Source organism: Erpetoichthys calabaricus, chromosome 18 (assembly GCF_900747795.2).
Source record: "Erpetoichthys calabaricus chromosome 18, fErpCal1.3, whole genome shotgun sequence".
Lineage (NCBI taxonomy): Eukaryota > Metazoa > Chordata > Cladistia > Polypteriformes > Polypteridae > Erpetoichthys > Erpetoichthys calabaricus.
Window position 1 is genome coordinate 14135050 of NC_041411.2, and position 144179 is coordinate 14279228.

At 37.2% G+C, this 144179-nt stretch overlaps 2 protein-coding genes across 5 annotated transcripts in view; one reads left to right on the forward strand and one right to left on the reverse strand.

Annotated features, from left to right (window-relative positions):
- Positions 1-31545: 31545 nt before the first annotated feature.
- On the forward strand, positions 31546-92291 carry ggt1a (gamma-glutamyltransferase 1a). 4 transcript variants are annotated; one of them, XM_028824162.2, is made up of 15 exons: positions 31547-31911; positions 38502-38613; positions 65386-65571; positions 67505-67675; positions 67831-67961; positions 68890-68979; positions 69569-69761; positions 72488-72648; positions 72997-73146; positions 74674-74810; positions 79106-79293; positions 81102-81229; positions 84625-84737; positions 86591-86704; positions 91764-92291. In XM_028824162.2, exons 4-15 carry the CDS (start codon positions 67509-67511, stop codon positions 91908-91910), a joined length of 1719 nt encoding a protein of 572 aa, XP_028679995.1. In that variant the 5' UTR covers positions 31547-31911; positions 38502-38613; positions 65386-65571; positions 67505-67508; the 3' UTR covers positions 91911-92291. The 4 variants fall into 4 exon arrangements, with proteins under 4 accessions (XP_028679996.1, XP_028679995.1, XP_051776948.1 ...); XM_028824163.2 differs by lacking the exon at positions 65386-65571 and having other exon boundaries at positions 31546-31911; XM_028824164.2 differs by lacking the exons at positions 31547-31911; positions 38502-38613 and adding an exon at positions 54592-54667.
- A 3491-nt stretch (positions 92292-95782) lies between these two features.
- The window catches only part of LOC114669222 (glutathione hydrolase 5 proenzyme-like), a 62589-nt gene continuing 14192 nt past the window's right edge, over positions 95783-144179 (reverse strand). The window contains exons 2-12 of the mRNA XM_028825417.2: positions 126604-126731; positions 119717-119803; positions 118282-118471; positions 117161-117318; positions 115996-116142; positions 111964-112097; positions 106858-107045; positions 105916-106007; positions 104536-104648; positions 100959-101069; positions 95783-99426 (exon numbers count right to left, since the gene is read on the reverse strand). Of these exons, the coding sequence (XP_028681250.1) occupies positions 99280-99426; positions 100959-101069; positions 104536-104648; positions 105916-106007; positions 106858-107045; positions 111964-112097; positions 115996-116142; positions 117161-117318; positions 118282-118471; positions 119717-119803; positions 126604-126731 (1495 nt within the window). The 3' untranslated portion in view covers positions 95783-99279. The remainder of the gene's footprint in view (positions 99427-100958; positions 101070-104535; positions 104649-105915; positions 106008-106857; positions 107046-111963; positions 112098-115995; positions 116143-117160; positions 117319-118281; positions 118472-119716; positions 119804-126603; positions 126732-144179) is intronic.

Here is a 144179-nt window from a genome sequence, read left to right on the forward strand (position 1 = left end):
GGCCATCTTCCGGTTTCACTTTTGGAGACAGCTGAACTCTGTAATGCCAATTTTAGGACTGCCAGGTCCCATGTCTCCACACTTAAATAACTATGCATTAGCCTACTCCATCTTATTTAATGGCTTCACGTCCCCCCAAAACCCCAGCCGTTACCCTGCTTGGTGGCACTGGCTTGATGAAGGCTGTTTTTCTATAAAATGTGTTTTGTGTTTTTCTGCACTGGCACATTACAAATTTCCACCTATTCCCTTTCCAAAAATGTCAATCTGTAGTTCATTAAAGAAAGTATTTTATATATTATGCCTACTTTCAGATGACACTTGATGACTTTTTGAGGTTCCTACCCCCATGCACCATTAAACTAAAATGCAAAAAGGGGCGAGTGGTCTGACATCATGAGACAAACAAACTGAAGCAAAATGGTAGAAGGACAAGCAGACTAAAAGGTGAAGAGATGGCATGCAGATGGCAGCGCTGTGCCTTCATCTCTTAGGGTATAAACACAGTTGGAGGTGGTCATCCTACATCATAGAAGTCTCTCCCAAGCAGACGGGAGTTTTAGATACGACGTTCAGGAAGCACAACCCTGACACGGCTGCTGTGGACCTTCATGGAAAATGAGTGCAGCAGACTGACGTCCCTTAGAAATCCGAAGATGTCCAGCACTGCTCTCCGCTGTGGAGCCCAAATCCACACCTCTATCAGCCAGAGAGGTCTTGACAGAAAATGGTCATTTATGGTAAGAATTCTGCCAAAAAGCGGTTTCGCTGAGCTTCTCAAGAACTGGGCTGCACAACAAGGACAGCAAGTGTTGTCAAAATTGGGAAATTCGAGGCTCAGGCAGGAGGTAGCTTAGATGCAGATAAGTTGGAAAGCATGACATGGATGAGGATCACACATACTGGTGAGCTGAGCAGGATCAATGGAATCCTCAATTTTAAGACGTAGAAGCAGATTGTCATCCATCACCCATCAGGGAGGCGTCTGATTGGTCCCGGCTTCCTGCTGCAGGATGAGAGTGACAGACACACGACAAGGTGCTAAAGAACAAGGTGTGCTGCAACAGATGGTGTGACCCCTACAGAGCCCACCGTCACAGAGGCTGGCTGGGGTAACACAGAGCGACCATGAGAGAAAACGAGACGCCAGTGGAGCAAACGATTGAGGACAAACCAGCAGCTGACCGGAGGGAACTTAAGGCACGAGAGAGGAGGACATGTAGACATTTCATTATTTCTGAAATCATAATGGAACAAGATTTCTATGGATGTTTGTCATGTGGACTTCTACCCTTTTTTTTCTGATATTTAGTTTTGTGTGTGGGTATTTGGCACACAAATGTTGCGTAAGGATACTTCTTATTGCCTAATCTTTTTTTAAAAGAGCAGCTGTGACTTGTTTTGGATTTCTCCCTTTCTGTGCCTGTGCTGTAGCTGCCGTGTTCTCGGGCCTGCTGGCACTGGCAGAAAAACGGTCCCTTCGCAACTGCTGTTTAAAAACAAAACACAACACCCAGACTGAAGGATTAAAAAAAATTCTGTTCTCATGAAAACGGATTTTAAAGAGGATCATAACAAGGGGTAGTCGGCCCAAGCATGATACACACAGACCCCCCACAAGCTCTGCCACATGAAAACAAACTCTGTTTTCGGTTTAATTTTCAGGCCTGGGGAGCCATGAATCAAAGCTGCACACAAGCAAAATGAAGAATAGCGTTGGACACAAAGGGGAGAGCACCATGAGCGACAACGGCACAGACCACTGGCTGCCAAGCCGCTCCAGTACAAAAGCTCAATTATGAAGCGTTTCTAAAACGGTGCTGCTGTGGCCAAAATCATCCGAATGCCATCTCAACTTGTTCAAAACTGAGCCTGTAGATCTTTTGAGAAGTTAACAAAATGCATACAGAGCCACGGAAGACAAACTGGCAGGTAATGACAAATGCATTTGGTCCAAACAGTTACATAAGCTTGTGGAAATAATGGCGACATTGAAGAGGCAGATTCGTGTAATCATGGGAGTGAACCCTGTGCTGTGAAAGATTAAAAGAAGAACATGCTTAATTTGGAACTGCTGTCAGTTTGAACGTTGGAGCAAGATGGTCTAGGGCCTTCTTTTGGGTCTGTAATCAAGATGTTTTTTCTCCAACAGAGAGGTAGCCCAGAATAAGAAGTATTACCTAACAAAAAAAATGTAAGAACATTAGCAACAATGTTGCATGGTGAGCTTAAAGGCTCCAATATGCTGCCTGGAAACCAAAGTCTCTATGAAGCACTCCTCTTGCTCAAGCCTGATGCCTCAGCTGTTTTAAATAAACTAGAGCTTCAGCCTAGGAGTAGACTGGATTAAAGGACAGGTCTCAGAAAGTGAACAAATATTATATACCTTTTGATAAAGCAGGATTAGTAACATTATTAATAAGTATAATCCGTACGCATAACAGCTGACAAGTAACAAAATAATTAAGGACTTGGCAACTGGTTATAATACCAGCTTTTCTTTATTTTCTTTGAAATAGGAAAATTATGGTAGTTTCAGAAGAAGTGGCAACTAAAATGAAAAATTTTTTTTGCATAAGAAAACTATTGAATATCAGTATATGCATATGGTCATTCTACTGAAGTTTACTACATTATATAGTTGCTACCATTTAATGTAAATGTCAACTACCTACACACACACACATCCAGCTTTGATAATTTGCAATATACTGTAACTTATCAAATTCCATTCTTCTTACCCTTAATCAACAAGTGGCCTATAGCTCATTAGATACTTTTGAATATTAAAACCTGACAAATACACTTCTCCTCTCTAGTTACCTCTGACGTTTTTACTACTACTTAAATTTTTTTATATCAAACTAGTCATTTAGCCTGTTACAATAACGGGCACTAGAACAGTAGTGAATAAACATTAGTAGGAATGGTCTATATTAAATGGCAAGGGACTTTGACCTCATTCTTTTTGTTGGTCGTATTTTCTTTCTTTCAGCCTTTCTTTAGTTGATGTTTACTTGCTAAGCTGACCGTTCTTTGTGGGCTGCCGCCGTGTATTGTGTGTCTTTAATTTTCTGTGACAGTAATACTGTCTTGTACGTCTGATGGCTTGAACATCCGTAATATACCTTTAATTTTCTCTGGCGGTAATACAGGCGTGCGCGTCGGTAATATGCCTTTAATCTCCTCTGACAGTAATACTGGCTTGTATGTGGCTGTAATATACGTCACTGTATTGTGTACCTTTAATTTCCCCTCGCAGTAATACTGGTTTGTATTTTCGTAAAACGCCTCTAACGTTTGCTGACAGTAATATCACACATCGCACCGTGCCCCGCGCATGCGCACTTCACCAGACGACACACACACACGGACACATGGACGCACACAGGGATTTTGTTAAAGAGGATTATTTTTTTCACATTATGCTTGATATTATCATTACTCTGCAATGGATACCCACTGTTGCCAAATGCAACTGTTATGTTTAGTTAGGTTATGGTATGCAATGCAAAAGCATACAGGATTAGTGGCCAATGGCAAAGCTGAATGTGAGACAGGGAATGTACACATTTTCTGTTTACTGTAAGGATTTTATTTTGTCAAGTTAAAAAGGAAAAAAATAGTAACGCTCGTTAGTGATCTGGAGATTTTACAACCGAATTATCATGAGAGAGATTTTGCCTCTTGTGGCAGCTTCAAAAATATCATACAGTCAAGTCAAATTGGGGAGGATGCACTAGTACAGTTCGTTGCTGCACCCACTACACGACGAAACAACTTAGGATCCCAGTTGGCAACTCCCCCAGGAAGACACGCGGTCCAGTCCCACCCTCCGGAAGTGACCTTCTATCTGCCGCAGCCAGGTGTTACGTGGGCGACCCCTTGGCCTGGTCCAGCCACTCGGGTCCCCAACAATGAGGATCTTACGAGGTGGATCACCCACAGGAAACGCGCCACATGGCCCTAGTTCCATAACTGGCGCTCCCTCACAATGCAGGTGATGTGTCTCATTTGGGACTCCATGAGCAACACAAAGTCAAACTAACGGTACCCAAGGATTCTCTGAAGAGACACAGCACCAAATGAGTCCAGTCTTCGTCTCAGGTCACTGGATAGCATCCATGTCTCGCAAGCATATAGCAAGACAGGAAGTGCATACAGTGCATGTTGAAAACTAGTAATACACTGTGCTCTCAATAAATATAGTGGGATAAATAATGCTGGCGTAAAAAATAAGGAGGCCTACTCCCTCCCAACTGCCTGCAGTTTGCCAGCTTGTGATGGAGGCACACATACTGACTGAACTGCTAGTTCTCCAACCCAAATGACTTTTGTATTAAAAATTTTCAGTGAAGAATCAGTAAAAATGGGCCATAAAAGAAAAAATGTTGTAATGACATTAGAAACACCAACCTATACTCAAGCTTGCTGTATTTACTAACTAGAAAAGTACATTAAAAGGCAGTTGCTAATAAAATGTTGTTCTTCTTCAATTTTACAGTTCATACAAACAGTGATCACTCAAGAATATGCTGATAAACTCCGAAATAAAATTTCTGCTGACACTATCTATCCACCTGTATGAATACAGATGATCATGGAACCACACATATCTCTACTTCGGCAGAAGATGGAAGTGCTGTCAGCCACCAGCACCATCAACCATTAGTAAGAGATCAGATATACAAAACTGTCATACACTACTTTAAGAAGTTGCAAGCTTATCTTTAACTACCTTACTTGGGAACATTAAGTTCTCTGACATTTTGACAAGTTTAGTGTTAAGTCCAGTGTTAAATTTACTCTTTAAAGACTGAATATGGGATGACATGGACACACTTTTTCAGTGTGTTTTAACAATGAACATTTTGCTATTATGGCAGCATAAGGTGTTACCATTTTTTCCCCCAAATCATACACTGTTATCCTCCCCTGTGGAAGATCCACTAACCATCTTTTTCACAGAATGAGTCTCCTGGCCATTCCTGTCACTACTGTCACTCCGCAATGGTGACAACATTGTGTCCTGGCAGGGAGCAGTGCAAAGTCAGAGACCGTTGACAGACTACTAGTTCTAGCCAAAAAATTGTAAATGAAACATTAACCCTGTTTTAACTATATGTTTGCATCAGATTTACATTATTTACTTTTTATTTCTGTTTTAGTTGACTAAGGACTAAGATAAAAATGTTGCCTTGAAATATGATAAATGTATTGTATCACATTTTAATTTATAAAACATTCGATTTTTATAGAAATTACTGAAATGCTCCCAAAATCCAGATTTTTATTTTCTAAAATACTAACATTTGATTCTGAAAATAAGTTATTTGGTACTGTATATCACACCATAACAATAAACCCTTTTTTCTAGGCTCAACATACAGTACTTAGGTAACTTTAAATGGCACTTTAGAGAGAAGCCAAGCAAAATGACACCTTTTATTGGCTAATTAAAAAGATTACAATATGCAGTACTGTTGAGGCAACTCAGGCCCCTTCTTCAGGCAAGATGTAATCATCAATGGTGCAAACCAATTTCCTCTGCTTAACAAATAGTGTAAACACATTTACTTTGAGTACTTGATTAGAACACAATGTCCCCAGAACTCGTTAATGTTCCAAGGAAGCAGTATTTGTAATCTTGCGAGTCCCAATATGCTGAATCTTTTTAATGAGGTTAGGACAGGTTTCTCTGTTTGGAATTTCAGCACAGACAAAACGATCTACATCATCAGCAGTTAATCATTTTTTTTACAAAGTAAAAAAGTAAGTCGAGTTCTGCATTGGACTCCTGTCTGTAAAGTTGTGCTATTTTCCTCTCAAAGTTCCAAAAGTACATGGAGTTACCAAGGTGATACCCCAGCTTTTGTCTAGGTTTTTGGACAAGGGCTAGACAGAACGTTTTTAACTCCTAAGGTAAATTTAGCTTTTTAAATAAGCAGACAGATAAATATATATATATAAATAAAATAACCAATAAATGCATGTGTGGTAAACTCCGTTTTTGAAATTCTCAAGATTTTTTTATTTGTCACATGCATAGCTATACAGGACAACACGCAGTGAAATACATCCTGATCCGCTTATCAAAAACTGTGCAAAGTTAGAAGAATATCAGTTAGATTAACAAAAAAGTCATAGATTGAAAGGTAACAGTATAGTAGAACATAATAAATAAGTACAATTATGTGAATAAAGTAGAATTAAGTGTTAAGGTGCAATAGTGTAGTAATTATTGTGCAAAACCAAAGTTAGACTGGTGCATAGTTAAATGAGGCAGTTTTTTTGTTTGCGCTACTGCGATCTTTACTTTCTTTTTTTATATTTTCTAATTTCCCTACTTTCATATCCTTTAACTTTCTCCACATGTGTATAGCGCCATTGTTTTTTTTTTTTTTTTTTTTTAGCCTTTCTAATTTCCCTGGTTTCATAATCTCTAACCTGCTCTGCTTGTGTTTAGCGCCAAACGTCTTTATGAAGTTCTACTTTGTCTTTTACTCATTGTCTTTTAATTGTGAGCCGGACTGGACGTGCTTTTTTTTCAATTCTACTTGTTCCGGGCTGATAATTACTTTCCTTATTTTCTGAATTTGCACCTCGATTATTCTTTTTTGTTCTTTTTTCTGTCCAACGCATTTGAGTCTCTTTTCTCCGCGCTGCTTTCTTCTTCGCTTATATGTCGACATTTAATTTATAACGTACTGTCCTTATACGCTTTATATGCACTGAGAGCCCTGGATCTGTGTGTGCTCCAATCCTTCACAAGACTGAATGTTTTGCTGCCTATTGTCCTATTTGATAGATTGTAAGTAGGGCGTGTCTTTGGTCTCGCGGGTCTTTAAAATGTCTCCAGAGAAGATCATGTATCGTAGACTTGCTTTTTGCTTTCCAGGACAGGATTTCTTTTTATAATAGATAGATAGATAAAATGTATAAAGCAACCAGAGTAAGTTTCAAGAATGTGGTTGAATTAAGAAGAAGCCGTTTAGTTATTCTTTATTAAAGCTCCTATGTTGTATTCCCGTATATTAACACAAAGACACCCACAACATCACTGAGGGGTAACAGGAGTGGTGTGGGCCCCCTTTTATTATATTTCCCCCAAAGGCAGGCATTCCATGAACACACATTTGTAAACTGGAAATTTGTGTAGTAACATTAAAAACTAATTTCCCACTTTAAAAAGTGCTAAAACTGCAAGCTGCCTTACCAGTCATGTTTTTGTCACTCTATATTATATTTTTGATTAACATTACATAGTGAGAAAATAAACATTTTTTAAATAGTGATGAATAGTGAAACTGATAAATAAATAAAATTATCCAGGTGTTTTTCCAGGTACAGTTGTGGTATCATAGATAGACAGATACTTTATTAATCCCAAGGGGAAATTCGTAATCATTATATATAATCAAAGTTTTCTTGTGATAATTTTCATAACATGCATACAACCAAATATTGGGCACTAAGGGGCCATGGTAATAATACAGAATATGTACAATTTTATTTCTTCCACATATTTCATTTGACTTCCTGTGAATGTACATAATTGGGGGTTAAAACATACATTATAATATAGAGTTATAGGTTTAACCTCACACCTCAACATTTGTAGAGTCTTTATAAAGTTGTGCCTTACTGTATCTTGTACAGTAAATGAATTACCTTGTATTGCAATGCGCTTTCTTTTTGCTCATAATTCTGTTCTACTGTGTTTAGTAAAAATGATTTATGAGAGGTGCCGTATAAAATACTCTTTGGAAGAACTGGACCTGTTTTCTCCAGTCTACTAATGGTATCATCTGTATAAGTATGTGAATTTCCCCTTGGGATTAATAAAGTATCTATCTATCTATCTATCTATCTATCTATCTATCTATCTATCTATCTATCTATCTATCTATCTATCTATCTATCTATCTATCTATCTATCTATCTATCTATCTATCTATCTATCTATCTATCTATCTATCTATCTATCTAATCACTTATGCTTTAGGATGACTTTTAGTGTGACTGGTGGAGGATTGCTTACACAGAATATTCAAATATCTTTAATGTTACATGACTTGGACATGAGTTTCTCTGAAGGCATCCCAGAGCCAGTATCCTGACCAGTCATATTGCAGGTCTCCTCTGTTGTCTTACATTTCTCTATTTGGAGAAGCTGCACGTGGACATTACCTAATTAACATTTAAAAAAAGATTAGCTCGCACCTTTGGACTATATTGTCCCACTTCTTTGTGATTAATAATAAACCCTGCATATCCATTTTGCTCACCACATTCAGTAGCGTATGATCCAGTAAATGAATCAGATAAATCACTTTTTATGGGGAAAAGAATACCAAATGGCTTCAGCATGTTTATTCAAAGACAAAGTTTGGTCCAAAATGTGCTCTTCGGACAGATGTTCTTGAAACCAAAAGAAAAATTAAAATCTACTAAAAAAAAAAAACAAAAAGTCACCAAGTCATGAAACCAATACAAAATAGAATAGGCAACTTGGTCTGCTGTTTTATGATGTCTGTTTTGATATATGTGACATGCTTCATGAGACCTGAATGTTTTAATGGTGAACAGGTTATATTATTTCCAAAGTTTCCAGTTCAGTATTGTTTTCTTGTGCAGAGATGATTTTATGGTGCCCACTGCCCAGGTAAACTGTTTTCTAAACAAACCGTCCTTCTCCATACTGACTGAAGTAGAACTATGGTAGTGCAATTTTTCCTCTAAGATTATTAGACACGTTTCGCTCAAGAGGCTCTGGCTACAGTAGCCAACATGAGTCTGAAGAGTCATTGGCTTCTCAACATTGCTAACAGTCGTACTCCGTCTCTAACTCCTAGATAGCTCTCTTATACGCTGATACGTCATGTTGGCGATTACTTTCGCAGTTGAAAAGGCACAGAGCTGCAGATACTCATACAGATAACATCCATCCATCCATTATCCAACCCGCTATATCCTAACTACAGGGTCACGGGGGTCTGCTGGAGCCAATCCCAGCCAACACAGGGCACAAGGCAGGGCGTCAGCCCACCGCAGTATACAGATAACAGTAACAATAAATTATTAACAATATTATTAATGTTTTATCAACAGTATGAGAAGTGGGGCTAGTGTAGCAGCTTAATCATGCTGTGATGGTTTGTCAAGCCTGATGTAATGTGCAGAATATGTTTAACGTTTTATTTAATGTTTTCCTTTCAAAGACACTTGTGTGTTTTGAAGCTGTTTACCGTTCCATAAACATTTTTTTAACTGAATGGCTTTATCCTACTCTTTGTGAATATTTAATGACCTACTGTTCATTTGCACTGCGCTGGAATTCAAAACATTCAGAAACGCATGAAGGGGTTCAGTTAGAATTGTACCTAAAACAAAACAAATCACAGGCCTGTCCCAAGCAAGGATTTGTATTGTCACACACGCAGACTAGGAACTCCACTCGCTTCCAGACATGCCTTTTTATAATAATTATCTGACCTTTAGCAATTCACTCCTTTGCCAATATGTATTCATAAACGCGGATTCTCAGAATTTTCAAGTGCACAAACAACCCTATCAAGAGCATTTATCGGGACACCAGTCTCTACCTGTCAGTTTTGCTAACACCAAAAGTAGCTGATCTTAGCTGTTCAGGTCCTTCTGATACAAAAAAAAGTAAATTTCAAAATTATACATAAAGACACAATATGTAGTTTTTCATTCACTTAAGTTTCTTATCTTATCAATTGCAGTAAATGTGCATTACTAGCCAAAAGATTACAGCAAATACAAGATGCTTTTCCCAGCATGCAACCACAGGCAGCATGACAGTTAAGCTTGTGAGTTACTATTCTTGCACAAAGGTCCCCTCTGAGGTTCCAGAATTTCACAGTTTCACACACATCTGCCCTTTAGTGTTTCGGATATTTTATTAAGGGTGTGTGTTAGCTTCACCATCACACTCACTATCACCACTGATCTTCCAAGGCAGTCTTTCCAATATCTTTGTGTTTTGTTTCTAACTTACTGATTTTTAAAAACCACAGCATTCTCTGACTAGAGTCTGGGAAATACCTTTGGAAGCTGGCAGTTAGCAGTCCAGTTAGGCCTGTATTACCAGCTGTAGTGCTAACACTTAACATCGACTTTCCAAAAGTGTTTTCCCAATCAGCAAAACTTTTACAAACTGATTTATACTGAAAAGTTCCTTTACAACCTGTTCCTGTTCTGATTACTTTTGCCAAAGAACTGGCAAAGAAAGAGCCACATTAGTGGCAAAGCCAAAATAATTCATTCGTTAAGAGAGCTGTGCATGTTTCAATATTAAGAGAGTAACGTTGCTGGTTAGAGATTAAATTTTTGTACAAGTGTTCTTATTCTGCCAAAATTTTGTTGTCTCCAGGTTTTAACTGCACACCAGGTAGGCCCATAATTACAGTGCATCCGGAAAGTATTCACAGTGCATCACTTTTTCCACATTTTGTTATGTTACAGCCTTATTCCAAAATGGATTAAATTCATTTTTTTCCTCAGAATTCTACACACAACACCCCATAATGACAACGTGAAAAAAGTTTACTTGAGATTTTTGCAAATTTATTAAAAATAAAAACATTGAGAAAGCACATGTGCATAAGTATTCACAGCCTTTGCCATGAAGCTCAAAATTGAGCTCAGGTGCATCCTGTTTCCCCTGATCATCCTTGAGATGTTTCTGTAACTTAATTGGAGTCCACCTGTGGTAAATTCAGTTGACTGGACATAATTTGGAAAGGCACACACCTGTCTATATAAGGTCCCACAGTTGACAGTTCATATCAGAGCACAAACCAAGCATGAAGTCAAAGGAATTGTCTGTAGACCTCCGAGACAGGATTGTCTCGAGGCACAAATCTGGGGGAGGTTACAGAAAAATTTCTGCTGCTTTGAAGGTCCCAATGAGCACAGTGGCCTCCATCATCTGTAAGTGGAAGAAGTTCAAACCACCAGGACTCTTCCTAGAGCTGGCCGGCCATCTAAACTGAGCGATCGGGGGAGAAGGGCCTTAGTCAGGGAGGTGACCAAGAACCCGATGGTCACTCTGTCAGTGCTCCAGAGGTCCTCTGTGGAGAGAGGAGAACCTTTCAGAAGGCCACCCATCTCTGCAGCAGTCCACCAATCAGGTCTGTATGGTAGAATGGCCAGACAGAAGCCACTCCTTAGTAAAAGGCACATGGCAGCCTGCCTGGAGTTTGCCAAAAGGAACCTGAAGGACTCTCAGACCATGAGAAAGAAAATTCTCTGGTCTCATGAGACAAAGATTGAACTGTTTGGTGTGAATGCCAGGCGTGACGTTTGGAGGAAACCAGGCACCGCTCATCACCAGGCCAATACCATCTGTACAGTGAAGCATGGTGGTGGCAGCATCATGCTGTGGGGATGTTTTTCAGTGGCAGAGACTGGGAGACTACTCAGGATAAAGGGAAAGATGACTGCAACAATGTACAGAGACATCCTGGATGAAAACCTGCTCCAGAGCACTCTTGACCTCAGACTGGGGCGACGGTTCATCTTTCAGCAGGACAATGACCCTAAGCACACAGCCAAGATATCAAAGGAGTGGCTTCAGGACAACTCTGTGAATGTCCTTGAGTAGCCCAGCCAGAGCCCAGACTTGAATCCGATTGAACATCTCTGGAGAGATCTTAAAATGGCTGTGCACCGACGCTTCCCATCCAACCTGATGGAGCTTGAGAGGTGCTGCAAAGAGGAATGGGCCAAACTGGCCAAGGATAGGTGTGCCAAGCTTGTGGCATCATATTCAACAAGACTTGAGGCTGGAATTGCTGCCAAAGGGGCATCGACAAAGTATTGAGCAAAGGCTGTGAATACTTATGTACATGTGATTTCTCAGTTTTTTTTATTTTTAATAAATTTGCAAAAATCTCAAGTAAACTTTTTTCAAGTTGTCATTATGGGGTGTTGTGTGTAGAATTCTGAGGAAAAAAATGAATTTAATCCATTTTGGAATAAGGCTGTAACATAACAAAATGTGGAAAAAGTGATGCACTGTGAATACTTTCCGGATGCACTGTAGATGTTCTTGAGTGTAAATATTAATGGGAGAGGTGGTCAGGTTGGCACAGTGGTTAATAATGCCATTTCATCAGTGTCCTAGGCTGCATACTGTTCCTGTGGCAGTAATTTTGTTTATAGGTGTTATTTGCACATCCCAAAGACACTGCTATTTTATAAAAACACTATAGTAACAAGTCAAATTTTAAGTAAAGTATATTTAAAATAGCAGGAAATTCTGTGTTCACTTTGCATTTGTACTTTAAAGCAGCTAATTTGTATTACAGATTTTGAGAAACTAGTGTGACTTAAGTAGGACATTTCATAATCATAATTCATAATGTGGAAAAAGTGATGCGCTGTGAATACTTTCCGGATGCACTGTATCTGATACACTGGATACATTTTATACAGTAAGAAAGGAGCATGACAGGAGTTATTTTGCCGGAGCCACTTCACCCAGTACATCAGTCTAGCCTGCCACAGCAAGCCACAATCTGTTATGGTGCAGCTATGATGCATTGTGCGTGTTAGTTTTCCTCTGGTACTGAATACCTGGTATTATAAATGCATGTGGCATTTTATTTATGGATAAACATATTGATTACCTGAAAAAATGTGATTTATAGCCATGTCTCTAGACTCTTATTGCCCTGTAGCTGAACAGCACACTGAAATGCTTCCCACTGGCAGACTCTTTCATCACTCTGAAATCTCAAGACGCAAGCTGAGGCTCAGACATGCACCAGCTGAACATGGCACAGATTTTAAATAAGCTTTCAGATATGCAGAGCATTTTTTACCTAGAGTATAACCCTGGTTCTACGCAAAATGTATAATTAAAAAAAGAATTATATGTAATACTATAATGAGAGAGTTAGAAGTTCATTACTTCATTTTTGTCCAATATTTTCATACTTTTTTTTAATAAAGTTCCTTATAGATTAATTTATCAAAGCACAGTAATACAAAAGGCAACCGTGACAGACAGTAAAACAAATCCAGACGTTGGTGGCAGGGTTCTGCTGCTGTAGTGTATAAGAGAGAGTGTGTTTAGCTTTGGGTAATCCTTCATTGCTTTCTTTACATGTTTCTCTACATCTTTAATCATCCTTTTTGAAAATAGCATGAGATCAGAATGCTTGTCAACTGCCATTGGCAAGAAAAGAGGAAAATGGAGAGTCCTGGGCTTTCAAAAGGTCTGCTTATAATGTTCCAGTCAGAAGTGTCTACAGTTGACGGCTTCTAGACACAAAACTCCCTAAGGCTGAGTGGAATCTCCCGTCCAGAGTGGCACAGTGCAGATGATTTGCAGTGCTGCTGACTTTTAATTTAATCACAATGCAGACCGCAGCTAGTGAAATATTGTCTGCAAGTGAGGATGTAATGCCCAAAAAGAGTTCACATAGGTCTGAATTATTCATTTGAAATAAGTAAATCAATAAATACATAGATAGACAGAACATTCATAAGCATTCATCTCTGTCTGCTGTTCTTTTACAGTACATAAAAAACAGACATTCACAGTGCCACTTGCCCCTGTGTGCTTCAGCTATATGGTCTTATTGATCACAAAAACTCTGAAGGTATTATCCAGCAGGTTGTCTATACTTTTGCTGATCTGACGCAGCTCTGAAACATCTCTCCTAGTTTGATGTTGCATTTAAGACATAACATGACATACTGTAATCTCCCCTTGTAAACTCTGTACCATCTCCTAAAAATATTGATTGTCTAAAATATCCTCACCAGTGGACATCAGCTCTTGCCTGAACATCTGGAAAAGAATTTGAGAGATGACTCGCAGTGTAGAACTTATGAATTATTTGCAAACTGTTTACTCCTGATGAAGTGGAGCAGCATGTGGAATTGTAAAAAGCTGTCATTTAAGTTGTGATAGACAGTATCCATATTAATATAATGGAATCTATAAATATGATACTTATTGGTATAAGAGTACTGTGAGCATATAAATAATAATTCCTTCTCAGTGTTATCAGACCGCTTATTACACATATTGTTAAAGTATAACATCCATTTTCTAAAGTGCTTATTCAGTTCTGGGTCACAGGTAGCACCCCAAATTTTAGTAGTACTCCTGCACATGGCCACTGCCACCACTGCCACTACTCACACAGTATGCAGTTGAAAGAAGGAATTAGAGCAGGGTGGGCAAAGTCGTTCCTGGAGGGCCGCAGTGGCTGCAGAATTTTGTCCCAACCCAAATGCTTAATAAGAAGCCCTTACTGCTCAAGTGACACTTGAACTTCATTTTTATTGTGTTGCTCGTTAAGATTTTGAACCCTTATTCCTTATTTTAGCCGTAAACAGCTGTATTCTCGATTTTTTTTAATTGCTCCTTATTAGCAATAAGATTCAAATGACAAAAGAAACCTTCAGTCCTCCGTTTAGCTTGTTTCCATTTACACCTGTGTGGATTTATTATGCACTGCTTGTTTTAGTTAAATTAATAATTAATAAGTAAGCAACTGGGTTGGAACAAAAACCTGCAGGCACTGTGGCCCTCCAGGACTGACTATGCCCATCCCTGAATTAGAGGAACTGCTTAATGAAAAACCACGGGCATAAAGTTTTTCATAGCAAATTAAAACCTATTTACTACGCAGACACCACATACAGTATAATAAAATACAGTAAAACCATATGAGGTGTTACAGGTTAATGCGTTTGTCATTCTTGTACAGTATGTCATCTCAATAGTACCTATTAGTGTGACATCAGGAGAGGTGTATGTTTCAAACGTGATGTTGTTCATTAAATAAACTCTTTTAAAAAGTTTCTGTACTCCAGTCGAGATGCCCTCTGTCTGCTGTAACACAGTGCTCATGGTTTAGTGTACCTTTTGATTCTGTTCCTGTTTGTCTTCCTGCTGCCTTATTTAAAATGGCTTAATGGTTCCACTTTTTCCATTCTGAGATCACGTGCTGCCTGTTGATGAGCTGAAGCAAAACATCTGCCCTTTTGCCAGTCTTTACTTTAAAAAGAGTACCATAGTCCATTTTCTCACTCCTTCTAACAGCTGCTTTCTGTGTTAAGATCAAAGGTCAGATATCCCCAGCATCTGCTGGTTTACATGCCCTATGCCAGGGGTGTCGAACTCCACGCCTGGAGGACCGCAGTGGCTGCAGGTTTTCATTCTAACCCTTCTCCTAATCAGTGACCAGTTTTCATTGTTAATTAACTCCTTTGCCCTTCATTTTAATAGCCCTGTTTTTAAGTATTCAGACCTCTGAATTGAATCTTTTCTTCATTAAATGACAGCCAAACAAAAATGAGATGTGAAACGAGCCAACAGATGACCAACTAAATTGGGTCTTCAAACTCCAACCAATTTCACTCCAACCAGTTTCTTAATGAGAAGCTGATTCTTGCTGTTAATTAAACTAGTTAGTTAATTCCATGGCTTGGTGCTGCTCTCATTCTGCCACAGCAGACATTTCCAAAATTGTTGATTTTCTGTTTTTTCTAAGAACACCGTCAAAATATTTTGGTGATCTGAGAGATCAGTCTTACTGCGACCTTCACCTTTCTTTATTTTCAGATATTGTGGATAGCTGGTCGTGTGGGCAGCTCGTTTTGTGTCTCATTATTGTTTTGCTGCTAATTAAGGAAAAAGAAACAACTATGGGGCCTGAGTCAAGTTAATTAAAATTAAGGCAAAAGACGTTAATTAGCAGCAAAAAAAACTGGTCACTAATGAAGAAGATGGTTAGAATGAAAACCTGCAGCCACTGCGGCCCTCCAGGACTGGAGTTTGACACCTGTGCCCTATGCCATCCCACTGGAACATTCCTGTCCAATTGTACTTACTTCTATCTGCTTCCCTTGTGCCCCTATATGTTGTTTTGTTTGGAGAACAATACATTTATGGGAGCACTTTGCCCCCAGCAGTGCCAGTCATCCTGTTCTGTGTTGATGATATGCATTCTCAGCACAATTTTCTTTTCTCTTTCTCCTTCCTTCAAGGCTTTGCTAGACTCTGTCCAGCCCTTTAGTTAATGGACAACTGTCTGTTTACATATTGCTTGTGTCATATTACTGTATTTTTCAGCTTATGCCCATGTCACATTATATCAGTTCTTCTCCTGACACTGCATGGATGTGCAGAGATTGTACAAGGACCAGTAAGTGGGCGAGAGGGGCTTGCCCGGTAAGAGCTCTTAACAGAAAAGATTTCTATTAAAACAAAACCAAACCAAATCAGTAATGAAGTCAGAGAACAAGGTGAGGTCAAAGACAAAAAAAGACCTTGAGAGAATATGCACAAAATTAATAATTTAGGCATCCACCAACCTGAACAGTGGTAAGTTCAAAATGGCAGCTGTTTATATTGTTGCATCAATGAAGATGCAAGCTGCGACATCCAGAGGTCCGCCTCTAGCAACCTAATCCCTGAATAACAGTAATGATATTAATAATTTTAAATTTTTTGAAAAAGACCACATAAATGAATTTTCAACTCGCCAAAAAATTCTGCATGTTCAAAAACATAATAGGGAAGCATTTCTTTATGAAAGAAAAATGTATTTCCTTCAGAGAAATTTGAAAATGAACCCGAGTTCATGGGGTATGTCAGACATGCTGACTGCAGGTGGCTGATTTTATTGCCAGACCATATTGATTTATACAACTGAAAATCACTGGCCATGTCTTATTTAGCGACTGTGTGGCGACTTTCCCTTTTTCTGACAGCCAAGAGGACAGAGCTGGTGTGGTATGAAGGTGCAGCGAGTTCAGCCACAATCTCTGGCCTCTTTTTTGTCTTTTATTCATTCTGTCATGAGGCAGGAAGGCGTCTCTTCTGTGTGTGGGGTCTAGAAACCCACAACATGCCTTATTCTTCATCACTACATTCTGTCAATTCTCGTGCACACAGAGACCACCATCTGACTAAAGATTACAGCAAACCTGTTTGATCTTCTCAGGACAAGTCGTGGACTAGTTGGAGCGAGATGCTTGCTATGTCAGAATAGACCCTGACTTCATGGGAGACTGCATCTGACTCACTAAGTTTATGTAAAAACTGTAACGGAACATCTAATGGCCTTTAGTTGAACATTATGAAATCTGTAAACCTGTACAATGATCTGAGCTTGTTGGTGGAAAGTGTGGCAATTATCAAGTGGAACCAGCAACATGACAAACTTCATATAATTAGGTGCAGGCTCAGGATTCCTGAAAGTAAATGAAATGAGTCTTTGTACCTTTCTAATGAAATATAAAATTAATACTGTAGTTTATTTAGTTAAAAAATATAAAAGGACAAACAACTTTTTTCTTGTAAACAGAGCACCAAATGATACACACTCCACTCTTTCATAAAAGATAAGATAAAGAGACATGAACTGGGCAATAATTATGAATCTGCCATACTGGATCAAAGTCCTCTTCAAACTGAACTTTGTATTTTTTTTTTTAATTCACATGCACCACTTGAGCACTTAATGCTTTTTTAAAATTATATCCTAACCATAAATAATTTATCATAGCCCGAAAGAAACAATAATAATTGTAAAATGCAAATCACAAGAAGAAAACAAAAAGAGGTCCATGAAAAGACAGACCCTCGAGCTTTGTCTTACATAAGTGCACTGGTGTGACTTGTGTTTGTGTCGCATTGTCCTCCAGTTAGCAGTGCCCCCAGAGACCCTTTACTGGATTTGTTGGAGGATTTCTGCAGGGTGTCTGTTTGTTCTAACAGAGTTTAATTCAGCTGCCTACACTAAATACTTCCTGTTGAAAAGAGAGCAGATATTAATTAGTTAGTACGTTAATTCAAACAAACATACTGTAATGTAGTCCTTAATCACTTTAATGCTAAAATCATTTTTGTTACTTTTCAAGAAGATCACCAATTTATGAAAAGTCCGCTTTTTCAAGAACAGAAATGTTTGCTTGTTTAGAAATATAGACAGAAAATAATTGATGATCAGGCTTTTCGTTCATCACACTGCCCTATAGACTGCCAAACCTACCAATGTTCTAATGTGTTGGCACGAGCACATGATTAAAAATGAGGATTTCCATCCATCCATCCATCCATCCTCTTCCGCTTATCCGAGGTCGGGTCGCGGAGGCAGCAGCTTGAGCAGAGATGCCCAGACTTCCCTCTCCCCAGCCACTTCTTCTAGCTCTTCCGGGAGAATCCCAAGGCGTTCCCAGGCCAGTCCCTCCAGCGTGTCCTGGGCCTCCTCCCGGTTGGACATGCCCGGAACACCTCACCAGGGAGGTGTCCAGGAGTCATCCTGATCAGATGCCCGAGCCACCTCATCTGACTCCTCTCGATGCGGAGGAGCAGTGGCTCTACTCTGAGCCCCTCCCGGATGACTGAGCTTCTCACCCTATCTTTAAGGGAGAGCCCAGACACCCTGCGGAGGAAACTCATTTCAGCCGCTTGTATTCGCGATCTCGTTCTTTCGGTCACTACCCACAGCTCATGACCTTAGGTGAGGGTAGGAACATAGATCGACTGGTAAATTGAGAGCTTCGCCTTGCGGCTCAGCTCCTTTTTCACCATGACAGACCGATGCAGAGCCCGCATTACTGCGGATGCCGCACCGATCCGCCTGTCGATCTCACGCTCCATTCTTCCCTCACTTGTGAACAAGACCCCAAGATACTTGAACTCCTCCACTTGGGGCAGGATCTCGCTCCCAACCCTGAGAGGGCACTCCACCCTTTTCTGGCTGAGGACCATGGCCTCGGATTTGGAGGTGCGGATTCCCATCCCAGCCGCTTCACACTCCGCTGCGAACCGATCCAGAGAGAGCTGAAGATCACGGCCTGATGAAGCAAACACGACAATATCATCTCCAACTGCCATCCCCTCCTTGAACCGCCACCTTATTGTGGTGGAGGGGTTTGCGTGTCCCAATGATCCTAGGAGCTCTGTTGTCCGGGGCTTTATGCCCCTGGTAGGGCCACCCAAGGCAAACTGGTCCTAGGTGAGGGATGAGACAAAGTGCGGTTCAGCAGACCTTCTGTGATGAATAAAAAATTGGGACAGCGTTTTCCCTTGCCCGGATGCGGGTCACTGGGGCCCCCCTCTGGAGCCAGGCCTGGAGGTGGGGCTCGATGGCGAGCGACTGGTGGCCGGGCCTGCACCCATGGGGCTCGGCCGGGCACATCCTGAAGAGGCAATGTGGGTCCCCCTTCCCAGGGGCTCACCACCTATGGGAGGGGCCAAGGAGGTCGGGTGCAGTGTGAGTTGGGTGGTGGCCGAAGGCGGGGACCTTGGCGGTCCGATCCTCGGCTACAGAAACCTGCTCTTGGGACATGGAATGAGGATTTCCAGCATGTTAAATCTATTTTGGTGCTGCTTTAGAAATTTTTTCAAGTATTGTTTTCCAAGTATTATTTTTTTTTTAAATAGTGTCCAGTCTTTTGCTTGTCACTGTCTTCTTGACATCATGCTGTGTTTTCATGTAACATCTCCTTATTGCAGTGTGTAATTCAGAAAAGACTGAAGGAAAATCACAAAGGATTAAACAGAAAGACTTTTCCAGCTTTACCCCATTAAACAGCAGTTTATTCTATTGCTTCACTCTCGTTATGATTTCTGTTTAGCGTTGCTGCTACCTGAGACACAAATAGCAACCAAGTTGTTCTTTTTTACATGGAAATGCACACAATTAGTTGAAAAGGCACATTTCCTTGATATATTTGAATCTGAATGTTCTGAACTAAAGAAGCAAGAGTTATGCATTTTTGAAAATGTAACAAAAAATGAGTATCTCTGTAACACAACAGTTTCTTCATGAAACATTCAGGGCAATCAAAAGTAAGATATTCAGTAATTCTTACAAAGCTACTAATCTGCACAAGTGATTTCTAATCCTCCCAACTCAGATACGACTATGATTTAAAGCCAATATACAGACTTTTAGGTGCTCTCTCTCTAACTCTCGCCTCTCTCCTTCTCTCCTCCAGTGAGTGTCGCCTGCTGCCTCCCTACTCTGACTCAAATTGAGGTAACAGGTTTTCTTTTAAAGTCGACCCGGCACCTGCTTTCAGATCTCCTTTCCAAGTCATCCAGACTACTTTTGGGTCGTGCAGGAATCTGGGCAGTCCTCCACCGGCAGCACCCTCTGAAAGATCCCAAAGACTCTGACAGGGTTGTGTTTCCTAACTCCATTCCCCATGCAACCTTGCGGGTGTCCTAATTGGGTTTAGACCTGAGGAACTCTGCCACTTGTCATGTGGGAGAATGACCTGCTCCTTTTATGCCCGGTTCTTCCATCATGGTCTCCTGCCCAGGAATGAAACCTTCCATAATCCCAGCTAGGATGCCTGTCTTCCCTTCTGGGCACCAGTGTTTTAATTTGATTCAATTTAATTTTACTGTCCCAAGAGGGAAATTTGGTTTGTCGTTAGGTTTTACAGAGAGACCACAATGTAACATTAAAATCACATGACTGGAAAACACAGCCATCAAAATAAACTTAAAAAATGCTTTAGTTGCCTCACAATCGTTTTGTTCACCCCACTGAATTAAAGCTGAAAGTCTGCACTTCAACTGCATCTGAGTTGTTTCATTTAAAATTCATTGTGGTAATGTACAGAACCAAAATTAGAAAAAAGTTGTCTCTGTCCAAATATTTATGGACCTAACTGTAAATAAAGACCAACTCAATACAAGAATTATAGAGTGACATAATGGTAGCACTCACCTTTTTTAAGCAGTAGATGTGCTTCTGTCTCTTTTTGCAGATGGCTTCTGTGTTTTCCTTAAAAGACCGTTTTGAGTCCCTGATTGCCCTCTGATATTTATAACTGACAACAATCTCCACTGCTTGGTCATTGATGATCTGATGAAGGTTGATGTTTCTGAAACCAATCATAAGTTCCTTAGTTTTTGTAACATTTAAGTGTAGAAAAGACTCATTAGACCAGTTAACAAAATCACCTACCACTGGACCAGGGCCGGTGTCATTCCTATTTAGTAGGCTCACAATCACTGAGTGGGAGGCACGGTGGCGCAGTGGGTAGCGCTGCTGCCTCGCAGTCGGGGGATCTGGGTTCGCTTCCCGGGTCCTCCCTGTGTGGAGTTCGCATGTTCTCCCCGTGTCTGTGTGGGTTTCCTCCAGGCGCTCCGGTTTCCTCCCACAGTCCAAAGACATGCAGGTTAGGTGGATTGGCGATTCTAAATTGGCCCTAGTGTGTGCTTGGTGTGTGTGTGTGTGTGTGTGTGTCCTGCGGTGGGTTGGCACCCTGCCCGGGATTGGTTCCTGCCTTGTGCCCTGTGTTGGCTGGGATTGGCTCCAGCAGACCCCTGTGACCCTGTGTTCGGATTCAGCGGGTTGGAAAATGGATGGATGGACAATCACTGAGTTTTCTTATAAAAGCGCTCACTCGTGGCCTATATTCGCTCCACAAAAAATGCTGAATATTACAAACTGCATAAATCAAAACAGATGAACCTGCTTTCAGATTTACTGCAACAACCATTATTGTAGAGGACATACAAAATAGGTGAAAGAGCAACAGTCTAAAATGACTTGCCTGACATTTTGCTGCTACATTGTATAGATACTGAGTCAGATTTCAGAATTTTGATCACACCTCCAGTATTTTTATCAAAAATACAACTGATCAGCACCAGACCAGAAGGTGCTGGGTGAAGGGGTGTTAAAAGCTGCACTTGGAAAATTTGGGGTGAAAAATGACAAAGACAAGAAGAGGGTCCTTTGGACATTTTGGAGTTACTATCCTAGGACAGGCTTCGGTAAGAGACTCCATTGTTAAAAATGTGTGAATGTAACTAATTTGTTTCTCTTGCTGTAAGGCATTGTCTTGATAAGAGTTATACACTACTTTGGTTTTGCTCTTTTATTTTGAATATCCTGTATGACACACAACTGCATTCTGATCAGAAAATGGATATATGATTTACAGGGAGGAAAATATGTAGTGGTAGAGGAGACCAGATGTTATAGAGAACTGTATAATCAGCACTGTGTTTATTTGGTTTGACATGTTACAGTTAACACGCCACAGTAGCTGCTGACCAATAAGAAGCTACAAAGAGGAGGGCGGTGTAGGACAAAGTGGGTATTGCAACATTTTATTAGGGCCTCCTCTGTGAAAAAGAAGAGATTCTGCAGCTCTAGCAGCACTTCATCATTTTTTTTTTCTGTCATCTGAAACAAGAGGTGGTAGACAAGAATAAGACAACATTGTCTTTTTCAGAGAGATGACTGACTATACTTCAACATTTGCTGACAAAAGCATTTCACAAATCTTCAGTCAAAAGATTAGAATTTCCGCGCACCTAAGAAACCAATGGCAATGTCCACTCCTTCCTTTACAACCCGGTATCAGCATTAACACTGTTTTTTTTTCCTGTACATCAGCCAAATCCATAGCAAAACATTCTATAGCCAATGGTGTCGCCTGATCCATTTTCTTTGTGACTGTAACATCCGGCAGAACACCCTTGGTGGTCACTAGTTCTAAGATCCACTCTTTCAAGCTTAAGCTCTGTGCTCCGTCTGGAAAGATTGAGAACCAGCATTACTTGAAGAAGGAAATTTCAGCATCTTCTTCTTCTTTCAGCTGCTCCCATTAGGGGTTGCCACAGCAGATCATCTTTTTCCATATCTTTCTGTCCTCTGCATCTTGTTCTGTCACACCCATCACCTGCATGTCCTCTCTCAGCACATCCATAAACCTTCTCTTAGGCCTTCCTCTTCTCCTCTTCCCTGTCAGCTCTATCCTTCGCATCCTTCTCCCAGTATACCCCTCATCTCTCCTCTGCACATGTCCAAACCAACACAATCTCGCCTCTCTGACTTTGTCTCCCAACCGTCCAACCTGAGCTGACCCTTTAATGTCCTCATTTCTAATCCTATCCATCCTTGTCACACCCAGTGCGAATCTTAGCATCTTTAACTCTGCTACCTCCAGCTCTGTCTCCTGCTTTCTGGTCAGTGCCACCGTCTCCAACCCATATAACATAGCTGGTCTCACTACCGTCCTGTAGACCTTCCCTTTCACTCTTGCTGATACCCGTCTGTCACAAATTACTCCGGACACTCTTCTCCACCCACTCCACCCTGCCTGCACTCTCTTGTTCACCTCTCTTCCACAATCCCCATTACTCTGTACTGTTGATCCCAAGTATTTAAACTCCTCCACCTTCACCAACTCTACTCCCTCATCCTCACCATTCCACTGACCTCTCTCTCATTCACACACATGTACTCTGTCTTGCTGGTCCTACTGACCTTCATTCCTAAATGACATCTAAAATGTTAATGTCAAAAATAGTTGTGCTTTTCTATATGAAGCTGAAGATGATGCAGTAAAGTATCAGCATGGCACCATTGACTGAAAGGACCATGTGGGAAAGACAGTAACTGCAATCTACCATAAGCAATGCTCTCCACTGGAACCCAGAACAATGACACCCAAGTGCTATGGTCAAGCCCGTGTTCCTTCCCCAGCTCATGTTTAAAGTGCCTCTTTTTATCTCGTTTTTTTAATCATAAAATATAGGTTTGGGGCAAAGGCAACATGGCTCCTGATGTGTCAGCATCAAGGTTTGGGATTGCTTCTGCTCACTGCGGTCACTCAAAACACAGGAGATGGGTTAAGGACTCCCTCCATAAATCAACATACAGTGGCACAGAACCTGCTGGCCTCTATAAGAAAGGTGAAGAGGGAGACAAATTTCACCTTCCAACATCACAATCACACGCACACACCCAAGTCAAACGAGGAATAGCTTCAGAGAACAAAAATCAAAGTCTTGGAATGGCCCATCCTGGGACTTACAGCTTTATAGATGCAAAACCTGCTTCCAGAAAGTATTATTTGGAAGATGTACACATTTATGCAACAAATATTTTTTCCAAATAATTATTTGTTTTCTCTTGAATTTTGTTTCTTGCAAGTTCACTTTAAACATGGGGAATGTCTTAACTTGTGACTTTACATTATGAAAAACCACAACTTTAATAAGCGTATGCGGACTGTCCAATAAAATTCTTAAAAAATAAAAAAATGTGCATACCTAATATAATCAATCGAGGACTGTCAGGCAAAGTTATGGACCTCTCAATTTCAGCAGCAGTGGCAGAAACCTGTAGGGAGCAAAATTTCTTGTTACAAAGAAAAAAAAAAAAACAGTTGAGTCAAGGTCAGCATCATGCCATATGAACATGGCACTATGCCATACTCTGCCAATCACCACTAAGAAGGGTGAGGAAGAAATGAAAGAAGACGTGAAAAATAGGACCTGGCAAATGGCCATTTGGTAAATAACTGTTTTGAACTCTTTCTCATGTGAGATCGCAGAATAGTGGGGAACTGGAACAGTGAGCAGAAGTCAAGATGTCTTCATTGTGACCAAGACTGTTGTCATCTGGCACACACCCATCCACAGCTATGGCAAACTGAGAGAGAGGGAGACGACAGAAGAGCACAATTGATTTATGCACTCCACACTGACAAACAACATAGATAGATAGAGTGAAAGGCACTATATAATGATAGATAGATAGATACTTTATTAATCCCAAGGGGAAATTCACATACTCCAGCAGCAGCATAATGATAAAGACAATATTAAATTGAAGGGTGATAACAATGTAGGTATAACAGACAGACAATATCTTTGTATAATGTTAACGTTTACCCCCCCGGGTGGAATTGAAGAGTCGCATAGTGTGGGGGAGGAACAATCTCAGTCTGTCAGCGGAGCAGGACATTGACAGCAGTCTGTCACTGAAGCTGCTCCTCTGTCTGGAGATGATCCTGTTCAGTGGATGCAGTGGATTCTCCATGATTGATAGGAGTCTGATCAGTGGCCGTCGCTCTGCCACAGATGTCACACTGTCCAGCTCCGTGCCTACAATAGAGCCTGCCTTCCTCACCAGTTTGTCCAGGCGTGAGGTGTCCCTCTTCTTTATGTTGCCTCCCCAGCACACCACAGCGTAGAAGAGGGCGCTCACCACAACCGTCTGATAGAACATCTGCAGCATCTTATTGCAGATGTTGAAGGACGCCAGTCTTCTAAGGAAGTATAACCGGCTCTGTCCTTTCTTACACAGAGCATCAGTATTGGCAGTCCAGTCCAATTTGTCATCCAGCTGCACTCCCAGGTATTTATAGGTCTGCACCCTCTGCACACAGTCACCTCTGATGATCACGGGGTCCATGAGGGGCCTGGGCCTACTAAAATCCACCACCAGCTCCTTGGTTTTGCTGGTGTTCAGTTAAAGGAAAGAGTTCAAAAACAGGACGGCAATTGAGGGCTATCACAACAGGGATGGCCCCCTGGCACTATAACTCAAATATAAATCCACAGCCCCATGACAGTAGGTCCAGATATGCTGACACCAAAGACAGTGAACCAGAAAGAACACCCGGTGCACCAAAACCACTTCTTCACTCCTGAAAATTTCAATAAAGCACTCCACAAGGGTATGTGTCCCAGTGTACTTTGTTCCAAGTCACTACACAGTACAATCAAAACAGAACATTATGTTAATAGGAAGGCTTTACTTCTAAAAATGTTTTACTTGAAAATACAGAGAGAAAGCAATGAAAAACCCTTATACTTACATCTGATTGGAGGATGAGGGCATCACAATGGAATATCTCCTAGTAGTCAGTACATGTTTGACTGCCTCACTGGCAGGATTCTGCCTGAAGAATTCCATGATGATTGTCCCTTGTACCTCAGGGCTGCTCCAAGTTTTCTCAAAATATTAATGTCACTTCAAATGGCCTATTAAACCGGACAAATAACACCGCGCCCTTCTACATGACAATACACGAGCTCAATCGCGGTTGCTTCTGTCTTATTCATATCTTGTCGATGGTCTCTATATACTGTATATGACATTTCAAAACATTTATTTTTTTTTTTGAACGAACGATTGCAGTCAACAAGGAGACATTCGGAAGACTCGCGTGGATTTTTACACGCCGAATATCCGCGTACTTCGTAGCGCACTCAAAATCACAATCACAAAATTGTCCGCGTTTAGTAAGTGCTAACGTTCAGTATCAATGCTGGAAAACCTTAAAGTCTGCATTTACTTTTTATTAAAATTACTTATAAACGCGCTCACTCGTGGCCTATGTTCGCTCCACAAAAAAAGCTGAATATTACAAACTGCTTAAATCAAAATAGAAAAAGTTGCAAAAAATTGCTTTAAAATGCGCGAATATTGCATTAAACTTCTTACACTTGCGTGCTTAACGGCGTTCTCCTGTAACAGCTAAAAAAACAACCGATTACACTGAAACAGGTTTGGATTTCTTGCAGTTTCTGTAGTTGCTCCTTTCTCTTGCCACCTGTTTCTTCATTTGCATCTCCGGTTAATTACAGCATTTGGAGATAATTTGAACGAAGCGCTCTAATAACACAGAAGCTACCCATAATGTTTTTTTCTGTTTACAGTGATGTGCAGAATTTCAATAAGGCTGTTGTACGAATTTCCCTGTAACATTACATCAGTTTATTACAGTGTACACTTGGTTGGCTTAGCATAACTTTTAGTGACTGTCAGTACCCGTTATCTCCTGAACTCACACGAGGGTCATGGAGAGCACTGATATGTATAGCTAGCATCTTAACAGGCAGACAAAGGACTTACTCAAAAAATACAGCAAACACATGCAAAATAATATTCAAAACAAAAAATAAACACAGTCATCTGCATACAGTTACAAATTCTGACCCCTTAAAAAGCGTTTATTTCTGTAAACAGTAGTACTAGGGTGTTGTACCTTGTTATGAATGTAGAGAGAAGCCAAGCAAAATGACACCTTTTATTGGCTAACTAAAAAGATTACAATATGCAAGTTTCGAGGCAACTCAGGCCCCTTCTTCAGGCAAGATGTAATACAGAGACTGGAGTTTCCTGTGTTTATATACACACTCTAGGACAAGAAACAACATTGGTAAATATTTAAATGAGAAATTTTAAATGTAAAAAATTAATAGATTCATTCAGGCTAGGGTTAATTTAACAAGAGAGAAAAGAACAATGTATTGTCAGGATCTCTGGATAAGTCCAACAAAGTCTTTTGAAGTTTGTAATGAGTTTTTTCAAAACAAAAAACAAATGTACACAATCCTCATATCTGGCCATAAAACTCTTGTCTCTGTTCAATCCATGTTGCAATGTATTAAATTTTAGCATGAGTTTAACTTCCCATTCTTTTCTGTCTTGCTGTGTTTTGAAGTTGCCCATAAGCTCTGTGACTTTAAAGTCCCTCTCACAGTGTCCATGGCTGTTGAAATGGGCCGCTACAGGAACATCTGTGTGGCCATGTTTAATGTGGAACCTGTGGAAATTCATTCTCTGGCGGAGTGTTTGTCCAGTTTCTCCCACATAGAGTGCAGTGTCAGGACATTTCATGCAGAAAATTAGGTAGACTACATTAGATGATCTGCAGGAAAATGATCCCTTGATGTGATGTTCAAGTCGGCAGTGTGGTATAACTATACGGTCTGTATCATAGATGTGGGCACATGTTTTGCATCTTTTCTGTAGACATGGAGATGTGCCATTTTCTGCTGGTTCACTTAGGGAGCTTCGGACAATTAGTTGTTGAAGGTTTGGTGGTTGTCTGTATACCAGGTGGGGAGGTTCGGGAAATACATTTTTCAGTGTTTGGTCATTGTTTAGTATTGGCTGAAGTTCTTTTGTAATTGAAGGTGTGAGTTCCAAAATCTGCTAATTACACCTTTTGTTAAAATTTAGTGAACACGTGATTGTGACTTTTCATGCAGTTGGTCATGTGCCGAAAATATGTTTGAGCTTCAAAACCTGCTAATTGCAACAGTGTAGCGCTATAGTTTTGGGGATTTAGTTTCAAAATCTGCTTACGGACCCAGATTTTCCTATTTATCTCCAAAATTTATCTTTTGTACTTACCTGATTTTGGAACTGAGCTCTTCAATTTTTCGAAGTGTTTCAAGATGTTGGTTGTAGGTGACAACAATGGGGATGCGGTTCTTGTTGTCTTTGTTTTTATATTCCAGAAGGTTGTCTCTGGGTAATACAGTGGCTCTTCTTATTTGAGTGTCTGTTGTTTTCGGGGTGTAACCTTGTCTGATGAAATCTTGTCTGAGCTCCTGCAGTTGTTGATCCTGGTCTGTCGGGTCTGAGCAAATACGATTGTACTGTATTGCTTGGCTGAAAATAATGGAGCGCCTTATATGCTTGGGGTGGAAGCTATCACTTTTCAGGTAGGTCCGTCTGTCTGTCGGTTTGTGAAAAACAGAAGTTACAAGGGTGTTGTCTTTCAGTTGAACGGTGGTGTCAAGGAAGCTGACTTCTATTTTGGAGTAATTCAGCTTCAGCTTTATGTTGGGGTGAAAACAATTATATTCATTATGAAAACGGAGGAGGTCCTTCTCACTGGCAGTCCAGATTATGAAGAAGTAAACAGAACTGCAGGTAAAAAGTCTGGGTATCCATCCACGTGTGATATTTCTAATCCCATGATTTTACACGGCATTTATTATGACAGAAACTGGATTTCTTTGGAATATTTTAATTGTGAAGCTCATTCGTACAGGCTGAAGTGCTATTTTCTGCAATACATATGCTTTATGTAACTTGAAACAATAGCAAATTTCAGTAATTACTGCGGAGATTCGTTGTACAGTAAATAGGAATTAATTATGAGGCGTGTAGGGAAAGTGTATCAACACCCCGATGTTATTCTGCGTGTTCGGTATTCCGCCTTCATTTTTCTAGATCCTTCTATAATTTGCGTGGGTGTCCTTACTGCAATCACGTGGGCTGATGATAATAACCTGAACGAGCGGTGTGCTGTCAGCCTCACATGTGCCATTAAACTTGGATTCCTGCCTGCGGTCATTGATCCCAAGGTAGTCCTCATAAGCCTGAGCGTGTCAAGGTGTGTCTTTACTTGGCTCCATTGTTGTAATAATCGTGTCTGGTTTTAAATTGTTTCTATTAGTGTAATGTAATAGCGTTGTTACCTCTGCAGAGCAAAGCGAACACAGAATCAACATCAGGCAGGCACGCTTAACGGAGCGAGTTAATGAACGGCAATCAAAGCAAATTCCACTTATCCAGATGCAGATCACAGCGCACTGCAAGCCGCAGATCCTTATTGACAATTATGAGCCTACGCGCAGGCTCCTGCTTCTTTAGTTATTATTATCAATTTACTAACCCAAAGCACAGTTAAAATAAACCTCTGCACCATAAAGAGAAAAGGCAAAGTTAGGACTTCAGCCTGTTGCATTAACCAGATAAGTGATTCATTCATCATAAGATTTCCAAGGGAATTCAGCACCACATAAAAATAAACAGTATATCAAACTACAGAATTCAAGATTTGACTGACTAATGTCAGATTTTGTGCGAAACTGTTACGGTATGAATATTTATTTAGGAACTGTATCAGGGTCGGGACAGTTACTGCTTCAAATTATTCTTAATCGAGTCCGGCTGCAGTCAACAAGGTACAGCTTCATGATAAGGTTTATATGAATCTTTTATATATCTCGAAAAGGAGTCTGTGCTAACACCATCCATTCTACTTAGGATCAAAGGTGTCCGGGTAGGGGATTGATTGGGACTGTTTAGGTCTAAAGACATACAGTACTGTCGGGTTGGGTACCACCAGTGTTACAGAATCGGGAAAACCCTTTCTATTGTCATGTAGTGCCTTATCTATCTATCTATCTCTCTCTATATCAGTGTTTACTTAGACGCAGTTGTACATAACGCTATTTTTGTTTTTGAAATTCTGTATTTGTGCACAAAACGAGTGCAAATTATATACTGCATTAAACAAATAAAAATAGAGATTGGAGTCGAATCCACACCGTCAGGGTGGTGTGTACGTTCACTATTTGTGTGTGTGTGTTTTTTGTCGTCTAATCCGAGTAGTCCGTCTTTCAATCCAATGTTAATTATCAAGTTAATTGGACACTCAAAATCGTCGGAGAGAGTAAGCGTGCTATGCTGAATTCGTACCATACGCCCTAGGGGACTAAAAATCAAAATAAAACTGTTGATGTTTAAGACCAGTCATGTAAACTTGAACAAGGTTTACCGCGCCGCTCGCGTAACTTTGTGATAATAAAACGTGCATGAAAGGGTGTGATAATGTTAGTGCCACTGCACACTCGCCTTGACAAACAATGCGTGCATAACGCATCAGCGACAGAAAAGTAAATAGAAAAAGTGCAACCGAAATCGCCCATTTTTAATTTAATTTTAATGTCAATCTAATTTCTAATTTTCAAAAATGAAACGGTAATTTTTAATATTTAAGGATTTTGATTGCATATGAAATTGGTTCTTTGGTTTCCATTATGTGAACAAAACAGAAACCTTTAATGGAGCCTACCTAGCAGAATACAACGATCAAGAACACCTGAACCCAGCCTGAGTTATTGTATGCAGTGGGAGTCTTTTAAAATCAGGAACTTGTTGGTATTTCATTAAGTATGTTATCATCTATTCATAATTATTTACTGCGTGGAACCTATTATAGATCTAAATAAAGAAAGGTTCTTACTGGAACCTTCATGTGGTCATTTGGAAACCAAAAATGGCATCACTCTGGTGAACCGCACCGACACCTTGATTATTAAGAGTGCTGTCCTGTTCCTGCCTTCTGCCCAATGGGAATGGCTTCCGCTGCGCTTCCCTGGATGAGTGGGTTAAGAACACAGATGGATGGATGGCCCAATAGGTTCATGATTGTGAAAGGACTCTTGATGCATACAATAGCACAGGTTAAGTTTAGGTTGTATCGGGCCAGGTAGACTATTAGACATTAAAGATTTTGTTTTCTACACATATCTGGAACATTTTTTTAAAACCAAGTTCATACTCAAATATTATCCCTTCACGCATCCCAGTGAAGTGCCATTAATGAACCGTTATCTTTACAAGTGCGGGGATGCTACTACAAATGGAATGCTGCAAGGCGGTTTTAGTTTCTTTAGGGTTATATTTTTGTGCATCTGGATGGACCATTTTTGTAGTATGCGTAATCTGCTTACATTTAATAGCGCTGATACTGAATGAGGGTTCCTAAGAGGCCAGGGTGGCGCAGTCACCACAGCTTCCCGATTCCCGGGCCCGCTTACCGTCAACGTGCAATCACTGCGCTCTTCCAGGGTTCACATGGTCTTCCTCTGTGCTGATCGTACATTTTTGGACGGATAATACACTGTTTAAAAACCTTTAAAAAATCACAAGTAGAACTATCAAAGCTGTTGAACCTGTGATTCATAAATGAGATAGAGGGAAAACGATCAAAGCAAAGGAACAGCCTGATATGGAAAAGCTCACCTGTCTCTCCTGGGCCGAATACACGCTTAGCTGGGAGTCGGTGGTACAGTATTATTGTGCTAACAGGACGCCCGGGAAGCGCTGACAGTACAGTTTGTCCAGTTTATTTGTCATTATCTTTTGTGTGTGTGTTTTCAATGGCTAACAGGATTGACCCTTTATCTCCGCGTGTCAGTTGTGGTCGCACTGTCTGTACCGGGACAGCGCGGTTCACTTACTGAGGACGACTGCAAAGTACAGCGCTGCCTTCTCTTGCAATTCTTGTTCTCTTGCTACATGCCTGAGCAGTAAAGCCTGTGCGTAGCCTTCACGGTCTGTCGATCGCTGACATTGTCTGACAGAGAGGCACGGAGAGAGAAAGAGAGAGAGAGAGAGACAGAGAGAGAGAGAGGGAGAGAGACAGCGCAGCACATCCGGGTACCATCGAGAAATCGGGCGGGAGAAATTCGAGCGGCGAATGCCGCGCACACGCGCGCCGGGCTGCGCTCCTCGCGGCGCCCGATGACAGAGTCCCGCGGGGGACGTGAATGACCAAGTAAGTGTCTCGTCTTGTAAGAGCCATTTCAGTTAAATGTGACGCGGTTTACCTGTTGATTAAAGACCGATGGTGCTTGAATGACTGTCAGTAGTTTAAAAATGGACCGGCATCCAACCATAATGGAGGACGGCGGTGGAAGGGTCTGCACACACACACACAATGCAGTCTGTAAGCAATTACTGCCTATATAATGGTTTCATTAAGGGCAAAGCTAGTACCATGACCAGTATGAGAACACTAAACGATTTTAAGAATTTCAAACGGTTACCTGTGTATCCAATGATCAGTGTATTACAGTTTATCTAAAGGCCATTTAGATTCAGTTCTGTTTTTGATCGCTGGAACGGAGGAGGAGGAGGTTGGGAACGTGCACGATACAGCCCCCAAATATCTTGACATAACTGTGTTTCTGCTTCATATGTGGAACATAATAATAATTCTTTACATAGCACGATTTTCTCACTACTCATACCGCTCAGCAATTGCAGGTTAAGGGCCCAACAGAGCACAGTCTCTTTTAGCATTTCGATTCGAACCGGCAACCTTCCGATTGCCAGTGCAGATCCCTAGCCTCAGAGCCACCACTAGTTTTCCACAGAAAGGCTTTATCGAGTGTATGCACTGCTGCAGCAGATGCCCCGCGACCCCCACAAGGAGGTGGGAGCCTCCACACTCAAGGAGCCCCTTCACCCGACCTCCACCAAGCTAGCCGCAAAACTGTAACTTTTCAAAAAAGAAAAAACAATGTGGTGTACTTTTGGTACTAAACGGAACAGTTTGAAACTGGGGTGTCATGTGGAGTGACACGTTACAGGCGGGCCAGCTAGGGGACAACGACGAGATCCACCATGATTAAAACAAGTAAACACCTAAGTGTTGCCCAAATCCAGCAGCCGGCACAGCAGGCCATTGTATTTCCACCCAGGGATAAATCTGATCCAGCAGACATCGGTATCTTCTTACTGATTAATTGATTGATTTATTTAATTGTTTAGTCCAAGGCCAGCATGAACTGGCATATTTTCCCATGTCACCCTTAGCACGTCTACAAAACGATTCAATGTATCTGCAAGGTGGCCTCCACCTGGACGACTGCATTACGTAGTGAAAAGAAAAACGATCAGATTGGGAAATCACGTTTACAGAAGACGCTGAAAGTGATCTCCTTGGGCGTCAATACATCTCTGTGCCCGTTTCAGACCCGACTGGAGACGGGCTGCTTTTCCGTGGGCCACCCTGTAGTACAGTATCATGAGACATATTTTAGCCCACATCTGTGTTTCTTCATTACCGTAAAAATGAGCACACCTGCAGCCCTAACTCATATTAGGTACAAGAATAACTGTCACAAAATTTCAATATATATCACTAAAAAATAATGTTAAATTTATGGTAAAGCACTGGCAGTTGTGGTTGCCAGAATTTTACTGTAAAAAACATTATTTTTTGGTGTACAGTATAACTTTCTAGTAAATAACTTTTTTCTTAACACATTCCAATAGAAGTGAACTTTTAACGGTTACCTGATATCCATGCATTATAATAAATATGCCAGACAATAAACCATTAGAAAATATTGTCAGGATCAAACACCAGTACACAGTCTGCATCAGTACAGTAACAACAAGCAATAGCAAACATATATCATTTAATTATATACATTGAAGAAAGTTATGGTGGGGATGGTGCGCTGCTGACCTCGACTCGGGACGTTGTGGGTCGGTGGGGGGAATACTTCGAAGACCTCCTCAATCCCATTAACATGCCTTCCAATGAGGAAGCAGAGCCTGGGGACTCAGAGGTGGGCTCCCCCATCTCTGGGACTGAGGTCACCGAGGTGGTCAAAAAACTCCTTGGTGGCAGGGCCCCGGGGGTGGATGAGATACGCCCGGAGTTCCTCAAGGCTCTGGATGTTGTAGGGCTGTCTTGGTTGACACGCCTCTGCAACATCGCATGGACATCAGGGACAGTGCCTCTGGATTGGCAGACTGGGGTGGTGGTCCCCCTCTTTAAGAAGGGGGATCGGAGGGTGTGTTCCAACTACAGAGGGATCACACTCCTCAGCCTCCCTGGAAAAGTCTATTCAGGGGTCCTGGAGAGGAGGGTCCGTCGGATAGTCGAGCCTCGGATTCAGGAGGAACAGTGTGGTTTTCGTCCTGGTCGCAGAACAGTGGACCAGCTCTACAGTAATCCCTCCTCCATCGCGGGGGTTGCGTTCCAGAGCCACCCGCGAAATAAGAAAATCCGCGAAGTAGAAACCATATGTTTATATGGTTATTTTTATATTGTCATGCTTGGGTCACAGATTTGCGCAGAAACACAGGAGGTTGTAGAGAGACAGGAACGTTATTCAAACACTGCAAACAAACATTTGTCTCTTTTTCAAAAGTTTAAACTGTGCTCCATGACAAGACAGAGATGACAGTTCAGTCTCACAATTAAAAGAATGCAAACATATCTTCCTCTTCAAAGGGGTGCTTGTCAGGAGCAGAGACTGTCATAGAGAAAGCAAACAAATCAATAGGGCTGTATGCGAAGCACCACGGCACAAAGCTGTTGAAGGCGGCAGCTCACACCCCCTCCGTCAGGAGCAAAGAGAGAGAGAGATAGAGAGAGACAGAAAAACAAACATGCAAAAATCAATACGTGCCCTTCGAGCTTTTAAGTATGGGAAGCTTCACTAAGCAGCTGCACACAGAAGGTAGCAACGTGAAGATAATCTTTCAGCATTTTTAGGCAAGCCTCCGTATCGTCTAGGTGTGCGAACAGCCCCCCTGCTCACACCCCCTACGTCAGGATCAGAGAAAGCGCAAGAGAGAGAAAGAGAAAAGTAAGTTGGGTAGCTTCTCAGCCATCTGCCAATAGCGTCCCTTGTATGAAATCAACTGGGCAAACCAACTGAGGAAGCATGTACCAGAAATTAAAAGACCCATTGTCCTCAGAAATCCGCGAACCAGCGAAAAATCCGCGATATATATTTAAATATGCTTACATATAAAATCCGCGATAGAGTGAAGCCGCGAAAGGCGAAGCGCGATATAGCGAGGGATCACTGTATACCCTTAGCAGGGTCCTGGAGGGTGCATGGGAGTTTGCCCAACCAGTCTACATGTGTTTTGTGGACTTAGAAAAGGCATTCGACCGTGTCCCTCGTGGAATCCTGTGGGGGGTACTCCGAGAGTATGGGGTACCGGCCCCCCTGATAAGGGCTGTTCAGTCCCTGTACGATCGGTGCCAGAGCTTGGTCCGCATTGCCGGCAGTAAGTTGAACCCGTTTCCAGTGAGAGTTGGACTCCGCCAGGGCTGCCCTTTGTCACCGATTCTGTTCATAACTTTTATGGACAGAATTTCTAGGCGCAGCCAGGGTGTTGAGGGGGTCCGGTTTGGTGGGCTCAGGATTGGGTCACTGCGTTTTGCAGATGATGTTGTCCTGTTTGCTTCATCAGGCCGTGATCTTCAGCTCTCTCTGGATCGGTTCACAGCCGAGTGTGAAGCGGCTGGGATGAGAATCAGCACCTCCAAATCCGAGACCATGGTCCTCAGCCGGAAAAGGGTGGAGTGCCCTCTCAGGGTTGGTAGCGAGATCCTGCCCCAAGTGGAGGAGTTCAAGTATCTCGGGGTCTTGTTCACGAGTGAGGGAAGAATGGAGCGTGAGATCGACAGGCGGATCGGTGCGGCATCCGCAGTAATGCGGGCATTGCATCGGTCTGTCGTGGTGAAGAAGGAGCTGAGCTGCAAGGCGAAGCTCTCAATTTACCAGTCGATCTATGTTCCTACCCTCACCTATGGTCATGAGCTATGGGTAGTGACCGAAAGAACGAGATCGCGAATACAAGTGGCTGAAATGAGTTTCCTCCGCAGGGTGTCTGGGCTTTCCCTTAAAGATAGGGTGAGAAGCTCAGTCATCCAGGAGGGGCTCAGAGTAGAGCCGCTGCTCCTCCGCATCGAGAGGAGTCAGATGAGGTGGCTCGGGCATCTGATCAGGATGCCTCCTGGACGCCTCCCTGGTGAGGTGTTCCGGGCACGTCCAACCGGGAGGAGGCCCCGGGGAAGACCCAGGACACGCTGGAGGGACTATGTCTCTCGACTGGCCTGGGAACGCCTTGGGATTCTCCCGGAAGAGCTAGAAGAAGTGGCCGGGGAGAGGGAAGTCTGGGCATCTCTGCTCAAGCTGCTGCCCCCGCGACCCGACCTCGGATAAGCGGGAGACAATGGATGGATGGATGGATGAAGAAAGTTAAGGCACATTGTCTGATGGAGAAGTAAAGTTTGCTTTTGCGGTGTATGGTGTCCTACAGGTGTGCCAGCTTATCGAGTACAACCCACCCTAAATCAGCTTCCATTACCTCAAAAAAACCTTCAGCACGCAGGGAAAAAATCAGTCTGCTAACTCTGCTGAAGTTTTTCCCCCTACTGAGAATTCTAAGCTATGCGGTTCACCAGGAACACTACGGTAAAACGGGGCGTGTCCTTATGCAAATAGCGGTGTTACTGAAACAGGTCTTTACCGTTTTACATTTTACAGTTGCTTACCTTCGCAATGTAACAGTTTTACACTTAATTAACAGAGATTTTTTCAGTGTAACTGTAACATATCAGTAAACCGTATGTGGCATATTTTGAAGGTAGAAAAATATTGATTTTACAGAACTTGGTTGTAAAAAAATAATGAAATGTATTGTTTAAGATAAGGAGACCTGGGTTCGCTTTCCGGGTCCTCCCTGCGTGGAGTTTGCATGTTCTCCCCGTGTCTGCGTGGGTTTCCTACCACAGTCCAAAGACATGCAGGTTTGGAGCATTGGTGATTCTAACTTGGCCCTAGTGTGTGCTTGGTGTGTGTTTGTGTGTGTGTGTGCACCTTTTGGTGGGCTAGCGCCCTGCAGGGGGTTTGTTTTCTGCCTTGCGCCCTGTGTTGGCTGGGATTGGCTCCAGCAGACCCCTGTGACCCTGTAGTTAGGATATAGCGGGTTGGATAATGGATGGATGTTTAAGATATACAGGTAATTTTCTGTAGAACATAAGGTAACTTTCCTTTTTTTCAGAAAAGGTATTTTACTTTCACCATTTACAGTATTTTTACCGTTGAATTTACTGACATTTTTTACAGAATGTTATTTATTTGTTATGTAATACCTAGTGTTCTATTTTAAAGTAGAAAGTATTTCTTTGGATTCAATAACTGATCCCAGCACCTTTATTACCAAAAACGAGTTGTTTCCTTAACATACTGATCAGTCATTAAACAGCCCTTTGTACAACCTGCCCATTCAGGACTGCTTCAGCACATTGGGTTTTGCTGGTTTTCAAGCATAAACACCACGTTTCATCTTGCTATAGCATTTTATTGAATTTTAGGAGTCAGCTTTAATATACAGTATGCTATATAACAAGAGTCTGTGCCTACCGCTGTGAGGATAGGCTTCTGTCCCAGGTTGCTAGAGGGAAGTGTGGCTGGGCTGCTTCAGCCTGTCAGAGCTTTGGTTCACTTTTGACCCTGAATCTTCCTGGAAAGAAATGACTACATGTCTAAGCCTGCTCCATTTGTCAAATAACTATACAGTAATTTAATAAAGCCACAGTTCCTGAGAAAAAGCTTTGAGCCCTTTTCTAAGGTAATAGACATCAATACATAAAGATTTTCAGGAAATTTTATTTGATATTGGCAAGATGTTCCTTCCCAAACGGTGTAGTGATTATTTCATTATAATGGAAAGGGACAAATTTAATCAGACTTAACATTGAGCAGGTTGACATAAATCAGGCCTGGTTAATAAACAAATTATTCAAATAAAACACATCATTCCCAAGCTCACTTAGTCCCAATCAAGGTTATAGAAGACAAAATCTGTTCCTGACACCATTTTGCATAAAGCAAGAAAGACCTCATTTATGCGCACGCACACACACACTCACACTGGCCCAGTTTTGAATCACTGAATAACTTAACACTTGAGTCTTTGGAATCTGGAAGAAAAACACAGACATGGGAAAGCTTTGCAAACTTCAGAGAAGCAAAGGCTAGGCACAAGGTTTGAACCCTGGATGTTGGATCTGTGAATCAGCAGCACTTACCACTGTACACCCCCAGAATGCAAACTGGTTATTATTTTAATCAGACAGATTACAGTAATGTTTTTTTTCTAAATGCTACAGAGTTGATTACTTCCCACACAAAACACATTAGATAATTAACAAACATTTCTGTCTGTTTTTTTTAATAACAATCTACCAAACATAGTTTGTAATTTCAATATTGACTCCCAAACACAGAAACTGGGAAATAATAACTCACTAAATTACACTAAGAGTCCAATGAAAAACAGAAGTTGGTTGGAACAAAAACCTACAGCCACAGTGGGTCCCCAGGACCGAGTTTAGGAACCACTGGGTATCTATAAATATATTCCATACACAGTGATATTAATATTAATGCTTTGGTAATGCTACATGTTTGCTAAGGTTAATAAAGCACCCTTAGAATTGAACTGAATTGTAGATAAAGTATCTTCTGTTGTAATCTGCAAAACAGTTTTTTATGTATTCTAAACTGTTAATATTAATTTATATGTCCTTTCTTCATTTTCAAGTGTTTGAATTGTGAAGATTTTACTTGAAAGGAGTAAGGAAGAAAGTGCACCAGTGTTACTGATCCAAAGAGAGCATAATCATCACTGTATTAAGCCGTAATGTGCATCATTTGTAAGTAAAATATTACTCTAAATTCTATGTTGCATTCAGATCAAATTCTGGAACATGATCCATATAGGATGCTGATGTAAAAGGACATATTCAATGTCAAATTTTTCTTTCTTGAAGAAAATAGCAACTCTACCAAAACTTTAATGAGTCTTAAAAGTAGACAATTTTAACATCATGTAACTAACAAAACATTATGGTTTTTACTTTGTCATTATTTATTAACAAGAAATTAACCAACACATAGGAGCCATATGTGAAAATGTACATAAACATCCTTACTAGTTGCTTATCATTTATGAAATAATTGAACCTGGGAGCTGCTTGTCACGTGTACTCAAAAAGGTTCTGACCGCTACCTCAACCCTACATGAAGTAATGCCTTTTGACAAATTAGTCTGAAGCATTAAGGTTTAAGAATGAAAGGCAGCAATAGTCTGGAATGGATTAAAGGCAAATAAGTTAAGGTCCAATCATTGTACAGTGAGAAGCATTATTTACACTATTTATAGTATTTAGTCTTTCATGTAATGGGCTTCCCAGCGAATTTGCCTAAGGATCAGATTGTCTTATACAACACAAAATTGTAAAGAAAACACAAGCAACATCCAGAGATCTACAGTACATGCCTCTATCAACATGACTCATTGCTCTACCACCAGGAAAAACAGATTGAACAAATATGGTTTTTATTGAGGATAGCCTTTAGAAAGCCATTTTCTCCTGAAAATAAATAAAATAATTGGACCTACTCCCATTTAAGATTATTTTGGAGTGTTTTTGTCAATTTTTCCTTGGTTGTTGTATTGAAAATTATTTTATTGTTTCACATTCTTTTTGTTATGTATATGATGGCTTTATCTCATAGTAGTGTTGCACTTACTTTTAGGGATATTATTTAAGAGTGTACACATCCCAGTGTTTTCTAGTCTGAGGTTTATTAAAATAAATTTAAAAAAATGGGAAAAAGAACTACATTTTTTAGGAATCTGAAATTCACAGATTATGTTCTCATGATTACACTTCATGTTTTGCTCTCTTAGGAAAGTTTGTGGAATCAACTGAGCCCTTGCTTGATCCTTGGATTGGGTTTAAGTGCATTGTATTTCTAACTCTTTCACTCAGGAAAAAAAAATACTGTCCATGATACATTTTTTATAGGAGACACATACACATTAGTCACATATTGTGCTGTACGTTGGGTAAGACCCCTGGAACAAAGGCCTTTGAAGAAAGTGAAGTAGAGTTTTTCTGGTGCTTGTGTAGTTTTTCATGTTTGGAAAAATCCATGCACAGTGTGTCAATGCAAGAACCTTGTATATGACAGGCGGAGTGGTGGCTGTGAGGCTAGGGATCTGCAATGGCAATCGGAAGGTTGGCGGTTCAAATCCCGTAAATGCCAAAAGGGACTCTGCTCTGTTGTGCCCTTGAGCAAGGCCCTTAACCTGCAATTGCTAAGCACTTTGAGTAATGAGAAAAGCGCTATATAAATGTAAAGAATTATTATTATATAAGCTGTCAGACAGAGCAAATGCCTTGGGATTATCTTGCAGCCTCAGAATCTACAGGATCATTGAATCCTAGGCAATGCTTGGACCAATGAAGAACTCCACTTTATGCCATGTTATTTTCTAGTAGAAAATGTGACACAATCCTGAATCCTTAATTAGACAAAGCTCAGTGACACTAAGAAGACCAGTAGGTCCATAGCTGAATGTCTGTAAAAGAAAAGAATCAAGGCTTTGGAATGACAAAGTGAAATTCTAGATCTCAGCTTGATTAAGACTGGTGTGGCTGGACTTTAAAAGGGCCCTGCATAAATAAATACTCCGAAACAGCAATGAACAGTGGCAGTGTTCTAAGAACGTGGGGCAGAATTCAGATGTGAATTTCCCCTTGGGATTAATAAAGTATCTATCTATCTATCTATCTATCTATCTATCTATCTATCTATCTATCTATCTATCTATCTATCTATCTATCTATCTATCTATCAATTCTTTCAGTACAATGTAAGAAACTCTTTACTGCATAAACAGAATAATTAAAAGCTTTAAGTTGTTGCTACTGACTCTATCAAAAAAGAAAGGACAATAAGGCTGATAATTTAGTAGGAAAATAAAACATGTACTGTACTGTTATTTCTATTATTGATCCTTACTGTTGGTTCTTTTATAAATAAAGGATTTGTGCAATTCCTAATTAGGAAATTTGCAGTTCTACTGATAGTTGATACATAACATTGAATTTATTATGTAAACTTGACAGTTGAATAACATGTTTCTTTGTGGCCACGTTGACTTGGCTGCTCAAAAAGGTGAAATGCAATAGTAAATTTAGGCCACAGGTGATTTCCAGGGTGTCATAATTTTTTTTCCAACTACATCTCAGCTTCTTGTCTACAAATTATTTTTTGCTACATTTATTTCTACGTATAATTTGCTTTTTGGTTTAGAACTGCATGATTAAGCAGTATCATAAGGTCAAGCATGTGTGGAACATTCAGCCTTTCATTTCTCACTTACTAATTTTCATGTAACTTAATTATACATTCATTTATGTAGGTTTATGCTTTATGCCATCTTAAAATACATGGCTTGAATATTTGTATGAATTTATCCTTTGTTTCCAAGTGGCTTACCTTGCTGTAGGCATGTTGGTATCCTAGAGATCTGAATTTGAATGCAGGATGGAGTATATTGTAAGCAAAAGTAGTCAGTTTCAGCCTTTTAGGCACAGCATTTTAAGCACTATTTAAAGATGGTTTAGCTACAGTTTGACTAGTTTGAGCAGTTGTTTTCGTAAATGCCTGATATACAGTATGATGCTGTCATTTACTAGATGAAGATCTAGATCTGGGCTGAACAGTTTTTTGGCAATGCTCATTTTGATTCTATTAAGTACGTGGCACCCTTGTTTAGAATCCTATCTTTATGTAAGCCTCTCAGGCCCTTCTTTCTCAATATCTACTCACTCCTGTCTATTTTTTTGGTTCTTACTGACCTTGTAACATCTTATAACATTGTATTGTCTTTCAGAAAACATTCCCTTTAATTAGGTTTATACTTTACACCCTGAACATCTGCCGCTTGTGCTGGCACTGGCAGACAGACAATGGCAGTGTTACTTTTGTTATCGTCTCTTTTAACTACGTTATTTCCGTGTCTCTTATTATTTGCTCTTCTTTCTTTTTCTCTTGTTGTGAAGTACTGTTTTCATTAGTAATACTCTTACTTCATCTCAGAGTTCATTGAATTTGTGTTCTTTGTATGAAACCGACTAATATTTTGATCCTCATCAAACCCAACGTACATGTCAACTGGTACTCTGCTGTTTTGATTGATTTTCTAACACTTAGTCATTTCTCAATGCCATTTCTATACATTAAATCAGTTTATTCCTTATTCTACTAACATCTTCCTATCTGACCTAATCATCTTATACCATATACTTCTCTATGCTGATCTGAACTACTGGTTTTCCAGCCATAAATCTGCTCCTTTTATATCATTCTTATTACCACCTATTGCAGTGAAAATTATTCAATACACCCAATTACACATTCACACACTTATTTCACTGCTCCAATCAAGACCAGACTATTTCCTTAATGTCCTTGGTGCACTGAAAAACAATTTTTATGACTTCAACATCATTGGCTGGAAAATAAGTGATAATTATCTGGTCTTTGTGTTCATAAATATTATCAGGTGTTCCTACCTATGGTACTTTTGGCAGCCTGCAGGGAAAAACCTGGGGGTTGGTGGCAGAATTGGTATTCCAGCCACCATAAAAAACCTCACACTGGTTCCACTCCATCTGAACTAGTGTGGTGCTGAGGTGTCACTTGTTGCATGGCTGCACTCGGGTCCTAATCTGGGATCCTGAGGTGGTTTGTCATGTGGTGGGTGCGGCAAGGCGTTGTATCAGCCAGCGTGTGCTCCTAACCTCTCTCTCTATCTGTTTGAATCAGTTCTGTAGGATTTTAATCTCACCACAGCAAGTGTAGTGCTTTTGTACAGATTGTCAATGCCATCAGCCTTACTCCTACTAGTGAGTCTATCTCTGTTGTTTCTTTTTGAAATCTCTACTGCCTTTAACTACATTGACATTTAGTGATCATTTGACTCAAGAGAGGATCATACATCCATTCATTTTTTTCATTTTTTTTCATCAAGTTCTGCACTTCAACCTTCTCTTTGTGTTAATTTTCAGTATTGTAAAAAAAATACCTACAGTGCAAAAAAACTTTTTGTTTTGTTTACAAAAAATATTAAGTAATAACAAGTGTTTTTCTAATATTTAGCATTATGTTTGGTAATATTCTTGTAATCCATATTACTAACCGAGAATGCTAAACCGGATGATGGACGCAGGCACATCCGGCAATGGGCCGTAGCTGCAAAAAGACGTACTGCGCAGGCGCAAAAAGAGTCCGCGAGAGTCGGCTGAGGAGCCGAGAAAGGCGGACAAAAGAGGGCGAGAGAGGCGGATGAGGGGCCGCGAGAGGCGGACAAGACCACAGAAAAAAGGAGTGAGCACAGGAAAAATGGAGAAATGAGGCGCAACGAGCACCGAAAAAAGGAAAAGGCACATAAAACAGTAGTCAAACGCAGGCAAAGCACGAAACACATTGCACACGAAACTAGACCCAAAAAAAAAAAAAAAAAAAAAAAAAGAGGCCCGCGCACAACAGCAAGGCACCCCCCCCCCCCCCCACAGGCACTGGATGGGACACACACCAAGAGGGGGATTCAACAAGCCCATGGAACACAAAAAAAAGAACACAAAACCACCCCACAGACCCTACAAGCAAGGGATGGGACACACACAAAGAGGGGGATTCAACAAGACACAGGAACACAAAAAGAAAGAAGACGCTCGCGCGACAGCAATCCTCAACCCCCCCCCACACACACACACATCCATAAGAAGTGACACCCAAAGCCACATATTCTAAAGTGAACGTCAACACCTTCACACTAGACAGCATAGGTGTCAGCATTGGTGGATCTCCTTACAATAAAGCACTATTAACCGTTCAACTACAGAAAAGGAAACATATTAACAGTGACTGCGATCCTCCTTATTACTTATCCATATTTCGCATGCTGAGAAAGAAACAAGTCATGAATACACGGTCACGGGTACAAAACGAAAAGGAAAGGATAACAGGAACAAACACACGAACACGAAAGAAACAACAAAATAGACGGCTATGCAGCATAGGTGGATCTCATTACAATAAGGCACTATTAACCGTTCAACCGCAGAAAAGGCTCCATATTAACAGTGAGTGCAATACTCCTTATTACTTATCCATATTTCTAAAAGAAAAAATGTCTCGACTCCAAAAACGCAAAGCTCAACTAAAGCTTCTAACTAACGATGTACCTAAAAGTAATAACTTTATGAACTGCATTAGATCCTACAATAGTTCATTTGCTTTTGCATCTACCGGAGTAAATATCAGGCCACCAAAAGGCAATGGCCCATACTGCTTTCGCATATGTGCACAAATACTGCATCGCATTGGAACAGTGCACCCTGAAACAAATCAACAACGCAAATATGCACAAATCTACATCCTAGATCCACATGACGCAAACTATCAATCAAAGTGCTGCATCGCAACAGGCACGGATTCAAAACGAAACACCTCCAGTCTCAGACATACGTTAATGGCAGCGAAGGCTACAACGGGCTTCTCACACAGCACAGGCAAATCGATTACAGCTCCAAAACAACACGTCCCAAATACTACACATGCAACAACGCGCCTCTCAAACGGCACAAGCAAAACATAAACCAGGAATATTCATTCGGATTAATGAATGTCATTTGCAATCATTGTCATTCAGTTCACTTCCGTGAAGAAACAACTGGCAATACAATTTATACATTTACACGTTGTTGTCAAAATGGTCAAATTAGACTGCCTTCTTTACATTCATATGCTGAATATCTACAGAAGCTTATAACTGACGATGTACCTGAAAGTGAAATCTTTATCAACTACATTAGATCCTACAAATCGGTATCCACTATGAACATTAACGGTGGCACTGCACGTGACATCCGTCTTGAAAAAATGTTGTTTATTGATGAATGTTCAATGGCATGAAGTCACTTACTCAACACCATTCATAAACTTCTACAAACGTTTATGAATAATAATATTCGATTTGGAGGAAAGGTACTTTTATGAGGAGGAGATTTTAGACAGTGATTAGCTATTCTTCCAGATGCCATGCACTCAGCTATTGTTCAGTGCACCTTAAAATACGCAGACAATTGGCATTGCTTTCAAAAGATACAGTTAGTAAAAAATATACGATGTCCAGAACCAGATCATAACAATTGCTTATTACAACTGAGAGATGGTACACTCACCAATACAGATGGACTTCAGCCACATATTATTACAATTCCTCAAGCCTTTATCTGCGACGACTTAGTTACAGAGAGATTTGGAACAGCAATCTCATTAGACCAAATGCCCCTTTTAACACAACGCACTATATTATGTCCAAAAAATATTAATGTGGAAAACATAAATACCCAAGTCATTCCATTACTTCCTGGAGAGACACAACTCTTTCTAAGCTCTGACAAACTTGACTCTGATCACAACAATAACCATCTTAAATGACCTTACAAGTTCTAAGCTGGAATTACCTTTTACACTTAAACGGCGTGTACAAAGAAATTTTCAAATAAACCTTTACACTGTGCCACACACTTTATTGTTTGGTTTCTATTTGCATCATCTACACCGTCACACTATTCTATATCTCATTCATACATCACGCTCTTTGTCATTCCCAACACCAGGGGTTGGCGAGCGAAGCGAGCAGGGGGCGGAGCCCCCTAGTATTATTATAAATTAGTAATTTGCATCTGTATGTTTGTCAAACTGATTTCTTACCATGGCATAATGAATTGGGTAATACTTGGTTATTAAGAACATTATGGGATTATCCCAGAAGTGGTGGTGTAGACATGTAAAAAGAAGTGGAGGACAGGCACTAACAAATGTGTTGAAAGAAGGGAGCTCATAGTGAATGTCAGAATATAGCAGAATATAATTGCATCTTTCACAATTTAGCCTGTAGGATTTTCAAAGCTTTTAAAATGAAATAAAATTGATTAGACGGCTATAAAAATGTTGTAATAACATCATTACAAGAAAATCATTTTGTAGGGATGAGGCAGCTGCATTTAACAAAACAGGGCTTTTATGTGTCAATAAGAATGTAATATATTCAAATACAAACTGTAACCATTGCATGAAAATTGGGAATTAACTGGTTTGTTCCCTCATTATGAACAACTATGGACCTATGAATGGCTGAGTTGATAATAAAAGCCAGACTAGTTGTAGGTCTACTGACTTTGTCAGTATGAATGGAGTTGAATAAATATTTGACCTGAGAAATGATCATCACTCTGGAGTCAATCACAGAACTCTGATATGAGTAGGGATGTGACAGTTATGAAAAACACAAGAAGTGGCAACACAGTGCAAATATGCTGATAATTAATGTCAACTTTATTTATATGGCACATTTAAAACAACATCAGAATGCTGTGGCCAAAGTGCTTTACAATAATAGAATAAAAGAAAAACATACAATTAAAGAAAAACATACAATTAACATGATAACATAAATAGAAATAAAATAAATGAACATAAATAAAATAAATAAGAAATAGAAGGAATGTTACATAATCACAATGAGGAAACCATCAGTATTACTGAAGGTCACGGAATGCAAGTGAATAGAAATGAGTCTTTAGTCTCATTTTGAACAGTTCAATTATAAACGACTCCTTTATGTGATGAGGTAAAGAGTTCCATAGGTGAGGAGCAGCAGCTGCAAAAGCCCTGTCTGTCCCCCTTAGTTTTACACTTGGTACGAGGGACAACAAGAGACAACTAATCGGAAGATCTAAGCACTCTGGATGGCTGGTGTAAAGCACACAATTCAAATAAATAGGCAGGAGCAAGCCCATGTAAAGATTTAAAATCTAGAAACAAGATTTTAAAATCAATTCAAAAACTGACAGGCAGCCAGTGTAAAGAAGCTAATATTGGAGAAACAGAGTCATACTTACTTGCCCCAACCAGAAAGCGAGCAGCAGCATTCTGGACCAACTGTAACCAGTGTATCAGGGATTTGCTAATCCCAGAATACAGTGAGTTGCAGTAATCAAGGCGAGAAAAGATAAAAGCATGAGTAGCTTTCTCAAGATACCTAGAAGATAAAAAAGGCTTGATTTTACCTAATAGATGAAGCTGGAAAAAGTGACTCTTGACTACAGAATTAACTTGTTTCTCAAAAGAGAGGTTACTGTCAAAGATAACACCTAGATTGCGGACTTGAGGTTTGCAAAAGACAGAGAAAGAGCCGAAAAGTCCAAGACCAATTTGGGCTTTAGCTGATGGACCCACTATCAGCACCTCTGTTTTATTTTGATTCAGATCAAGAAAATTATTAGCCATCCAGGATCTTAGTTCAGAAAGACAGTTGTGCAGTTGATTTATTGCAGAGTTGCAGATGGGAATACAAACCTGTGTATCATCAGCATAGCAGTGAAAAGAAATGTTAAATTTCCTAAAAATAGATCCAATAGGGTGAAGATATATATAGCATAAGATAGGGCCCAAAATGGATCCCTGAGGAACACCACATTTAAGAGGAGCAGTAGACGAAAAAGAGGACTTTAAAGTCACTGAAAAGTGTCTACCAGTTAGATATGACCTGAACCAGTTAAGAGCAGCCCCTTTAAGCCCAACAAGATGTTCAAGCCTTTACAGCAATATCTCGTGGTCAATAGTGTCACAGGCAGCAGTCAGGTCCAGGAGGACAATGACCGCAGCTCCACCTGAGTCAGTAATAGAGATGTCATTGAATACTTTAAGGAGGGCTGTCTCAACACCATGATAACGCCTAAAGCCAGACTGCTAGATCTCAAATAAATTATTGGAGTTAAGGTGATCAACCAATTGATTATAAATAATTATTTCTAATATTTTAGCCAGAAATGGCAATTGGAAAATCGGGTGAAAATTGGCTAAAACTCCAGGATCTAATTCTGCCTTTTTTAGACAGGGACGCACTGCAGCATGTTTAAAAAATGAGGGCACAAACCCAGCACTAATAGAATCGTTGATAATGGCTAGTAAAGATGGGCCCAAAACATCAAAGGCTTCCACTAAGAGGCGTGGTGGTACAATATCAAGAGGACTGGGAGCTGGTTTAAGGGTGTCAATAGTTCTTTTTAGCTGTGAAAGTGAGACAGGATCAAAAGATTTGAATACATTACCATGATTAACAGTAGGAAGTTCATAGTCAGTTGGAACAATACCACAGTGAATTTTATCAATTTTACTGACAAAGAATGAAAGAAACTGCTCACATGAAAGAACAGTGCTATTTAATCCCATCACAGAATGAGGGTGAATGGCCACATTAATTGAATTAAATAAGACCCTAGGACTCTTAGAATGACGGGAAACTAAATCAGCGAAGAAATCATGTTTACATTTCTTAACTGCAACCTGGAATTTGAATAGAGAAGCCCTAAAAATCTGTTTAGAAACAATCAGACCATCTTTTTTCCAATGCCATTCCGCAGTTCGACAGGGGTGGTGCAGCGATCACGTAGTTTCATTTAGCCAGGGATCAGTTCTTCCCTTATTACAGCATGTCTTGAGCGGAGCTGTTGAGTCTAATACCGTTTTACAAGAAGAATTAAATTCTAAGACAGAAATCATCGATACAATTATATTGGACATGCACATCAAGACTAGGGAATATGGTTTTAAAATCGGATATAATAGAAGAATTTAAAAAGCGAGAGCAGCGTGAAGCACAATTAGTAGTTGGGACATCTACAGTAATATTCAAATCCATCATTATAGAAAAGTGATCAGTAAAAGAAACATTGCATAAATCAGTATCATTAACTGAAATATCACGTGTAAGAACGAGATCAAATTAATGACATAACAATGGATTTAGATCAAACTGTCAGTATGGAAAAACAACAGGACACAAAAAAGGTTGGAGCCCTGCTAAAAACACAGCTTGAAAAATGTAAGGGGAAAAAACGGCATTTCAGCAAAGCATATAAAACTGCAATAACAACACTATACACTTACTGTACCTGTCAATTAGCACTACCATTCAGGCTTCAGTAGACATGTGTGAAGCTCTTTAGAAAACCCGACCTTTCAATAAAAAACCTTAATTTAATATTCACGGCTGACATGGAGCTGATGTCACTGTCATGCCCAAGCATACGTATAAAAAATTATAGATAGATAGCTTTACTGTAGCAAACAGAACCTACTGGTTTGTTCCTTTTCTAAGAAATGTTGTAAAGGTCTCCCTTCTGGAACAGTGTAATGTTGGATGAAGGGATAAACTAACTTGTCAAAAATTTTAATAGTGCTCTCTTAGGTAGGACAGAAACAATAAAATTTCTACGTAATCTTACAACTGAATAGTATAGCAATGGAAAGATTAAACAAGATTTACTATGATCTAGTAACCATAGACCAAGCAATAGATCTGTACTGAAAGGGACTGCTTCAGTGACTTCTATTACCATGTTTAAACAAAGTTAAAGTACATCTTCAACGAATGAAGAACATAGGTGTTATAAGCAGCGTAGATGTTTTGGACTGATACACAGACCCGTTTGTGACACCAAAAAACGCTAGCTTTATAAACATTTGACTCTTATTTAACCTAATGATGTAATATTTAGATAAATGTAGATTCTTCTGTCAATAGAACAGAACCTTGAAATTCATACTGCAGCATAAATCATCGCCAAACTGAACATTAACATGGTTTTGGCTGATGTTTATTAACTATGGCAAATGCACTAATTTAATTGTACAATTTTTAGATATATTTCAAATATTCGTACTTTAAAATTCCCTCTGATCCTGGGGTTTTAAAAAAATTCACATGAATAATTTCAAACACATGGATACGTTGATTGGCAAAATATGATTTCAGCATTACTGTACTAGAAAAAATCTGCAAAGCAAGAATTACCCCGAACATTGAAGCACGTGAGCTAGTAAAGTAAAAATTAAATTTGTGGGTAATATTATTTCTTCTAGGAGGGTGAAATCAGACCCCAAAAAAGCTGTTCAACATACTGTATGTTATGTCATATGTAAGGTTACAGAAGAATATTTCCACCACCAGCAAAAAAAATATTGCAAAACAATTGCATTGTTTTGTTAAAGTGTGTTTATTTTGCAATAATTATTGTATAACATCTCAAAAGTATTGCATTATCTCTCAAAGATATTGCCTGCTGCTGCCAGTAACATTTTGCATATACAGTACATGCTTTGGTCGTCCAGTGATAGTTAGTGGGAGAGAGGTTAAGCTATGCATATGGCTTGCAATCAATTGGCAAGAACAGCACAAATGTTATAGGTATTCATTTAGTTTTAATTAGTACAAGGTTTAATAAGTTTAGTATGGGTGTTTTAACCTAGGCCAAGTGCTAGTGCTGAGCTAGCATTCCTGCCTTGCAGTGTCAGAGTCAGCAGGGAGTTTGAAATGTGTCAGTAATACTTCTCAATTAACTAAATATGTTTAGTCCTTTATGTTCTGTGAAGTAAGTAAATCCATCCCAGGCCTGAGCTCCCATGGATTCAAGGTATGAGCACCGGCTGCTGCACCAGCAAAGCACCAGTTCAAAATATCTATAGCTAATAAGTGGATTAGAAATAAATAGACACTTTTTAAAATAGGTTTCTGTTACTGGATTGTGTGCAGCACATGCTTTCTAACTGGCTGTACCCTGCAAAGGACCAGAGTACTGTCTCCCATATTTGACCACAGCAGGCAATAGATAGATAGATAGTGAAATAATGCAATAATTTTGTGAAACAGCACAATATTTTTTTGACTGGCAGGAATGAACTTTTGTAATGTTAAACAAAGTTAATGTAATTTATAGTTTTCTAGGGATAATAAACTAGCTGGATACAATAAGTGTATACCTTATCTTGCAGACAAAGACAGATGTTTGTGAGACTTGCTGGGACATTGAACAGCAAGAGCTGTTTAGTTGGTTGAAAAGCAAACTTATTGAAATGACTGTGTTAATCTTGCAACTTTCAAACAGACATGCTAATGTACCTGAGTGGACAATAGTTCCTGTGGACTGGGAGTTGTTTTGCTGTATTTGCATGACACCCAGTGGCCACCTGTTGTCTAAAATTCCCACTTATTGACATTGAAAGAACAATGCTATGTCCAGCTAAAAAAAGGCTGTGACTGTAGTGCTGCCATGTGAAATGTTTAGAAATATTGCAATATGAATTCATTATAAATAGAGACAACATGCTTTTTGTGAGACTCTTAGGTGTAGAAGCTTTAGATCAGTTCAGAGAATTCAGAGATTTCAAATCATATGGTTCTCCCATACTATTTCCTCTGGCAATGCAGAGGATAATTTATTTGTGGAGAATGATATCTATGCAAATGCTGTTCTTCACAATCTTCTGGTAAGTTTAATCTACATGAAGGGTTGTTGTTTGTCAGTTTTTTTCCTCCTCCTCCTCTGACATTGAATTACTCAATTCTTCTAATTATTTTGATTTGGTCAGGCGTTTTTCCATTATGAATAGCCTCATCAATATTTGGAATAAGAGATTTAAAAAAAAGTCCAGTCTTTTATAGAAAATGAATTTCAGTCACTCGTTCCTTTATCTCATTTTATTGATACTTTTCCCCCTTTTCATGGCTATCCTCTTTATATTCGGGAAAGATAGGTTCTTTCTTGAAAATTACCACTGTGAGGTGTCCCAGAGCATTTCTTTTTACTTCTACCTGTCTCAAAGTACAATTAGAATTGTACCAAGTTCAGCTGAATTGATGGTTCTGTAACTCAAACAAGGCGCATTCTACACGTTTTGAATGTCGTTGCGTTTTCACTAAATAGCTAGAGTTTTATACAGGGCCTCTTTTACTTTCCGCTGTGGCAGAGTGGAGTGACATGCCCCTCCCCTAACCCTATAGGCCGTTAGAGAGACGAAGGCATACCACCTAGGTTTGGGAATCGGTAATGGGGCATGATAAGGGTTTGGTTTACGAAAACCTCTTGCCTAAAAGGAGGAGCTTAGAGATCATTAATAATGGCAGTTGTCCAACCCCCATATTTCCCCTCCCCACCCATAGGGGCAGAGGTAATTTTCGTAAATCATATTTTCACATATCCTGTTTTATAAATCATGTTTTGGGGATGGGGCTTAAGGTCATCAATCATCCCTTTGACAGTTTATGTCTCATTTACTACTATTGCCTATTTTGCTGATGGCTTTGCCTGATTCAGATTTTTGTTTTATTATGTTGTCTCCTCTGCAGCTCTTGTTATAGATCTTTAACCTTTCTCACCTGTCATCGATTTAGTGTCCTTCCTGTATTTCATTTTTGAATGTGCCTTATGATAGCAATTCTCTTTGTTTTGAAAGAAAAAGAAATTCACATTCATTTATGAAGGTATGTGTGATTTTTAATAAACTATATTATATACACTAGATCAGTGCTTCACAAACTCGGTCCTGGGGACCCACTGAGGCTGCAGGTTTTTGTTCTAATCAAATTCTGTTTTTAATTGGACTCCTGGGCTAATTAAGTAAACTGTTATTTCATAAGTTCTGTGTTTTGGCAACAATATTGAAAATAGAAAACTAAGTTTGGTAAAAACAAAAAAATTTAAAATGTACCAAGCAGTTATTTGGGAATAATGTTTTTTTTTTGTTATTAACAAAATTTTCTTCTTGATTTTCGTTTTACTTTTCTAAGTGTTCTGATTGTTTAATTAATCCATTATTTACTAATTAGCTGGCTCAATGCTAAAGTAGTGGCAGCCTTTGATTATTCAGTGTTGTTTGCCTGGGTGTCTGCTCTGCTTTTTTTAAATTGTCAATAATAAGATGCAACGAAAGAGGAAAACTGCACAGAGAAAAGGCAAAATATAATTAAATCAACAAAAGAGAATTAAGCATTTAAATATATAGCAAAAGAAGAAATTTTTCTAATGTCTTATAAATGTAAAAATCATGCTGCTGTGCTTTTCTGAATGTAGAATAAAAATAATACCAGATAATTAAATGAGATCAGTGCTATCAGGTGTTGTCACTGATTAGGAATCTGGTTGGAACAAAAACCTGCAGCCACAGTGGGTCCCCAGGACCGTTGTTGGAAAACACTGCATTAGATATATATTGTAAGAGCTATTATATTCAGTTATTTTATTAATAATAATAATAATAATATAATGATTTATAATAATTTTATTACAATGCATAATTTACAAATAAGGAAGATACAGTATTATAGTTTATTCACACTGGACCAGACAAACCCATCCAGAGTATAGTAAAAGAAAAATCTTAATATCAAACAAAAACTCTAAGATTCTCAAATATATAAAAGGATAGTGGTGGTACAGCATGCTCAGTTTATTAAAACAACTGACAAAGTCTAAAGAAGTTTTAAAAAGAATAAAAATTAAAAGAATACCAGTCATAACAGGTGGTTAAGGACTCTTCCATTTAAGCAAGATAACAAACACAATATGCTACCGGTACAATGCATGCTGTCTCAAGTGCTCATTAAGCAGTACTGTACTATCTAGTGTCACTCAAGTAGAGCAATATAGATTATTGTGAGTCCAATACTGTCTGACAAATAGGAAGAGACTTAATATTGTCTGAGCAGGGTACATTCTAAAAACATTAAAGGTTAAGACATGTATTTTTAAAAGAGTCTTATTAAAAATACTTATGCAGAAAGTAAAGGTAATGGAGGATGTGTCCTTTAAAGTCTGGGTGCAGAGTTGCTTCACATTGATATTCAATATACCAAGGTCCTTATCAATTACTTTGGGCTCTTCTACTTCTTTGCTCTTGTTGCTTTTCTTTCTCCTGCTCTGCTCTGCCTTATTTCTGCTCAGCATGAACCCCAAACTTAAAGGACTAACTTCAAATTAACAGTGATTATAAGGATAATCAATAACTCTGCCTTTATTTCTTATATTCTGTAAGTGCCTTGAGCAAGGGAAAGGCACTATATAAATAAAATGTATTTTTATTATTATTATTATTATTATTAAGTGTATGTCTTTCTCAAGTCCATGCAGATCCCCCAGGTCCGTTCATTAAAAATCTGTTTAGGATTCTAATAGAATGATCTAAAAGATGCAAGGTTCAAATCAGTACAGATGCAGAAGTTAAAATCAATCTTTAGCAGTTGTTTAAAACTATACACAAAATGTGGAGACCGGAATTTGAACGTTTAAGGAGTTTTAGAGTTCTTCCTTGCATTTGTAATATGTCAGTCCCTAAATTGTCAGTTAAAAGGGTTGTTAGCATAAATAAAAGTACAGTTTACTTACCTGCAGGAGGTAAATGGATTGAATCTTCAAGGTCTTACAGTACAATGGAAAGTGTCAGAGTTGGTTAATATAGCTTCTAACACAATTATGATTATTTTTGGCTAAGCGGCTTTACATAAAAAAGAGAAGGAAGTTTTAAAAAAGTAATTTTTAACTAATCCGAGTAAGGTTTAATCCTTATGCTTCTAGCTCTTTTTGTGCAACTTATCACGTTTAGCCCTTTGATAATATCTAACTAACCTCTTTGGTCAGAAAAGACAGGTTCCATCTTGATTCCTCTTCTTTTCTGGCTGATATCTATGCATAAAAGTTAATGCTAAATTTAACAGTGCTGCTCCTGTCAGAATAGCAGAACTTTACTATACCAGAGATTGTTAGTAGTTTACAGCCCAGTCATTCTAGAGTTGTTTCAAGGAAATGATTAAAATCAGCAGGATGTATAAGTAAATTCAAGGTTGAAAATTAACATATGTGTGGCATCATCAGTTAATAAATTATCTAATGCAGTAAAACCTGATAAAACCCGAAGTCACCTTCAAGTTACCTTCATTTGGAACACCAGATTCCAGATACATTACAGATTCTGCCCAGAATATTACTTCTTCTTGGGACTTAGGTAAGATTTTACTCCTTTCATATACATCAGCATAATCTGCTTTGTTAAGGTCCTTGAATTTATTGTAGTTTTTATTAAACATTCATTTTTTAATATTTCATTAAAAAAGTGATTTATTTTTTTTTTTTGCATTGAAACAGCACTTTCAACAAATAATTACAAAAATTAATTTCTGTTTCTGATCAAAATGCATAAAGAACAGTGTCAAATACTAAAACATAATTCTGTTTCTATCTTAAGGTTGCATTTTATGTCCAATAACTTTTTTTATAGTATCCCATGAAATGCTATGTGCATAATGGAGTTAATAAAAATACTGCATTCCATTGAACAGAAATAGTCATGTAAATGGACTGCATGTCATTTATAGTGGGCTACTATACAATATATATTTTACTGAGGTGACATTAATTATAATGGATCAGGCTTTATTTACATTATTTGTAAATGCTTTGTTACAGTGCTTTCTGTGAAGTAAAGAATAACAATTTACTATCTTTGAACCTCTCTCCCCTTTTGTAGGCTCTCTAGTTATCAGTTTCTTAAAAAAACTGAAAATGACTAAACCCTAACCCAGACATCTCATTCTTCTTTTATTCTTGCTTTTCTTTATAGAAAGTATTTTAAGACACCTTAGTGAAGTCAAAATTAAGTATGTGAAAGTATATTTCAAGATTTGATCAGGAAGACAAAAGAATGCTAAACATCATTTTTTGTCATATTGAACAGTTCTTTTTTATGTTGATGCCTAATGTGTGCCTTATGTAATTGTGGACTGGTAAAATGATTAACATTTTAAGCATTAGAATTAAAGATGACAAAGATGTTAGAAACAGTAATCTGCTTGTGGATATCAAAGGTCAGGCCTTGCTCAAACTCAGTTTCATAACTGTAATGCTGTTAAAAAACTGTGGTTTTACAGTTTGCTAAATACAACTTGTAACATTCAATTTGTGTTTTATTTTAGTATGCTTTAATTTTATAATTATTTAAATAATGGCTCTTGTTACCAAGACTATCACTACATTTCTGTAATCAAAATGTTCTGTAACTGAAATAGCAGGCATCTCATCAGATCTTTAATATTCATGAGGAAGTTTTCCGAAAGTGTTAAATTTGGGACTAGATAAAGTTGGGGTGCATGCAAAATAGACAAAGATAGGAATTATAAAATTGTTTAAAAGATGTCATTATTTATCAGAATATAAATGTTTAAACTTTGATAAAGTTAGATAAAGTGACCAGTGTGTATATGCTTGTAAGAATATGAGAAATGGAGGCTTGGGACTCTAACATGAATGTTATTTCAAAAATAACTTAATTAAAAATCAACCAGACCTGGGAACATATCCATTGTCCCACTTTTTTTTACTGATGCAATATCTTGCATATGGCAGCCAGAATGACACTATAAATTCAAAGGATTTTAAAGAAGAATTAGAAAGAGATAGAGAAAAACAACTGCCAAAGAGAAATTTTGCCACCTACAGGCAAGGATCACACCTGGTTTAAGAAAGCAAAGACTGCAACATCCACCTGATATGAAGCTTGCTATGTGACCCTGATTTGAAACCCTGATTTGATGTTTTCATATCTAACATTTATATCTGATTTTTCCTTCAAATACAGAAGTAATGATTGAAATACATTTGAGTATTGCTTTGCTGAAGTTGTTCTGACATTTAGCAATGACTGATGATTGTTAATAAAACAAACAGTGTCCATTTAGGTTACATACTGTCAGGAGTAGTGGTTAGCCCCTGGGATATGTTAGATTGTGTAGCCCTTTCAAAGATAGCCATCAGGATACAAAAACCCGACAGGCTTAGTGGTTCCTTGCTTTTGCTAGGGCATTCTCAAGTGTAGCCCTTTCACGGGAAGCAATCTGAATATGGATCCCGGCAGGGACACCTCGTGAGTGGAGCAGTTTCTGGCTCCTGGTAAGGTACTGAAGTTGAGGTAGCTAGCTGAGACGTTCTTGCTTTGTATTTGAGCTTATTTGTGCTGAGTGAGCTTTGAATAGGTATATTTTGCAAGATGTTTATGCACATCAAGGTAACAGTTTAGGCATTTCCAGTATTAACTTGTCCACCAATATAAAAAGAACAATAATGTGTACAGAAGAAAAAGTGCATTAAAATATTTATGCCCAACTTTAAACAAGATTATTGCTGCACATGCCTTGGACAATATACAGTAGCAATGTAGTTATTAGAAGATTCAGTATAATTAGATACTGCACAGCCCTTTAAACTGTAAAAATTATACTTTATTAATAGTAATACACTGGAAGTTATGTGAATTGGTTAGGTCCTGTACTGGAATCTGCCAGTCCATTGTTCACCATTCTTCCTATGTCTGTATGCCAGATATAGATTTAATATTTTTTCTCTACTCTTAAAAATGTATGGGCATTTAAAAGTTGTGCAACTTTTTTTTAAAATAAAAGATAAGGAAATGCTGATACTGAAAAACAAACGGCTTTACTTATTGTATGTAATTTTTGTCAGTTAAAATAATTCAAGAAAAGTGTGTTGTAACACATAGAATATAAGCTCTTTGACTAAATATAATTAGTAAGAAACAAACTTACATCTAAATTAAGGATATTAATCACAATTTTGAACTTTATTTTTGCCAAAAAATAATCTTTTAAATGATGAACTATAATACTTTTCATTTGTTAACTTCAAACATACACATTACACAAAACCCTGATTTCTTATTAATCCAACTAAAATTCATGGAGGGCCAGAGCCTGTCCTAGAGCCACCAAGTATAAGGTAGGATCGACACTTGAAAAGCTGCAGTCCATCACAGGGCCCACTTTTCCATAAACTCACAATCAAACTCTACCTGCCAATATCAGCATAACATTCAAGTCTTTTAGGGTGTAGAAACTCCAAGAATGTGTTAGTCCATAGTGACAACGTTAAACAAAAAAAATTGAATTGTTAGATGTTTTTAGCTCAAATATAACAGTTATGATAATAACCTGCAATGTCGCCTATACACCATTGAAAGGCAAACCACAATAACAATTTTTCATTCTTCACTTAAAAAGAATGCAGACAGTTCATATAAGTTGTACATTTTATTTACTTGTATACAGATGGCCCTAAGTTTTCCACTTTTGTTCCCGTACCATAAATATATTTGTAAAATATATCCATAAACCTTTAATATCCAATCTTGAAACTTTAAAGCAACTTGAATATGAACCTAAAATATTACATTAATAGAACCCCAATTCCAAAAAAGATTGGGCTTGAGGTGATGACAAAGTCATAATATTATAATAATCAGAAGACAGGGCCAGCAGCACAATCAATTACCAAACTTGATAGTAAGGTACACACTGAGGCCATTAACCAAATGTTTTTTTTTTTTTTTTTCCTCTTTTATATAGCACATTCATTTGGTGTTTGAAATAGCATATGTCTTCTGGTTGTGACCCAATGCATTTGCTGATAGCACTGGATTCTGGTCTTTGATAATTTCACATTTACACTTATTTGCTTAGCAGATACTTTTATCCAAAGTGTATTACAAAACATAATGATATAAAAACCTATTGTAATTCAATGATGGTACCACTCCTGCTTCAAGTCAGTGCTAAGGTATTGATGGTTAGTTTTTAATATTAAGTCATGGCAAATACTAAATGCAAATCTGGTCATGGTTATCAATGGTTTTAAAAATAGGGATGTTGTTCCCTGAGAATGGTGACCAGAGAGATTAATATTACTTAGGCTGTTAGCCTTTATTTGAAGTAAGAGCATGCTTACAGTCTGAACTACAGATCGCTTGTGTTTGCCTTAGCCCAGTAACGTTTCTCACGTGTCCACTCCAAAGCAGGAGTGTCAATATGAAGGCCACAGATCCATCCCTGATAGAAAAAGAGCTTTGGTAGTCTACAGTGGAGGTTTATTTTTCAAGTGTATGTTTTGCAAATAAAAACTGACTTCCTGCCTAAAAATAATACTGAATTAAAAAGTTTTTATATGTTCCCATTTGCTCTATATTGAAATTTCTGATCAGCATTGTTGACTCTTTTTCAAATTTAAATAAACACTGGATGATTTTGGGCAACTTAGGTGTCACATTGCATAAAAGAAGAGGGGACACAGAGGAATACCAAAGGAATCCGGAGTCCAAATCTTGTTGCTGTTTTTGATGCAATTTATCAGGAACCTAGATGTCTCTTGCAGTTGATCCGACTAGTATAAATGACAGTTGTTATACAGTAGAGTCAGCATTGGCTGAATTCTTGTTTGTCTCAGTAGCATATCATAATACTAGAAAAACAAGTACCGAGGAAGAACTTATAAGTTCACAGTCCCATCTGTTCACATTTCTTTACAAGCAAGGTAGCAGTCAAAGGAACTGTGTGTTAAACAATAGGGATGAGACGTGCTATTTGGTAATGTTCTGCTGTTTTGTTCAGTAATGATCATTGTATCTTAAACTGGGCTTTTGAAGTAAAAGTCACATTTCTGTGCATGGTTGGAGTGACCCTCTCAACCTCTGCATTAGCTACAGAACCGCAAAGTATCTTGTTTGTGGCCATGAGGTGATTTGAAGAGGCAGCTACAAGCTTAAACATGCCTTCCAGACAATTTATTCATTTAGAATTTGTCTAACTTGTTTATCAAAGAGTGGTCCTCCAGACCAACATCTATTACCAACATGTTACTTAGGCCAGTTTGAAAAAAGGTATGGCACAATAATGATGGCATTTACCACACTACTGAAATGTCATACTGTGTCCTTAATCCCTAAATGATAACTTTTAAAGTAAAGACTATTAAAGTAATTCCTGCTAGAATACAGTAATGACTCAGAAATGATATGTCATGCCACAGTGAAATTATTGGAAAACCAATCAATGTACATTTTTCCTATAAAAAGCTAAAGAGGAAATGTCACTCCTTTCCCCATATACTATACCTAAACAATAAATCTGACACAATTCAATCATTTCTAGGTCCAGCTTTGCATGCAGACTTACATATTTTGATGTTCACTAAAGACTGTAATTTTTCTTTTCTTGCAAATTTAAAATGCTATTAACACTGAATTTACAGGTACAAATTATGATGACATTGTATACTAAATAATCAAATGAATGATATTTTTTCACGTGCTAGACTCCATGGAGGTGCTAACTAAATCATGTTTATTTCAGATATTTGCAATAGTCATATATTATGTGTATGCTCTTTTAAGACATTGATGACCATATGTAACTTATAGCATTTCGCAATGCATCACATTTTTCCCCTCAGATTAATTTGGTGATACCAATTAACATCACTTGTACATCTTTTGGATGACTAAGAAGAACTAGAGTGCTCATAGGAAAACCTACACAAATGCAGGAGTAGAAGTAACAATTGCTTGCTGTCAGCATAAATCTATTGATGGTTAACCTGAATTTATTAAAAAAATAAGGAAATAGCCTTTGCTAATAATTGACCATATTAACATAGATTCTAAAGCCTATGAGGTGTTTTAAAAGTTATTTACCCAAAAACTCTGGGGGTGGACGTCACTGCTCATTATTGTACCATCCTGCCATTTATAATAAATCATTTGCCTAAATACTCCAAAATAGAGGGCACCCCCTTGTTGGTGGGCATAGTGTCCATCAAAGCAAATTCCTGTTATATGAACTAATATGAAAGTATTTTTACATAAGCAACAAAATTTTGTTCCAAATTGTTTCAGGCAAATTAACTAATGTCTCTTCTACATGATCTCCAGAAGTGATCAAAATTCTTTGGGTTTCCATGACCGTTTTGGTTGATGGTGCATATGACATTAAAGATAGACAAGCTCGTATTCATATGTTTTTCTACGATTACAACATGGCAATGCACTTCTGCAAAAAATTATGAAAAATGTATCTATACACAGTTCCTAACCTTAATGAAATATTAAGAGTTATCATCATTATAATTACCACTATCTATCCCTTGTATGTGAGAATTTAATACAGTGGAAATTCAAGTAGTTCCAAATATGGTTGGTGAGAGTAATTAAAGGGTTATTAACAAAATGTGTCAATTCATATTTAGTTCAGACTTGGCATTAACAGCATAAATATCATTATCATGAGCAATGTATTGCTTTTATTTTACCTGAAAAGTAGTTTCTTACTATTTATGTAAGTCGCATTAGACATGTTGCACGTAATTAACAAATATAAAAATATTTTGGTCAAATATTTTCCATTAGATATTTGTAGCTAAGCCTTTGATTTTGAGATTCATGTCATGGTTTGGACAGCAAGCTACAATGGAAAAGGATTGATTGTTGATGTTGGTCATTATGGGCTTTGCTCATCAGTTTTCTCTTAATTGTTGCATAATTCAGCCTTTAAATACTTTGACAGAAGACTTTCTTTAGCAAAACAGCAGTGATCTTCTATAGGTGATACGACAACTGCATTTCTCCATTTTATTCTTGAGTACATATTTTAAATTCTGCATCTTCTGTACTTGCCATTGCGGAAGTGGAAGAAAAATTTTTCCTTTATTATTTTTATATGTGTTAAACATCTTTTTGTATAATCTAAGTGCATCTATTCCAGGTAATATGAAACATGTTGCAGATCCACATTCGACTGAGATAGCATTTGATCTATCTGAGGCATTTGGGCTTAATCAATATATACCTGGCTTCACATAAAAGCAGACTGAACCTAAGCAGACCTGACAGATGCAATCGACAGGAAAACCAATGATACAGTAATTGCAAAGTTAGAGAAACTGAATATTTTAAATGTTTAGCAATGCTATCTGTAATGTTGCTGATAAATCAGCCTTTAGTTGAATTAGCTGAGCTCTCCAAAAAACCTAAAGACAAACACACTTGGTTTTTTATGTGGAAATACCTTTTACCTATTTTACTGTAGTCATGTAATCAGTACACTCATTGTAACAGAACCATCTATTTAGTATTTAAGCAGGCTGGGTCTCCAGTCAGTTGGAGAAGCAGTACAAATCGGGGTTATTGCTTTTAACTCCTTGATTTACTACTAATTAATACATTTTCTGTGGAAATGCCAGTATCAGGCACTTTACTACTGAAGGCTTCTTGTTCAACAGCTGTCTCTCACATAATTTCTGTCCCTGTAAAAGACAGGTTTAAAAGACATTTTACACCTACTTTTTCAACCTGTTCTTTTAAGAAAACTCAGTGATGTACATGACAGCTAGTGGTAAATTTAATTGGTCACCCATAACACCCAAAACTATAAAATAACTTTCACTTCACTGCTTCTCAGGTGATTACATCAGATGTTGATGTCTGAATCGATCCAAATAAATAGAATCCATTTGTTTTTCTTGCAAACTGTCCCCTTTATGATTAAATTATGATATAAAAAAATCAGAAAAAGTGAATTCTCTGTTTGTCCATTATTTAAACCACTTGGCACTAAAGAAGTTTAGACATACATGGACTAGAATGGACAAACAATATTTTTGTGATTTTACATATCAAACTAATAATAATTTTCCTAGTTTGCCTCCTTGGCTTTGTTTGGTACTGGTGTTTGCTCATACAGTAAGTGCCCTCTTTGGTTCACAGTATCCAATAACAATGTACAGAATTCTTCCCGAGACTTTACATTCTCATTTACAGAACTGACTGCATCCTACTGTGCTGTCATGTTAATTACATTGATACAGCTTGTCTGTGACACATTTTGTAACAAACAATGACCAGCCTGAAGGCATCAGAAGTATGACACCCAGGAGATCTAGCTATTTAACAATTGCTTTGTAAATGTTTTGTATTTCAAATGTGCATTAATCTTTTATAGGGCATCATTTTAGGTTTTATATATATATATATATATATTTATATATATATATATATATATATATATATATATATATATACATTAGGGGGCTTACCCCCTGCTCACTTCACTCGCCAACCCCTGGGCCGGCGCTATGCACTAGCCACTTTGCAGTTCATCCGCTTGCATATGTGGATGCGGATGTACAATTTAAACAGATTGTTATTTTAATGGGAATTGTTACATATGCATAATAGAACTAAGTCTTTTACATTACAGCGAGTAATTAGCCATATTAAAAAATAGTAAAACGTAATAATTTGACAGTAAATTATGTTTCATGTTGCGTTAAAGTTGTTTGTTGTGTTATTTGATTTTGTTCTGTTTGGATTTGAAATTAACACATAAATACTTTTTAAACTTACACTTTTACTGGAAAACTTTAGTAAAAATATTTTTTTTAATTAAATTTTCGTCAATATTGCATTGAATTTTAATTCTGTGCTTGGACTTACTTCACGACAACACAACGCATAACTGCCCGTGAGTGAACTTTGTTTCTTTCTCTCTAATAAATAAACTGGCTTTTTCAAATGTTTGTCTCTGTGATTTGTTAATTGTCTTTGTAAAAGCTATTCTAACGGGAAACTGTTAACGTTCCGATATGAATGACATATCAAATTATCTCTTTTAAAAAGTCTCATCTCAGGATTTCCTTTTTATAATATATATCAAGATCTCCTTTGGTGTCTAATGATATCCAGGGAGGATGTACTACATTACCTTTCTTGGATACATCCTTCTTTCAACAGTAATTCGGGCGGTGGAAGACTGTACAGTGTTAATGGTTGTAGATATTCTTCAGGGTTTTGTAAGTTGATGTTTTCACCTTCCACACCATTACCACCAACTGTTTCAGCATAGTCTATTGATACGCATTTAACCAATCTGCCGTGTAACCGATTGACAATTTTTGCATTAATTTGTTTGACTTCATCGTTTCTTGGTACTAGGATTGCCTGTGTATTCATTTCTTCTGTTGATAACTCTTTGGGTTGAAATTATTCAATAAGATTTGGACATAATAAGTCTTCTTTTATTAGGAACTTAAAGTGAGGATAACGTAATAATTTATAAGGGCTAAGAGAGCATGAACTGTGTCTGACAAAAGCATTCACACGAATAAGAGGTGAGAGGGCCGTGTGCGTGGTTGACTATGTTTGAGAGGAGGGCAGGACTTGAAAAAATCTCATGGCCAAAGTCTCTGTCTTGCAGTGTGTGCGTGTGTGTGTGTGTGTGTGTGTGTGTGTGTGTGTGTGTGTGCGTGTGTGTGTGTGTCTGTGTCTTTTGTATAAAGTAATTAAGAAGATTGTTGCAGCTAAATACAATGCACTGAAGCAATCTGTTTCAGGCAGTACAGACAATACTCTCAGAACAGAATTACATATTAACTGAGCAGGTGTGTGTATGTCTCTCTGTGTGTGTGTGTGTGTGTGTGTGTGCGTGTGCGTGTGTGTGTGCGTGTGTGTGTGTGTGTGTGTGTGTGTGTGTGTATATGTCTTTAAAGTATTTGAAACTGTTTACATAAGTTATCAATTTTGAAAGAGGCTACTATATGTGGAGGGCCAGGGAATCATCTTCATTTTTCAGAAGAGCACAGGTGGTTCACAGGTTTTGATTTTTTTGCTCCAGAAACTTGTGTGCGTCACTTAACACTTAGCGAAAAAAGTAGAAAAGCTATGAAAATCACTTATAAGGAGATTATCTTTCTTCAATATTTACTGTTATTTTATATGTAAATACTTAGTAATACTTAGTCGCTTTTTGGGACTATCCTTATACTGTACATCTATCTTCTATTACTCCTTTTTCTAACTGTGTTTTAAATCTGCCAGCTTCTTTATTTCCTTCATTTCTTTCTTCCATTTTCACTTTATGCAGTTATTTCTATCTTTTCTCTTTATCTAAGTGTATTTTATTGTCTTTTGATGTCCTTCTTGCTCTCTCTGTATTCAATTTTGCACTTTCCTATTGTCTGTTTACTTGTGCTGTGTGTTCATCTCTTGGAATCTTCAATGCATATTACAGGTTGACACATGATACATTCTGTCCATATCTAATATGTGCAACTACAGAGAAGTCAGATGATACAAATAGTAGAAATAATCCATACCTGCTTTTCTACAAAAACATCTGAGAAAGAAAAAAACAAAATATACTTTTCTCTACAAAAAGCATGTAGTGTTCTTTCCCCCTATCATTTGGAAAGACCTAATTTGCTATTGACAGGCTCCCATAACAGATTAATGCAAAACATTTTAGGGCACTAGAGTACAGTAAAGCTTTGATCTGAATGGGTTAAAATCCTTTGTTGCATAAACTGTTATCCTTTGCTTAGCTAAATAGAGGGCCCCTAGATTGGTGCTTAACTTTTCAGAAAGCTGCTTTTTGAAAACCCTTATAGGTCAAGTCGTACAAAGTTTTCCTGTTAACTTTTATTTAAAAAAATATAAATATTGTTTAAGGATTATTGATAAATTAAAATAAAGGTAGTGTTTCACACTCCTGTCTAGTGTGTTATGTCCTACAAGATGTTAAACATTATTATGCACAAGTAAAACTGTGTATGCCATAAAGGCCGTATACTGGTAATCAGAACTTTCCAACAATGTAGAAAATGTACTGATTAAAATCTGAAATCATATTGTGGCTCTGTTGTGTAATCCTGCCAAATGTCTTGACAAGACAAACATTTTCATCTGAAAAGTTGGAAAGGTGTTAGAGGTTGTTACTTAAAATAGCCTAATAAAAAGCTTCAGTTGGTACATTGCAGGTATAAATAATGAAATAAAAAATAAAAAAGGAATATTATGGAAAGTGAATGCTACATAACTGACATACCTTACAGGTGTGATTGATCAGTGGGAATGTGACAAACCCACACCCACCATGCAGTTAATCAGCTGTGAAGCCAAAGAGGAAAGCATTGCATCTACATGAGATGTTCTGTAGGACTGGATACGGGTTCATCTTTGGGGGAATAATGAAAACTGAAGGAATGATAAGGAAAGAGTTTGAGAGCCAGAGGTGAAAGGTAAATAAAATTCCATTTATTTTCTGTAGGTAGAATGGTGGAATCTTTGTCAAAAACTAGTATGAGTTCTAAAGTACAGCACAGGCAAGATATCCAAAGGGCAAGGTAACATTTAAAAAAACAAACTATAGTCCAAAAAATCCAAGCAGTTGTAAAATACTTAAGCAAAACATTAGACCTAAGTGTCTTTTACAGGGATAGAGAACATAGTTTTAGAGCATACCCAGAAGTGTGCACTCCCCTTATATTATTTCCCTCCGTGCTATCCATAGACATCAGGAGATATATGAGGATCTAAATCATTTATTTTCCATGCAAGTGGCTTTAATTCTTTTTGGTATCTAGTTCTGAGACTATAATTCAGACAAGTACTTGAATGATCCTTCAGTGGGAGACTAATACAGGGATCTGCAATGCAGGTGTGCTATACAGAGTATAAATAACATAGGAAAGCTTTAGGAGAATTATTAGAATTACTTCAGAATATTTTATATATGTCTCATAGGCTTATATAAGGTAAGCAACTCAGCTCTGTAGGTAAATAGAAGAGGATATTGATTAAAAGTCCAATTTAGAGTACAATTAATCAATTGTGAAAATATTGAAATAATGTAAGAAATTGAACTGGTATACATAAAATGTGGATAAATATATATATTTTTAAATAAACTCAGGAATTGTGTTTTGATCATATGTTTTCTTCAGTCAATCATTCATTATTTAATATAGCTTCCTTTACATAGCATAAAAGAGTACATCCCAAAGAAACAAGAATGCAATAGAATATGAGAGAATCATCTGTGTATTAAAAAATGATATGCATCACAAAACATTCTCATTTATTATGGCATTGGAGGCTGGCAAATGATTTCACAGTACTCTGTACATGTTTCATTATTACTACAACTACTACTACTATTGCTAGCAGTGACCTGATTTCTTTTTCTGTAAATACCATTTGTTAGATCCAAAGCAAATCTTTTCACCAGAGTTCTGCTATCAGATGGTAGTCTTGACACTGACATATCACATTGATGTACTTATTATTAATATTGGAAGAAGACCTTTGAATGATTTTGGTTCTTGAAAACTTGTCACTCTACAGTGGATACTGTGATTTTGGAGAATATATTAATACTTCCAGATTTGTTAGAGTTCATGTTTCTTCTCTATTCTTCTAGTAAAACCAATTCTTGAAAATACTGTAACATTAGCAGTGTCATTTTTTTCACAGATAATTTAAGAGCAAATCATAAGTATATGAGGTTGATCGATCTATCAAAGTTAGAAAAGCGAAAAATCATAGTCACAAAAGCTAGACCAAGAATCTGTAATCATAAAGGTGTTTTTATTGTGTTTTGCAAAATGACTTTCTTCTATTTTTAAGTAAAGTTATAAAAAACAATTTGTCATTGATAAGTTAGTATTTTTTCCTAATACATCATCAGTTAATGCTTATGCAATAGTGCCACTGCGTCAGGAATGAATTCATTGACTCAAAACCTTAAACTAATCAATGACATCATAAAACAAAATACATCATAAATAATAAATCCAAATATATTCTCAAAAAGAGCATTGTTTAAAATACCCCTCAAAAAACTAAAGTTGTCTAAAATGATTAGAACTCATGACAAACTTGATGTTTTTTATGTGTCTGAAGTTACCCTCCAGTTCGGAAAATAAAAGAGAAATAGTCTAAATGTAAACAGGTACAGTATATTCTTATAGAACTGAGAGTAACTACAAAACAAAATGTTAAATGTATTATTTTGAAGCACCCTGACTCAGCTTTTTTAATAATGGGATTCTAAACTGTGCCAACCAATGATGCAGTCACTAGGTGAAATGTCTGTTATTAAATTGACAGTGGCAACGTATTGCTACCTTTTTTGGCTTTCTCCATCATGAATTCTCTTCTTTAAATCCTCAGGATCATGAGCAAAAAAAATATCACCGTAGGGTTAGTGGCCCTACTGTTGGTCGCCGTCAGTCTCTTTGTGGGCCTTTTTTTTGGACTCAGTTGTAAAGTTTCCTTCCCTAAGAACTCCTATTCCAAGGCAGCAGTTGCAGCAGATGCTGGCAAATGCTCTGAAATTGGCCGGTAAGATCTGATCTTTATGTCTACATTTGTGATAGAAATGCAATAGTTGGGTTGGCTTATATTTTAGGCAGCTTGGAACCATCTACGTGAATGCTAGACTTCCCTGATGATCTAAGGCTAAATTGCCATTTAATTTTATATTCTGTCTTTTTCAGGGATATCCTTAAGCAAAAGGGCTCAGCAGTGGATGCCTGCATTGCAGCATTACTATGCATTGGGCTCATGAATGCTCACAGTGCTGGAATTGGAGGAGGGTTGTTTTTTAACATTTATAATGCTTCAACTGGTAAGTCCTGCAATAAAAAGTGTTAAAGCAGAACCTTGAATGTGAAAAGATATGAAAAAGTACTTCTCAATTACTCAATTTAAGCTATATAAAACTGCAAGTTAAATATACAACACTTGTTCTTTCAAAAAGCATGTATAAGCTATAGGAATACATCAAATCAAAACATTATTATTTTATTAAGTTTTTCAAAGTGAAATCAACCAAAATAAACTTTACATTTACAGTATTACAGTATCTGCGGTGGGTTGGCACCCTGCCCAGGATTGGTTCCCTGCCTTGTGCCCTGTGTTGGCTGGGATTGGCTCCAGCAGACCCCTGTGACCCTGTGTTCGGATTCAGCGGGTTGGAAAATGGATGGATGATATTACAGTATTCACAGCATAACTTAAATGCAGTAATTATTTATACAAATTAGAGCACTGTGGTTAGTGATTTGCTAGGGATGCTAGGGAGACAAATAGTAGGTCAGTGATCAAGACTAAACCTCTAACTGTTGGCTTTGCAGCTCAACTCCTTAACTGCAAATTAACACTTCTTAAAACCATAGTAAAGCTCTGTAAGATCACCTGCTTCTTCAGAATACACTGCCATAGGGTACTAGAGAGTACTTCACATTATAGAACACAGAAAATATACACATAGCAGAAGATATGGATTTAAAAATGCACTGAGGTTAAGATTAGGCAGAGGGAGACAGTCATAGAGCCATAACTTGGACAAAAAAAGGGACAGGTATTCAGCTTAAATTTAACTGAGCTTCCTGTACTGGCATATACAGACTGTGAGAAGTTATACATGTAAACTATTCTTTATGTATCCTCAACAGTACTGTATTATTTTGTTTAACCTGTCTAAGTCAACAAAATTAAACATTTAAATTTAATAATAATAATTTTTACAATTTATCTGTGCTCTGGGTCCTCAGGACAAGTAGAAATTATCAATGCCAGAGAGACAGCTCCACGAGCAGCAACAGAGAACATGTTTCAAAATAACCCTGAACTCGCCAGAAAAGGTGGGTTTATTTTTTTGTTTATTTATAGAAATTGTTGGTTTTAGGATTATGCAAACTTAAAACCCACAGAAATGGCAACTTGATCCTTAAAATAGGTTATGTCAAGTTGTAGTAATGATTGAATGATTTAAGACAACTAATCACAATTATTTGAATTGATTACTCTTAAAATGTTATTTTACTTTAAAACAAATTTTAATATTAGCATAAGTATCTTTAAATATAACCTATTTAATGAATTGAAATGAATTTAATTTAATTACATGAATTGTAATTGTAATTGATTGAATATTTTAATTGGAATTGTAATTCCATCTATAATCAATCAGATGAAACTGTCATAAAATATATGTTGGAGGGGGTTCAAACCCAAAATCCTTCCTGGCTATGCCTATGTGCCTAACTAACCTGAGAATGGAGTTTAGTTTCTCCAAGAGCTGCACAGCTCAGTTCTGCCAGTGGGTTCAGTACCTGAATGGGATGAATAGATGATTCATGTTAGGTTTTTAGGATAATAAGCTTATTTTTGTGATTGATGATACTAAACCAATATGATATTGCACAGTAAATTTACTTTTTCTGTTTTTAGGAGCATTGGCTATTGCTGTTCCTGGTGAGATTCGAGGATACCAATTGGCTCACAAACGTTATGGCAGATTACCCTGGAAGGACCTTTTTGAACCTAGTATTAAACTGGCAGAGAGTGGTTTTCCCTTAGGAAGGGCTCTTGCTCAGGCAATTGAAAAAGAAAAGGAGGTGATTGAGAATGATATGTCTTTATGGTAAGATTTCTGTATGTTAGCAATTAGCATGGTGTTGACATTTTATTGCAGCTCAAAATAGTGTGCAAATGAGTGTAAAAAATATACTCAAAGAGGATCCTATATTTGGAGCTCAATTTTAATTAATGGTGCATGTCTTTTTTCCCTCTTTCTTTCTATAAACATACATTAACTAGTACTGTATGAATATACAGTGTAATGCTTTCAATTATAAGATAACACTCCTTGCTGATGCTTTCAATTATAAGATAACACTCCTTGCTTGGTTTAGAAACTGAACATTAGTGTATCAGAATTCTTGGTTGGTTGTTACCTTACCTTTCAGATAGCACCTTAATTCACCCTAATGTTTTATATACTTTAGTTATAGTATTGGCTTTGATTGTCCAAGAAAGATGTTGTATTCCTCTTAAGAAAAATCACACTCTGAACCAACAAATTAATTTTTTCACAAAGTAGTGTTCTTTAAGACCAGGAAATGACCTTTGTCACTGGTGGCATAGCTAAAACTTAGATTTATTATTTTAGGAAGATCTGAGCATGCACTGGTGTAGTGGAAAAAGAAGTTACTGGAGCATTAAAGGTTTATTTTTAAGTCTGAAGCAAGTCAAGTAATATGACACTTGCTTTATTTAGAAAACATGGATTCACTGGTAAGGATATGGTCTTGAAAGTACATAGTTATAATACAAGATAAAATCACACTGCTGGCTGGATTAGTGACCAGAAAAAAGTTTCTTATGTAAAGTGGTTTGACATTGTATTAAACATTAACGTTCTTCAGTGCTGTGTACAAAATAAAGACTGAGTGATTCACATAATATTATTTCCACATTTCCATTGAGATCATTCTGTCAACAGAAATACATTTGTTCAATCCATAGGTCACAGGCAGTAGATATAATTCTTTTATTGCTTTTTGGAAAGTTACTCTATGTAGGCCTGTATGCCTCATGCCCAAAAGAGCTTAGTTAACACTGTAGTAAAGGCTTAATTGAAGTTGATGGAGCATGTAACTTTGTGAGAGGCAAAAGGAGTCATACAAAATATTAAAGACAAGCTTTTGTTCAATCAAGCTAAAGTAAATTTAAATAAAATAAGTAGCAATTTGGGGCCCTGACTGTAGGTTGTCTCATGTTGTCTGGTTCACATGCCAGAGCTGTGTATACAAAGTCATGGTAACATTCTCCGCTCTTCTTTAATATACCAGTAATAACACCATGAATCAATATGAATTATTTTTGTGTCCTTAAAAACAAACAAAATAGCCATATTTAATTTTTTGTTCATTCATTTTGGATAATGAACCATTTCATTTTAATATCACTGCTGAAGAAACTATCAAGAAGATTCTTTATTACACTGTATTGGTTTATTTATTTTTGATTTTTTCTTATTGTTTTTTGTGTTAATATTTGTTGTTAGGTTTGTAATATCATCCCAAAGCCACTTTGTCTGATGTTGTGCTGCCATTTTGTGCCATCATATGCTCATTGATAGACATGTGGGTCAATGGTAACAATATTTGTGGTGTTTGGGTGCAACTCTGCATTAGCTTTTACTATGATTTTTGGTAATTGTCTTGGTTCTAGTGTAACTGTGAATAATGATTTCTCATGCTATACTTTCTGTGTTTTTCTAGTGATTCTTTCAAATAATCCCTTCAAAACCACATTGTTTCTCTGCTTCTTAGCTCAATTAAAAAGATCAAGTTCAACACGATCTTAGTAGAAATGGTGTGGTCTCCAGATTGCATACATTTGAGAATAGTATCATGAGACTCTTCTTGTGTCTACTTTAATATCTATTTACTTTTGGAGAGCAATTCAGTGGCACTGTGGTGGGCTGGTGCCGTGCCCAGGGTTTGTTTCCTGCTTTGCGCCCTGTATTGGCTGGGATTGGCTCCAGCAGACCCCCGTGACCCTGTAGTTAGGATATAGCGGGTTGGATAATGGATGGGTGGAATTCAGTGGCATGTTTGTCATTAAAAGCTGTCAGGCAAGACATTCCCTAGTGATCATATTGGTAAGGTATTTCATACAATAGAACAGAGTAACATATTTTTAAAAAGTCCATCAGCAAAGGGTAATGAACAATTTATTTTAATGTAATGTCATGGTAAAGCTGACAGTATGAAAATGTGTATTTTTAAATTAAATATGTTAGAGAATATACTTTATCACATTGCGAGTCATCTGAAGTATACTGTACATATTTGGGGAGAGTACAGGCATAAAGCATATGTTATGTTTTACACATGACTTTTCTGACACTTTCATTAATATTAATATTTCTTAATTTAAATTATTCCAAAAAATTATTCTAAGAAAAAGACAGAGAAGTAGTTATTTTCAGCTTATTCATCCTTTTAAAGAAGTGATTTTAGCAAGAAGACTTACAAATATTCATAAAAAATATAATGTCACATTATTATGTCATACATTATGTCTTTATTACTGATGTTATATACTATATGTGATTAAAATAGTATTTTATTTTCCTCTATACACACACCCAGTCCCTTCTCATGATATTCACTGAGAAATGTTAAGCATAGTTTTTATTTAAATGCTATATAAAAAAAACAGTAAAAGTGAAAATTCTGCATTTAATTTATCCAAAGCCTACTTTGCATTCAACAGAGCTACAAAAATTATATTAACCAAATCTGTTAAAACAAATGTGTTGTTTCTATGAATCAATGTAGATTTTAATTTTATTTTCAGTGAAGTATTTTGTGACTCCAAAGGGAAAATCTTGAAGATAAATGAAATCATCAGATTCCCCAAGTTAGCGAAAACATACAGACAAATAGCCGAAGAGGGAGCTGATGTCTTTTACAATGGATCACTTGCATATCAGATAGTTAAAGACATTAAAGAGCAAGGTGAGATGAGTGACTTTTATGCAATTAATGGAATTAAGATTTTAATGGGGGTAAATGGTGGAAACAACTTAGAGTTCTAAGGATAAAGACAAAACCCAGCTTACACTAAATCAGACTGTTTTAAATATATGCTGGTCTTTCTTCAGTTTTATGTACGGCAATATACAATATACAGTATTTATTAAATGAACTACATATCTGCATAAATTAATGTTTTAATTGATGTGATTATTTTTAAAATGTTTATTCATGTGTGTGTTCTCCTGTTATTACCCTTAATTGAATATTTTTCATGGATTTCTCTTATTAAATTGGTTGCAACAACAATTATTATTATTTTCATTATAGGTGGAATTATTACAATAGAGGACCTGCAGAATTACAAACTTGATTCAGAGAATCAACCTTTGAAATTTGAGATAAGCAACTATACAATGTATGTTCCCAGTGCTCCATCATCAGGTGCAGTCCTTGGACTCATATTAAATATTCTTGAAGGTACTATAAGCACATTTTCCCCTTTTATAGCTGTTTATCATCTCCTGAGTATGGCCTGTGCAGAATTAATTTTGTCTTTTCATTCAGGGGTGACTAATTGCCCTTCTTACCACTGCCAGGCACCTCAGACATTCTAATTTGGTGCTTAACAGCAACTGTCTTTTATTTTAAAAGAGTCATAATTAGTCAAGCTTTGTTGGATTTGCACTAATTGGCTGTCATAATGCAGTAAAAAAACTGACGTCTGGGAGTGCTCCTTAGATTTTACAAAATCATCATTCTCATCATCAACAACATTATCATCATCTCCCTCACAGATCCTGTCCTCTGCAACCAAGTTTAGCTTTCTTTTCTTAGTAATTACTGGTCAGACTCTGGATTTTAATGAATTCACTGTTTTAACAGACAATATTGTGTTAAGACTGAAACATTTTTGGTTTATTATGCCCACATTGTCACCCTGAAGCACCTTTAGAGAACAGCATCTACCAGCATTAAATTTTGCAGCATGTCTTTCACTAGTTTATAGATCCAGACCTTTATTATATTGCCTCCTGTTACCAATGTTATTTTGCCAGAATCCTTTTCAGAAATTTTGCTTACCCTAATTATAAAAATATACTTTCCTGTGAAGGCTATTTTCAGAAGTAGTTTTCTTGGTTTGTGCTTCTGAATGTGGATATGTGGAAATGTGTTTCTCATTGTTACAAAATTACTTCCCAGTCCAGCCTTTTCTTTACCAACATTTTGCACCCAAACAATTATTCCTATTATTCATTTAGCTAATGCTTTGAAATCTAATATTAGGCAAAAATGACTGTTCATTCTCCACCACGAGCAATGTTACTGAAATTCAAGACAAAAACATACCTTTGTCTTAACACTAAAGCGAGAAAGAGAAACTTTTAAGGCCAGAGTTAAGCAATTGTTGATCCTCTTATCAGAAGTCAGCACAAGTTAAGTCACTTTCCACTCCACATTATTGATATGTACAGTATATGATATGACTAGCTTGTACTCTGTTGTTGGCACATTCAATCTGATGAGTGTTATTGATTACAGTTTAAGACTTTCTCATTCCCCTGTGGACGTACTTGTGTATACTCTACACAGTATGCCTGCAAAGTGAGAAGTTTATAGAAAAAAATAAAATATTAGCATGCTTTTATGGTTTTATTTGATAGAATAATATCATTAACATCATCTTTCTCTTCATGCCTCTTAATCCTTTTTAAAAGCAGTACTTAATGAAAAACCTTGGCCTCATTATGGTCTTCTTTTCTATGTATTATTCTCATGTTATTACCTTCTTTCCACATTTTTGTGCCTTTGTTGCCACACTTCATCTGGTTAGCTTCCTTTGTGGTTTAGTTTATTCCTCTTGTTTTCTTTGAAAATTCTAGAATGGTCTTGTGGTTACTAAGCTCAAGATCAACTAATATTTTAAAGTAACTAAACATCACTCATGTGGACTATTTAGGTTTTACAAGAGTCAACAATGCTGTTTCTTTCTCTCATTTTCCCAAGGATACAATTTAACCAATGAAAGTGTTTCAACAGTGGAAAATAAAATATTGACGTATCATCGCATCATAGAAGCATTCCGATTTGCATTTGCCAAGAGGAGCAAACTGGGGGACCCACACTTCCTGAACATTACCAATGTAAATAAGTAGGAAATTTGCTATTATTACTCCTCCTACTTTTATATGCCAATTTCACTTTACTTGTTTTGCAAATTGAATGCAACCCAAACTAGAAATTTACATTATATATATATATATATATATATATATATATATATATATATATATATATATATATATATATATATATATATATATATATATATATATATATATATACACATATATATATATATATATATATATATATATATATACATATATATATACAGTATATATACTGTATATATACAGTATATATATATGTGTGTGTGTGTACTGTAGTTATAAAGCAATGATGAGATACTAATAAAATATGCTACTAAATGTGTTACTGAAATAATATAATATAATAATAATATAATATCAGAAAAAACATTCAGAACAAATGCAGCATACAGAGTAATGAAGTTATTATTTAATAGCAGCCATGATTAGATGGTAAAAGAGTAGTGGAAAACAGCAACTCCAGAAAGCAAAACCATACACAAAATAAGCTTGTAGTGGCATGTAATATTTAGTAGTTTAAAATTACAAAGACTGACCTAGGCCTTTCCTGGACATTCTATAACATACAAGTTCAAACCTGTGATAATAAAAGTGTGGTAGTTACAGAACAAGTGGTTGATAAGTCATAATTATTTTTTTTTGCATGGATCTCACAAAGATCGATTATACTGTGTTTAGCTATGTTTAATAGCTGGCAGCTTTTAATTGAGTTGTCTGCTTGGCACACATCCTCCTTAACTTTGGTATAGTGGGGTAATATAATACCATCTCAGAAATTCCAACCCTCTGTTTAAATGCAACCTCTGTTAAAGATACATTCAACTGGACTTGCTAGAAATATGACCACATTTGGCTAGCATTTAGTGAAATAATCTTTATTACTAATATTTAATTAAAGTCAATTTACAGATCATTAACTTGAAGTATAGATTTGTAAGGTCACAACATGTACGAGTACAAACAAAAAAGTATGGTACATACAACAGGTATATGTTCATATTGCTAGTGACTATGTAATATTGATGCACTGAGAAAACAGTGTAAGACAAAGAGGGCACTGTTAAATGTATGATATTTCACCTTGCGTTATACATTTTGTGTTGCAATGTTTGTTCCTGGTATAAAAACCCTTTACTAGCTCCAGACATTTATCACTTCCTGGATATATCATGTGGGACTTTTGTCTGCTTTTTGTCTTGTGTGCATTTTTAGTGCCCCTGCAATATTTGAAGTACTTTCTAGAGATCCTCTGGCAAACAATAATAATATTATTTTGTTGTTTGTTTGGGTAGAGTTATTTTATTCAAGAGAAGTAGCCGTTTTTATTTATTTACTTACTTATCAATGATATCCTCCATTTCTTAGGTATGTTCATCCCCTTCAATTGTTACTTTGGGCATCCAGCCATAACTGGATAGAGTCCTTGCACTAACATAAAGTCCTGTAACGATGGATGCTGTATGATGATGGCTCACTCTCTCATTATTTGTGTATTTGTTTTTTTTAATTACTGGGATATGAGGTGTGTCTATTAAATAACGAGACTGATTAAATAACTCGCCTTTATTTATGTGTATTACAAATGTAATGCTGGTCCCCTAAAATATGCTCACTATTTGCACTAATACATTGCTGCAGTCTTGTTTTCCACTGGTTGAAGGGAGCAAATCAATTTCTGTCAGCTGCTTTAACACATTTCTTCTTTACAGCATCAACTGACTCAAAACGTGTCCCTTTAAGCACTAATTTATTGGGAAAAGATAAAAGTCGCACAGTGCTAAATCGGGCAAATATGGAGGATGTTCAAGTGTAGTAATGTGCTTCTCGGTCAAAAACTGCTTTACAGAAAGTGCTGTGTGAGCAGGCACATTTACTAAAAATTTAAAATTGAAGCTTAGCATTTTTTCGGCACACTACAGAAAACACAACCAAACTAAATGGTGACTAACAGTCAACTGAACGTCATAGTGTTGCTGCTTGTCATGCAGGTTCAGACATGTTCAAGGTCACCACGCATGCGATTATAACCGGTTCTGACTGCTTTGTTTACTAGGTGGAATCACAGTCTTGTTATTTAATAGACACACCTCATATACTGTATGTAGCACAATATGACAAACAATGCATACAGCTTTGTAGATTGTTATTGTTGAGGGTGTGATTAGCTCACCAAAGGGGACGAAGACTTTTAGTACATGTTTTTTCCTGCCCCACAGTCTTCAGCATAATGAAGAATACTATTTTATTAATTAATCATGGGGAAAGCTGCTGGCCACCTACCTGAAGCATTATCAGGCATGAGAAGAACGCTTAGAAATTTGCAGACTTAGAGACTGAGCCTGTGGCAAACTTTGCAGATCATGCAAGGTCATCTGGATAGCTGGGTACTGGAGAAGGTTCTGGAAGATTGGATAGCAGATCTGGCTGCATTCATTAGTGTCTTCACCTCCAAACTGCTGAAATAACACTCTTTTAATCATTGCTGACATCATTCAGTGATTACTGTGTAATATGTTGTCTTCTTTTTAAAATTTTCTGTATGCTATCCATCCATCCATTTTCCAACCTGCTGAATCCGAACACAAGGTCATGGGGGTCTGCTGGAGCCAATCCCAGCCAACACAGGGCACAAGGCAGGAACTAAACCCAGGCAGGGTGCCAACCCACCGCAGGACACACACAAACACACCCACACACCAAGCACACACTAGGGCCAATTTAGAATCGCCAATCCACCCAACCTGCATGCCTTTGGACTGTGGGAGGAAACCAGAGCGCCCGGAGGAAACCCACGCAGACACGGAGAGAACATGCAAACTCCACGCAGGGAGGACCCGGGAAGCGAACCCAGGTCCCCAGGTCTCCCAACTGCGAGGCAGCAGCGCTACCCACTGCGCCACCGTGCCGCCCACTCTGTTTGCTATATTCTAATTATATAGGGATTTTTGTGCTGTGTGCTACTACTGCTTATACATCTCCTTTTTTATGTAATGACACTCTTATTTTAACAAATAGGATAAATGTGAGAAAGAATACTTGTACTTTTAAAATATGGTGATAAGCTAAAGTAATTAATTCTCTAAAGAGACAAAGGTCTGTATTTGAGTTATAAAAAAACAGATTAAAAAATTTGAGATGGGTGGCTGGAGGATAGGGAGTTATGGTCAGGCAAGTAAACAGCAGTAATTAATACACAAGAGGAAAAAAAAGGAGCAGGTGTCAAGTTTGGGCTAAAGAAGTAGGCATGAAGCTATCATAAAATTAACGACAATTTATAAAGCTGTTTTTGAGGAAATATCAAGGTGAAAGTCAAAACCTGAGACACCCAGTCGTATAAGTCATGCAAGAAACCACCAAATCTTCCTATGGCTGCAGTTTTTAATGGGTGCTGCACTACTCCCATCCCTAAACATGTATCACCCAGGGTGACTGGCAATAATAAATTTGCCCTGTGTACACAAAGAATGTACCATGTCTAAAGGAGTTTCTCACTATTTGTGGCCAGTGGTGCTGGAATAGCCACAGGTTTCCATCAGTGCTGAATTAGAAGTGGCTTTTAGGTATGTTTTGTTATTTTATGCTATGCACATAGAGGTGGTCAAAGGCATAGTTGAATATGAAACATGAAATGTACAAACTTTCTGTTTGCTGTGTGGGTTTTATTTTGACAGCTGCAAATTTGAAAGAAATAAATTGGTAACAATTGTTACAGATAAATCATTTTTAGAATCAAATATATTGTTAGATTTAGCCTCTTGTGACAGTTTTGAAATATTTTTATCGCAGTGCACTCCACATTCTGAGTACATTTTGAAAGACTGTACTATTTATAATGTCACGGTAAAATCAGTAATTTCCATGAAATATCAATACTCAGTTTCAAATTCAAACAGATTTATTTTTAAAGAAACAAATTGTGCTCTGAACGAATGTACAGTAAATACAGTATAATGACAAATAATGCTCTCATAAATAATAAAAAATAAGAAGACCCCACCTAGTAACAATAACTCCTTTTCTACTGCCTGCTATTTGTCAGTCTGTCATGGAGACACATAGTAACTAGACTGCTAGTTCATCCACCGGAATTATTTTTGTATTATAAATTCTCTGTAAGGATTCAAATTTATAGGCAATAAAGGGAAAATGGTATAATACCATTAGAAAGACCAATCCTGTACTCAAGCGTGCTGTATTTATTAGTTAGAAATGTTCATTAAAAGGTAGCTGCTAATAAAATATTTTGTCCTTTTTCAATTTGACAGTTCATACAAAAGATGACCACTGAAGAATTTGCTGAGAAACTCCGGAGTAAAATTTCTGATGATACTACCTTTCCAGTTGAGTATTATGAGCCTGAATACTTAGTCCAGGATGATCATGGAACGACACATATCTCCATTTTGGCAGAAGATGGAAGTGCCGTGTCTGCCACCAGCACCATCAACCTTTAGTAAGGGACCAGATATAAAAGAAACTGTCATATACTTGAGGAAAAAGTTACAAGGTTTTTTTTTTTCTACTTTATCTGAAAACATCTGATACAGTTCTCTGATATTTTGACAAGTACAGAGTTGGCAGAAATTGACTGGCGACTGACATCATGATCACAACAAATAGCTAGTATTAACTCTTAAAAGTTTTGAGTGTGGGACAACATAGACACACTTTCCTAGTGTTCATTTCTAACATTATGGATTTGGCTGTGATGGCAGCATATTACGGTACCATTTTTTCAAAATCAATTAACTTCTTCTCTTGGTTTCCAATGATTTCTCAACAAGAGATGGTAAAGAGTCTTGTGAAGTTTGATTTCCTCACGTAGACAAGTTCATCAGTGTTCCGCTAATGCCATAACAAAACTGATGGAATCACAATTCTGTAAGCAATAGGATATTTGTTATTTAGTTTTGACTGAGCATTGATATGCTTTTGAGTGTAGATTGCATTTAGGTGATAATGAAAAATACAGTAAAATACAAAAGTTTGTCTATGCTTGTATTTTTAATGTGTCTCTATTAGTTCAAGGAAATGCCAAACCAGAGACATACCAGGAAGCTGCAAAGCAACAGAAAAAATAATCGTAAAAATGAATCACTATAATTCACACTTTGCCTTTTATGGTAACCATTTATTTAAAGTTCAAACATTCCCCTTGATTCCTGTATAATTGGGCACAAATTCAAAAAATGTTAACTATTATATTTTGGTAGCTTTAAAGTCCAGTGTCTACAGCTGGTATCTCTGCCCAGCTGACTGCTGTAGAAAACCAGTGGCATATGAATGGGGTTATAATCATTTCTGGTTTTAATTTCTACTGGTTTTACAGTGGAGAACTGTGATCCTTAGACAAGGACTTGATTCCAATCCTGCTCAATGTTATTTTGGCAATTTGTGTGTCCTCCTCATTCCTGCGCAGATTTCTCTAGATATTGATTTCGTTTCATCACAGATCACAAAAATTGTGACTGTTAGCTTAATTGGTAACTCATAGTATAATTATTGTGTTTTTGTTAGATACCAGTGCCCAAGCCAAATTTCATGATAAGGGGAGCATTACAGTTGTTTACAATTATTTTTAACATTTGCAGAAGAGTCAAAATGTAAGTCAGGTGTGGAAGACTTTGTTTGAATTGTACCCTTTGGCTCTGTGTAATGGACCCTGGCATTAAGCTAAGGTCTTTTAGTTTTCTTCACATTTCTCAATAGCTCAATATATCTTACTGTATATAGTTTTGAATCTCTTTCTAAGTTAAAGTTAACTTAATCATTGATTGATTGATTGACCAACATTGTTTAACACAATTTTTCTAATCTTCTTACCATTTACTTAGTGTTATTTTTATTCATGCTTTTTTATTTTATGTTAAGAATTACCAACTGATTCTTGATTTCATTTTTGGTTTTCATACTTGCATTACTTACGTAATTAATAGTTATACATTTTAGACTGAGCTTGCAACTACAAGTAAGCAGGTATGATATTTCAATAAAGTATGAAAGTATTAGAATTATTTTTATTACTCATCTATCCATTTTTCAAACTTCTTCAGTCCAAATCTGAAACATTGACTGACTGGGATCAGAATTCATACCTAGTCTCCTGGAGATGTACTAACAGGTACTAAACAGTAAACGGTGCTGCCCCAACCCATAATGCTTCAGTTGTCATTAGATGTTTAACAATACCTTTTTGATGTTGGTGTAGTCTTGGGTTATCGGTGGATCAATTTACATTTTGTGTCATTTCTTTTTAAACAGCTTTGGATCAAAGGTACGCTCTAATGTAACAGGCATAATTTTTAACAATGAGATGGATGACTTCAGCACAAGCAACAGTTCAAATGGATTTGAAGTGCCTCCTTCACCCAATAACTTCATTAAGCCTGGTAAGAAAATGCCTGGTTCAGAAAAAGATCGCTCTTTACTGTTCACCGATGAACTCTGACTTTCAAACCATAAGAATGTATTAACAGAAATTGCCATGCCACAGAAAGACATGTCCGTATACTGACATTACAACTATTTTGAAACTTTATATTGCGAGGTGATCAAACAAATTTTTGTGCTGACCTGTTAAAGAGAATTACTGCAAAGCCAGACATTTTAATTTTTATTTTCAATATCACTATTAAAGCTAATATATTTATCATCTCTGGATAAATACATTTTGTCATGAATGTCAAACCACTACTTTATAGCTGACTTGTTATTATAACTTGCATAGTGATGGATGTAGCCCTTTAGATTGGGGAATGGATGGTACCAGTAGGGAACAGGTCTGAAGAAATATAGTAGATGAGATCTTCAAATCAACAATTTTGCAGGGCAGCCTTTTCAATCCATCCTTTGGCTATGGCATACAGAGGTGGCCCTTATATTGTACATCATGACTAGGCAATTTCTTAAGGTATTTGTCAAGAGCATTTCAAATTCAATGGTAGCAAGATACTTAAGCTTGCTATGTTGAACTGTTGGTGAAACAAGAAACACACACTATTGATCATAAATTATTAAAAAAAACAACTAAAAACTTGCAATTTACATATTTATGCAAACATGCTAGACAGATAAATAAAAATAAGCAATTCAAATAGGTAAACAAATAAAAAGTATGCTACAGCAGAAAACTGGATAAAAGAAAAAAAGTGAAAGGTAAAAGTTAAAGACTAGTGCAAACTTAAAAACATAAAAACATACAAACATAAAAAAAATTTCAAAGAGGCCAAATTAAAGAAGTGTGGTGTTAGAGGATCAATAAAATGTTTCACAGTATTAACCCAGCAGATCTTGACTGGTAAAGCATTCAAAGTTTTTGGTAAATATTATAGGAGCAAAAAAAAAAAAAAACATCTCGGCAGATCTTTTATGTTTGGTTTTAAGAATAATAAACAAACGTGCTTGAGAATCGAACATTATGATTAGGAATATAAAGGGGCAGGCAGTTCAAAACACAAAAGATGTGCAGGACTCTTCAGAAATTAGCTCTATAAAGTACAAAGGTAATCAGTGGAAAAAAGGGCCCACGTTTGTCAGCTCTGGGTGTGGTCAGCCGAATCAGCAGACAATTGAAAAGTACTGATTAGTATAGCTACAGTAGGTATAGCTTATCACGGGTTTTAGCGCTCGAGCGAGTGAGAATTCTACTGATTCGAAGGTCTGCGAGTCAGAGGGCTTCTCCGCGTTTGAGCCGGGTGTCCAATGCCTCCATATCGTCCACAGGCGCGCTTTCAAATTGAAGCAGCCCGTCGTTTCGGGAAGGAAAGACCAGAACGCTGAGTTAAGAGGTTGCCAGCTGAAAAAGAAAGCGGGCCAAAGTTCACCGTATAACTTTCATGTACCGATGAACAAGCAGCCAGCAACACCATTGCAAATATTTACGCGCGCAGGTAAAGGAAGGTTTTAAAATAGTGACACTGCACCTTATCGGGGGGGGGGGGGCTTGATTGGCGTGGTTTGCTATTGGGGGACCTCGAAAGACGTAAATAACGACTGGCTAAGTAAAAGCGCTAGCGGTATAAATTAAAATTGAACCCCAGAGCGCCACAGGTCGTGTTTTGACTGGTTCTCGGCCTTGTAGACGCTGTAGGTGGAGTAGTGAGAAGTGGTTTTAAATTTGTATACATTAGTGAGGACTGTGTACTTTCGATATGTATGTATTTTCCGGTGGATTATTGGATTTTTTTTCGCGTCACTAATTGCATCGGAGTTATTGTAAGTATAGTATATAGAACCCGCAGTTATTTTTAATGATTTTGTTAATGTTCTTGCATCGAATTGTATGTATTTGCAAGACATTACTGTAGTGATTGACACAACTGGAATAAACCAGAATTCTCTGTCTGAAACCGTCATCATTGTCTGTATCTCAATTTTTTCTTCCCCTGATCTTTCGGTTGCGGCTCGAGGTCTGAAACTGCAATGGTGCCATTGCGTGGGGTACCGCAGTAGTGTGTTAGTAATAATTTCAAAGCTGAAGCCAAGCTGCTGCTTACATATTACTTATCAATGCTGGCATCTACAGTGCATCAGGAGTTTGGTATGGAATGAATTCTCATATCACGAACATGGAACACTCACTTTTGATCCCAGTTTGTACTATTTTTTATCTCAAAAATATACTGCACATAGTGCTGTAATTGTTGGAATTTATAATATAGTATGTGTAAATAAATCTAAATCAAGCAAAATACACATACAGGTAGATAATTAAATACTAGGAGGATATTGAATATTGTGTAACATACTGTGCGTATACTTTCGGCAAGAAGAAAACTAGACACGTTTTGTTTTTAATAGAAAGGTCATCCGTGCTACAGCATTGAACTGATCATGCCATTAATAAAGTATCTATCTATCTATCGTTAAAAACACAACCAAGCATTCCTGTTATTTTGTTTTTAAATTTTATAATAAAGCAGTTTGGTTTCTGTGAAATAATCTAAATTGTAAAAATGAAGAGTATTAACAAATTTGATATGATTGTAAATAAAACAGTTTCCATGCTATTGATCTACAATTTGTGTTACTAATAATACTGTTTTCATTAAAACAAATATAATCAAGTAAATTCTTTGTGGATGTGTGATTTTTTTTTTTCCCAGTGCTTTAAATTATAAAATAGGAAAGATATATATTCAATAAAAAAAAGTTTAGTGTCCAGTTTACTTTCAGTCAGTGTCTATAGTGATATATAATTCACTCTTGTAAAAATTTAATTTTGTATAAATATTTTTATTTATTTATTTTTTTACTTCCTATATGTGATTAGGACATCCCTACATGTGTTCATATTATAAAAGCGAGCACAGTCTTTAATAGGAAAAAACATAGGCTTTACAACCTATTGTATAATGACAAATACAGTAAAGAATAAAATGTTAGTTATTCAGAAGCCCTTCAGCATTGACATAGATGCTGTTAGAAGGAGATGAGTATGAGTCGAATGTGACTGCTTGGTTCCAGGTGTTCATTCAACCAATGTGAATTTCCCCTTGGGATTAATAAAGTATCTATCTATCTATCTCTATACATTATGACATTCATAGATTTAGCCATGTTTATAAGTCAATTAAAAATTCTTAAATATTGGAAGTTTATTTGTGTCTGGTTTAGTAGTTAATTTTTCATTCAAATTGTATATTTGTGCTAGCAAAAATGTGAAGTTGGCATGGGAAATGGATATCACTGATGATTATATATTGTTTATATTTTTAAGTATCCCTCAAGATTCTCATTACAAAAAAGTTTGTTTCTATAGTTAATACTTTTGTTTTCATAACAGGTAAAAGGCCATTATCTTCCATGTGTCCAGCTATTTTATTGGACAAAAACAAAAAGGTAAAGATGATAGCGGGTGCATCAGGAGGAACAAAAATTACTACAGCTACAGCACTGGTAAGACATTTTTTCATATTTTGTTTTAGTTATGTCAAAAAGGCTCAAGTAACTTGTTTGTTATCAACAAGTTTTTGGTGTTGATTTAGAGGTTCTTTTTATGTATTTTTAAATAATTAGTGTGACAAAGCAGGGCACTATAAAGATGGACCCAGGATCGGCACCAGTGATATACCCGTCACGGATATTACCATAAAAAAAAAAAAAAAAAAAAGTCAAGATTAAAATGGTACTGTTTCCAAGACGGACATTCTTTATTACACAGTCTGTTCTCTATGCCAAACTAAGAAAGGTTGTGAGAGTTTTGAAGCCAGGATAATTTGCATAAACCAGATAATAAATACATTCATTTACACCAATCAACATATAAAGAGTAAAATCCATAAAACTTCCTACTGTATATTTTTATATATGGATCTAAAGGTCCCAAAATAGACAGATTAAAATCTTTAGCAAGCATCCTTTTATTAAGTATGAGATTTTTTTTAAATACATCAGTTAATTACTTAAATGCCTTATGATCTCATCATCTTCAAAAATAACAAAAGTAAAAAATAACAAATCTGTGCCTCTCTAGATCTTCTTATAGGTCCCTGACCTTAGCTTTAGAGATTATAATTAATACTCTGCTTCCTACCGCCCTTTGTATCTTTTTCAGAAATACTGGATCTTTTTCTTATTTGTCTGGCAAGCCCATTCCTCCATTCTGCTTCTGACTCTTGGGTCACTGAGCAATTGGAGTACCTTTTTAGGTTATTCCCAGGAGTACAATGGTACTGGGATGTATACTGCTAAACACACTTTCCTCTGTATGCCTTTTCCCCCTTATGGTTGGTATTTTATATCAACCTTTCAGTATTTTGGCAACAAGAAAACTACCTAAGCTAAACTAAAAACAATTATCAAAAAATTAATGAAATTGTATAATATACATTAATGGAAGTTACAAAGATTTATCAGTGTGACATCTAAAGTCAAATACAAAGGAGAAAGATTGATTTAATAACTGAAGGAACAAAACCGCATTGTAAAAGGCAAAATCTTATGGAGACAGCAAAGATCAATCAAACAAAAAAGTATACATGCAAGACTGAAACAAATAATTTAATTTCTATAGAACTGTGTAGAAATGTAAGAATACATCACCAACATTAAGTTGTACATATCTGGTAACAAGTGTAGGGAAATGAGAAACTCATGAACTTGGGGAAAGTACTGTAAGTTGTTCACTTTTTATTTTTTTTTTCCTCACAAGACACATTATGCTGTGAGAATGAGATGATAATTTTTGTAGAAAAAGACAGAACAAGACTGTAAGTAGAAACTGAGGAAGCACATTGTGTGCATTATTTTTAAAGGAGTTAATAAGTTATCAGAATCAAATATGCTTATAAGATAATTGGTCATACTCACAATTCAGATTTTTTGCTAATGTACCCACCAAGGTTACAGAACTACCTGCAAGTTTTCCCATAATTTCTTTGTAAGATTATGAGAAAAAACACTTTACACTTCTACTTGTGTAGCCTAGCTAATTGAAGAAATAGGGCTAAATAATTTATTTTTGGAGATGGGGAAACGGAGGACTCTGCTTTGTTACGAAGTAAGACCGTGGGTGAGGTCAAGTTGAAAATCAGAAAGTGGGAAAGAAGTTCAAAAGCCTGAAAATTTCTGAGGCAAATTTCCTTAAAGAATGTGACTTTTAATTTAAGGTCAACAGTATGAAAAGCAACAAGGTTAAAACAAATTTAAATGTAATACCAAATGCTATATTTCAGTTGGGGCAATAAACGACTGAACCATAGTTTCATAGAGGTATAGGTGACTAAATGCTACCTACTTTTCTCTTGAAGGTGATCTTGAATACTCTGTTTTTCAAATATGATTTGAAGGAATCTGTGAAAAATCCACGAATGCATAACCAGCTTTTACCCAATGTGACACAGTTGGAAGATGGCATTCTCCAGGTTTGCTATTTATTTCACATTTAATTCATTTAAAACCTTCAGTTGTGTTAGATAGCCAAAGGCCTTCAAAAATGTATTAAACCTCACATAAGTGGGCAAACCACTTGTTAGGTGAGGCTGATAAACACTAATTTTGATACAAGCTCATAATGGAACTTACCTTCTTACCACAGTCATTCTTAATAGATGATGTGTTCCCAGGCAGCTTTCTAAATTAAATCAATTTTCGATGCAGTAATATCTTTAATATCCATCCATCCATCCATCCATTTTCCAACCCGCTAAATCCGAACACAGGGTCACGGGGGTCTGCTGGAGGCAATCCCAGCCAAAACAGGGCACAAGGCAGGAAACAATCCTGGGCAGGGTGCCAACCCACCGCAGGACACACACAAACACACTCACACACCAAGCACACACTAGGGCCAATTTTAGAATCGCCAATATCTTTAATATGCATTATTTAAATTTTATTCATTGTGAATTCTATTTTTTATTTAATATATCAAATATTTACATTTGCTTTGTGTTATGGATCCTTCTGATCAGATCTGTTAAGATGCACTGAAGAAGTTAGCACTGTGAAAAAAAATCCAATCTGTTTTGTTTATGATTAGTAAATGGCATAAAATTTCACATAGAGTTTACATACTTAAAATGTTGATAGTGTATTCTTGAGAGAGTTCTTGAGTGCTCTATACTATATCTACCCATAGTGTAGTGTAGTGTATGGGTGACTAAGGCATTGAACTTTAAACCCAAGGTTAATGGTTCTGTTCTCACTAGTGACACTTTCTATGACTTTGATCAAGTCACTTAACCTGCCTCTTTTAACACTGTGAGGAATATTTGTTGTAGTGTATTCTGATCCTAGAAGTTACCATGGATAAATATGTTGCCACACACACTTGCAGGCACCTGGCAAACCAACAGCGAATAACATTAACATGAAGATATGTCACATTTCTAATATTGTTCTCAATTTTTTTAAAGCTGTTTTTTGTATCATTTACATGTTTAGTTACTGATTGTTTTGTGCTATGGAAATCATTGTTGGAAGTGACATTGTCAAATACATATGATTGCATTCTTGTCTGGCCTAAAATTTCCTCCACTGAGGAAATGATATCATAGACTCCGATTTAGTAACATATAAGCACTATGGTTAAAAACAGGAAATCCTCCGACTTAAACATTTCTAAAGTAAGGGGTGTTCTTCATTATTTTATTTGGACTTTCTGTTTCAACATTTTTATTCTCAGTACAGTACTAACCTTACATTTGGTTTCCCCTTTACTTTTCATAATGTAAACTATCCATGTTTGACCTAGGCCTGCTTTACCACAATTATTTTAAGGAGTATACCATCTATTTATCTTCAAAACTTAAAGGGGTTTTACTCTGTTTCAACCAAAATCTCTGGAAAAATGTTTACCTTAGGTGTGGCTGATAGGTGATTTCATGTGTTCACTAAGTTGATGAGAGTGGTTTTGTTTGCTCGTAAGTTAAGTTCACTTACATTTTTTATTGTAATGTTTAAATCCTGCATCACACTTCAAAACACTTGGAAAAGGTTTGGGTACTTACTCACCTATGACTGAAGACATTATAATTTGATATTAAAATAAATCAAGCATTCCTTTGCAATATACTGTAGATGCATTTGAACCATTAGCAGAGAAGTCATCTACCAGCATAAGGTCTCCTGATGAGTCAAACCTCTTTCTCAGTGTTTTGCTCATACAGGTTCATTACCAAGCAGTCTAATAAAAAACTTTGAACTAGCAGTGTAGTGCAATGCAACTCAATATATAATTTCATAATAAAGTAATTGCATTTTCTAAAAAGAACATTTTCCTATGAAAATCATATTGATTTTTCAAGGAAACATTTTGAACATCAAGGTTTAAAAAATGAGAATGAGTGGAATTGAAAAGTAAAAATTTCAGCAATCATTCACAGACGTCACACAGCTACTGTCTCCTTAATTTGAGCAGAAGATCTGTTCATTTGAAGATTTGAGGAGATGATCTGTCCATCTGTTCATTTTTAGGACCAGTGTTAAGAGATTTGAGTTGATACAGTAAAACATGTTCCTCAAAAAAGATTATAAATAATATATTTAAGGAAAGTAATTCAGTAAATAAATATAAATGAAATGTTTTCCTAAAATATTATCACCAAATTATTTTACTGTACTGTCCTATCAGATAATACAGTATTGTTGCAAAATGTGTTGTGACAAAATGAAATTCAAATAATTTATCATTTGTAGACTCTTTAAAATTAATAGATATTTTAAATGGCAAACAAATTATGACTTACAACTTTATATCTGTGATATTACCTGGTTACGAAACAATTCATCAAAAGCATTAATTTTCATGTCAACCTTCCCATAATACATATGGATATAATAATCACAAGAATTGTCACTTATTGAAGGAATAGTTTATTTGAGCAGCCACCCTTAGAATATGTCGTATCAATTTTTAAATCCACTTTATATGGAGGGAGCTGGAATTAATTGTATTGGCACTAAACTTATGGTTGAAACCTACCCTTGTCAAATTTTTGCATACAACCACACAGCATCTATTTAAAGTCAATTAACCTGACATACAGAACTTTAGGATGTGAGAATAAAGACATTACCTGATGAAAAGATCATACAGACAAAGGAGGAATATGGCTAACTCAACATAGTCACAGGTAGATCGCACATAGGTATTATAACCATACTGTTTCATACTATTGAAAACAGTATATTAGTATTATTTATTTTGTTTCACTGATGCCATTGCTCAGGAGGACTTAAAATCAAAATACATACAGTACAACTTTGTGCAAAATTAAACATTAGCAGGAAATATTTATTAATGAAGTAGCCATCTGAAGTAACATATTAAAACACAGGTGTAGCTTCCACACTACCCACTTCTTATACTTCTGCTACTTGCCAGGAGAAAAATGCAAAGAAAAATGAAAACCACATTTGTTTTAATTTTTAAATAGCCCCATTAGTATCTGCCACATCCTTTAAACCAAAATTATACTGATTTAATGCTGAGTAAGGGATGTTATTTAAATAACCCCACTTATGGTAGTATAGATAGAGTCTCCAGTTATGCTTGTTATTTCTGCAAATGTAGCATGGTGCTACAACAGGTAGAGTTGTACCCTGGTACAGATACTGTGTTTGCATATGTGGGTCTTCTGTTTCCTTCCACAGTCTGCTAAAATTCTGTCTGAATGACTGGCAACTCTAAATTGGCTCAGCTGTAAGTGCGACTGGGTTTGTGTTCAGGTGCGCCCTGCGATGAAGTGGTGCACCTTTTATGCTTGGTTTGTTCCTTGTGTTTAATACTGCTGGCACTGTATTTTATAAGGATTTTCAGAAAACATTATCATTAAGTTTTTATGTTTATAAGTTAATAGGGATATCATTCTCACATGTACAGAAAACAGTGCTATTCTTCCCTGTATAGAATGTGCTAATAAGCAAGTAAATTGCATAGTTCAAAGGCCATGAGAATGCCTAAGTGAAAATAAGCATTCTTGAGTGGATTGAGGAAAAATATACATAAACCCAAGCACTACCATTTTGAAACTGAATTTTGGATATGTGGCATTCAAAAAGTAAGTTAGCAACATTCTGATTTCTGCCTTATTGATTTATTTTTTGCCCATCCTGCTTGATTTCATTGCTTGATATTTTAAAAAAATATATATTACGTTTGTAGTGTTGCTTTTTGCTGAATACAAATAGTCTTTTTGATTCAGCAGTCTGAACTGTTTTGAAATCTTCTGCACTTTCTCTAATTACCACCTTCAGGTTCACTCTCACTTATTCATCTGTCCATGTTTAGGACCATCTTAATTGCCATGAGTGAACTTCAGTAATAAAAAATGATCTTGTGAACATTCTGTGCAATCCTTCTCTCAGCTTCATACAAGTATATGGGTCATTTAAACTATCTTTTCAACCCTCTTCTTAACTGCCAGTTCTGCTGGGCACCAAGATACTATCTTTCTTCAGTAACAAAATCTAGCTCTTATTCTTCTTAGTATTCTCTAGATTATCCTTCCTTGTGGCTGTGCCCAGAACACTTCCAGTAGGAAGCACTCAGGGGACATCAGTACCAGATGCTTAAATCCACCACTATTCAGCAGGGGTAGTTGGTGCCCTCAGATTGTAGTTCATTTAAGGATAAGCATGCAGTTCTATGCAGTTAAAACATCCTGTCCTGGCCCCTTGGGAAAAGAAAGACTAAAACGTATAAAACCTAAAATGAAGAACTACACTTAGCTAGGATTCTTTGTAATGTTGATTGCTTACAATCAGTTGAAAGAAGCCTATCTGGTGAAAAATGGATTATTTCTTTTAAAAGTATATTTTTTCTTTGCAACTGGATTATGCTTGACCAGACACTAAATAGATAGCAGGACTGAGCCATTGAGGCAAAACTGTCTTCATTTCAAGGTGGTAGTCCATTCTTTTGTTGGCATTACTTTTCTTTCCTCCTTTACTTATACAGTTTTAGCATATTAACCTATCGCACATAATTATGTCCACGTTTCAAAATCTCGATGATAATTCAAAACCTCACTATTGTAACCATGATAATAAAGAGCAATGCATCCACTTCCATACCTTTTGTACCTCTGACCTTAGAATAAGCAGTGCATCAAATGTCACTTGTACTTCCTTCTAAAATATTAACAAGCAATAGCACTGCAAAAGAAAAAAAACAACTTCTTACTGGAACTCCACAAATTCTACAGCAGCAGCTCTATTGCCATGCTCCAGCTTATGTCGTAAGCTCAGCTACTTTTCAGGGAAACCCAATTTCACTTCTGTGTGCACTAAGCTGAGGCAATGTGAACCATTCCCATTAGTAGTTATGTAATAAATTAATAGTTGTTTGGGGTGTGCTGTAGAGTTTGACCAGCATTTCCAGTGATTTACATTTCATTTAGTAATTCTCCAGGTGGCTTACTAAAGATCAGGCTTACCTTATCTGGTTTATGAGGCATTCTACCAATTCTGCTTTACCAGGCTATTGAAGATGGTCTTCGGGCGAAGAATCACAAAATTGAGAAGCTACCACCTCCAGGGGCCATGGTACAGGCTATCTTACACGATGGGCACCGGATTTATGCAGAGTGTGATGAACGGAAAGGAGGATATCCTGCAGGTTATTAAGATATTGCTCTTCAAGAACTTCACCTCAAGCAAACTTTAATGACACAAACAAATGTCACAAGTATATCCATACAATGACACTAATGTTTATTCAGTGTACCTGAAAGTGAAAGTTAATTGTCCAAGAGCTATACAGATGCACAATTCTGATGCAAATCCAAGAATTCTTTGCTGTCATCATTATTATGGTAGTTGTTGAATGATCAACAGCTCCTCCTACATGTTCTGTTGTAGCTTGCTGCTGCTAGAGAAGGGAGAGAACTTTATAAACTATGCATTTTTATACTTCTTTATCTGACACTAGAGTGATTACCTTTAAAACTTCAAAACTATGTTCTTGTTGTTTGTTAAAAGATGTGATTAAAGGGGAAAGATATGAAACTTCTTGGCTGCTATTTGGTTGCTCATTTATTCCATTACTGCTAGTGTCTGAATATTGCAGTGTAAAAAGAACTTTAAATGAACAATACTCATTTTTTTGTTTTAAAATCTAAATTTTTACTTCGTGCTTATACCACTGGTTCCTTCTTTTACTTAATAGTTCCCAGAAATTGTGCTTACTCCATGGTGTGTCAATCCTTGCTTGCATGACATAGATTGTTTTGCTTGTTTCCCTTTAAGATGTCTATGTTCAATCTAATGTTCCTCAGTGCCATAAAGATCAGTCTAACACTGCATGAAATAAGTCCATTTTGAATTGTAGTGCAGAGTGTTCAACTAAATTTGAAGAATAATCCTCATAGATGTGTTGGATGAAATTACTCTCACTTGTGTGATAGCAACTGGAAGGATTAAACATACTGCAGGCTTTAAGATTCAATAGTTTTGACCCATAGAAGGAGCATTTGTTATTTCATATGTGAATTCATTACCTTCAAACATGTCTGAAAAACCTGCACTGCAAAAGTACAGTAACAGCAATAGGGAAGTGATTTTGCTCATTGAATAGTGTGGCATAAGTAATTCCTTTAAAATTGCAGCAGGGCAATACTTTCTTGGCATATAGAACATATGTTCATAAACTGGTATCTTTAAATTCATTGACAAAAATGAATGAAGGAACCAGAAAGACCTTTTGAGAATGTGGCTAGATATAGGAGGCGAACATTCTGTATTTTTTTTTTTAATTAAACCTCCAATGTAGTCTTATCATAGGAATTAATCTTACTTCTTATATTACCACTAGCTGTGTAAGCCCGTGCTGTAAAAAGTCTGCGGACCTAGAAACTATTGAAATAGTCAGGAAAAAAAAAATTGAAATTGTAGATATGTCAAGTAATTGAAAGGAAGTACTCTGGGCATCTCTCTCCTAGGAGGATTTGTTTTGCCGACTCACTTGCATCACTTGTGCATTATCTGCAGAAGGAAAAGTAAAAGGGACACCGTTTTGTCGATGTAGTCACCTTGAAATCTGTATTAGAGGCTAAGCAACTTTGTCTTTCTTCTGAGGTTTCGTTTTGCTGACGTACTGGCCTCACTTGTGTTATGAGTGGCTAAGCGAGTTTTCTTTTTCCATGGAGGCAGAGCCCTTACCCCGAATGCACTTCTCGTTTCCGGGCCAGACAGACATGCACACTTCCACGCGTAGATGTTTATATATAAGACAAAGACACATGTATAGCAAAATGCCTTGCCTTTCTAATATTTTTACCAAAAGACAAGCATTTCTTGAAAATGCATTGTAATTCAAAAATTTAGAATTTATTTTCGATTTCAAAAAGAGCTAAAACTATGGGCTGCTTCACAAATGTCAAATTTTCTGCCAACCTGCACAATACTTTGTATCAACATTACATAATGAGAAAACACACTTATTTTAGAAATGGTGGCAGATGCAACTGACAAATTTAATTTTATCCAGGTGTCTTACCAAGTACAATTGTGGTTTCATTATATATCAAAAATTTTATTTTGATAATTTTCATAACAAGATACATACAGCTAAATGTCATCTACTAAGAGACCACAGTAATGATACAGAGTTTTTACTGTTTTATTTTCTCCATGTATTTCCTTCAGCTTCCTGTGAACTAACATAATTGGGCGTTTAAAAAAAAAAAAAAAAAAAAAATTATAATGTGATATATTACTTAATGAGTGTTGATGGGTTCTGTTCACTGCATCAATGTAATTGAAGCCAAGCATTATTCATTTACCATTTTTATAGTATGGAGAAGTGAGGTATATTGGTCATTTTATAAGTATGGTATTAAGTAGTTTATTGGTATACAATTTTATGTTGATGTTGAAGTAAAAATATACTGCTACTATTTATAGGTTAATAAGTAAACCTTTGGATAGTCTACGATATTGTGGTTTTCTCACAAATGGTGTTTTTTCACCAATTTCTTTCTGTTTTACTGACTGATGAAAGCTGAAGTGGTTGTGGTGACAGCAGGTGGTACATGGACAGCAGTTTAGTTTGTGACATATTACAACAAACTTTACTGTTGGTGATCAACTAGCACAACTAACTTTAAAAGAATAAAGTCTCATAAGACCTATTTAGCAAAATAGCAATGTTTCTATATAAAAAATAAAATGATATTGATTGATAGGTTTAAAGGTTTATATAGCTATAGTTGTAACTCGTGTTACATGATTAGTAGGAATTTCACTGTTCTTTGCATGTCACCACTCTCTGGTGCCCTAATTAGGCAAAACCTCGAACCCCACTCTTAATTACCTGAGAAATTCCCAAACATATTTGTAGATAACAATCAGAATAAGGAAATGTATATAACAGTTACAGTACTTTCCATTTTTATGGCTACCCTGAACCATGGTGTACAGATATAGTGTATATACATATATGGAAAGTATTTTGATTGAGTCAAAATTTCAACTTTCAGTTCATGTAGGATGGAGACAGCTATTGACAATAGGGTCAATAGGTTTCTCCAATGATTAAAATACTTTTCTTTTGAAGAAAGACTGTTTAAAAAAATATATGATTTTCATAAATATCCCTGACTGAAACTAAACAACGTAGTGATGCTGAACATAGTGTCTTCTTCTCCAGACATTACTATATTTCAATGAGTGCACCCCAGATAAAGTTAGGAATGTTGGAAATAGTATTAATTAATTAGTACCCGGTTCCATTTTGAATACAAAATAGTAAACGTTTATATGAGTTTAGGCTTTGTGACTCTTGACTAAAATAGCTCATTAGACATTTTGTCTTTCATTGGGAGTTGCAATACAGCATCTTCAGTAATATCTGTCTGTCCATAAACCTATTCCTCCCTCTTTGTCTTCCAGGCATCAATGTGTTTCCTGTCAAGTCATCATTTTTACATGATGTGACTGAAATAATTAAATTTAAGCTTATCTTATAATTTCACATTAAATGTTTTCCAAACTTTGCTCCTAAAATAAATAGTGCTTCTTACTTTAGTTGTTGCTCAGACATTTCTTTGAATGCACTGCAATAATGTGATTAATTTTAAAATCTTCTTTTACAAATTTTCATTATATACTGTAATGAATACTGAGCTTGTAAGTCCACTTAGATAAAAGTGTCTGCTAAACATAAATCTCGGCTGAGATTTGTAATTACATTTGACAACACTCTGTCTGGGCCAGGGATGGAAATCCTTTGTCCAGTTTGGTAGAGTCTAACTAGAGCAGAACTACTGAAATTTCAGATATGCTTGATTTGTTTTAATTAATAGGTGACTTATTTGCCTTTCTTCTAATATACATCTTTGTATGAGTTTTCAATTATGCAGCAGTAAAGGGGATGAAGAAAATAAGTTAACCTAAGATTTAATGGAACTGATGCACTTTTAAGCAGTGTAACCATTTCAATTTGTTAGCTGTTTCAATTATTCTAAAATAATAAAAAAAATCACTTAATAAAAAACAAATGATAACAAATTATGCCTTGGCAGAATGCTAGGCATTTATTTATTTATGTGTTTTATCCAATAATGTAGAATATATTAGAAGAAAATAAACCCACCACAGAAAAAAAACATTTTGCATAGTAGCGATACACTTCCATAACAAACATGTGCAATATAAAAGTAAAAAAGCATTATGCACATTGTAGGGTTAGAAGAACCCAGCCTTACTAGGTTTAGTGAGCAGTCACCATTTCTCAGTAGTCCAGAATTTAATGACATCTGTCAAGGCTTACTAGAAACACTTTCTTGAAGACAACATGTTAAGGAACGGTCAAGTGATGCTAGAGTCTAGTTCTTCATAAGAGATCAGAGGATTGTGGGTTTAATCTCACACCTGTGCATTTGCACACTTGTTATAGTGTTATGATTTACTGTATATTGTACAGTACATTAATTACCTTATATTGCAATGTGTTTTCTTGTTGCCTATAATTGTATTCTACTATGTTTAGTAAAGATGCTGTGTGTGGGGTGCCATATAAAATACTGTTTGACTGAAAAATTGAATCTTCTTTTTCCAGTCTACTCTGTATAAGAAAGATGGATGATTATTTACACAAAATATTCAAATATCTTTAATGGTGCCTGACTTGCACATTATTCCCCTGAAAGGCATCCTAGAGCCAGCGACCTTGACCTATTATTCTACAGCTTTCCTCTATCTTGTTACATTTCCCTATTTGGAAGAGACTGCATGTGGAGTTACCGAATTAACATTTAAAGAATATTATAGCCTCCGGACTATATTGTTCTGCTCCTTTATGATTAATAAATAAACCCTGCAAATTCATTTTTCTCCACATTCAGCAGAGTATGGTATAGTAAATGAATTATAAAAATCACTTTTTATGGGGAAAAGTATGCCAAGGGTTTTTAGCTTGTTTATTTAAAAGCAAATAGCATGGTTAAAAATGTGTTCCCTTCATTCAGGAAATTAAAATCTACTAAAAAAGACCCAAAACAGAAGAAAACGCATAACTTGGTTTGCTTTTGTACTACGTCTGTTTTGGTATTGTGGCTTGCTACATGTGATCTGAATATTTTAATGGTAAACGGATTGCATTATTTTCACAATTTTAAATTCAATACTGTTTTCTAATACTGTTTGCCACAGATGCATTTATAATGTCCACGGCTTAGTAAACTGTTTACCAAAAATAGTATTTTTTAATGCATAATAAATCTTTGTTGATGGGTTTCATATAGTGATATTACTGCTTATATAGAATTCACATACTATACATTGGTTCTGGCCTTTCTTATCACTGCAGTGGAGAACATATTTTTGTGACTTCAAAATCTCTCTCTTAGGTGGTGAATCCAAACAATATACCAAATAATCAAAAACAGGAATATCAGTTCTCTTCTACATGTGTTATTTTAACTCCTGAGCATGCCAATGGAAAACTTCTGTCAGAGTGCTGTCACACTCTCTAACATATCATCCTATCCTGTTATCATTATAGGATAAGTTTGTTTTTTTCAACTTGAAGTTATTTCTTCATAATCATGGTATATAATAATTTGCCACATAAAATTGTGTTTCAAAGTGAAGTATTTTTTGTACGTTTCAAAAATACCTTGTCTATTATTGACACTGAATTTTGTTGCCCTGATATGAACTGCTATGTTTTTTTTTAGAAAACTAGGCAATAAGTACTGAAAAGGGCACAGTTATGACCACTTGTATTTTTTCACTCTATTACTTCAATATTTCAGCTTCTACCATACAGCGACACATGCTCCTGCCTCACTCCACTAACTCACGCAACCTATATGCCACTCCTTCTTTCGGCTCCCTTTTCCTGCTATGCATCAGGAGCACAATATCAGTTGCCATTTTTCTACTAAACATGCAAACTGTACTAGCAATCTGTCATGTGTTGTATGACTAATAATACTGCTGTGTCTTCTGTATATGTCTTTGCCCCCCCCCCCCCCCCCTCCCCAGCCCTCAGTGCTGCCACTGCTGCTGTTCACAGAGCACCTTTTATGACACTTTTTGCAGGTACTAGTGCAGAGTTCTCATTCCTGCCTCATAGTGCCAGGGTGTGCAAGAGTTTTGCATGTTCTCTCCATGTATTTATAGTTGTTATTTGTAAAAAAGTCCAATGAAACTCTTAGGTTCTCCTTCTCTCTCTCTGTGGATTATGCAAAGTATCAACACAGAATGTAATGGGGGGGTAAAAAGTAAGCACTGCTTAGGAAATAATAATCGTATGATGTAAGCATGCATCTGTCCTGGTTATTACAAACCATGGAAGAACATAACTATTGAAAAAACTGAACTGCAGAGGCAAAAGCAGTGTTATAAGCAAAATATATGTTGGTGTTGGGGTCTTGCCGGGTTGTCATAATTCTATCAACAATGGAGGGTATGAGCAGACAAGTGAAAAGGAAATGTATTCTTACTTAAAGAAAACTAATTCCCAGATTTGGTGGCAGACCTTTTATTTCATGTTTTCTTTTGTTATCAGAAATGTAAAAAGCATATTTTCTTAAATCAAAACCTTTACTGCATCAACTTGTTTTCATGTTTGGACCCTTGCCCTTTGACTTCTATTTTAAAGTGTAAGAACAGGATGCTTATTTGTTTTAATTTATAAGAGTGCTTTAGAACACAATTTCATAAATTTAATATGGCAAATTAATGTATACCATGATTGTGACGAAATAACTTTGACGTGAAAAATACTGAACTTATGGTTTAATATCTCTATGCCTAGCACCATTTTACTGCAGGTTGGTAATTCCTTACCTATTTCCTTTCATAAACTGAAAAGCATGGAAAACATTTTTTTTTTTTTAACGTAACACAAAAAATGATGTAACAGGAGAGCTAGAAGTTTGTTTTTTTTCCATTTTGTCCATTATTTTCATACTTTTTTTGTTTATAAAGTTCCTTATAAGCTCAATTAGCAAACACAAAGCAATAAAAAAGGCAATGGTGACACACATTAAAAAAATCCAGACCTTGGAGGCAAGGCTCTGCCATTGTGTATAAGGTGAAATGTGCTTAGCTTTGGTTAAAACTTCATTGCTTTCTTTCCAAATTCCTGTGTTTTATTAACAGCCCTTCTTTGAAAATAGTATGAGGCAGTGCACATGTCAACTGCCATTGGTAAAGAAAAAAAAAAAGAAGGTAGCATAGTGAGCTAAAAAAAAAAGCTCCCAAAGGTTGTATGGAATCTCCAATCTTGAGTGTCATTGTGCGGATGGTTTTCAGTGATGCTGACATTCCGTTCAATCACAATGCAGACCACAGATGGTGGTCTGCATGCAAGAAAGTAATGCCCAAAAAGAGTTCACATATGTTTTAAACATTTTAAAAAGTAAGTATTCATCTGTGTCAAATGTGCTGTTCCTTTACAGTACATTCCTAAAACTATCCATTCCCAGTGTTCTTGGCCCCTAAGTGCCTCAGTTATATGGTCTTTTTGATCTCAAGAACTCTGAGGTTAATATCCAGCAGGTTGTCCATCCTTTCGCTGATCTGACACTGCCCTGAAACATTTTCCATTGCTTGATATTGCATTCACCACGTTAAAAAAATATGGATTCTTTGTAACATTGTGACCAATGGAAATCAGTTCTTGTTTTAACACCTGAAAAACAATTAGAGAATAAAAACAGTTTAAGGTTTATTAATTATTTATAAACTGTTCACTCCTGACATAGGAGAGCAGCTGCTAGTTAAGTTGTATTAGTAAACCTGGATTTATGCAGTATACATATTTATATAACAAAACCTACCAACCCACCAAGATTATATTTTCTGGGTGTGTAAGAATACTGTAAACACATATGAAAATTAATTTCCTTCTGAAAGAACATTTATAAGTGCATTTGCAGTTATATTTTAGCTAACTGCTTATTTTACATTGTTAACACATAATATCCATCCATTTTCTACACTTGCTTATCCTGTTCTGTGTCAAAATGATCTCACTTGATGGGATGCCAGTACAGACACACACTACCAATCATACATAAACAGTTTCTAGTTACACAGTATACAGCACTTAAGTGAAAAGTGAACAACATTATGAATGGATCTGTTGCTTACTGAAAAAGAAAGGACATAAAATGGGAAACTAAAACATATTTACTATATACCAAGAATACATCAAGGCAAATATAGCTTAATAACACCAAAAACTATGGCAGATGGTAGGATTATGATGTTTGTAAGTATGCTGTCACTCTCATACACTACATTATTCCAATAGTACCAATTAGTGGCAAAATCAGTCATATAGTTATATAAACTCTACTAAAACATTTTCCAACTCCACGCCAAGCTGCCAACTGTATAATTTAAAACCGGTGTTACTGTTTATTTAAGCTCCCTCATCTTTGTCTTTCAGGAATCCTTTGTGCTGCCTTACTTAAAAGGGCATCATGTGCTGCCTGTTGATGAGCTAAAGGGAAACTTCTGGCCTCCGTGCCAGTCTTTACTTTCAAATTGGAACCATTGTCCCATTTTCTCATGCCCTCACCTGTACTGGTCTTTTGCTCAGTCAGACATCCCTGCTGGCTTGTCTACCCTACGTTATCTCGTAAGAACAAACCCCCTAAATTGCCCCCCTCTTTCCCCTCTTTCTCCCCTCTGCTTCCCTGGCCTTCTTGCATGTTGCCCTTATCAAAATTAATGCACACAAGGTTCTCAACTTTAAAGGGCAAGATAATTGCTAGCAGTGCCATTCTTCCCTGTACTACCTTGATGGTATGCATCCTTGGTGAATTTTTTTTCCTGCCTTTTATAATGATAAATTGTGGAAACCCATAACAATACATACATGTCATACTATGCGGATGTTCTGTTTTATTTTAAGAATATTAAACTTGTAGATGTGTACAGTGCTTTGAGCTTGTCAGTGGGAAGTGTGATGGGGAACCACCAACACGACAAGCTTTGTTTAATAACTGCAGGTTTAGGATTCTCAAAGGTAATGAAAAAATAGTCTTTTGTCATCATCCAATAAACTGTAAAATAACAGTCTTTATAATAAAAGGGACAAGCTGCTTTATTATTGCAAACAAAAAGATTCTTTTCTGAAAGAAGGAAAAAGAGCAGATGACGGAGCATAATAATGCACACACCATGGATATCAACTGGGTAAGAATTATGCCATACCGGGTCAAAGTCCTTTTCAAACTGAACTTCATTTTTTGAATTCACATGCACCACTTGAGCCTTTATTGCTTCTTTTAAATCCTGTCCTAACCATAAATAATTGACCATAGCCTGAAAGAAAAAAAAGATAATAATAATAAAATGAAAATTGGGACAAAAGTGAAAACATTAAGTTCATGAGAAGACAGACCCTCCAGCTATGTCTTATATGTGCCCTCTGGCTAGCAACACTCGAACGTTCCATCATCTTTATAGGATTTTCTGAAGTCTCGGGAAGTTTTCTCTAAAATCTAGTAAAATCTAGCAGTGCTTAATTGAACTGCAATCAATGGAATGTTGGCTATTAATACGAAAAAAAATCCTTTTGCAAATAAGTAAATTATAAAAGGTAATTTTATAATTAATGGGGTATGTGGAAAGGTAGTTCTTAATCACAGTGAAGCTAGAATTTTTTAATATTTCAAATAATAGGAAATTTAGGAATAGTCTTAAATAAGAAAATGTTAATGACCTGTTTAGTGAGAAGTTTATTTTCATCCTTAGTCAGATAGGAGGGACAAGGAAAATAAATTATTGATGCTAAAGCATTTTCTTTTGTCAGAATGGTCTATAATAGACAGTAATCATGTGATTAAACATATCAAAATACTAATTAGTTTGCAAACACCCATAGTTAAATGTAAGTCTAATTTTCACTACTGGGAGGTCACCAGAACGTTTAATATATTTTGGTGCTATTTTGGAGTTTTCTCACATTTTAATTTTTTAAAAATTCAGTTTTGAATGTCTCTATTATTTTGCTTGTCACTGCCCTCATGATATCATACTATTTCACATAGCAAAGGATTGCAGCTTGTCACTACAAATGTGTAAATTGACGATTGTCTCAAGACTGTGATTTATTTTTGCATTTAAAATTCTCTGCTATCTCAGATATAAGTAGCAAACAGTTTTTGCTTTTTTACATGAAAGGGGACCATCGCTAGACACACAGACAGTGGAAAGGACATTTCCTTTTTCTATTTAGGTTTCTATGGTTTAAACTAAAGAAATAAGAATTTTAAAACTTTGAACGCATAAAATATTTAAATCTTCTATACAGTAGAGCTTTTACATTTCAATACTTTCCATCAACCAATTAGAAATAATTAGATGCATCTCAAGAACATCAGTTTTTCTTATAAAATGAGCAACTTAAGAACTATCCACTGATCTACAGTCAGTCTGAACTAGCACAATGTTGAAACCAAGGAATACTTCCTGCTTTGTTTCATTGCATTTCATAAGAGTGATGTTATTCAGGTTCCAAGAAAATGGCATTTGCATGCTTAAAATTTCAGTTCAATTTCCTAGAAAACATTCTGTCACCATTGTTTCTTATCTGCTATAATCTTTAAATTTGGCTCATTGTGTGTATGTGTTGTTTATTAATCAAGGAATCTTTTAGAACTAATTGCTTCTCATGTTGCTGCTGTTGCATTTCATAAATACAAAGACTGATCACAGATTTTTTGATCATGTGTCTCGTAAAATGTGATCATCAAGATTATTTATTGGCACTGCACTGTTATGGAACAGTCTGAATGTAAGTGTATTTAATGTTTTACTGTCATTTTAAAAATTATTTTTCACCTTTGTTATTTCTATTATTTTTTTAATTTTGTCATGTAACTTTAAGAGTGCCTCCATTCCATTTACTTTGTGGGTGATGCCCAAGAAGGTACGGCCACCCTAATGTCATCACTCCTTATTCTTCCCTCTGGCGATTTAAGGGAAGAGGAAGCTCAGGTAGCAGATTGTTTGTATTTCTGGAAATATTCTTGTGTGAGTAATTCTGATTTTGTTGATTTTCTTGCTTCTGCGGATTCTGATTACTGAATTGTGCTTTTGGACTTGTTAGCCTTGGGTTGTTTTTTTAGGCAAATCCAGGAAGCTAACCCATTCTATGTGCAGATAAACATTCTAATGTCCCTTTAAACAACCTGGAGAGACCAATCTTATGTGCTGTGTCAGTGACTAACCCCAATTTGAGAAAACTGAGGGCAGTGCTACTTCAAGAAGGGAATTTCGGGTTGAAATTCTCATGTCAGAAAGAGTTATGCCTTTACCTATGAAGCTACAGGGAATGCAAGCAATACTCTGACAGTGAAGTGAGAAATGCAACACTACACCACTGTCACAAAGGACTAGCTGGGAAAGACGGTGATTGCACTTTATCATTAAGTTCTCCACTTGAACCCAGATCATTGAAATATAAAACCACAAGGAAAAAGATATAATTGTTAAAAACTTATCATAAGACCAATTTGCTTGTGCCAAGATAGATTAGAAACCTAAGTAGCTAGTAAACTGCTAGCTAAATATCTAATTTCTTATGTTTGATTGGGTCTGTGCAACAAGCTGATAAGCTGTTTCAGATACTCTTCTGTATTTTAAAAGCTTTTCACTAATTAGAAGGCAAAGAAACTTGAGTTTCTAACTAACAGTTTTGCCCTGTCTCACTATTCAGCAATAGTGAGCTGACTGTGATTTTTAAATTTCCAAAAGTGCAACACTAAACGGGAAACCTTGTAAACCCTTTAATTAACATACAGCAGCCAGTCTGTCCTGTGTTATAGGTTTTCTCTCATCTTTCCTGCATCCAGTCTTTACGATGATATTATCATATTTTCTATCATCTTTGTGGATATCATTAAGTTATAATGTTTTGTTTCTTAAAAATAAGTATGGTGTGTTTCCTAATACAAGTCTAATTCTTTGCTGTGTTGATTCTTACGTTATCTGATAATCATGCAATTAAAAAAGATTGTAGAAGGATATAAGTAGGTTTCCTTATTTTCTTCTTCCAAAAAATGTAGAAATTGGATATGTTTGGATCTTGAAACCCAAAAAATTGACCATTAAATCAGACCCCGACTTATACGCCCATTCAAAAATGCAACACTTAAATTTTCTTTTTTTTTTCTTTTTTACATCTTCTTGCCTCCTCCAATCTCTCATCAGTTTCTCAGATGCATCGAATTTTGTTGCAGCAGCATAGTTTCCAATTTCTTATGCTACTTCAACAACTTTTAATTTTAAAACCAGCTTCATATTTTTTTCTGATCAAATGCTCCATCGTAGATAAGGGATGCTTTTACGATAAAGGAGTATGAGGGTGTGAGATGCAAAAAACACAAATCAGTGCAAACGTTGCTTCGGAATAGTTCTGGTATTACCATGCAGTCACATAGGCACAATAGTGAGAGAGAGGTTAGGAGCACACGTTGACACAGCACATTTCTATACCCACATAGAATAAAAGGGCTGTGTGCTCCGTGGTTACTCTTTCAGGTGGGCATTAGCATATCGTAATCTCTTGGATCAATGTCGCGAGTTTTCTGCATTTGACTTATACAATCGACATTATAAAATACCAGAAATTATACGGTAAAATCAAGTCCTGACCTATCCGCGGGAGAACTTATCTGCGAGTATATACGGCAATTATGCATTGGTTAATTATAATTGGCTTCAGCCCCAGTACTACCATTGCGGATTCAATTTAAAAGAATGCATCCATGAGTCAATCACATACCAGAGCTGTTGCTCCTGTTATCATACTCCCTCCAGAACCACCAATTACTAGTATAGGTCTGTTACTGCTTGAAACAAGAATAGCTGGTGTCATTGAAGAAGGAGGCTGCTCTCCTAGAAAGGAAAATTTGAATAAAATTGATATCAACCAATCAGACACAACCTTATTTTATTTGATACCTTTCTATAGTGGGCACAGTAAATGGCACAAAATTCAAGTACACGTTTCTAGAGCTGTAAGGCAGTGATGATATTATTATAACCACTAGGCTACAGCAAGAATTATTTAGCACCTTTTGCAAAGAGTACCTTCACATGTTGCTTTTAAATTTTATAAGAATATAGCATAAAGCAACAAAAAGAAAAAAATATTACTTAATATTATAATGAAGAGATAATGCAAGAGATATTACAAAAGAAAGTGCTACAAGTTTTATATTCATTGTATTTCTGGAAATTATTTCTATGTATTGAAATTTTTTGGGAACAGGATTAATGCCAGGGCAGGATTAGGGTTACAAGGATATACTAGGGCAAATCTGACAATCTGTAATATATAAAATATTAAAAGTGCTTCTATTAGAATCTATTAGATTGATTCTATTATAAAGTAACTTAAATCACTTAAAATGAAAAGATTTGCCAGGTTTGGGATTGAGGGGGTTTGCACAAGGTCACATTTAAGAGGATAAAACATGTTTTTAAAAAAAAAAAAAAAAAAAAAGCTGTGACATTTGTTGATTTGTATAGACTTGGATCATGCTGCCTTATTTATTGAGGATCCAGTATAAAAAGGGATATCAAGAAGCAGTGATTGTGTACAGGAGCAGACACTGCAAAAATTAACTCTTAAAGGTTTGCTTAGGTGATGCCTCTACAGGTTACTGAGCAGGCTTGTGTGAAAACGTATAGTAACTGAACTACCAAACATTTTAGAGAAATGTCTGGTGATATGAGGACAAATGGGTGAAAGGATACAAAAGCCAGAATTTAAAGCCTAATGAAAACATTTCAACATTCCTTCTTAAAACATCAGTATGGATTAATCTGATTAATTACCAACAGAATCCAATTGCCTAAGATATGAATATGCATATTTAAGTAATTTACTGTAGAACCCTCTTAAGAATTTCAGTCCTCCGTTCACATAAATACATTTATCTCAATAACATCTGACAGCCCAGGGCAAGTTCAACGCACACATCCTCAGTCATTTGCACTGGGCCAATTTAAAGTCACAAATTAACCTAATTTTTAAAATGCCCTCCTAAACCCATTATTTTAGCTTTTTAATGTTTATATATCAAATTTTATATATATGTAAAGGATATGTATGTATGTATCAGCATGCATATGTATGTATAAAATCTAATTTTCCTACCTGGAGAAACATGAGTTGCTCTTCCACAGAAGTCTGATAATTGATTATTTAGGATAATGCCTGTCCTTCTAGAGTACATCATGGCACCAAAACTGCAAAAAAAAAAAAAAAAAAAGGGAATTAGCAGAGTTCCAAGACTAACATTAAAACAAAACATTCTCTTATTAAAAAGACATATGTAGTGGCTGTTTTCAGCTCTTTCCTGAACCAGTCCTGTGGATTAAAACTGTTACACGGCAGTGCTACAGCTAGGCCTGTGCAATTGCTATACAAATACTGAAAGCAGTCCGCTTTCAAGAAAAGACACACCTTTAAAATTTTAATGAGACAGAAATGCCTGGTAGGTAAACAGAGTTACAGACTGTTGTGCCAAAATAATCCTTGGTGCACTGATTCATATAAAACTGTCAACATAGATTGCCATGCACTTTCAACCCTTCGTAAACACCTAACTTTAAGGACTTAAAGAAGCTCTTGTTCTTTGTTTTCTTCTGCTCCTCTTTTTCTCCCTTTCCTTTTAGTTCTCTTATCCTTATTATAAGATTGTTTATAATCAATACCAATTAAAGTAAATGAAACAAAAACATATTGATGATATTCTAACAATTGTGTATTTGGGGTGTGTGTTTGTGTTTGTCCTGCAATGGACTGGCACCCTATCCAGGGTTTGTTCCTGCCCTGCACTCTATGCAACCTGGGATAAGCTCCATTAGACCCCCGTGACCCTGTTAAAGGACTAAGCTGGTTAGAAGATGACTGACTAGAAAACTGTACCACTTATATATCATTGCTGCCACAAAGTATTCAGTCTAATGTTTTTACTTCTGCAACTACCATAAGTTGGCTTATTCTTCCTATTACTAACTCTTCAGGTGTTCATTAGGCCAGGAACAACAGAATAATCAAACTCCTGTGCGCACTAAGACAAATCCCAGCACTTACATACTGTTGATGGTGCTTGTCACTGATACACTGTTTCCATCCTTGTCAATGATTGATATGTGTGTGGTCCCTGTGCTGTCAAAGGACGGTGATACTCCATAATAGGGAAATGGATGAGTTTGGTCGTCCTGTATCTGGGAACGTGCAAAATCTGCAAACTTGTCTGATATTAGCAGAGCAGCATCATTCTAAAAAAAAAAACAAAAAAAAAAAAAAATACATGATATGTCCAATACATCATTAAGTCTATATAATGCTATAATTTTAAACAGTAAAAGATTGGTCCTCATGTTTTACTATGTGGAATGAAATGGAATAATCTTGTTGAAATGTTCATACTTTTCCATTCCTAATTGTGGTGTATTGGGCAATAAAGGTGCCAAAAAAACACCCAAACTCAGTCATTATCTTTGTATTGCAAAATCTACTGGAGCAATCACTATGCTTCTAAACCTTAACTGGACTGAGTAATTTGTTATTGAGTTATACTGTTCATAGGCAGTTGCAAAATCAACATTCAAACATATTACAACACGTATAACATTTTTAAATTTCCCCTCTTTAGTATATCTGATCATTATCTTACTCTTACTCCAATTCAGCATTGTAGGGAACTGATGCCTGGCAGTTCTTGGCACAAGTCGGGAACCAGGCCTATTGTAGATGGGGCAAAAGTCCATCTTTGGGACATTCATACAGTCACCTTCATTCATTCATAGCGAGTGAATTTAAAGATGCCATTTAACATGACCTGCACATCTTTGGGATGTAAGTGGATAAGCCAAAAGAGACCCTGTATAGACATGAGAAAACTGTGTGAATCCCACACAGGAAGTAACTGTGATGTTATTTGAACCCAGTCTCATGCTCCACTGAAATTTTTGGCATAGATGAAAGCAAAATATTATAATACACTAGCGCTAACATATTGGCTTAGGATCATTTTGATGATTGGTGTCATTTATTGTTTTGAGTGCACACTGCTAAAATGAATATAGGCACTTTGCCATGTCACTTGGAAGTTAAAACTGGAAGATATGAAGATTAGTAGTCTAATGCTTCTAATACAATTTGAATAAGAAGAAAGCAAAGTCACAGCGGAACCCTTGCTATAACTACAGTAAGTTTTTGTTTGGAAATGTTGTAATGACAATACTGAGTGTTCATTAAAGGTAGAAATATTTTGGGGGGATAATTTTGGTTTGGAAGCAGACTTGTATTCATAACACAAGCATCTTGGCTCCTTCAATGTTATCCTTGATGTGTCTGTTGCATCTCTGATAAATGCCCTCCTTGCCCGGTTTGTGCATTTTGCTGGATGGCTTTCTCTTGTCAGGTTTGTAGTTGTGCCATATTCATTCTATTTTGTTAAAATGAATTTAATGGTGCTCCTTGGGACGTTTAAAGTGTGGGATATTTTTAATAATCATCTATACTTCACAACTTTGTCTCTGATCTGTTTGGAGTGCTCCTTGTTCTTTTTGTTGCTTGCTTAGGGGTGTTGCAGAATCAGAGGCCTTTCAGTACAGGTGTATTTAAACAGATATCATGTGATGTGACACGTTGATTGCACACAAATGGACCTTTATCAACTAATTATGTGACTTTAATTACTTACAGCACATCTTATTTAGGGGTTTCATAGCAACGAGGATGAATACATATGCACTCGCAAGTTTTCAGTTTTTATGAAGAGAAAGGCACTATATACAGTGCATCTGGAAAGTATTCACAGCGCATCACTTTTTCTACATTTTGTTATGTTACAGCCTTATTCCAAAATGGATTAAATTCATTTTTTTCCTCAGAATTCTACACACAACACCCCATAATGACAATGTGAAAAAAGTTTACTTGATGTTTTTGCAAATTTATTAAAAATAAAAAAAAAATGAGAAAGCACATGTACATAAGTATTCACAGCCTTTGCCATGAAGCTCAAAATGAGCTCAGGTGCATCCTGTTTCCCTGATCATCCTTGAGATGTTTCTGCAGCTTAATTGGAGTCCACCTGTGGTAAATTCAGTTGATTGGACATGATTTGGAAAGGCACACACCTGTCTATAGAAGGTCCCACAGTTGACAGTTCATGTCAGAGCACAAACCAAGCATGAAGTCAAAGGAAATTGTCTGTAGACCTCCGAGACAGGATTGTCTTGAGGCACAAATCTGGGGAGGGTTACGGAAAAATTTCTGCTGCTTTGAAGGTCCCAATGAGCACAGTGGCCTCCATCATCCATAAGTGGAAGAAGTTCGAAACCACCAGGACTCTTCCTAAAGCTGGCCGGCCATCAAAACTGAGCAATCGGGGGGAGAAGGGCCTTAGTCAGGGAGGTGACCAAGAACCTGATGGTCCACCTCTGTCAGTGCTCCAGAGGTCCTCTGTGGAGAGAGGAGAACCTTCCAGAAGGACAACCATCTCTGTAGCAATCCACCAATCAGGCCTGTATGATAGAGTGGCCAGACGGAAGCCACTCCGTAGCAAAAGGCACCTGAAGGACTCTCGGACCATGAGAAAGAAAATTCTCTGGTCTGATGAGACAAAGATTGAATTCTTTGGTGTGAATGCCAGGCATCACGTTTGGAGGAAACCAGGCATCGCTCATCACCAGGCCAATACCATCCCTACAGTGAAGCATGGTGGTGGCAGCATCATGCTGTGGGGATGTTTTTCAGCGGCAGGGACTGGGAGACTAGTCAGGCTAAAGGAAAAGATGACTGCAGCAATGTACAGAGACATCCTGGATGAAAACCTGCTCCAGAGCGCTCTTGACCTCAGACTGGGGCGACAGTTCATCTTTCAGCAGGACAACGACCCTAAGCACACAGCCAGGATATCAAAGGAGTGGCTTCAGGACAACTCTGTGAATGTCCTTGAGTGGCCCAGCCAGAGTACAGATTTGAATCCGATTGAACATCTCTGGAGAGATCTTAAAATGGCTGTGCACCGACGCTTCCCATCCAACCTGATGGAGCTTTGAGAGGTGCTGCAATGAGGAATGGGCGAAACTGGCCAAGGATAGGTGTGCCAAGCTTGTGGCATCATATTCAAAAAGACTTCAGGCTGTAATTGCTGCCAAAGGTGTATTGACAAAGTATTGAGCAAAGGCTGTGAATACTTATGTACATGTGATTTCTCAGTTTTTTTATTTTAATAAATTTGCAAAAACCTCAAGTAAACTTTTTTCATGTTGTCATTATGGGGTGTTGTGTGTAGAATTTTCTGAGGAAAAAAGTGAATTTAATCCATTTTGGAATAAGGCTGTAACATAACAAAATGTGGAAAAAGTAATGTGCTGTGAATACTTTCCGGATGCACTGTAGATGTTCTTGAGTGTAAATATTAATGGGAGAGGTGGTCAGGTTGGCACAGTGGTTAATAATGCCATTTCATCAGTGTCCTAGGCTGCATACTGTTCCTGTGGCAGTAATTTTGTGTATAGGTGTTATTTGCACATCCCAAAGACACTGCTATTTTATAAAAACACTATAGTAACAAGTCAAATTTTAAGTAAAGTATATTTAAAATAGCAGGAAATTCTGTGTTCACTTTGCATTTGTACTGTAAAGCAGCTAATTTGTATTACAGATTTTGAGAAACTAGTGTGACTTAAGTAGGACATTTCATAATCTACTGATGACTATTAAACAATTAATATTTTTTGTAGTTTTTTTCTCAAGTTCTGTCTGGCTGTGTCACTGTATTAAAAAATAGTAACACTTTGATCATAGGACGATCAATTAACACTGTTACACTTTTTCATTACATACTGCACACAAAAGTGAACATTTTAATAATAATTCCCTTGCTCTGTAATTTGATTCATTATATGGAAGGAATTGATTTACATGTTACTGAAAGAATGAGAAATATTCAAGAAAATAGTTGGGTATATATAACATATAAAACCAATTTGGGGGCATGTTTCCCAAAAGCATTGTAGTGATAAGAACATCATTAACAGAATCTTAAGACTCATCCTTAATTTACGAGTATTTTCCGAAACCTGTCATAATTAAAGTAATACATGAAATCCTTTGTAGTTTATGTGTTCCCCAACCCACTTATTATTTCCTAAGTGTTTTTTAGACTTGTCACCTCTTGTGCAAATCTAAGAGACATACAAAGGTTATAAGACAGGGCACATTGAATTCACATCATGACAATTCTCTGTAAACGTAGAATACTAAGATCTATATTTGACTTGATGCATGTATTTTTATGCATACCTGTTGACACCTGTAACTAACCCACAGATGACAGCTGAAGAACCGTACATCACAGCGCATTAACAGAGCCTCAGTACGGTGGTATATGAAAAAGTGCTTTTGCTTTCTCTGTAAGTTTCAGGTGTTATGATTTCACCTCACCAGCACTGCATCATGATAGTTATGTGTGCAATGCTACACAGCATTATTGTTAGAGCAACTATATCAATGCCCAAAAAAGTAAAGAATGTTATCTTTTCACCTCCAGACTTTGCTCTGTCTCTTTTAAATTCCAATGCTCTTCTTTTGACAAGACTTAAGTATTGCATTTTTTCACACGTCAGCCCCTGACCTAGGTTCCAGTGTGCATGCTCTTATTCTCTTCAATATTTCATCTCACTTTCATTTCCCCAGCTATCAATATCATCTAAACAAGAAGAACAAGCCTATCTTTAGAAAAGTATGGTTTTCTTGTATGGCTTGTGTCCATCTTTTGCATTCATCTTAGAAACTACTAATCTAACTTTTATATTCTTTTGTTTAATTTGTTATTAAATTATAATATAATTATTTTACATCTTCAATTTATACCACTGGAGGACCCAAAACCACACCTTATTTCGAAAATATTGTCAATGAGTTGATTTTAAATTGACCTGTAATGATTTTTCCTTAATAAGAGTGGAGTTAACAAAGAAGAACTTTGCACCACTCATGGTTTTTTGAAAACAGTTGAAAAAGTAGCCCATATATTACACAATAAAGTTGCTTGTTAATCTCTAAGATTCACAGTTTTTGAAAACTTCACCCTTGAACTATAGTCCATAGTTATAGAAGTATTTCCTGCTCATCCTGCTAGAATTTCTTTTTCTAATATACAGAATGAATGTTACCAACTTGCGTTCTGTTACTGAATTTTGGGTCTTTTATCTTCAGTTTCTGTCCATTTGCCATCTTAAGGGCCTCAATGAATCTGTGATAGGTAGTCAATACATTATTTTTCATTAAAGAGTCAGGATTTAGTTGATATCCTGTGAAAGATAAAAAAGTGAGCAATTAAAATGTATTGTAATAAAGTTTTCAAAGTAAAAAATATAAAGTGTCTCAATACATGAACTACATTTTTTGTGTATAGATAGACATGACTGCACCTACTTTGGAATGAGTATATTTGTGCAGCATATATTGAAATGATTTTGACATGGAAATTATTTTTTTCCAATAGTGTATTAGTGGTTTGATAGTTATCTCGACTTGGTAAAGAAGACCAAAGAAAGATGTTAATGTCCAGAATGTTATAAAAGAATTTATGGAATTATAACCAATCATATAAATCCCCAGCTTATATGTTTATTAGAGGCAGATTGGAGACGCAGTGGTTAGCACTGCTGTCTCACTGGTCTAGAATCTTTGGTTTCATTAATTAGTTAATGTTTGGTTTAATTTAACTCATGTGCCTGTCTGTGTTGAAGTTTTCACATTCTCCATGTCTTCAAGGAATTTCATCCAGGCACTTTAGTTTTCCTCCATATATCTTCTGTATCATCAAAGATGTGTGGATGTTAGATAGGGACTCTAAACTAGCACAGTGTGTGAGTGGAAGTGTAGATGTGCATATAAATGAGATCAATGCCATGTCCAGAGCTGACTTCTAGAAATGAAAGAGAAAAACCTCATTCCTTGACACTGGTTGGTTTATTGCATCAAAACAAAAAGCGTTACCATAGTCTGTCATTTTGAGACCACACAACAGCTGGACCCTGGACACGATAAAGCACCAGCTGCAGATCTGTCAATTCTAAGACTTTTTATAACCTTCCACATGCTAAATGTCTGCCTACTCTTAACATTGTCTACCTTAATCATAATGGCCAGAGAGCACTGTGAGCACCTCAGCTTCTGCATTCATCCCTATCAGGTTCTATCTTGGGTTTCCTGGTATAGCCTATTTGTGGATATGTATGCTGTAAGATTCCTTAGTATACGTAAAGTAAATGTTTTGGTTGATTTGTGTTGTTGGCATTTGTTTCTTTGTTTTTTTTTTTGGCCATTGTGTCCTTGACACGGCTCAGTTAGAAGCAGTACCATTTCACAGATTAATTCTCAGCATTGAACCTGGTCCACCTGATGATCTGGTGCTCCCTGCTGGATAAAACTAGATTAGGTATATTTTAAGAATATATTGTGTGATATGTGGCCGGCCGTTCACCCCGGCCAATACCCCCAGGCCGCCAGGTGGAGCCCTCCCTGCAGCATGGAGGTGCCCCGAATGCCAGCAGGGAATTCTGGACAATGCAGTTTTTATCCCTAACCCTGCTGGATGCTGTGGGGGCCGCTAGGGGATGCTGCAGGGAGGAACAAGAATTATATGCCCTACGCCCCGGAAGTACATTCAAGTCACATGAACAGGAGGAATGATGTGCTTCCGGGGTGGTGAAGAAAGGATTTTTTATCTGACCCGGAAGTGTTCCAGGTCACATGGACAGAGAGGGTGAAACGCTTCCGGGTCAAGGACTATAAAAAGGACAGTGAAACACCAGAGCGTTGAGCTGAGCTGGGTGGAAGGGTGGCAATGTGTCTGGGAGTGGAGGATTGTATTGATTGTTTATTATTGATTATTGATTTATTATATGAGTATTGTGGAGTGTAGGTGCATTGTGCACTTTATTATTGTCCAAATAAATAATTGTTGGACTTTTACCTGGTGTCTGAAGAGTGGTCAGAGGATTCAAGGGGTCGAGAAGACCTCAAACTGTCACAATTGTTATGTTACTAGGGGGCTCCGCCCCCTGCGCGCTTTGCTCGCCAACCCCTGTGTTTGGTTTACCGGATATACAATACAATACAATTTATTTTTTGTATAACCCAAAATCACACAAGAAGTGCCACAATGGGCTTTAAAAGGCCCTGCCTCTTGACAGCCCCCCAGCTTGACCCTCTAAGAAGACCAGAAAAAACTCCCAAAAAAAAAAAACCCTTGTAGGGGAAAAAATGGAAGAAACCTTGGGAAAGGCAGTTCAAAGAGACACCCCTTTCCAGGTAGGTTGGGCGTGCAGTGGGTTTCAAAAAGAAGGGGGTCAATACAATACAGTACAATACGTAGAACAGAATAAATCCTCAATACAGTATAAAAATAAAAATTCTAGAAGTACGGAGTAGAATTTCACATTAGATGATATCACATAATATGATTTGGATTTGTTTTAAGTCCTGGAGACCTCATTCATCAAGCTGCCTCCCCCATTTTGCCATTCCACATCTGAAATAGCGCTAATCCGATGAAAGGACCCCTCATTCCCACGTCCCCAGTCATCAGGGATGACTTTACCTTAGGCAGGCAATCTACAATTTTAAAGAGATTGTTACATATGCAATATTTTCACTTTTACTTTAAAAACTTTTGTAAAAGCAATACTTGTCCTTTATTTCCGGTTACATCTCGTTCTTGCCAGACGTATAATGCTGCTCGTGTTGTGAAGTGGGGGGGGGGGGCGTTTGAATACACGCTAAGGATATGCCTTTGGATCATTTGCTGTCTTTCTGCTGCTTGCGAGCTGTCTCTTCTACCTGTTGCATGTCGTTGTTTTAAGAGCTGGGAGCACATGATACTTGTCTGCCAAAAGCAATCCAACAACTGCTTGGTTAGATGTCTGTGGACTCCTTTTAAATGATGACTCACTGCCTGGTCTCACGTGATGTTGTAAAAAAAAAATACTTGTCCTTTATTTCTGGCCCCGGGCGTGGTTAAATTCTTTCTTGCTGGACGTATAACGCTGCTTGCGTTCTCGGGGGGGGGGGGGGGTGCTGGGCTACTGCCGCGCTGCCCTTCGATCTTTTTAAAGCCTGTACAACCGCTGTCCTTTTTTGTTACGGCCCTGGGACGATCTCTTGGCACAAGGTCTCGTGTTTACGGCCCCTGCGAGACGCACCGTGGCAAGTCTCTTTGGTCTCGCGGGTCTTTTAAATGTCTTCTGAGAAGATCACATATCGTTGCATTGCTTTTGCTTTCCAGGACAGGATTTCTTTTTATAATAGAGAGATGTGATGTAACATATTACGTAGCATGTACTGCTGTGTGCCAGGTTTTAAACTAGTTTGAGATGAATTATGCAAGGAGAGTGGATGTGTTTATAGTGTTCTGTTTTTTTTTTTTTACAATCAAGACATAAACAGCTCCATACTCTGTCACGTGCACATATATTCCAGGCCTCAAACTATACAATGGTTATGGCAAAACTCTTCCTATGCCCACTGCAACAAGTAGGTGTTGTGGCCTAATAGCATTTGCATATGAAATTAGCTCAGACTGTGGCTTATGATTAAGAGATTAATTAATGTAATTTTATTAATCAGTGAATTTTATTTCCAAATATTGTCACATTTGTATATAGTAAGTGATACAGTAAGCATCACTGGTCCATTCTCTGTTATAGAGTATTTACAGACACCTCCTATTTTCTCATGTCAAGCCATTTAATGATGTGAATCATCCTGACGCTTTATTTATAGGAAATAGAAGAACTATGCTCTTAATAGAAACTTGGTCAAATAAAAACACAATATAAATTCCTCGAAGAGGACAACTCAATCTGGAATCAAACTAGGGTTTGAGTATTTTCAGGCAGAAATTCATTCCACCATGCCAGAAAAGTCACAAAATCTAAATGTAAACATCTTAGGCAAAGCACAATGCCGAAAAACACTGCAGAAAATGAAAAGTAGCCAACAGACAAGTAAGCCCTGTAATTTTTATTTTATGAGCCAATACATTGACATTGTAATAATGTGAAAAACAAAAGGGAAGCAAGGGTAGAATCATGGTACAAAATGAGTTATTAGTGATCCTCCCAATTGCTTTAAAAAAAAATCCTGTCGACTAACAGCTTTTATTATTAACATCAATGGGTATCAAAAATGAAATTGACCTACCTTTCATGATATTAAGTATAAACCCAAGAATGGCTCCCGCTATTGGCGGAGGAGGAACATAAAGTTTGTTGTCTCCAATCTTCAATTGCAGTGGCTGTTCTACTTTCACTTTGAAGTTTTTCAGATCTTCTGTTGTCAAATATCCTCCTGGAATATAAATGAGAGAGAGGGACTATAAAACTGAGTTCACGTTAATGATATGAACTGCAGTCAATATGCCAGTAACCATTTCGGCCACAAGCCACAAGGAGAACAGAAGCAAAGTTAAGCTTCAACAAGACTGAATAGTTAAACTCTAAAGAAAAGAAAGTAGGTAGAATCAGGCAGGTAAAATCTGAAAACCTATATATATATTCTGGGTACTGTTCAACAAACTCAGTCTGTTATAATTGAGGAAAGAGGGTAGGAAATTCCCTCAAAATATTTTCAACCAGTTCTTGGGTTAAGAAAACTATCTGTGTACTGGAATGAGATTTATTTAAGCCAGTTCATCCAGTTTAACCAAAGTGAAGAACTGGATAGAATAAAGCATGCTACTTGCACATTGACAAGATCAGCATGGTTAAACATAGAAGGGGAACTTTTTGGCCAAACTGACCAGCTAAGCTTTAAGTAGGTGAAAACAAAAAGGTTAATTCAGGAAAGTCATAGGCAAAACAGCCAACATTGCTTCAGTGAAGGAAAAAACTGAACAAGTAGTTCCTCCTAGTTACACTCAGCTTTTCCAGCTATAGGAAGGAAGAGCAATAAAGTAGAGACCTTTTGTTACATCTTTGTTGGACTGTTACACGGATGAAAGCAAAAGTGCAGATGTCTTCCTGTGATACTGTGCCTTAGCCAGCTCAGTGGTAACACCGGAATGTAAAGCACTTCCTACTGCATCTAATGAAGAGCATGAAGCTTCACTATAGGGCGAAAAAAAGGAAAACCTTCTCCCACTTACACCTTGGTCAGTGTTGCCTTCGGAACTACAGAAGGAACCTGAAAAAGCTACATACTGTATATCCTAGACTTGTGAGCTTCAACACAAAACAAACATGTCAGAGAACATAGGGCATATTGAAATCTTGTGATGAAATGCTTTGCTTAGGAGTCAATGCAGAGCAAAAAGAATAATAAAGATATTTCTCCCTTCCAGGTGTAAAAAAATAAATAAAAGAGTTACCAAGTTCTTTGATATCTTTAACTAAATCCTCTGCCAGCTGGCCTTCATAGAAAGCATTTGCTCCGTTTTCGGCAATTATTTCCAAAGTATCTGCTAACTTTTGAAATTTGAGTGTATCTTCTTCTTTCAATATCATCCCAGTCTTGAAAAACAGTTCACTTTAAAAAGAAAAAGTGACACTTACTGAGGAATATGTCATGAAATAACAGGTAATTCACATATAAAATGAGTACAATATATGATGTTTTCAGTTTCAAAATAGGCAAATTATCCTGGGCAAGTTTAGATGTTAAAAAACAGGCTTTACTTTAAAAGGCCACGTCAACATTATGCAACTTTTCCAGTGATTTTCATTCGTAGCCTTCATTTACATATTCTTAGTGACTCTAAAGGCAGTCAGCAGTGCATGATTGGCATGAATGCAGTTGCATGAAGTGGCATGCATAGCGACTCACTCCAACTAATTTGCGACTTGCTCCAAGTTTGATTTTTGTTTTTAGTCTTGGGAGTAGGCTCTATGTGCATGACCACTGACACCAATGAATACTTATCTGGAAGTACAATGTATATAATAATATAATACAGTAACAATGAATAAGGAACGCAAGTCTTTTAGACCTCACAAACTGAAAAGAAGCTCATCCTCTGATCTCTCATGTTTTCTATATCATGACAGAATGGAAAAAGAAAAAAAAGGCTCATTGTACCTGTTAACCTTTGATGCAGTACCAGCTTTGTCAGGCAGCATGTACTTGTTCAGTCCATGCATCTACTTAGCTATGTGACCCTGAGCAAATTCACAGTTGCGAAACTAACCGCATCAGACACAAGCATTAAAGCCAACATCAGAGGAGGCATGAGTCCATGGACACACCCACATTAATTAATTCTGGACCAGTTTGTAATGGCCCATACACTAAATATTGTGTCTTTAGGACATAGGATTAAACTGGTTCGATGATTACTGGATTACTATCTGAACCCAAGTTCTTACAGGTGTATGAAAACCGTGCCCTCTCATTTTTTACATCCACTAGTTAAAACATACAGATATGTTACTTCGTATTGTTCCTTTTTCTTTCTGATTAAATATGAAGCTTCACTTGCCACATGCTACATACCGTAAATTTGTTTTGTTCAAAAATGGTTGCAGATGTGAGAGAAATGCACTCAGCACTCTGGACACTGGGAATCCTTCCCTGGCTAGTTTAATGGAGGGCTGAAACAGTGTTTTCCAGGGAAGTTTCCCAAACCTTTTGTGTGCTTCTTCATATCCTCTGATTTCTCCAGGGACACCAATCCACAAAGATCCTTGTAATGTTAACAAAATGAAACAGCATAAGACAGTGCAGATAAGTGTAAAAGATAAAAAATTACAGAGCAGGAGGTCAGTTTTTCAGCAGTTTGTGATATTCTTTGCTGGATGTTTTCTGTTAGGAGCAGCTCTCTATTGGAAAGAAAACATTTTGCTTTTAAATGTACATCAGATAACAAAGGTACTCCTAAAACCTAGTAGATTTTAGTGATTAGTGGGTAGCTCTGCAAAATGATTGGAGAGAAAACAAAAATAACAAAACCTTTGTACAGGAAATGCAAAAAAATACCAGAAAAAGCTGCATTTCTGAACTCTCTAAGCTCCTACAAAAGTAAATGACGCAGATTTACGAACTTTTAAAGAGAACATTACAGTATGTAAAGGCTCCTTATTCTTACTGTCTCAAACGACAGTAAGGAGCACCTGTAAGGCTTGCACACCGGGCCAGATAATATTTCTACATTCTGAGTTCCAATTTGGACTGGAAACACAGTGGTTAGCACCGCTGCTGCTGCTTTACAGCTCCAGGAGTCATTAGTTTTGTACTGTTTGTATGTTTTTGGTATGTTCAGGTTTTGTTTTTTTTCTGCTGTTATTCTAGTTTTCCTCACAAATATAAGCTTTTGTTTAAAGGCCATCTGTTAATTGAACCTTAATGTGTGTGTGTATGTGTGAATAAGTGTTCCCGCTCCAACAGACAGAAACCCTTTTCTGGTTTGGCTTCTACTTTGAGAAAAATATTTTTTTACTGATTCAAATACAGGGCTTCAGGGAGTCGTACATTATTCAGGAAATCAACAATGAGATAGGAACCAACTCAGGAAGGGATATTAGTCCACTAGTCAACCTAACCTGGCTATCTTGCAGAAAGAAACCAAAGAACCAGGAGAAAACGGTTTCAGACGTGGAAAGAGTGAATGAACTCCACACAGACATTGCCTGGGCTGGGAATCAAATCTTTGTCCTTGGAATTATGAGACAGCATAGCATCAATGAATATTGTTCAGTCTTATTGCCCCACTTTTTTAAAATAACCGCTATTTGTTTTATTATTATTTATATTGTATTATTTCCCTTTTCACTGTCTTACTGTATGTTTCAGTAAAATACATTTTTTGTCCTGACATTTACCTTTCTCTTGGTTATATAAGATAGAGTCAGGTTAACCTAAAATAATACTGACATAGTTTCAAAATTGTAATCTTCTTTTTCATTCAAAGTATATAATGGCAGCCACATACCTAGATTTAGAAATCCTGTGCAGTTTCTCAAGAACTCTGGTGTGTTTTGTGGCACTGTTTCACGGGCATTAATTATGGTGACTTTGCCTGAAACCAAAAAGTTACATACAATAATAAGAAACTAATGATTTTTAAATGTAACATACATTATGGTTCAATTTTCAGATTTTCCTAAACACGATGTAAGTTTATTATATCATACCATTCTCTAAGCCTGGTATTTCCTAGAGCCTATTCCAGTAACCACAGGGTGCAGAGCAGGAATAATCCCTGGACTGGGCACCAACCCATTGCAGTGTGAACACACTTATACACCACACACATGTTAGGGCCAGTTTAGTGTCGCCAATCCAACTAACCTGCATGTTTTTTGGAGGAAATCGGTGCACCCAGAGGCAACCCATATAGACATGGAGAGAACAAGGGGAAACTCCATGTAGGATGTGAATCCTGGTCTCCTTACTGCGAGGCAGCAGTGCTACCACTGTGCCACCCTGTGAGAATATTATAAAAAGCATATAGATCGACATTTAGATGTGAATATTGACAGGTCTATACCTTTGCCAGGATCAAGAATGAAAAAAGCCCATTATCTCCCATCCATAGCAAAGAGGATGACAGTATTGTGTCCCCCTGTGTTGTCAGCTATTTTAAAAGCTCATTCAAGTTCCAATCTGTCTGAAGCTTTGCTCATTGGGCACTTCCAGGAAGTGAATACATGAGAATATGTAAGTATAATGCAATATAACGCTACATTTTCTAACCCGCTGTATCCACTTAAGGGTCATAGTCTATGCCAGGGGTGGGCAAAGTTTTTGGCTCATGGGCCACATTGACTTTTAAAATTTGACAGACGAGCCGGGCCAGCACTAGATGCATACATATCAAACATAAACATAAAAAAGGGATTACAGTGTTAATATTTACATTCACTTTTAGTGGGAACAGTGTTGTTGATCACCCTTTTTTTGCCAGTGCATTGAAGTCTGTTGTTAGTTTTGTTGTGGCAATTCTCAGAATTGATCTGAGGTGTTCATCGCTCAACTGGGATCTGTGGGGTGCTTTGTTGGTGTTCTGTTCACACACATACGTAGAGCCAAACAACACCAGCATCCTCTATGCCATCTTCTGGATGTTTGGAAATTTGGCTGCGCTTAATGAAGTTGTCCTCCTTCACCCTTTCCTGGATTGTTTTGAGCAACCCAATGTTTTTTCCACTCAGATTTGGCATTCCATCTGTGGTAACGTTGGCAAATGTACTCCAAGGTAGCTTGTGCCTATTTATGACCCCCGACACGCTGTCATACAAGTCCTCTCCCCGCGTTTTCCCCTTTAGGGATTCCATGGGCAAAAACTCCTCCGTTATGTCAAAATTGTCATTAATCCCTCTGATAAAAATTAAAAGCTGAGCGGTGTCCTTTATGTAATTACTTTCGTCCAGTGCCAAGGAATATAATGTAAATGACTCTGCTTTTTTGTTTAACTTGCTAACTAAGTCTTTATCAATTAGCCCAACATGGTGAGTCACTGTCCTGTGTGATAAGCAATTTTTTTCAAATTTGTTCTTGCTCTCAGGACACAAGATGCCTGCTGTCTCTACCATGCACTCTTTGAGAAACTCCCCTTCGGAGAAAGGCTTGCTGGTCTTTGCTAATTTGAATGCTGGCACATAACTTCTTGGATTCTTGGATGGCAGTTTCTCGGATAAAGGTGTTTTGCTGAGCCTGCAAACTAGCTGCCAACCTCTGAGCGGTAGCCGTCCGTTCTTGTGTTGACTGGTTGCTAGCGTAATTAGCATGCTTGGTGGAAAAGTGACGGCTGATGTTGTATTCCTTTAAAACCGCAACGTTTTTTTGGCAAATAAGACATACAGCCTTTGACCGGACTTCAATGAAAAAGTATTTAGTTGTCCATTCCTTATTAAACACTCACTGCCGACTTTTCTTTTCTTTGGCCCATGAATTGTTGCAGATGGGTTCAGAGCAGTAGCAGAGTAATAACAGAGAGTAACCCGGGCTCCGCAAATCAAGTCAATGTATCACTGCGCCTAATGCGCCACCTGGTGGAACGCCAGGTATTACAGGACAAGGTCAAATGAATGCAGTCATAATTATGATATGATTTGATTTGGGCAATTTTGTACCAGTCTTCGGCGGGCTGGATTAAAAAGACCAACGGGCCGGATGTGGCCCGCGGACCGTAGTTTGCCCACCCCTGGTCTATGCCACTGACACTGGATACACTTCTGGGACCAGTCATGTAATAGATGAGGCAACAATTCATTATAAGGCACACTCGCAGCGACACAAACACTCATCCAAATACACCCATAAAAACATTCAACCAATTTAAAATGACCATTTATCAATTATTCTAGCATGCATGACTTCGGGATGTGGGAAGACAGCCCTCAAGTAGAATCTGCAAATTGCACATACTTATTGTGAATAAGTATAGAATCTAAATCCATGAGGCAGCAGCACTAACCACAATGTCGCCAGATGCTGAGCCATTTTATCCTAATTTGAAAGTTGGATATAATGTGGCATCTGCTAGGCCTGTATTCTGATTGAAGAACACGAACTAAATCCATCCATCCTGCCTTTCATTTCCAAATCCATTTATCCTGAACAAGGCCACAGGGAAGATGGAACCTATTTCAGCAAGCACTAGGTGCAAAGAAAATACTATATAAAAATAATAACAAAGTGATACTACATTCACTAAGCTAAACTATCCTACAACAGTAAGTAATTAATAGTTACATTAAATAATCTGTTACCTAACCAAATATTACATAGTTTGTATGTTGACACTGAATCAGTACTGCAAAATGATAAGTAATGCAAGTAGGGCAGATGAATCAGTAATCTTAGTTGCAAGCAGGTGACAATATGTGAGTTAATTGATTAAAACTTTGAATTTGATAGACAGATTGGTAGATAGATAGAACTTTATTTGTCCCCTGGGAGATACCTGGCCCATTATACAGGCGTAAATCTGTTGGTATAAAGGAACCACAGTAGTGTTTCTTGACTGCTGAGTAATGTGTTTGCTGAAAGTCCTCACTGTTAGTGTGTCAGAGAGAGGATGTGCAACATTGTTCAAAATGGCACTCAGTTTTGTTTTAATTCTCTGCTTTGCTATTTGAGAATTTCTGCAAGTTGCATGATCTAGTGTTATGTTGAGAGTTGGAGGTGTACAGAGTGAAGTTAAAAGGAGACAGGACTGTTCCTTGTAGTGCTCCAGTATCCCATCCATCCATCCATTTTCCAACCCGCTGAATCCGAACACAGGGTCACGGGGGTCCGCTGGAGCCAATCCCAGCCAACACAGGGCACAAGGCAGGAAACAATCCTGGGCAGGGTGCCAACCCACCGCAGGACACACACAAACACACCCACACACCAAGCACACACTAGGGCCAATTTAGAATCGCCAATCCACCTAACCTGCATGTCTTTGGACTGTGGGAGGAAACCGGAGCGCCCGGAGGAAACCCACGCAGACACGGGGAGAACATGCAAACTCCACGCAGGGAGGACCCGGGAATCGAACCCAGGTCCCCAGATCTCCCAACTGCGAGGCAGCAGCGCTACCCACTGCGCCACCGTGCCGCCCGCTCCAGTATCCCTCACATCCATATCAGAAATAGTCGTTGAGTTTCACAAAAAGTGGTCTGCCTGAATGATTGTCCATTATCCAGAATATCATGCGTTCATCTACCTGCATATCTCTGAGTTTATCCCTTAACAGGGATTGCCTGATGGTATTGAATGCACTGAAGAAATCAAAAAAAATAATCCTCACAGTGCTGCCAGCTTTTTCAAGGTGAGAATAAGACTAGTGTAGCAGATAGATAATTGCATCCTCCACTCCAATTTTGTCCAAAAGGTAAACTGCAGTGGGTCCAGGTGGTCTACCCCAAAAAGGACTTCTATAGTCCCGGAACAGTCTCTCAAAGGTCTTCATAATTTGAGAAGTATGTGCCACTGGTCTGTAGTCATTAGGTGAAGTGGTACCTGCATTCTTTGAAATAGGAACAATCAGGAGGTTTTCCACAATAGCAGCACTTTCTGGAGCTTTACGGATAGACTCAACAGATGATAGAGGATACCATAAAATTGGTCAGTAAAAGCCTTAAGAACTCGAGGACTAACTCCCATCTAGTTCCGTGGCCTTTCCTATATGTAGCTTCCTCAGCTATCTCCTTACTTGGTCTTGAGGTTTGGGAAGCCCATACTCCTGTTCAGAGGTGTCACTGGTCATTCCACCTGACGTAGTAGGAGTTATTGATGTAGTAAGGGTGGTGTGGGGAGACAAGTAATTGAAAAAAGCTGGCAGTGGCTTGGAAAATGTATTAAAAAATTGGTTCAAGGCATTAGCTTTGCCGATATCTCCTTCTAGCACTTCGGCCCTGGATTGTTTGAGTCAAGTAATTATACCCAGCCCTTTTCAGGTAGTCTTCGTGTTATTTTGAGTGAGTTTGTTTTTTAATTTTGGCTTGTAAGCTTCCTTTCTTTTACTCAACTTTTTCTTTAGCCACTGCTGTGTGTCTTTCAGAGCTTCTTTTCAATGATTTTGAATGCTCTCTTTTTGTCATTCACAAAACATTTTATTTACATTGGAATCCAGGGCTTGTTGCTTGCAAAGCAACTGTCTTTGATGGTACCATAGTGTTGACACAAAAGTCAATATAGTTTGTGATACAGTGGCTGAGTCCCTCAAAATAATCTGTGACTCACACATCATTTCCCATTTGAAAGCAGTCATTCAGAACCATTTCAGCATCCAGGCTCCACTTCCTCACTGCCCTGTTGGTAACCGGTTACCATCTAATAACAGGCTAGTAGGTGTACATCTCCAGGAGACACCGTACATCAGGTTACTCCTACTCCCAGGCAATCACTCAATAAGAGCACCTCTTTTTCAGCCACAGGCTCCTCGCTCTGAGGCTCCGTTCCCAACCACCTGCCTCCATTCTATCCTGCATGGGCTCTCTCTCTCTCCTGTCCCTATTTTCATCTTTCCTTTCCACTTCTTTTAACCTCTGTCCTTTCTTTGTCTGGCCAGTCTGCTTTCTTCCATTGCTCTTTTCTTCAGTTTCTCTTGCTTCTCTCTTTTCCTTTTTGTTTCTGTTCCTCCCAAGCTCAAATTCTGTTTTTATTTTTCTTTCTCGCCCCATGTCATGCCGGCTGGTCCCTTATATGCCTCCGTGGTCGCAGAGCCTCATTCATGGATTACAGAAAGCCAGTGGAGCAATCAAGACAGACCACAGCCTCACATGCGGATATGCTCCGTGTTCACCCCACCAATTTCCTGCAGGCATGCGAGCACACACACCCATGGAGATCGAGCCAGCTATATAATTTATTTATTTATTTGGCTACTATCTGTTAAGCTGTGGACTACCTTCATAAAACAGAACAGTAAAAGAAACAAGAACTTTAAAATGATAAATAAAACTCAGCAATAAATAAATGTCCATTAGAAAGTCCCAAAATCTTAAAACAAGAAAGTACCAAAATCTTTAAACATTCCCCTCAGGCTTGTTGTTTTTTAAAAACTCAGGCATCTATCCAGCTTTCTGTTTCCTTCAGTTCTTTAGTTCTCACCGCCTCTGCTCATCCCACTGCTACCACCAAATGTGACGATGGCAGGTTCAAGAGGCTCCTGGACGGGACAGGAGCATGGAGCTAGCCCGCACTGTCACACTGCACTAAGTGTAAATTATTCTTCATACATAAGCAGATAAATACCGATAATAACTACGTAACAATTCAATAAAACAAAGTACATAAGTAAATCCTACTGTATATTATCTAACAAATAATGATACATGCAATAATTAATTAAAACAAATAACTAAAACAGACCTCCTAGAAATTTGATTCTGTTCATCTGGACAAAGTTTTTAAGTGGGAGAAATATTTCGAGACTTATCCAAGTCTCTTCCTCAGTCTCAATTGACTGCAGGTTTCCCCAACCTTATAAACATATGACCATCTCTGAACAGAGGAGGGGGCCTGAGGGTACATCTGTCGCCATCTTACAATGCTGTGATTGCAGCCATTCCTCAACCCTCTATGAATGGTTCACACGTCTACTAATCAGTGGGCAATTTGCATATCACTGATCAACTGGCCCTTTGTCAATGGTGCTAGTCTCTGTGATTAAGCAAAGGTACTGTTTATAAGGTTGGGGAAACCTGCAGTCAATTGAGACTGAGGAAGAGACTTGGATAAGTCTCGAAATATTTCTCCCACTTAAAAACTTTGTCCAGATGAACAGAATCAAATTTCTAGGATTTCCTTACCTGGATTATTGAGCATGCATCGAGATAAAACAGACCTCCATCCATTGTTTAAACCCAATGTCACTTTTTTGGGGTTGTTGTGAGCTGAAGTCACTGAGTAAATCGGGGCCCAATCCTAAATAGGCTGTTTCATGTACATAATAACTAGGTAAATGAATATGGGCAGAACTACGAGACTACATGTAAAAGACATTAAATATGCAGAAAAAATAATGCAAGATTAAGGTTTAAAATAAAAGTTTTGTTGTGTCAATTGAATCTTGTACAAATCACTTCCTGCTAGCTTGCTTGCCCTTTGTTGGAGTGAGTCCTCGCACAGAGGTCAGGCAGCACTGGACGACATCAGTTGCTGAAGACAACTGGATTTCATTTGATTTCAAATGTTAAGTATTTCCTGAGTAGTGCACTGAACAGGAGATAGAATCACAGACAGACTTGCAGTGAACAAAACCTATTTTTCGCAACCCCTTCCCAAAGTGCTTTTTAAAAGGTTACTGTAGCTTTCCATAAAATCGTCCTACATTTACTGTATTTGTGTAGAATGAAGTTGGGAAAATCTTTTCATTTTTACCTGAAGCTTCATATATGTTGAAAATGACTCCTCCTCCTATACCCATACTCTGTGGGTTCAGTAACGAGGTGCACAACAGTGCAGCAATGGCACTATCTACTGCTGAGCCACCATTTTGCAGCATGGATCTGCATTGGAAAAAAGAGAGAAAAAAAAGCTTAAATGGTGAACGACAACCATGAAGTCTAAACTGTAAACACTGGGCTCACAAATTTTAATTTTTTTCAGATTATAAGGACTTACCAGGAACAGTTCAACTCGGTTACAAGGAGTCAGCACTCCCTAAGAGGTGCTATAATCACAGAAACCAAGGGGAGCAGATTACACATATCATGAATTTGAAAAGCAAATCAAAATGTCCGATCCTCTCTTTGTGACTCTTTTATATGCCTACTATTAATACTTTTTTTTGAGTTTGGTAGCCCTGACCAAAAACACTTTGTTTTCCTTAGTAAAAAGACACCTGGATAAGTGGCTCATTTCTTTAGGTCTTTGCCCCCAACGTACTGCACCCCTCCACTATTTCTATTTAAAATCATTTTAATTAATTAAAATTTACAAATATGTATATTGGATAAAGACATTAAGCTGGGGCACGTTCAAGGCTCCGAAAGCTTGGACACTGGTGGATTCTAATGCTCTAATTGCTGTACCATTTTGGACATGCAATATTTAGTCATAGTGTGTCACCATTTAAGAGACTATATAAGCTGAATCTTAGGTCTCTTTTCAAAACAAATAGAAATAAGATTTTTCTGTTACCTATGAAAAAGGAAGAATAAGTGCCCTTTTTGACCCACCATGTACTCAGAAGGGCAGTACACTGCATGTTACTGAAAACAGTAAATGTTGAGAATAATCAGCATGTGATAGAGACTTTTCAGGGCTGAAGAGACAGAAAATGATATTGTTCGTGACTTAGAATGTTCAGGAAACACAAGCTATTGTTCATTAAACCATAATTGTTCTAGGGAAGAAATAGCAGCGTGGAGCACTTTTGGGAGTCTTTCTCAGCCAGAAGGAAGGAGACTGCCTTCCAGATCTTCCTTCAGTTCTCACTTTACAATTAAGTGAGATAAATTTTCTTGAGCATGCACTGTGAAGAGGTAGAATATCTGTTTCGTTGCTTATGTACTGTGAGCTGTTTTCCTGGAGGAGCTGGAATGACCCAAATCAGCTTATCAAATCTTGCATATGTTGAATAGACAGTGGCATCAAGACTCTAGGCCTTCAAGTTCTTTCTCCTACGCGCTCAGACTAAAATTTAATGAAAATGAATTATATAGTAGCGTGGATTGCAAAGTGATGCATTGTATTAATCCTGATGTAAATCCTGCACTGTGGGAAGCGTCCATGTGGTGTCTGCACACTCATCCTTTTTCTTCAGGTACTCCGATTGGTCTTTCACATCCCTAAAGATATACATTTTAGGTTAGTTGAGTATTCCAAATGTTCCTGTGTAAGCGTCATCATGTGTATGTACCCAGTTCTGAGTTGGTCCCTACCTTGCGTTTGTTGCTGATGTTGATACAAGTGCTAACATTTGTGCTTGCCCCTGTTCTTTATATTATTATCTGACTGGCTATTGTGTCTTAGCCTTAAAACATGGTTTCAGCTTCTTGAGTACTTACTACATGATGGAACAGGATGTCAGTGTGGAGTAACTGCAGTGGTGACTACCTTATCAGGAGCTGCTGCATAAACTGAATAATGTACCTCAGCACTGGGTTGGTTCATTCACATGTCAGTTTTTTTTTTTATGCCCCTCGTGGTGTCCACTAGGAGAACGAATGGAGGAAAACTAGGTGTTTCAGGTGTCCAGAGTGAGAACTGTTGTTTAAGTGCATCCATTTTCACTTATCCAATTGCTTTTATGGTTATAGCTGTGGCCCAGTGCACAAAGTAATAATCAATCTGTGGATGGCCACACTTACACACCCTGTTACTCACCACATCAGACCAATTTAGAACTGCCAGTTCACCTAACAGAAATAAGTACAGTCAATATAAATAAATGTCTTTCTTTCTACTTTCAATGGAATATAAATTATTTTAAGTGTTTTATTGTGTTGCTTTTTATCAGGGGGCATTTGAAACATGGAACAAGTCCCCAAAGAGGTTGGTTTATAAATGAACCATGGAGACTTCTATATCTCATTACAGATATATTTTGGAAACTTTTCATGAACAGCAAATGCCAAGCTTATGTTGACAGCAAAAGATCTTATGTTCTAAGATTTTGCTAAGTTGTTATTATAGTCTGGCAGACTCTTGGGAGTAAAGGTCTGCACTGCTATGCAATTTTTTGAAATCAGAAGAACACTAAATAAAAAATGTTTAGTTCTACATGAAGGTTAGAGATTTTGATTATATGAATTATGTTTCCACTAATATCTGTGTTTAGACTTGGGTATGCAATACCGTTGTTTTTGGAATTAGTCTGTTCAGTTTTCAAATACATGCCTCCTTTTTGGAGGTGGCTTGTTTTTAATATCAGCAGCCCATGAGTTTACTAGTATATGTCAAATTCTTTTTGCTACATGTTTCATGTTCTGGAGCATATATTCGCTGTTGTATTAAATCTTCCTGGTGAAAATAATAAAACCTGTGTTTTTTGGCACAGTGCCAACCCATCAGCAGGAATTCACTACATATAATATACATTGTACTTAGCTGTGATTATGACAGGAAATGACCTTCAGTGCTATTTGGAAAAATGTGCAGGAAATTTACACTTTGAACATAAAAAAGCTTACTAACAACTTTCTATTTCCAAAAATTTCAGCTAGCCAAACGTATGCAACCATGGTAAAAAAAGAATGTGTGTCTTTGAGCTGAAAATCTGAAATCTATTACTTTCCTGGAATGATTTAGTGTATGATGAAACATCTGTTGGATCTTTAAAAACCTTATTTTATTTCACATACACCAACTTAAACCACTGCCATTTCCAGAAAACCTGTTGCTTTTTCTTAATGACAGTAATGGTATATTAAGTGACAACTATATGCACATCTAAAGATATTTTATTATTATGTGCACTGATGCCTATGTGATGCTGAGGGTAAAGCCTGAAATTGGGTGTTTAATAAACTGAAAACAATTTCAAATTATACAAAAAAATATACAAATTCTAAATGTAACACATTATACATAATAGTGGAAGATGTCAAGGCAAAAAGCAACTTGCTGTCTTGCTGCAGGCAGAGAGAGAGAGAGAGAGAGAGAGAGAGAGAGAAGTTAGATTAATAGAAAGTTGTGCTTGGGGGAACTTATGAGAGAGTCCATCATAAAGGCTATAATTTCTTAGTGTAGTCATGATTTAGATTCGACTATGAAGAGTTTTATTGTTTTTCTACTAGGTGTGTGCTAGCCACCATTTTATTTTTATTTTATTGATTTTATTAAAATAACATTCCATACAAATAACTCAAGTTTTACAAAAAAACCCAAAAAGGTTCAAAACAAATCAACCCCTACCCCTGGGAAAGGGAGCTAGGCCAGCAGAGTAAAACTTTAAGCTAGTAAACATAAGTAAATAGATACATCAATAAATGAATAAAGATAAATGGAGTAAAAAATGGGAGAGAACCTGCTTCGTCAATTTAAATGCTTATTCTAAAATGTTGTTGATTAGATCCTGCCATGTTTTGAAAAAGTTTTGTACAGATCCTCTAAGTGCGAATTTGATTTTTTTACAGTTTCAAATAGCATATAACATCAGTTATCCACTGACTTGGAATAGGAGAGTTAGGAGTCTACGTGCTAGTAGTGTAGTAAAGGCAATTACAATTTGTTTGTCCTTCTCCACTTTAAGCTCATCTGGAAGTACACCAAACACAGCTGTTAGTGGATTAGGAGGGATTGGGACACCATTTTTTTATAACAAAAGAAGTTTATCTAAATTCTGAAGACTGCCATAATATCATAGCAGTGTGAGTAGGGCATTACATTACATGATATTCTCAAACCACCCTGCACTAATTCAGGATCACAGAGGCCTGCAGCCTGTTCCAGCCACACTGGCCACAATACAGGAATCAGCTTCGGGGGGGGGGGACTGGAGTAATCACAGGAAAACCCACACAAACACAGTGAAAATGTTCACATTTCACATAGTTAATACATGTTTGGGACTAAAACCTACGATGCTGCATCCACTGCCCTCCCCAGGAGTGAGCTGTATTTAAATTATTTTAGTGAAACTTATGGCCTTACAATCTCTAAATTGTGATAGTTTGCATATGGTAAGTTTCTGGTGAAAGTCTTGCAGCAGCATCATTTGTCAAGTTAATAAGGCAATAATTTGACTACACAAAAAATGAAAGTGGAAGGTCAGACTTACTGCATATCTTCATAAAGTGTCAAGGGCTCATTGCTTTCCTATAATTCATATGAGTTTTTAAGCCTACACATGCATTTCTTAAGTCAGAGTTGAAGTATTAATCAGATCTTTCCCATAACTGTTTGAAATATACAGCAGGAATGCCTTAACCTAGGGGTCAGTGCTTTCATCCCACAGAGATCAACTAAACATCCAATATTAGTTTACATGTGAACACTGACTAAACTTTGTTGGTCTCCTGGGACTAAAATAGTGGCGCAACTTCACTTTCAAGAACATTGGAAACAAATGGGTAATTGCTGGCAGACATTCAATTACATATTAGCAGCCTCCAGTCTCAAAGCAAACTTGCACATGAAGTTAACATAAGTTTTTTAAATGCGTTGGAGTTGTCTAAATATGCAATGTAAGTACTGTTTGGGCCAACTGAAAGATCTGTCTCTTGACTCTTTGCCATAGTTTAAACAATGATTTGCATATGTTATAGGTCACAGCATGAATCCATATATTCCTGCTGTAGACATGGTACAATATATTTATATCATACTAATCTCTAACTAAATCTGTACAGCACAAACCCATAACCCCTTCTCAGCAGACCGGGTCAGCTGTTGAGGAGAGGACATACTGTATTTAACTGTAGACAAGCTATATATGTTAACTTTATTTGGTATATCACTAACTTGTGTGAATCAAAAACTAGAAGCTGCATTTAAACCCCAGATCAATTCTCTAATTTTAATGAATAACAAATCTTACGCTGAAATTTGGTTCTTTGGGACATTTTAATTTTGAAATTGAAAATGAGTTATGTTAATTTCACATTGATTTATGTTAGAAAAAAATCTAAAGAAATTAGAAAATATGATGTTTGCATAAGTATACGATCCTTGCATTGTGTAATCTCTAACTTTACACAAGTGAAAAACATTTGTTAATGAGGACACACTTTCCATATACATGGCCTTCATCAACGAATCAAGAAAATAAGTGACACTGTTTCTCACTAAAATTTGACACTTTAAGAATCATTATTAGGGTGTGAATCTGAAAGACATCCGTATCAAGAGAGAAATTCCAAAGTTACAGAGAAAATAACAAACATTTTAGATGTACCAGCAGATATAGTTAATCTCAATTAGTAAGTAGAAGCTATGTAGAATAGGTAATCCTAGAAAACACTCTGCTAATGTAAGGAGACAACTTGTAAGAAAGCTTCAGAGAGGCCAACATTCACTTAAAGTAGCTACATTGTTTGTTAGCTGAGAGTGGAGTAAAGGTGCATCAGTCATTCATAGCCAGAACTCCACATAATGTCAGCCAATATAGAGGGTGGCACAATAAGGTGCTACTGCATAGAAAATGCCATGTGAAAGGATAAAAAGTGTATATTGCCTAGTATCCCAAATCAAATGATATTGGCCTCATATATTAGGAAATTTGCCGTGAAATGAAAAATGAAGGAAAAATCATGTTTTTAGCAAAGAACATGCAAAAATAGAATTTGATTTCTGTCAACTCCCCATCTCCTACAATTTGTAGGCTGTTTATTTTAAAACATTTTGGCTTTCAGAAGTGGGGATTTAACAGGCATCCTTATACACACACAAATGCTTTAAGCTTTATGCCAAGTCTCCATAAAATGATTTAACTAAAACATATAGATCAGCTTCAATTTTTTGGTTTCATAATTTTTTTATGTTGTATACATTTTAAAACTAAAAACAAACAAACCATCACAGCCCTATGACAAGGAAGTGGTCTTTGGGAACATTCAACCCATTTCAGTTTCCTTTCAGTTTATGTTTAGCGCAAGTAAATTCCCCAGTAAATACACAGCAAATAATAAAATCACCCAAACCACATCTACTGGCACTCCAAAGCTTACCAACACTTTGGTTGTTAGACTACAAATTTAATAAAAACCTCTTCTATTTGAAGTAAAGGTCATTTGTACTGGAGCACCATTAGTCATGGATTTAGAGGGTTCTAATTCCAGTCACTCTCTTAAACATCACCTGATTGTACTGTGGTACTGCTATTAACTGACTAAATCAGTTAATCTGTGGTTCTGAGGTGCTGTATCAGCGCATGCTCAGTCTCTTTTTCTGAGGTGTTAGAACTGAATTTGAAGTGGGATTTAATTGTTTTTCAAACTGTATTTAAAGATGATGAATTAATATGAAACTGTGTGCTCTCGTTCAGCTTGATTGATTACTTTGTCACAATGTGGAACCAAGTATGCTTGCAGCATTATAGACAAAAGAAGAAGAAACAAATAGTTAAGAATGAATCTGAAACAAACCTAAAAAATTCTATTGCTTTCACATGTGTTTTTCATTGTTGCGGCCACATTATTTATCATGACAATACTGGCTGCTGACGTGGTGTGTTGTAAGTTGTGGCATTGCCAAAACCTTATGTGAGAGACTAGTGCACTAAACCTGACCTACTAACCTTGGAATATTCTGCTTAGAAAAAACAAACATTCATTATTATAGTTAGAGGCTACAATACTATTTAGTGTAAGGAATCTTGCATTGGCTGCTTCAACACTTGGTTCAGTCAGGATTTCTTAGTTATTTGACCCCTTCTCATTTCTCAACTTCATTTTTGCCTTAGCCCTTTATCCTTTTCATCTTGTCTTCATTTCTTTCATTTCTTTGTGCCTTTCCGGTGGTGGCATCCCAAACATATGTAACCAGGTTTTTATTAAATTGAAGGAATGTTTATCTTCTAACTGTCAAAGTGGTGAGCTATCGAGAGTTTTATCAGAGACAATTCAATTTGCTTTGCTTTTGTTTTGCCTGCATCATGTTAAAGTCAATTTAATGCATTGAAATTAAAATACAGGATTTAAAATGTACATCTCTAGCAGCTTTCTCCTACAATGGACTGACACCCTGACCAGGGGATTGTTAATGCTTTGTGCTCTTTTCTTGCTGGGATAGGCTCCAGCCCTCAATGACCCCTGCAGGGGAAAATGTGCTTTTCCAACTTGGGCAGTTGTGGTAGAGAGAAGTATAGGAATTTAATTTAGTAGACACAAAAACAATGACTCCCTTGCAAGTTAAAATGTCTTTAACTTTTAGTTATCTTGTGATGACATTTCCTCTGCTTTTGAAATGCTTGTGAATACTTTTAGATGCAAAATGAAACAGAAAATGTGTTTTTATGTTGAAATATTAATGTCTTTAAGGTAATGTATTTCTGTACGGACTTGTATGTAGATTGTGTGTAATAAGTGAGCCTGTCGCTTTAAAGACATTGTCAAGGGTGCTTTGCAATTTGAAGGAAGAAGAGGTTGGGAGCATGCATTGTTACAGTACGTTGCTGTAAAAGATAGAAAATAATACCTGCTGATGAATCCATTTGAGTAGCACAGTATTAACAAGTATTTCAATAAATAAAATAATTGTGGTCACAGTTAATCATTAATACATGTTTAAGTCTGAAAAGTATATACAAATGCATTATGAAAGTATCTTATTGAAAGCATATAAATTGTTAATTTTAACCTGACATGGATATTTCCCCATGCCATCCATACATTCCATTTTCTAAACCTGCTTTATCCTGAGTAGTGTTTGCGAGGAAGCTGGAACCTAAGCCATTAAGCATAGGGCACAAGACAGTAGCAATACTCATCAACTCTTACTGTCACTATCAGGATATTTCCAGCTTTATCATCTCCTGTAACAGTTAATGCTGTTATATTGATGGGTGCTGCTGTGTTGTGAACGATATAGTGTTCCTCAGTTTTAAAGTATCTCTCTATTATAAAAGGAAATCCTGAGACGAGACTTTCTCAGAGGTAATGTCAACTCCCGCAAGAGATAATTTCAGGTCCCACGAGACAAGACTTTTGCCAAGAGATTTTGACAAGTCCTGCCTTCCTCTCAAACATTTACAACCACGCTCACGGTCCAATCATTTCTCATTCGTGTGAATGCTATTGTCAGACACAATTCCTGCGCTCTCCGGTCCAAGTGGGGTTGGAAATAAAAGCCAAAGAGTAGAAGACAAAACAGAACATCGTAAAGAGGTTCAAAAACGTTTGCGCGATACACATGCAGCGCAGGTTAGAGATTATGAAAAACTGATAGTAAAGATTGCATTAGCGCTAACAAATGGAAATTTTTACTCAGTGAAGTAACAGAACAGCGAAAAGAGATCGAATATATGGACATAGGTGATATGACAGAAGTATGTAGTTATTGTTTGGCTTTAAACATTAAGTCGGAGACTTGTAGATCGTTTAATTCGTGTTGCCATCAGGGATAAGTAGTGTTTCTTCCCAATGAAGAGGCGTATCCATGAGAATTAAAAGATTTTTTTTTTTTTGGTGAAAGTGAAATCCACATATGTGAGCAGCAGAGACGCAAAGTGGCGGGTGTGCAGCGCAGGCCGGGAGGTTGGGGAACAAAGCGAGCTTTGCTTTCATTGGTGAACATTTCTGAGCATGCTTTTGTCCTACATGCTTTCGTTGTGCCACTGAATACTGGAAAAGCTTGATGATCAGATTTCTTGTGTTTTATACACACTGGAGAATAATGTTACTTTTATTAATTTTTTATGATTCTTTCAACAATATAAATCAGTATCCATTTCTTTTTGTGATCAAATATTTTTTGAAGTTTAAGTAACATTAATGAGAAATAGAAATCATGACACCAACAGGTTTTTCATAAAATAAATAGTCAAAAGAAAGTAATGGTAAAGGCGGTGATTATAGTAAAACTACAATTCCATCCCCACCCACCCACACACAAAATTTGCCATTTTAAAAAAGTAAACAAAAAATGGCATGAGCAAAATCTAGGAAGGGAATGCAGCCCAAACATGAAACTCCACTGAGCCAGGACAAGGAGAGTCACAGCAACCACTACACATCTGGCTCCACAAAATTTCTACTAGAGCACACCATTTTGTGACATATTGTTTCGTGGTGTAAAAGTGTCCATGAAAGCAAAGCTAATTTTCCCATATAAGCCCTATAGTATTGCTATAGTCTAGTTCACATTTTATTCACTTAAAAACTACACCTTACCTAAAATAAAACACACAAATTAAATATTATGAGTGTTATTTAATAAACTAAAAAACTCCCATTATAAACCTTGTTACACAATATGAAGCATATGACCCATTGGTCACTGCTGCTAAAAGTTCTAGGAGGGTAAGATTGCAAATGACACTTGTCACGATGCAAAAGAGATAGAAACATCAGGTTTCCAACAAGATGTCAAAAATATCTTTGCAGCTTGACAGAAGTGACAGGGAGACAAAAGGCTCAGTAAGAGAAAACGTTAAAGAAAGGAAGGGATATTAATGAGAAAAATATTTGAGAGACATTTAGCAATAAACAACTACAAAGCCAAGACTGGGGCGGAATCCCAAAACATATGCAAAGAAGTACCTGAGATGCTTGCCTGGCAGAAGGGACAATAAGTATCAGTGGATAGACCCATGGCTAAATGCTTTTTGCATGTAGAATAAGTGCAATGAACAATCCTAAGTGGAAAGTTTTGATGATCGGGATTCTTAGACAAAAGCATCCATTTTTAACTACCAGTCTACTTCAAAGCCACAGAAAGGCAAAATTTCCTCCAAGTTATAAACAATTCTAAGTTCTGCCTTTCATCTAGTATTATAAGCCTATTGTTTAGAATGATATTTTCCATATTTCTATGTGCAGAACTGCTGAATGTACTTTTTCACCCTCTTCAGTACAACTGACACAAATAATTCACTTGTTTAAGAATTATACAATACCTTGACTTAGGTCACCCTCCTATCACAGGACCTTAGCCAATATCTTGCTTACATGGGTTTTAGCATGCTCTAGTTGGTGTAAATGGCTAACATGCATGGTAGGATCACACACAGGACTGTTAATAGATGTTACAGGAAAAAGCTAAGGATGAGGTGGGAGTCTAAGTATTCTACTTTCCATTCCCCTTCTGTTAAACATCTTGGTAACAGATTTCTGATTTAAATAACATCAGTAGTCAAACTTTTGGTCTTCTAGGAGTTGCTTAGGCATAGATATATTTAAGACCTGCAGCCACCAAGGAACCTCCAGCTCAAACAAGTTAACTTTTGGATCATCAGGACTGATGATCAATTGATATTTTCTACTGTGCCATGACTACAGTTGACACATTGCAGCAAAGACCACCTTCACAAGTATTTTGCTTGAATGTTACAGACCGTATTGTATAAATGTTATCTGTGTCTGTTTTACAAATTTCTGTATCATTTAGTCTCACTCACGTTAAAGTTAATATAGTCTAAATGCTGACAAAGAGACATTTTTTATTTGGGGGTCCCACAGTGGGACAGGTGTTCAGTCCAGAGTCATTAGGGTTGACCAAATGTCTCTAGAGATGCTCCTGTACTGTACCGCCTTGTTTAAAAACTGCTTTATGAAATACTTAAAAGATTCTGTTCATTGTCTGGATAATAAATCCTGTTTTTGACAAGGGTGAGAATCATGCAATGCATAACCAAAACAAATTCTTAGAAGAGATTGTCTGTACTTTTTGGAATTTGTCTGTTTAATAATAAAGTCTGGCTCAAATAAGAACAGTAAAGTATTAACTACGTCAAGATGAAGTGTTGGTGCCTATTCCATACAAAGCTGTGGTAAATGCTTTACTCTTACATATTCTACTGCTATCATTTTAAACTTATACATCTGACCAAAACACTGACCTGAGAATAAGCCAAGAAATTATCAAAGTGTATCAAACATTTAAAATATCACATGGTAGACACTATAGATAGACTAGCCAAATTAGCTGACGCTGCTAGTATAAATAGAGAAGATTCAACATGGTTAAACACAACCCACAATGAGACAAAAAAATCCCACTTTTAGATAAAAGCTGTACTTAAGTCAGACAATGAAACTGTTATCCAGATTAGTTTAGAAGAAAACACCATACATACTGTGTTCATTAAGACTGTGCTTTGACCGGTAGAAAACTTTGTGAGTGCTGATATCCTCCATTAGCCGTAGTATACTAATGCTGCCAGATGGGAATTGTAGTCCCCATGTCAGCAGTGGTTTTGTGTTGTCCCCTTTCCCTTATAACCCCTCTGCCCGATATGACATACAGCTTTATATTACAAGCCTGACCAACAGAAAGGCACATGCAAAATTTTGTGAAAATTGGTTCAGCTGCTTTTGTTTGAATAGTGAGCAAGCAAACATACACTCAACTTACAGTTTTATTTATATAGGTAATGTGTTATAGAAGTTATTATACTGTATCTGTATTGTGCAGGTAATGGTCGAGTTACAACCTATGAATCTTGCTACTGCATCTCACGGGCAAACGACAGTTTTTGCCATGCTAGGTTTATATGCCATTACTCATTCATCTCGATATCAGTTTATTACTTGCAGCGGTTTCAGCTACATTCAGTTATATTTGTCGTACAATTACAGGAAGAAATGGTAGTTGATCGCAACCTAAAAATGAAGGTGATCAAGCAGTATAAGGGAGGAAAGAAAGCAAATGTGATCACATGTGTCTTAAAGTTGTTCAATTGTAACCCGGTGTTCATCATAAATGCTGTACTGCCGCGCTTTGGCTTTGAATCTGGTTAACCTCCAAAGCTTCTGCATTGTGACTCACGATGTGAACTGCCACGAAGGAGTAATGAAACCAAAATGAACTCCTTTATCTTTTAATGTTTATTATTAACAGGCCAAAATGTTAAAATAGAAAACATATGAGTGCTCAAACTCTACTGGTACAATTCCTCCTCCTCCTCACAGTTAACACAATAAACACTGGGAGAAGCGAACATTGATGTCGTATAATTACACATACAGAGAGAGGATTTGTGAATTGTAATAATGAAACAAAATCATAATAAAATAATAAGATAGAAAATCTATAAAATTTGCTGAGAATGTTGATAAAAATGATATAGAAAGCAAACAATATGGCTTAAGAGACTTCTTATACAGTACTATACATATTGTTAGGTTGAAATACATATACTGGTCCATCTTATGTCTAGATCGACTTATGACTAGTCCATTGGAACTGAACGTGGTCATAAGTTGACGACAACCAGTATATTATATGCTTATATCCTGTATTATATTTCTGTTTCTTTAGTAATAGGTGAAATTTGTTGTGTTTGTGACATACTGTATAACATTTTAACTAAATAGATAAATCCACACATACACCAGCTGATAAAGACTGTAACAAAGAGCTGATACTTCTGTTTCAGAGGCAGCAGAAGAAAACATGCTGAATAGGGAATCCGGGATTCCCGGACATTTTTCATTCCCACATTGGGAATGAAACTGCTGTAATACCCGGGAAAATGGGAACGGCCAAGCTCGCATATATAGTGTGTAAAAGTGTAAAAATCGATCAAGAAATAATACAGTTGTAGTTGAAAATAATTAAGGTGGTGCCATTGCTGCAGCTGGCACTTCATCAGACAACAGCTTTGAACAGCAACTTGAAATTGCAATGCGTCAGTCTGTTGCATCTGCATTATCTGTGCCAAGAAACTTGCCATCACAGAATGATGACAAGAAACTGGATGCATCAGTAAAAGCTGAAATGATGCATGGATGACCGCACGCTGGACACGTTAATAATAATAATAATAATTCACTACATTTATATAGCGCTTTCTCAATACACAAAGCGCTATCCACACAGGGAGGAACTGAGAAGTGAACCCACAATCCTTCACAGTCTCCTTACTGCAAAGCAGTAGCACTACCACTGCACCACCTGTGAGAACGTTGTGCTTTCTATGCTCTTATTACCAGAACTAAAGATACATGTACTTATATGACAGCAGTCTTTTATTGGTGTCAACATATTGCACTAGTTTTATTAAAAATAAGTGTCGGTCATTCTAAAACTGTTCACGAGTGTTCACTGTGTCATGCCCGGGTGCCCGGGATTCCCGGGAATGAAATGCGGGATTCCTGAATTCCGTCTGGGAATGGATTCCCTAATGCTGAACCATGCAAGAAAAATCCATTAAACCATCTATTACAAGTGTATCCAATTCCAGGTGCAGGAAACTCAAACTTATCCTTGTATCATCAAGCACATGGCAGAATTCAGCCATGGACACAGCGTTGGCTTAAAAAAACATTTAAAAAGTGATTTATATGTTAGACATTCTAAAAGGTTTTTCTTTAACAATAATAAAATTGGTCTGCCACCCACTTAAAAATGTAAATATTCATTGTAGGAAAGCTTTAGGCAAAGTTGAATCCTCTTCATTCCTGGACTAAGATGAACATGTGATCAAGGGGTCAGGGGTAGAGACAATAGGGAAAGGGTTACTGTAGTTGTAGTAGAGGCTGTATGCTAGTGGAAATTAGGCAAAGGTCATCAGTAATACACATCTGACAAGAGTTAGTAGCTGAACAGTACGTGCTACCATGAAAGACACTATAAAATACATTGAAAGATGGATATTTACTTACTTGCTTCCCAATTTTAGAGAAAAGCACTATAAAATATAAAAATTAAAAGCACTCTGTGACAGATTGATTGATAGATTAAAAGGAAAAGTACTATAGGATAGGCACTTTAAATATTACTCTGATGTTTTTTTGGAAAAGGTCCCTTAAATCTTCAGTGACATTTAAAAGGCTACACAACATCATAACACAAAGAAATAAAAAATAATGGAATCTATTGTATCACTCAACGGTACTCTACTTTTGATTTCAGGCTGCAACAAGCTTTTTCTCCACCTTCACTTGCAACACATATTTTCTTCAAAGAGTTGGGCTTGTGCACTGCCAACCTGTCTGTAACACAGGCATCATGAATGGAGATAAATATCAAGTTTTAAATGTCAAACCCGACCTTTGAAAGGCATTAATAATCATCATTCTTGGGCTTAGATTAACCTTTTTACACAAGGTTTATATTTTTCTAAATTCAGTCAACACCAGCTTCCTGCTCAATGGAATTTATAAGCTTCTAATCAAGCAACTGTCTTTTTTGTCCGATAATAACACAACATAACTGATGAAGCAATAAGCTAAATATGCATCACAAGTCTTCTTTATAAGCTGTCTGGTTTCCCTGTCTGGTTACTCAGTAACTAGATTCAGTTCAGTCCTGGCAGTGATTCACTCTGCAACCCTGAGAAAGTCATTTAACCTATGTATCCCCTATCCTTATGCAAAAATACATAAACCACTGAACGCTGGGCTTGGTTCCTGTAATATACCTTGGGGCTTTTCACTACAAAAAAAAAAAACACTCTAGAAAGAGATTTTGTTTTTGTCCTCATTTGCCAATTAAATTGCAATACAAAGAAGTTGGCTTATCTGGCTATGGTGAAACTGAATTTTATTCCATTTTCCATTGTTGGATTTAGCTGTGCTAGTGGGATTGACTATGGCATAAGTAAATATGGTTTCCCCTTCATTTGCATACTACCATTTGAAAGGTTCAATTTTAGCTATTTTGTGAATGAAATATGTCCTCTACCTTGTTCCCCTACTAGTTTTGAGCTGAACTGCTTTGCAATTGTATACCAGTATTCCATTTCACCTTCCAATTTTCACTACAACTGAGAGTTGGCAAGTCTGACTCTGGTATAGTTAGAACTGTTTTTATAAATTCCCATTACATCAGTTAGGCAAAAGATCTAACATCAAAATTCTGTACTCATTCCTCATGACCTACCAATATGTTAAAAGAAAACATTATATATATATTCATAAGTTTCTGCATTTTTATACTTTTGTTGGAAACAGTGAAGGCAGGAGGAGTAGTAGTAATTGGTCGTGTCTGAGAGTGTCATGTGACTAGTTCTGTCTGGCAAGCCGGCAGTTTAATATAAGAGTTGTCACTCTGTGGTGAAGATGGCTGCGAAACTTTTAAATTTCACCAAAGAGGAACAGGCTTCTGTCATACGCTTTTTGCGGGCAAGAGGTGTGCTGTGAACACAAATTCATTTCCGCTTGTGTGCTCAGCAAAGGGATAAAGTTCTCTCTCGTGAAGTCGTCTATGAGTGGATTGAAATGTTCGAAAATGGCCGTACTAGTGTGACGGATGCAGAATGCATCCACAACCACGAGGAATGAAGAAAGAATCCTGCTCAACCAAAAACATTTTTTGCTGATGGCATTAAAAAGTTGGTATGATGCAGGGAAAATTACATTGCAAAAGGAAGGTGACTATGTAGAAAAGTGATGTAATTTGTTTTTGAAATTCTTAATAAATAGTTAAAAAAAAAAAAAAAAGTGCAGAAACATTTGGAACGCTCTTCATGTGTCTATATTAGTTGATGACAAAAGGTACTCTAAAGCCATCGACAATACCAGAAAGGTGCTGAAAAGGCAAAAACACTTAAAATATACTTTTAAATAAAAATAACACATGCTGCTCCCCTGTATATCTCCTGTGCTTATGTGAACACCAATTTCTAACACTTCCTGTACAAACATCCCATTATAAGGCTATGGCCTGTGTTTATCCCGCCAGACAAATTCTTGCCTAAAGGTTTCTTATGGATTCAAGCAGACTTGGTTCTGAGACAGAAAAGGCTTTATTTCTCCTCCTGGTCCCAGTTACAGTTTATGGCACTTCTTGTAAGGCTGTCAGCTAGCTACCACCATCTGTATATACCAGCAACAATAGGTGACTTTGACTTAAGTGTTTTCAAAACTGCTGACGCGGTGGAACATTCATCTCATTTGACAGAGAGGAGGAACAAATGGAAATTTTGTGTTTTTGAGAGACTGGCATTAAGTAATGTATTTGAGTCTCAAAGTGCTGACTAAAAGAGAGAAGTGTACTAATGTGTAATATTGCTAATGGAGTGTCTGTTAATGGTACTTGTCATTAAAAAGGTGAAAAACATTTGCACATTTTTCTACGTCCTTTGTGACAGTGTGCTTTGCAAATGTGAATAGGGCTCAACTTAAGTGGCCAGTCTGGCTATCATGTATTTAGATTCTGTATCCTTTCTTGTTTTTCACTATCATCATGCCAGAATCTGACTGCTGTATAAATGGATTCAATTTTGCTTTGAATTTCTCATTACAACTGAGGTGCCAAGGTGGCTATGGTATAATGGATTCTTTGTTATTTCTAATTTCCCAATCTAACAATGCTTCCTTTGCTTTTCCCCTTTATAATTAAAATTAACTATACCATGCTTCTACCAAACGCTTGCATTTCTGTGGCAGTTTTGCTGCAACACACATATTTCTTTACACTGCTTATTACACTCCAATGTCAAAAGAACATGAACAGCCGTGCTAAACGCACACAATGATTATGCTATTGAAATGTTAATAGGCAATAAACATGCTTTAAACATGGTGTTATACACTTCCCCAGTAATGCTGTCAAAGACACCAATTGGCTGTCAAATGTAAATTTAAGATCAAGTATAAAGTGCAAATTGCAGCCTTTTAAATCCTCTTAAGGGGAAGAACTTCTTCTAAAAAGTGAAAACTGGAATTCATCCATGTTTTCTCTGTCTCCTGTTTGTTGAAGCTTTATTTGAACACTAGCCTACAGATACAATCAAAAGCACTGGTGCAAAGTATATATTTCCTTGAAAGGAAATCAGTTGTTGGCAATGTTCCAAGATATGGGTACATAATTACACTTTTTGTATTATTAAAAAGCTTTTCCTTTTCACTGAATGTATTAGCTTACTTATCCATTTTTTTGACAATTAAGGACATTTATGATTTTGGACCAAACGGTTTACTTCAATTTATGTTTGATTTAGCTTCAAATCGATTAATAGACATAAAGGCATTATACTCTATAATGGGATGAACAGAAACAAAATGGTTTGCTGCAAAACTTGCAGAAGAAGAGAATGAAGGGAGACTCTCAGTAACACATCTAAATGATAGTTTGTTACAAAGGGGCACCTCAGGCCCGGGAAAGTTGGTGAATAAATGCCTTCATTATCGTCATTTCTGACAGTTTACAAGTCAAACAGCTTTAGTGCCAAATCTAGAAGAAAACATGGGCTTATGAATAAAAAAGCAACAATGAAAATGGAATGTGAAAAATTAGAAGAGAATAATAAACGGCAAAAATGTAAATGCCAATGTTAAGAATTTCATTAGCCCAGAGAATACTAAAATATGGGGTCAAGTATATTAATAAAAATGTGTTTACTTCATTTGATCCATTATGTTTAGTTATTAAATTAAGTATTATTATAAAAAAAACAAAGATAATGA

Coding starts and splice junctions, on each gene's coding strand:
- ggt1a (XM_028824163.2), top strand. CDS start 67,509: ATGAGCAAAAAAAATATCACCGTAGGGTTAGTGGCCCTACTGTTGGTC. Junction 72,649..72,996: donor TAAAGACATTAAAGAGCAAG/GTGAGATGAGTG, acceptor TTTTCATTATAG/GTGGAATTATTACAATAGAG. Junction 74,811..79,105: donor ACTTCCTGAACATTACCAAT/GTAAATAAGTAG, acceptor TCAATTTGACAG/TTCATACAAAAGATGACCAC.